General features: G+C 55.5%; 4 protein-coding genes and 2 long non-coding RNA genes across 7 annotated transcripts; 1 reads left to right on the top strand and 5 right to left on the bottom strand.

The window, feature by feature from the left end:
• Positions 1-15119: 15119 nt before the first annotated feature.
• On the bottom strand, positions 15120-17376 carry LOC119712511. Its single transcript, XR_005259835.1, has 3 exons — positions 16950-17376; positions 16149-16283; positions 15120-15299 (listed from the first exon to the last, which is right to left on the bottom strand). It is a non-coding gene; the product is annotated as an uncharacterized LOC119712511 (long non-coding RNA).
• Positions 17377-22705: 5329 nt separating this feature from the next.
• On the bottom strand, positions 22706-24797 carry LOC119712510. Its single transcript, XR_005259834.1, has 3 exons — positions 24657-24797; positions 23521-23671; positions 22706-23026 (listed from the first exon to the last, which is right to left on the bottom strand). It is a non-coding gene; the product is annotated as an uncharacterized LOC119712510 (long non-coding RNA).
• A 202-nt stretch (positions 24798-24999) lies between these two features.
• On the top strand, positions 25000-28782 carry OAZ1 (ornithine decarboxylase antizyme 1). Its single transcript, XM_038163817.1, is given in 6 exon segments — positions 25000-25193; positions 27122-27179; positions 27181-27267; positions 27376-27548; positions 28062-28147; positions 28255-28782. Coding segments are annotated over 6 exon segments (651 nt in total). The 5' UTR covers positions 25000-25077; the 3' UTR covers positions 28386-28782.
• PEAK3 (PEAK family member 3) lies at positions 28644-37138 on the bottom strand. The gene is made up of 4 exons (XM_038163816.1): positions 35162-37138; positions 34363-34484; positions 33336-33985; positions 28644-32840 (listed from the first exon to the last, which is right to left on the bottom strand). Exons 1-4 carry the CDS (start codon positions 35266-35268, stop codon positions 31848-31850), a joined length of 1872 nt encoding a protein of 623 aa, XP_038019744.1. The 5' UTR covers positions 35269-37138; the 3' UTR covers positions 28644-31847.
• Positions 37139-40155: 3017 nt separating this feature from the next.
• On the bottom strand, positions 40156-68572 carry LINGO3 (leucine rich repeat and Ig domain containing 3). 2 transcript variants are annotated; one of them, XM_038164079.1, is made up of 3 exons: positions 67784-68572; positions 54385-54488; positions 40156-43516 (listed from the first exon to the last, which is right to left on the bottom strand). In XM_038164079.1, the coding sequence occupies exon 3, from the start codon at positions 43481-43483 to the stop codon at positions 41669-41671; it is 1815 nt and encodes a 604-aa protein (XP_038020007.1). In that variant the 5' UTR covers positions 43484-43516; positions 54385-54488; positions 67784-68572; the 3' UTR covers positions 40156-41668. The 2 variants fall into 2 exon arrangements, with proteins under 2 accessions (XP_038020007.1, XP_038020010.1); XM_038164082.1 differs by lacking the exon at positions 67784-68572 and adding an exon at positions 66778-66848.
• A 16629-nt stretch (positions 68573-85201) lies between these two features.
• On the bottom strand, positions 85202-90711 carry LOC119712370. The gene is made up of 7 exons (XM_038163473.1): positions 90656-90711; positions 89390-89470; positions 88565-88790; positions 88292-88434; positions 87850-87957; positions 87509-87673; positions 85202-85213 (listed from the first exon to the last, which is right to left on the bottom strand). The coding sequence occupies exons 2-7, from the start codon at positions 89468-89470 to the stop codon at positions 85202-85204; spliced, it is 735 nt and encodes a 244-aa protein (XP_038019401.1). The 5' UTR covers positions 90656-90711.
• Positions 90712-104377: the final 13666 nt, after the last annotated feature.

The raw sequence follows: 104377 nt of genomic DNA, 5'->3' as shown, positions 1-104377 counted from the left end.
ATCCATCCATCCCTATCCATCCATCCCTATCCATCCATCATCCATCCATCCATCCATCCATCCATCCATCCATCCATCATCCATCCATCCATTATCCATTCATCCATCCATCCATCCATCCATCCATCCATCCATCCATCCATCCATCCATCCCTATCCATCCATCCATCCATCATCCATTCATTCATCCATCATCCATCCATCCATCATCCATCCATCCATCCATCCATCCATCCATCCATCCATCCATCCCTCCATCCATCCATCCATCCATCCATCCATCCATCATCCATCCATCCATCCATCCATCCATCCATCCATCCATCCATCCATCCATCCATCCATCCCTATCCATCCATCCATCCATCCATCCATCCATCATCCATCCATCCATCCATCATCCATCCATCCATCCATCCATCCATCCATCATCCATCCATCCCTCCATCCATCCATCCATCCATCCATCCATCCATCCATCCATCCATCCATCATCCATCTCTCCATCCATCATCCATCCATCCATCCTTGGAGCAGTGCTGCTGGACACATACCCACCCTGACAGCAGTGTCCTGGTCACCTTCAGGGTCGGGGCTGTCTCACAACCACTCCCAGGAATCCTGCTGGGGACAGGTTTGGCAGAGCTGAGCAGGACAAGGAGCAGACAAGGTCCTGCTCTCTGCTCCTGGTCCCTGGAGGTCACTGTGGCCCAGTTACAGACCTCAGTCCCAGGACTGGCTGGAGCTCAGGCCACCCAGCATGGTGATAAGATCAGGCTGGCAGGGACACAAACACACATGGAACACCTTTGCCACCAGTCAGGAGCTGTGGATGTGCTGTTGGGTGAAATGAGCTTGGCAGGGCTCCATGAAGAGCAGAGAGGCAACAGAGAGGGACATCCTGCTGTGACATCCGTGTCTGAGCCTGAGCACAGCACAGGACCCTGCCCCGGGGATGGCTCCAGGATCTCCTGCAACTTGTGGATGTCACTGGTACCATGCAGGGGTGAGGGACACCCCCAAGCCACCAGCCAGGGCAGAACACCACAGTGACAGTGGAGGGAGAGCCTTCCATGGGCTCACCCCATCACCCCCTGGAATGACCCACAGCTATCTGGAGCAGCTCCTCATTAAAGCCACTCTGCCCACCCTGGAATCCACGTGTGCCCTAAAAACTCCAATTCACAAATCTCAGAGGTTTCGCTCCTTTTCCCCGGCAGCAGGAGCTCATTCAGGTCAGGGGGACAGACGATCCAGATCCTGTTAAATCCTGCTTTTAGTCTCAGCTCCTTTCTGTAATTGTTCCATGATCCCTTTTCTCACAGCTCAGCACCACTCGGGGCTGGTCACTGCTCTCTTTAAAGATTTGCAGCTGTCTGTCACTCCCAGGAGAACAGGAGGACATGACTCCACTCCAAGGAAATATCCTTGGAAGTGCCATTTGGGATTGGGAAAGTGGCCACGATATTTGTCCCACCAAGGGCTGGGGCTGTGGCACACTCAGTCTGGATCAGCCGTGCCACAGGAATCCGAGGCAAAGGGAGATTTAGGGGAAGTGAAGCTTTGGGTGGAACAGCCTGGCAATATTTAACATCCCAACGATCACAAATCCTCCCCTTTTTTGGCATTGCTGATGGATGGAGCGTTGGTGCATTTACCCAGACAGGTTCTGGCACTGGGGGCTGCAGATCCTAAATCATTCCCGATGAAGGAGCTGCTCCCCTCTGCTCTGAACAGACCTCCAAACAACGCAGGGCAGTGGGGATGAGAGGGCTCTGCCTCCTGTGGGAATGAGGAGCTGTTCCTCAGCTCCTCCCACAGAGCCACCAGCCTCTTTGGGATGATGGCACCCACTGGAGAGCAGGTCCTGGTGGATTTAACACCTCTCCCAGGGCTCCAGGTTGGCCCCACGGGACTGAAGAGCCAGTTCTGAAGCACCAAATCCATGTCCAGAGAAACATCCCTGTGCCATGGGGATGTTCCCAGACTTGGCAGCTGGGAGCTGCTGGGCTGTGGGACATGGGAAGGGAGGAGATGTTCCAGGCAGGCTTCAGGTCCTAAAAGGGTTAGAAAAGTAAAAAAATCCACCACAAAGGACAGCAGAAAGTCCTGCAGGGACAGCAGAAACAGCAGGAACTTCCTACCCACCTCCCGACCTCAGCTGGGGTTTCCCACTTGCTCTGTGCCTCCCACCCTGTTCCCCATTTCTCTCTCTGTTACCAGACCAGAAATTCCCAAATGAAAACTTAGCAGTCTCCAGAAACCGAGGGCAGAGCTTTCACCCTGCCAGGCCCCTCTGCTCTCCCCTCTCTGCCTCACATGAGAGATTTCTCAGTTCCTTTGGACACTCTAGGAAGGCTGGAGGGGTTTGGGTTCCTCCCTTATCCCCTTGCCAAGACCAGGACTGTGCTCTGGGGCTCTTTGTCCCTCTAAGGCACTTGCTGGGGTCCTCATGGAGGGGCCTTGTCATCTCTCTGAGGTCTGGAAACTTTGATGATGACTTTACCTCTCCAAAATTGTAGCTGGTGTCCAAACTCCTCTGATTTATAATGGGCCAGAAAGGGCTGGGACCTGGGGACGAGGTTTTTGAGTGAAGCCCCTTCTGCTCCAGCTTTCCCTCTTCCTGCTTTCACACAGCAATGCCAAATGCAATATATTATGTAATGGGAACAAGCAAGAACCAAACCAGGAAGGACTCCAAGCAGCAGGAAACTCCCTTTCCAAAGCCACGTTCTTAATGAGTCAGTTTTCTCTCATTTTTGCTCACTACCCTTGACCCACCCTGCAGACCAGGCTTTGTCCAGTGCAATGAGGAGATGACAAAGCTCAGGATCTTTAACGTTTTCCAGTTCTTCCCCAATATGTCCTTGCTGGACATCTGTTCCTAAGACATGTCCGGCTCTAACAACAAGATTTGTGTTTAAAATAAAGCTTGAGGCTCCTCAAGGCATCACCAACCTGCAGGAAAGCCAGGGAGTGACTGGAGGGGAAGGGGGAGATGGACAGAGGTTCAGCCCTCCTTGCCATAACCCTGGATCCTGGATTGCCATCAGCCTGGCCCTGGAAATCAGCACCCAGCTCCACCACACCAGAGACAGCATGGTTTGGGCTGGAGCAGCAGCCAAGCAATGAAATGTCTCCTCCAGCCTGGAGCACAAACACAAAGCCCTTGGGAGAGCTGGGCAGGGCCCATCCGTGTGGGAATGAGGACAGGGATGTGGCTGTGTCTGATGTCATGGTCACCCCTAACACCCACAGCTGCCAGGGCTGTGCTCTGGGCGCTGGATACATCCAAGGCAGCTCCACCGGGTCAGGGAGTCAGAGTTTGGGTTGGGATGGACCTCAAAGCTCATCTCATTCCACCCTGCCATGGCAGGGACACCTTCCACTGTCCCAGGCTGCTCCCAGCCCTGTCCAGCCTGGCCCTGGGCACTGCCAGGGATCCAGGGGCAGCCCCAGCTGCTCTGGGCACCCTGTGCCAGGGCCTGCCCACCCTGCCAGGGAACAATTCCTAATTCCCAAGATCCCATCCAGCCCTGCCCTCTGGCACTGGGAGCCATTCCCTGGGTGCTGTCCCTGCAGGCCTTGTCCCCAGTCCCTCTGCAGCTCTCCTGGAGCCCCTCCAGGCCCTGCCAGGGGCTCTGAGCTCTCCCTGGAGCCTTCTCCTCTACAGGTGAGCAGCCCCAGCTCTCCATGGGGTTACAGGAGATTTAGAAGGAAATCCCAGAGCTCACAGGCATCAAAAAGGCCCAGCTTTGGGACTGTTCCTCCTCCTCAGATCCCTGCCAGCACCAGGAGAAAGCAAATGTCCTACAAAAGCCAGGCTGCATCCACCAACTTGTGATCAACACAAAATCAGGTGGAATCTTTCACTGAGTGACAGAGAGGAGGTTTCAGGAATGAACCTGGAGTGGCTCTGCCCACCTGGCTGGGGGAAGGTGATCCAAGGGATTTGGATGAGCACCTCCACCCTGGTGGCTCCTGAGCTCAGGGATCATCCAGCCTGGAGCACTGCCCTGGTTTTTAGGCTGTGTTCTCACCAACACCACATGGAGATGTGAGGACTGAGCCTTCTCTTCTCCCTCCTGCCCAAACATCCTCACTCCCACACAGCCTGTGCTGCACTTTGGGCAGGGCTGTGATCACACCTTGGATCACAGAGTTCAACACAGACTGAAGTGGTTCCCATGATCAGATACGACACCAGTCTGGTATTTGTTGGCAAAAAGGCACAAAGGAATGAAATGTGCCCCAGGATGGGGCAGGAAGGTGCAGAGACATGCAGGAGGAGGGCAGCGTGCGAAGGAGCTGAGGCAGGAGCCTGCAGGCTCTGCTGGTAACAATCCTGAAAGTGATGATGGAATTATTAAAACACGGTGTAGGAGTGGGCAGAAGAGCAGGAGAGGAGCTGCTGCTGCCCAGGCTGCTCCCAGCAGGAAGGTGCTCAGTGTCCCTGCAGCCAGGATCTGTCCCTGAGAGTACCCTCACATCCCTGGGGAGCCAGGCTGGCAGAGCTGGGGCTGCTCACCTGCAGAGGAGAAGGCTCCAGGGAGAGCTCAGAGCCCCTGGCAGGGCCTGAAGGGGCTCCAGGAGAGCTGCAGAGGGACTGGGGACAAGGCCTGCAGGGACAGCACCCAGGGAATGGCTCCCAGTGCCAGAGGGCAGGGCTGGATGGGATCTTGGGCAGGAATTGTTCCCTGGCAGGGTGGGCAGGCCCTGGCACAGGGTGCCCAGAGCAGCTGGGGCTGCCCCTGGATCCCTGGCAGTGCCCAAGGCCAGGCTGGACAGGGCTTGGAGCAGCCTGGGACAGTGGAAGGTGTCCCTGCCATGGCTGGATGGGTGGAATGAGATGGGATTTAAGGTCCCTTCCAGCCCAAACCATTTTGGTTTCTGTGATTTCTCGTCTGTGGACTCCTCAAGTGACCAGTGAAGATTCCATGACTTTGCAGATGCCAATGAGAGGAGCAAGGACCTGGATCCAGCTGTAGGCTCCATCCTGGGAAGGAAATGGAGGCAGAGCAGTTGGAGGGGCTTCGGCAGGGCTGTGGCAGGAGCTCTGTGTCCTCTCCCAGCCCCACTTTGGCTCAGCTGCCCTCAGGTGGTGCCTCTGGGCTCCAGTGAAGCTCTTTAAGGGACATTAGGTTTCTAACACAGCTCCAAGACCTGTGTTTAGGCACCACTTCCTTCATTCCCTCCTCCTCTCCCCACCTGTGCCCAGCCTGCCTCAGCCGAGGGGGACCAAACCAAAACCAGTGGAATCCTTCTGTTTTCTTTGACTTTTCCAGCTGTTTTCTTTGACTGTGTCACTGAAATATCCACCACAGCCTGAAAGAATTCCCTCCTTGAGTCCCAAGCCAGGTCCCAGATGAGACACTGAAATCCATGAGGAGGTTTTTCCATAGGAAATGCAGCAGGAGTCTCAGGCATCAGCACGCCCCAAATCCAAACACCACATCTGCCAGGCTCAGGGAGGAGCCGGTCCTGCAGGACACGGTCCCTGAGCCAGATCTGGTCCCTGCAGTGCAGCAGGTGCTCTCCTGGTCTAGACATCCAAGGATTTCAACAGCAAAAGTGAGAGGAGAAGTCACCTCCATTCCCCCCCCCTCTGCCCTGCAGAGAAGTGGGACATGAGACCTCTCCATCCCCACCAGCCCCTTGTGGTGTTGGTGGATGCCAAACACCACCCATCCCCAACAGCCTGCTGGTTATTCCCACCCTCCACAATGCCAGGAAGGTGCTGCAGGAATTTTGGGGGGAAAGGGGCAATCCCCCCTTTTCATACTCACAGAAGCCACCCCCAGATGGCTGGGACAAAATCCAAAACCAGCTGGGGGACAAAACACCCCCCGATTGCTGGGATCTGGTCTGTAGACTGCTGGGATCTTCACCATTGGGATCTTCTGTCCCACAGCGACCAGGACCAGAGAACCATGCAGTCATTAAGGTGGGAGAAGAATTTTAAGATCAAGTCCAACCATCAAGCTACCACCATGGCCACCACTGAGCCACGTCCCCAAACGCCACATCCACCCGTTTTTGGAACACTCCCAGACAGACACTGTGTGGCCCAGCAGGTGATGAGAAGATGGCTCAGGATGGGAGATGTTAGTGGGGGTGTGTGTTCTATTGCCACCTGTCAGAGCTGGGGCAGTTCTCTCTGTCCATGGGGCAGTTTTCTTTATCTCTCCCACAGCCAACCCTCCCTCCAGGAGATCTCTGCTGTCCATGGCCACTGAGTGTCCCTGCATGGCTGATCAAATTCCATCATCCATGGGGAGATGCTCTGCCCAGGGCAGGAGCCAAGCATTCCCACCTGGATACAATCTGAGCTTTGGGACAGCACAGCAGCCTTTGCCCCTGCATTCCCAGAGGAGCAGCTTTCTCCTGCCCTGCATTCCCAGAGGAGCAGCTTTCTGCTGCCCTGCATTCCCAGAGGAATTCCAGGCCCATCTCCAGCAGCCCTGGAGCTCCAGAGGAAAACTTCCCCCTTGTGCAGGATCCCTGCTCCAGCAGAAGCACAGCTGGCCCTGCAGGAGGGCTGAGCCACCATGGAATGGCACTGCTGCCACCACCCTGACACACAGCGTGCCAGGGCCTGCTCTGACTCTGTTTTCTTTTTTGTGCTATTGCATTTGTATTTTTAATTTCCTTAGTAAAGAACTGTTATTCCTGCTTCCATATTCTTGCCTGAGAGCTCCTTCATTTCAAATTATAATAATTCAGAGGGAGGGGGTTTGCATTCCCCATTTCAAGGAAGATTCCTGCCTTCCTTAGCAGACACCTGTCTGTTCAAACCAAGACAGAAGAGAATGAGGAAGAAACCTGGAGAATGAGGAAGAAACCTGGAGAAAGCAGCGCCAGAATCCCCTGGGAGTGTTTTGCTCCTGCACTGGGAGGTGAATGATCTCACCAGAGAAGCATCAAAGCTTCTCTGCAGGTGAATGAGCAGCAGAGCCAGGCTGGCAACCTGGGACATGCCGGGACAGGCCGTGGCACAAGGAAGAGCTGGGATTTTGGCTGTGGGGAGCTCGACACCCTGAGCTGCCCCGTGGGAATTCCTTTTAAACTCAGGCTGGGGAGGAGCCTGGGTGAGTAATTGCTCTGTGGCAGGTCCAAGAAGTGAATAATATTCCAAGAATAAAGGTTAAAAGCCTGGAGACTCCAATGAAAGGCACTCTATAAATAGGATGAAGTAGGCAGAGCAGTGGGAATAACAGGAGAAAAAAACTTGATGTGGAAAAGGGCTGGGAAGGATCTGACTACCCACAGTGGGATTGGACATGGGCTGGCTCTGCAGAACAGATCTCATACTTGTGTCAGCATTTTGGGGTTTTATCAAAAACAACTTCTGGGCACCTCTCAGAGGGCATCTTGTGCCTGTTGGGAGCTGCCTGGAGCCATCCTGCCCCAGCAATGGGGGATTTGTCCCTGGATGTTGTGGCTGGGACAAAGCAGCGGCAGGACAGGAGGTGAAATTTGGGGTTGCTCAAAACACCATCACACGGGACAGCTTCTGCTGTGCCCAAGGGAACTGAAGGAATTTCCTTTCCCATTTTTGTCCTTCATTCCCATGTCCCTGGATGGGACAAGGGGGTGCAGGACAGCCTCGCTGCCAATGTGACACAGGGCCTGCATCTCCCTCTTCCCATGGGAAGATCATCCCTCCCAGGGATGTTTATCCTTCCTTCCAGTTTACCTGTTACTGGTTAGTTAGCAGAAAGAGGGGTGAAGTTCACAGCACAATTTTTAACCAAAACCACGCTGGTTCTTTAAAAAAGAATAACTTCTCTGCAGAACTGGGCTGTAAAGGAGCCAAAGCTGCTCAGAGGCCTCAGAGGATGTCACTGTGCAAATGTCAGCTCGGGGCTTAAGGCAGCAAAGAGCTTTGGCAGGGAATTGCTGTGGTGCAGGACTGCTGCTTGGAAAGATCATGCTGTGTTTGCAGGAAGACCCTGCCCCCCCATGTCTCTGCCAGCAGCTCTTGGTCACCTCAGAAAGGGACAGAAAATCAAGAAAAAGGGATGGGTGTAGGAGCAAATGGTGTAAATGGCAAAGCTTCCCCAGGAGGAAAGGCTGAAGAGAGGGAAATGTCAGCTTGGAAGAGAAACAAGAACCCCACGGAGCTCTGGAGAAGGAGCAGTTTCCCTCTAATCCACAAAGCACAAAAATTTGGGCCCAGATGTAAATGGAAAGCCACAGGTTGAAATCCAGCAAAGGTTCCTTCATGGAATCCCAGAAGATCCTGAGTGGGAAGGGATCAGGGAGTCCAGCCCCTGTCCCTGCACAGGCACCCCAACAACCCCACCCTGAGCACCCCCGAGAGCTCCTGGAGCTCTGGCAGCCTTGGGAGCATTCCCTGGGGAGCCTGGGCAGTGCCCAGCAGCCTCGGGGGGAAGAACCTTTCCCTGAGCTCCATGGCAAGCCCTGGCACAGCTGCAGCCCTTGCTGGGCTCCTGTCCCTGTCCCAGAGAGTTCAGTGCCTGCAGAAGGGACTCATGGATCTCATTGCTGTGGGATGTGGCTGGAGCCAAGTGCTCCATACTGTGGGAAAGGGTTTAAAACCCAAAGGAGGAAGGATCTGGGAAATCAGGGTCTGGAGCCCAAATTCATACTTGAGATCCCAAATTCAGACTCCAGAGCCCAAAGCTGGGCAAGTTTGTCCCTCTTCTGCCCAGCCCAGCCTTACCCCCTGACTCCCAGGTCCAGGGCAGATCCAGCAAAGGCAGATGATTTACAGGAGCTCTGGAATTGTCTGCAAGGTCAGAATTGGGGCCCAGATCTGCACATCAAAACAGATTCCCCATAAATTACTCTGCTAAGGCATTTAATAAAAGTTTCACGGGGGGAGGATTCATGAGGAACCTGTAATGTTTAATTAAAGGGGAGAAACTGATCCTGCCATGAAAATCTTCCCAATCCCATGCCAAGCTCATCACTGACTTGATTTATGGGACATAAACAGGCCAGAAAATGGCATAAGTGGGAAAGCTGAAGAACTTCTGCCAATTTTGGATACAGAGACGTGCAAAGGGAGGGGGATTTACAAACAAAGTGAGGCAAAGGTGGACGTGCAGCAAGAAAACAGGGAATAAACTCCTGGGCACAGGATGGGAGGATCCAGCCTAGATCCAAACTCCAGCTGCTCTTCTTGCTCCTACCCTGAGTTCTGCCTCTTGGCATGAAGGCCACTGCCATGAAATTCCCTATTGCTTAAATGACCTGTGTCCTTCAGGCTGGAATGCCACATGGAGAAGTGTCAGGGCTGCGACGTCAGTGACACAGAGTGCTCTGACTCTGGTGGAACTGACAGAATGACTCTGGATTGACACACTTCCACCCCACCCATTGCCAGGGGAACCTTTCTCCAGTTTTGCTGAGGTTTCCCTGCCCTGTTCATCCCCCTCAGTGTAACAGTGCCCATGGTGGGAGACAACGTGTGCCCAGAAAGGGATTCTTGGTGTTATTCACATGGAAAAAATGCTGTGGGATTGCTTCAGTCCCAGAACTAACTGGTCCCATGAGCTCAGCTCACCATTTTCGATCCCTGAGTGGAAGAATTTCCAAAAGTGAGAAGGGAGAGGCTGCTGGGTTTGTGCAGAAGGGAGCAGGAAGGCTGCAGTGAGAAACTGCTGGGAAAAGAGATTGGCTTGGAGAGAGCTCAGCAGAGTCTGGCTCCCCACACCATCATTCCAGAGCAAAGCAGGGAATTGGGACCCCAAGAGGCACAGAAACCTGCTGCTGGAGATGCCTCTGATGACAAATTCTCCAGCCACTAAACAGAGCAGCTCCCTACTACCAGGGAAAAGAGGGAAGTGAGGAATTCAAAGGCCAGGAGGGAGAGGAGGTCACTGCAGAGCTCCTCCAGCTCAGCAGCAGTTTCACAAATGCTTTAAAGAACTTGAAATTAAACACTTTCAACACCACTCCCTGCTGGCCTGACCAGGCCTGGGCACTGCAGAGAAAGCTCAAAGCTCAAGGTTTTGGGAAAAAGGGTGAACAAATGCAGAGGAATGTCAGGAGCAGCTCCCTGATTGTACAAGGAGATGCCTCCAGCTCCTTGGATGATCCTTGTAGGTCTCACCCAGCTCAGGACATTCCATGATTCTACAATTCCTCCTTCCTTTGGTTGCTGTCAGAGTCAGGATTTTGCAACATAGCTGAATTTGAGTGAAGGGAATTGCCATGGCAGTCAGGTGCTCCTGTCACAACCCTGGAGCATCCCACAGGCAGCCCCAGCTGAGGACCTGGAATGTTCCACCTCCTTGGGAAGAGGCTCTCACCGAGTTTCAGAGATACCAGAGGCACAAGAGAGATTTCAAAGCAGAAGAAAACAAATCAGAAAGCAAAAAATATAAGGAAAAAAGCCCAACCCAAGTCCCTCAGGTGCAAAAATGTTGCAGGAGCCAGATTGAACATGATCCACTTTCATATTCCCACAACCAGGAATCATCCCTGATCCAGTGTTTGCATACCCACAACCAGGAATCATCCTTGATCCACTTTCACATTCCCACAACCAGGAATCATCCTTGATCCACTTTCACATTCCCACAACCAGGAATCATCCTTGATCCCCCTAGCCTGTAACTCCATTCCTTTCCCTTCACCCCTTTCACAACACTCCAGCCAAGCCTCTGTCCTCCTCCTTTGGAAGTGCCTGGCCATGGCAGCAACTGCTCAGTCAAAACTTCAATATCTGATTTTCCCTGGTTTTTAGGGACAAAACCAGGTCCAGCACAGAGCCAGCTCCTGTTTCTGCCCTGAGCTTTCCCACCTCCATCCCTGCAGTGCAGTTGGGGTCGGGGTGTGTCCCACAGCACCAGGGATCCAGTTGGGAATGCAGCAGCAAGGGAAGGCATGGTTTAAAAAGAATTTCGGAAAAGGGAGTTAGAAAGTCATCCCAGCCAGCCTCAGTTCCTAAGGGAAGATTCTCAGTTGTGCAGGCCTGAGATTTTCCTTTTCTTACATCCCAGAAGGTTGTTGGCAGGACCACCAAGAAAATACAACAAGAGTGAGAGCAGGAGGTAAAGAGAAAAGCTGGGCAGCACTTGGAGCAGAGGGAGGAGGGAATGCAAAAGGAAGAAGGAAAAGAATCGGGGACGTGGGCAAGCAAACGAGCCAAAAATTCGGGTTAAAAAACCTGGGTCTGAAAAAGGCAATGAACGGAAAACGGAGCAGCCCAGCAAAAACCCCTGGGGAAGAGGCAGCCCGGGCAGCCCTGCAGGACCGGAGTCACGGGAAGAGGGACCCACAGGCTGCAGGATGGCGACTGCGAACTGGAGTGTGTATCTGTCCCTGTCCCTGTCCCTGTCCCTGTCCAGTCCTGCCCTCCCCTGCCCAGGAAAGCGTCCCCGAAGCTCCAGAGGAGCTCAGGGATGGAGCACAGCCCCCGCGGGAGTGGGACCAGCACAGTCCGCCACGGGCACCTCTCCATCTGCTTTTCCTTGTGCCAGATGGGCAGGGAGGGACGGAGGGAGGGATGGGGGATGGAGCCGCATCGCTGGGATGGCGGGGATTCATTTCTTCCCATTCTTTTCCCAGTGCCATTTAAGCGGCTGGCCCCAAAACGCATTCTGATTGCTTTGCTGGCCCCAGTGACACCAAGGCAGGAGCCTTTCAGAATTAATCAGTTAGAGGCAGAGAGAGAAAAAGCAGCAGCTCCGACCCCAAAGGCACAGACACCTCCCTCCTCCTCCTCCTCCTCCCCCTCCCTTCCCCGCATGTTTTGGAGCTGCTGGAGCAAAGGGGAGAGCGAACAGGAGGAATTTTCCACGGATGCAGGGAACAATCGAGCCCCGCACGGTTTTTCTGGTTCAAACGCTTCCCTGCAGCAGTTCGTGCTCATCCCCGGCACACAAAGGCGATGCACATGCAGGGACCGGTCGTGTCTTGCTCCAGCCGCCGGTGCCGAGGTGCGGGGGACGGGAGGAGCGGGGGAGATGCTCCAGCTCCGCTCCCTGGGCAGGGGATGGCTGAAGCCGGCTCTGAGTCAGCCTCGGGCACCCCGGGCACAGCCCCTGCCCTGCCCCGGGACGGGAGAGGGGACGGGACGCCTTTGGCACAGGGAGAAGGCACCCGCGGGTTTGGGGTTTAGGGGCATCTTCGGTTTTGATGCAGAGAGAGTCCGGGGGAGGAAGGAGGCCACTGGGACTTCACAGCGGTTTTTGCTTCAGCCTTGTGCCCGATTTCTCCTGGGATCCAGCCCCTCCACTCACACGGAGACCCCCTGCCCCATCCAAGGGCTGCTCCCTGGGGACAGGGTGTGCTGGGGATGGATCCTGGCACCACCTGGGAAGAGGCTTTAGAGGGGAGCAAGGAGCCCCGGGCACCCTCAGCAGCATCCCCCCACAGCCCAAAGGGGGCTGGACAGTGGTGGGGGGCAGGCACCCCTGCCTGGACCTGGGACTAGGGTCAAGTCCTGCAGCACAGTGGGGTGAACTCCAAGTCAAGCAAAGCCATGTCAGGATCCTTTTCCCTCTTGGTCCCTGATTCCCATCCCATCCAACTCCTTTCAAAGAATCCTGGAATGGTCTGTGTGGGAAGGGACATTAAAGCCCATCCAGTGCCAGCCCTGCCATGGCAGGGACACCTTCCACTGTGCCAGGCTGCTCCAAGCCCTGTCCAGCCTGGCCTTGGGCACTGCCAGGGATCCAGGGGCAGCCCCAGCTGCTCTGGGCACCCTGTGCCAGGGCCTGCCCACCCTCACAGGGAACAATTCCTGCCCAAGATCCCATCCAGCCCTGCCCTCTGGCAGTGAAAGCCATTCCCCCTTGCCCTGTTCCTCCAGCTCCCATCAAGAGTCTCTCTTCAGAGGGAGGAATTTCATCCCTTGCTCCAAGATTCACTGTCAGCCCCCCCAGGAGGAAGGGACGAGGTCTGAGTCCTCAGAAATCCCCTCTCCACATGTCAAACCTGTGAAAAGATCAACTTTTATAGCCCAGACTTGCCCCAGTTAAGAGCTTCAGACTTTTGAACCAAAAGGAACTTTGAAATGTCCATCTCTGGGGCCTGCAGGACAGCTGGAAGCATGAGCTGGTCTGGCAGCTTTGCTGCTCTTGCGCATCATGGCCCCATTTCTGAGCCCCTTTTGGCTCCTCTTCCCTGGGGTGTGCCTGTCAAACCCTCTGGGAGCACTCAGGGCTGAAGGGACAACACCTCTGGTCTTGTGGGAATCCTGTCAAGAGGACCCTTAGCTCTGTGAAGAAATACAAAAAGCACCCAGTTTCCACAAAAAACCCCACAAGAATTCCTAGTTCCTTATCAAAGATCAGTGCAGAGGAGCTAAGCAGACCCAGACTCCTGCTGGGAGATTTCTAAGCAACATTTTTGTGGTGCAGAGTGAGGTTTTCCTTCCACCAAGTTCCTTCCACCTCCTTCCTCCCGAGGCAGGGGCTCAGCCAGGGCTGGTTTGGAGCCCTTTGCCAGAGCACTGGAGGCAGCTTCCAGCAGAACATCACAGCAGAGACCCACAGGTATCACAGGATCCAGTGGGAGGATCCAACAGCAACATTTAGATGGGATCTTGGGCAGGAATTGTTCCCTGTGAGGGTGGGCAGGCCCTGGCACAGGGTGCCCAGAGCAGCTGGGGCTGCCCCTGGATCCCTGGCAGTGCCCAAGGCCAGGCTGGACAGGGCTTGGAGCAGCCTGGCACAGTGGAAGGTGTCCCTGCCATGGCAGGGGTGGCACTGGATGGGCTTTGAGGTCCCTCCAACCCAAAGCATTCCCTGATTCTGTGATCCTTGTCAAATCCTAACCCTGCCGTGTAGATGTGCCAAACTCTTCCCTCCTTGTTCTGCTGGGGTGTTTGTGCTTTTTTAGCTCCGTTTCCAACATCCAGCAAATGAATTTAGAATCACTTGGGTTTTACCTAAGAGGTGATGGCACTTAGGTGGTTGTGGAGAGATGCTTTCTGTAAATAACTTGTGTGGGAATGATTCTGGATGGCTGAGAGGCTTCCTTGACAAGAAGCAGGGAAAGCAGAAAGGAAGATTTACAGAGGAAAGTCTCAGTTTGCTTTGCCTACCAAAACAAAGGAGTTGGATTGCTACACACAAAAGCACCAAGAGAGAGCCAAGATGCCAATTTAAGTGTAAAGACAATGCTGGCATGAAACCAGCTGGGGAAAAAATTGGCTAAGATAAATAAAACTGGAATTAAAAAGGAGCTTTGTAACTCTGAGAGGTCTCAGCTTGTGCAAGGGACACACTGGGGGCTGAAGGGGGAGCTCTGTGCCTTTATGAATCCACACGTGGACAGCAGGACTGGGCTCAGAAGGTCCCTCCCTGCCCTATCCCTCCAACAGCAAACACATTCCACATCCAGGTCTCCAAACTGGGAAGCCAAACCTTGCAGGTGGAGAATGCTCAACGTCCCCATAAAGCTGCACCAAGAGCTCTTGAAACCTTCCTAGATGAAAAGTCAATCCAAGAACTGGGAATGCCTTGGGAATGGGAGCTTTTGAAAACATTCCAACAAGCAGGGATCTGGGAGAGCTGCAACAATAGCTGATTTCCAAGGAAAATGAAGGACAGCTTGTTTTCCCAAATCCCAGTTTCCTCCCAACGCATCAGAGCTGTTATACCTGGAGGTCAGGGGAAAAAAAGTCATGGAAAAAAGCTCTCATTTGAGCTAGAAAGTATTTTGGATGAAAGAAAATACTTTGGATGTGTCCTGGCTGAATCCAGTGAGGACAGACTGGAGAGAAACTGTTCCTGCCCATGGGAAGTGAGGGATGAACAGCAGCCGTGGATTTAAGGGGAAAACCCCAAATGCTTTGTAGCAGTAAACAGCAAAGTGTTGGAAGGGATCGTGTAGGGAAAGGTTGGCCTCCCTCTCTCTGAAGGGTTTTCTGAACAGCTTTGTCAGGAAGGGTTCCTGAAAATCCCTTTGTATTTTAGGGCAGGGATCTGGGTTATTTGTCCTTCTGCAATGGCAGCTAACACCCCCTGTGACCCAAAATGGGCTCCTCTGTCCAAAGTTGGACACAGAACTGCTGCTGGCTGCCAGCAGGCACCCCAAGGACCATGCACATCCCACAGTGACCTGGAAACACCTCCTGAAGCAGCTGAACACTCTGCTCCCAGCCTTGGGATCACAGTTTGGACCAGAGTGATAAAGGCTTAATAATATTAATTAACTTTATTTGCATTGATTTGCATGGAAACCTCAGGAAAGGCGTGTTGTTAAAAGAGTTTGCTAAGTCCCAGGGACACTGAGAGCAACGATACAAATAACCAGAGTTTTGGTGCCATTGTGTCAGGTGGCAAGGAGAGGGGTAGCTCCTGTCCATCACCATCACCCTGAGAATGATAAAATAAATCCAGTTTTTTATAAACTGATATCCTGCAGCCACATCCATAACATGGGAAAAAGCATCCAGTAGCCCCCAGCAGCAATATTCCTGATCACAGTTAAAACCTTCAAATTGCAGAACATAAACCTGAAAATGCCAAAACAGCAGAGAAACCACGGGAAAATAAGCCAAATATGATAGGAAAGAGAATTAAACAGGATTATCAGTGCCAAAGGGATCTCCCATACTTTTAAAGGCGACAAGGAGATCAATAAAATAAAATTAAAAAAACAAAAGGGAGCTGAGGTAGGATTAGGACAGATAATTTAGGTTAAAAGGATCATTTTGCTTTGGAACACTGTTTACAAAGGAGACTTTTCAAAGTGACCTGAACTGCCCCCAGTCCATTTTCCCCAGAGAAGGGAGGGAGCAGCAGAGCGAGATCAGCTCCCACCTCAGCTTTGCCTTCTCCCACCCCAGCTTCCCAATCCCCTGGGACACAGGCAGCTCCCGCTGGAATGACAGCTCCAAAGGGGCAGCAGGGGCCACAGGGGGAGCCTAAACACACAAACCTGGGCTCCCTGCCTCAGGTTGGACTCGATGATCTTTAATATCTCTTCCAACCTCAAAAAAAAAAACAAACCCAAAAACCCAACAACAACAACAACAAACCAACAAAAACCCCCAACCCCCAAACAAACAAAAAAACCCCAAACAAACAAACAAACAAACCCCCCCCGTGGCCCCAGGGATGCAGTGGGACCTGCCCTGCAGGGATCAGGTTTAACGTTAAGCTCGAGCCTGGGTTTAGCTGAGCTGCAGAGTGGTGGCTCTGTGCACGCTGCTAAAGCCTGACCTGCTGACTGCCACTGCTTCCTGTCACATCCCGTTCCTTCAAGGATTCCTGGTGCCACGTTCCTCCCTAAAGAGCCCAAGGAGGCTGAAGATGGGCTGAGAGTGCCCAATCCATGATCCTGGAGCCAGGATGAGGCTGTGTGTGAAACCAAACAAACACGGGAACGTTGAGGGGAATGAGGAACTGAGAGCTGGGAGATGAAAGTGCTGCAGGACAAAAGAGCAGGGAAGCAGCAGGAAGGCAGAGCACCCCCAGAATCTGAAAGGATTTACTCACCGGACAACCAACAGGGAAACTCTGAGCCAAAACCAGACAAACATTTATAAGGGGAACCAGAAAGGGGCTAAATGCCCCAGGAAACAGATTTCACAACGAAATCTCAGCTCCTGTCCAGTTTATTTCCAGTACTCACAGCCATCCCCAGTCTTCCACACCCCTCTGAGGAGGGAGATTTTCAGCTCATCACCTGATGTAGCTGGCAAAAGTCACCGTGAGCAGGAAATCAAACTAAGTAGGTCACAGCTCCAAGCCTGAGCAGTAATTTCAAGGGTCTTTACCTTCCTTATGCCACCTCTTTATCTTCCAGCACCTTAGGAAATCTGCTGGTCTCATTAAGAGCCCAGGGCACGTGCTCAGCTCTGCTGGAAGTGGGGTTTGCCCTCCCAAAGAGGAGTCAGGGTGTCTGTGTGTGCCACACAGAGCAGGACACACGGGAATAACCAGCTCCCTGAAGTCTGGTTTCTCTGGAAACACCAGGACAGGCACCACGGGAGCGTGGCTGTGAAACACCGCACTGCTCACCCCTCTCCTGGAGCAACGAACCCTCCAGAGCTCAGCTTCTCCCAGAGTTAATGACCAACAGGAGGCAGGGGAAGTTAATCTGTATCTAGAACAGCTTCATAAATAAAACTGGAAAATTCTGGCACTGAACTAGAGCTGCTTTCCTTTCAAAGCCTCCGCTCCTGAGCGTGGTGGCAGCCGAGGGGCTCCTTTGATGGCAGCGCCAGTCCCTTAGGGAGCAGCGAGTCTTTGGACTTTGGTTTGTCACTTCCAGAGCAGGTTTGTCACTCCCTGGGGAGATGCCAAGGCCTGTCCAGGCTGGGGATCTGCTGCCCACCCCCTTCCAGAGGGGATTTTTGCCTGCAGAGGCTCTGGGGTGGGCAGGCTGCTGCAGGGAGGGCTCGTGCTCACCAGAGCTGTCACCTCTCCCCAGCCTGGAAGTCAGGAGTATTTTTAAAGAAGATGTAAACAAGGGAAGCTGCTCAGCTGGGCAGGCTCCAGCCCTGCTCTCACTGCAGGGATTGCTGACAATCCCAGAACACAGAGCCCTGAGTAAATATTGGTTCAGACACGGATGCAGAGAGCACGAGGCCGCCTGCAGCTCAACAAACAGCCTGGCCAAAGCAGCTTTCCCCAGGCTGCACCTTCCTGTCCCTCCTGCAGCTCAAAAACCAGCCTGGCAAAATAAACTTTTTACCAAAGCTGGACTTTCCTGTTCCTCCTGCAGCATCCCAAGGGCTGCCCGGGCCTTGAGCACAGGGATTTCTGGCCAGTGACAGAATCCACGTGGCTTATCCCCAAAATAAAGCAGTGTGGAGCACACAGAACCGGAAGAAATCAGCCTTTGCCCGTTGGTCTCTGGCTCTCAGGGTGAACTGGTTCCCTCAGCCCCAGCTCTCCAAGGGGTGAGTGTGGGATAGAACTGATTCCAGGCAAAATAACCTTCCCTGCCCTCCAGGCCTGCTCATTTTATTTATGGGAAAATATGCTCGTTAATGCTCTTATCACGGGCAGGATCTAATGGGGCGGGGGGAAAGTCTCCTTTGAGCATCTCCACGTTAATGAGTGCTGGGTGAGATGTTTCAGCAGGCACGGCTCCCTCTGAGCTCGTTTCTGACACAGCAGCCTCGGCACAGGTCTTAACGCTCATCCTGCTGGCAGCTGTTTGTTTGGATAACATTTCCAAACGAAATTAGGGGTTACAAAAGCAGAGCTGCACCGTGCACTTCCTCCTCCCTGAGGCTGCCTGAGCCAAGCACAAGAGGAACTGGAGGACAAGCCAGGCTGTCCCATTCCCCTTCCCCTTCCCAACACGGGCTGCGCCAGGGGATTGTCCTGCAGGGAAACCTGGGATGGTGGTGGGTTCTGGGAGGGGGGAACAGAACCAAAAAATAAACTCCTAAATCCACCACACAGGCTCCAGCAAGCGAGAGAGGGGAAGGGAAATGTTCATGGAGGAGTTCCAGGGAGGCTGAAATGCTGATTGTGATGGGATTGATTGTGAAGGGTTTGCAAAGGGTTTGCTCAGGACCCCAACACCCTCTCCTTACAAAAGGAGGGACAGGGCTTCATCCCCTCCCCAAATTAACTCCTCTCTGTGACTCCTCAGCAAGACAATGAGCTCCAGTGTGGGAAATGGATTTGTAGAAAACTCTTAAAATGAAGAAATTGATGCACGAAGGGTAATTTATATGATTGGCTTTAAGGCATTTACAGCATGGTGTGGCTAAGGCTGATAGGCCAAGAAATGCTTATAATGTATTGTAATTAGAAAACAGCTTCTGATTGTGATGTGAATTATACCATCTGTATTGTCTCACCCTTCATATGACACTGAAAATGGAATAAAAGTTCTTAAAACACCTCTCAGCTGCCCCATCTCTGGACAACTGAGAAAAGAGCATGAAAAATCTCAGAAAAGGGCATAATCCAACATCCATCACCTCTGGGTAACTCGGGAGAGGGGCTGGAGCTGAGCTCCTCTGGCCCAGCAGAAACGAAACAGAAAATGGGGTGGGGAGGGGAGGCTGCTGCAACGTCTTTCACTCAGTTGTGTTGCAACCACCTCCAAATTCCTCAGGGCCATTTGTTCATAACTGGCAGCAAGAGCCAGAGAAAAATCAATACAGGAATCAGTGTTGTGGAACATTATCCCTAAATTGCAGACCCATAACATCAAAGCGCCCCAGCACACTTCCCAGAAATCATAAGGTGCCACCCTCTGAGTGTTCCTTGTGGCTGCTGCTCTTGGCCAAGCCCCTTTCCAGCTGATTTCCTGTTCCCACTTCAACCTCCCCCCTCTGCCCCCACATTATGTTTATGTGGAAACTGCTCTGTTTGATCCTGTAAACTCAAAAAGAACAACTCAGCCTTTCCCAGGTGCCCGGCTGCTGTTGGATTCCACCCTTAATTCAGATAAATGAGAATTTACAGCATTTTAAACATCTATTACCTCATCTGCATTCAATCCCTCTCCATGCCAGCTGTTTTGAAGTGGAAAAACAGAGCTCCAAAGTTGTTTTTCTTTTTTTTTTTTGTGAGAGCACAGACTTTTTTTTTGTTGGCCTGATGACTGTTTTCTTTTAGTTCAGTATCTCACAAAGATCTTGGAAAAAGAAATTCTTCCCTGTGCTGGTAAACACCTAAAAATCCTGGCTTCATTTGGCAGAGTCCTCTTCCAGCACAAGTGGGTCTGCAGAAAGCCTGACCTTCAAATGAAATCATTCTCACAGGGATGACAATGAAAGTGAGAGTTTTTCCAGCTAGGAAAGGTGCTCTAATTACTTGTCCCACAAAGATCAGAATAGATTCTGGCACACTAAAGAGTGATTTAGTGGGGGTGTATTTAAAATTAGATAACTGGTACTTAACTGTTACCTGTGAGGAGATGAAGCAGAAGTACTAAGGAAGGAGAGGGGTAGATTTAAGAGCCATTTTTTTTATTAAGACTTATAAAAGATAGGTCTGATAAGTGTAGAAATATTACTCTCCAGTGTTTTGATAATGCCTCACAAGCTTTTGCTGTCCTTTGTCTCCACAGAGAGCTGACCAACAGGAACATTTAAATTATTCCATGACTAAAATCAACTAAATTAGAGGGTGAAGTCATCAGAGACAATGATTTCTATGAAAACATGTCCTGATGGACATCTCTGCCTCAGCTTCTGCCCTGTTTTGGTGCTGGGCTGCATCTCCAGACACCTCTCAAAACTGCAAGAATAAGCAGAGCCTTCTTGCAGTGGAATGGAGAGAAAAGGCAACCAGATCCACCTGATTTGAAAGCCTGCTTCAATAAATCAATGAATTACTGTATTTTATTCCCATTTTTGGGGAGGTACTAAATGGGCAACGCTCTGCATGGAGTGCACATGCTTTGGAAGGGAGCTCATGTTTTTCTCTCATGTTCCTCCCTCGTCAGCAAATCAGAGCAGGATGGATTCCCCTGATGCTGCTAAATGCCACAAACATCCCATTCCACCTTCCAGGAGAGCCCTGAGAGCACGATGCAGCACAGCACAAAGCACACAGGGCTTTCTGCTACTCTTCAAAAAAGATTTTTGTTCCATTCCCCCTCCCTGGAGCTTTGCTGCTGCTCTAGAACACGGACACAGAAGCAGCCTCAGCTCCAGCAGTGGCAGAAAACCAGGCAGAAGCAGCAGTTTTTGCAGCTGTGTGATTTAATCCTGCTTTAATCACCTGAATGACAGAAGGGTTTATCTCTCCTTCTTGGAATAAATGATGTTACAGAGTTATGGTTTCGACGTGCAGGATTTCAGAACCATTTGGAGATGTATGAGTGTTTCAGCTCCTGAACATCTTTCTAAGCACTGATCTTGTGTTATCTGATCACAAACACTTGCACACCTGAAAACACAGGGAGGAGGGAAGAACAGTTACTTATCCCACACCCATTTCTTGATCTAATATGTTCACGACAGTTTTTAATCTGGTTTTCTTCTTGTGCTGCCACAAACTCACCTTCCAGACTATTTCAGAAAGTAAAACCCATAAAAGCCTGACAAAGAATCACTGACTGGTGATTTTAACTATTGTTTGAGGGTAAAAAGAGGGTAAAAAGCAGAAGGAAATTAAGAAAGGAAAATCTGGAAAAATCAACACCTTGGCTTTTCTCAGCCTGAAACAATTTCAACTTGGATCCTCAGCAGAGATCGGTTTGTTGGTGCTTCTGTCCTTTCCTCATTAACTGCTCTGGTTATTGAGTAACTCAGGCTGTACAAGATTCTTTCCCAGGAGGTTTCAGGCAGCCCAGTTGCTGTGACCTGCTTGGGGTAAGAGCACACAGCAACTGGGACCTGCTGGGGCCTCTGGAGAGCTCCCTCAACAGCGGAGAACTGACACCAGCTCCTGGCTGTGGGACTGGAAGAGTCCTTGGGAATGCAGGTGTTGGAGAGGGGAAGGCTGTGGTAGCTGGAATGAAGAGGACTTTGTGTGTTTGAGGACACCTGCACAGGATTTGGGATGAATGTGATGGATGAGATTCTCTGTTTGCAATGGTAGTAAAAATGAAGGTAATAAAGAAATAAAGGACCCAAAGCTGTTGGAGAGTGCCCAAAGGAGGGACACGGAGCTGGGGAAGGGGCTGAGGAGCAGCTGAGGGCACTCGGCTCGTTCAGCTGGAGCACAGGAGACTGAGGGGAGGCTCCTCGGGGCTGCAGCTCCTCCCCAGGGCAGGCACAGGGCCAGGGGCTGAGCTCTGCTCTGGGACAGGGACAGGAGGCCAGCGAGGGCTGCAGCTGTGCCAGGGCTTGCCATGGAGCTCAGGGAAAGGTTCTTCCCCCCGAGGCTGCTGGGCACTGCCCAGGCTCCCCAGGGAATGCTCCCAAGGCTGCCAGAGCTCCAGGAGCGTTTGGACAGCGCTGCCAGGGGGGCTCAGGGTGGGGTTGTTGGGGTGCCTGTGCAGGGACAGGGGCTGGGCTGATCCCTGTGGGATCCAGCTCAGGATCTTCTGGGATGCTGTGAATCTTCCCCGTGCGTTGGAAGCTGCTGTGCCACAGCAGAGCTGGGCTGCTCAGACTGTCAGGGTTCACTGCCCCCTGAATTAAATAATTCCAGGGACTGTGATGCCAAACTGGGAACGCAGCTGGAGCAACAACCCTGCTGCAGAGTGACTCTGCCACAGGAAGGGCAGTCATGGCAAAAACCAGCTGGGGATGGCAACATCTCCAACTGCCTCAGCCATAATCCCCAAATTGAGTCAGAGGCTTCTGTGTGGGGATTTCTGAATCAGTGTCCCTGCTAAAGTGGAAGTTGGGCTATCTCAGCAAAACTGCAGCTGGAACTAATCCCCCGTGGTGTTTAACACAAACCCAGCACAGGTTGCTTGGGCTTTTGCAGAGCTCCCGGAGCTCTCCAGGCACTCAGCTGTGAAATGGAGTGATGGACCGTGGAGGTGACAGGGATTCAAAGGGCAAAGCTGTTCCCAGTTCTCAGGGAAGAGGAAACAGCTGCAGCGCTGATTCCGCTCACCCAGAGCCATTATAAGGAATTAGAGGTGGATTACTACAGGAATAATAAATACCATGATTGGAAATAATGAAATCTATCACCGAATGCTAATGTGGCCCTTCCACCCCCTGACACCTCCAGCCCCCAGCAGGAAAACCTTCCTAACACAACACACAAACCAAGAATTGCTAAATCTCCTCTGATGTGCTCCGTGTGCTCCGGATATTCCGGAATTGCAGCTATCCCATTGTTTCAGGCTGGACTCCGGGCAATGCATTAAACAGAAGAGTTTCCCCTCCATAAATCAACACCCTCGAGGCTGAGGTGAGCACAAGCTCCGTTTATGTCATGTTCTGGGAGCTAAGGGCAGATGCCTGCAGCAGGAAAAGGACTTTCTTCTCATCACTTTTACTTTCCAGGACTCCCAGACTTTTTCCCTGGCTGCTGGCCAGGCCAGACTTCTCCTCTGAGCTGCAGGAGAGCAAACGCTGGTTTATTTTTGCATTTTTTATTTGACACTTTGGTTCCATCCTGGGTTATCCCAGCAGCTTCGGGACACAAAAGGTGGGTGGAGATTTAGACAATGATCCCTCTGCAAAGTGGAGCCGATCAATCCATTGTGCTCAGAGCTCCTGGATGGGGATATTTTCAAGCAAATAAAAACAAGGTAGTAATAAAACCCCCCTAAGAAGTGGCCAAATGCAGCTCTGGTAGTTGCAGGCAATAAAACATGCTGTGTTGTGGCCCAAGCTGATGAAGAAAAAAAGAAATGCAGCCATCTACAAGTTTTTTAATGGAAAACCATGATTTTTAAAAACCATTACAATGTCTCTTTAGCAGTTTTATTTGGTACTACAAACACCTTTCCCCACTTAACTTACAAGGCATCCCTGCCTGCAAACACCATTATTTTGAGCTCTCTTTCCATACAAGATAAAATCCACCGCTCAGGATGTGCCCTGGATGTGCCTCTGCCTTGGTTTTCAGACTGAAATTATCAGAAACGGCTCAGCCAAAGATTTGATTCCCAAACCCATGGGAAGGATGACCTATTTAGCTTTTTGTGCGCATTTCCTGCTTTAAGATGGGTTTTGAAAGCTTTTGGATTTTGAAGGCTGACCCTCACCCCCAAGGCATGAAGCTGTTTCCATCAGTCCCATCCAGAAGAGCAGTGGGGGTGTCCTGTTTCCAAATTCCCATCCTTTCCTCCGGACTGTTCTTGTTGTGGGACTGCAGAAAGACCCAACCGCATCCCCAAGCCTCGGATTTCCAAGCCCCTGGCAGGAGATGGAAAGCAGAGGGCATGGCTTGGCTGTTACAGGGATGAGCCCAACTTCTGCTGTGTATATAACCAGAATTTACCCACTTCTTTGTGAAGGCACAGCAAAAAAAGCCCTTTTAGCCTAAAAGATCACCACTGTCAACCATTCCCTACCCCTAGTCCTCGACTGATTCATTAACCAACTGTTCCCCATCCCTATTCCACTATAAATCCAGGATCCAACCATTCCCCATCCCCATTCCCCTATAAACCAACCATTTCCCATCCCTACTCCCTTATAAATCCATGAACCAGCCCTTCCTCATCCCTATTTCACTATAAATCCATGAACCAACCCTTCCTCATCCCTATTTCACTATAAATCCATGAACCAACCCTTCCTCATCCCTATTTCACTATAAATCCATGAACCAACCCTTCCTCATCCCTATTCCCCTATTAATCCATAAACCACCCATTCCTTATCCCTTTTCCACTATAAACCCATCAAGTAACTGTCACCCATTCCTATTCCCTTATAAATCCTTGACCTAACTATTCCCCATCCCTATTCCCTTATAAATCTATAAAGCAACTATTTCCCATCCCAATTCCATTCCAAATCCACAAACCAACGACTCCCCATCCCTCTTCCCCTATAAATCCATAAACCACAGCAAGGCCAAAGAGGACCAGCCCAAACACACCCCACAAAACCAGCTCACAACCGCAGCCCGACTTTCCAGGGACCAACCCCACTACTTGTGGCGGGTTCATAATTAGTTTTTAATTAAAACTTTCCCTCAGCACCGAGCTTTGTGCGGAGCTCTGAGGGCGGGATGCCCCCGGGGGTCCCACAGGTGGTCCTGCGGCCGCCCCTCCGCTGCTCCCAGCCCCAGGGCTGCACCCTCCGGCCGTGCCCGTGTTTTTCCATGACTCTTCAGGTCTCTCCCTCCCTGCGCTCCCTCTCAGCCCGCTCCTCCCCCGGCCCCCCCGGTTACCTCAGCCGGGCGGGGCGCGGCCGCGGGACTCGAACCGGCGGCTCCGAGGGCAGTGAGGGGTTGCGGGGCGCCCGCCGGCCGATGCCCCGCCAGGCCCCGCCCCGCCCGCGGCGCGCGCAGCCAATCACGCGCCGCTACCCCCCTTCCTCCCGTGCAGCTCCCTCCGCAGATAACCCGCCCCCCGCTCCACACTCAGCCAATAGACAGCGAAATAGTCTAATAGACACTTAAACTGTCCAATAAAAGCCGCCTCTCCGTGCGAGGGCGTGGCAGGCGGTGAGGGGCGTGGTCATTTAGGGGGCGTGGCAGAGCGAGGCTATATAAGGGGGCGCCGGGGCCGCGGTGCCATTTTGTGTAGCAGCGCCTGGGGAGAGGGGGCGGAGGCGGCGGAGGGTTTCGGGGTTCGGACCAGAGCGGCCGGATGGTGAAATCCTCCCTGCAACGGATACTCAACAGCCACTGCTTCGCTAGAGAGAAAGAGGGGAATAAAAGCACCATCATGCCCGCTGTGCTGAGCCTCAGTACCGGACAGAGCAGGTGAGGCGCCGCGGCCTCCCTCAGCCTCGCACCGCCGGGCCCTCGCTGTCTCCTTCCTCTTCCTCGTGCTCGTTGTCACCTCCCTGGTGGCCGGAGAGGGGCGGGGGACGCTGCGTGGCCAGCGGGGGAGGGGCGGCCTGGCCCCCGCCGTGCGGGGAAAGGCGATAGGGGAGGGTGGAAAAAGCACAAAAAAATGAGATTTTGAGGCCCCGACGCTGTCCCGGCCCTGGGAGGGACCCCCGAGGGCACCTCCGGGCTGGGAGAGGCTCGGGGCAGGGCTGGGGCAGGAGCCGGGTTGGGGGGGCCCGGGGGGGAAACAACAATTAGGCAAAGATATTGAAGGATTGAAGGCTGTTATCCCCTTATGTAACCGTGGATACTCCGCAAAACGAATCGAGGGTAAGAGTGTTACGAGAGCTGTTGGTTAAAAACTCAACGGAAAGATTAAACACTCCCCACAGGTGCTGGGAAGAAGGAAAATACCTGAATTAAGGTGGCTGATGTGGAGCGGTGGATGCTCAGGACATCGATCTGCCCTTTCCACCTCGTGTGTGCACTGTGGAAAGAGTTCTTAAACCGTTTTTATATTTCACTGCGAGCTAAAGATTGTTTTTTTTCTTCCCTAAGAACACGTAAACATCACAAAAATATATTTCTGGTTGCAAACCTTCCTTCTGCGCCTCCTTTTTGGGGCAGAAAGGTGAAATTATTGAAGATTGCCACAGCACAGCTTTGGAAAAGGTTTTTAAAGGTTTATTTGTGAGGGAAATTAAAAGCGTATGGTTCACAGTCATTCTCAGATAAAAATAAATAATGGTGGTACTAAAAAAAAGTCTCTTTTAAAGAGCTTAAAATAATAGGTTGGATACTCTTTTAATTAAAATAACGCGTTCAGTTAGCTCAGATTTTGTATTTTTAATAAAACTTGGCAGTTGTTATCCTTGCTTCATATTAAAATATAAATATAATTTGCCTTCCAGCACATAATAATTAATCTCTCTGCCCATTCCCAGCCTTTCTAATGCGGATTATTCATCACAAGTTTCAAGCTCATTAAAAAAAAAAAAAACAAAACCCAAAACAAACAAAAAAAAAATTTAAAAAACCCCAAACCAATCCAAACCCCGCACCTCGGGTGCAAAATGGTGGATTATTTTGTAGCTGTTTATTCGGATTTGCAAATGGCTGCAGTGGCTGCTGCTGGCACCCGGAGACAGGACGATTGTGAAAATTCCCCCAAGGGCCTCGATTGCTGCATCTGCTGAGATGACGCAACTCCAGAGTGGAGCCTGCGGGTGAAGGATGGTGCAGAGGGAGGGGCCAGCGCTGCTGTGCCACGGGAGGAGTGGAACAGCCTTGAAAAGGATGGGGAGAAACTTAAAAATAATCCTCACGTCTTCAAAAATCGAGTATTTTTCTCCTCGAGGGCTGGGCGTTGTGGAAGCGCTCCGAGCAGTTCAGTGGGAAGAGGTTTGGAGGTTTTGCAGAGGTTTCAGGTGTGGCCTCAGCTCAAACAAAATTCTGGAGGTGGAGATGACTCCCTGGATTTGCCTGGGAAGGTCTGGTGGTGAATATCCCAGGGAACAGCGATCCCTGCCTGGCTGGGCTGGGGTTTGTGCTGCCTCAGAACAAGGAGGGCAGAAAACAGCAGTTCCTGCAGAAAGGTTCTGCTGAGCTCACATCAGGCCTGCCCTGGCACAGAAACACACCTGGCTCACTCAGCCTGAGCATTTTTCATCTCCAAGTGAGTCTCCACTCACAGTCCTGCAGTGGCAGCTCCCTGGGTACTGTCCCTGGTGTGGAGCTTCCTTTGTCTTCCCACTTGCAGTGGGAGGAGTCCTTTGGCCTGGGTTTGGGGTTTTTAACACTCTTTAGATCCAGGGCTTTGTCCAAGCCCTCCTGCCTGTGTAACCAAGCTCCCTTTGCAGTTCCAGGGTTCCCTTCAATTGCTGTAGTAACCTGGGTCCGGGGCCTCGGTGGTGCTCCTGATGTCCCTCACCCACCCCTGAAGATCCCAGGTGGGCGAGGGAATAGTCAGAGGGATCACAATCTTTCAGCTAATTTATTTTATTCGGTGAGTATGAGGTGCAAACAGCTCGTGTTGGGCTTGACAGCATTCCCTGCCTCAATCCCTCTTCTGGAAAACAGCAGGAAAATCACTCTGCTCTTCTCCCTGCTGCAGGATAATCGGCTGAATGTCACAGAAGAACTAACACCTAACAACAGGACAAGAATTCTCAATGTCCAGTCAAGGCTTACAGATGCCAAACACATCAGTTGGAGAGCAGTGCTGAACAACAACAACCTCTACATTGAAATTCCCAGCGGTGCTCTGCCTGAGGGGAGCAAGGACAGGTGGGTCAGGGAAAGCTTGGCTGGGGGTTAACATGAGGCCTCTCAGGGGGGTGGGACAACACTTTGCTCTTTGTATTTTTAAAGTTTAATTTTGGTTCTTGAGGACCTCTCGTGAGCCTGGTTTTAGGGTGCAGGCAGAACCAGCCCAAAGTCTGGGATTTCAGGCTGGTTTAGGCACTGAGAATTCCAGGCTGCTTGAGTCTGTCACCGCAGCTCCTTCAGCTGCTTCTGTGCCCCTGAGGAGTCCTGCCCTTGAGTTCTGCCTGGGGTTCAGGGATCTGGTGGTGTGAAGCTCCAGCCTGTGCCTCTTCCCTAGGAATTCCTGTGTGGATTGGCTCTCTGTAACTCTCTGAAGAAGCACTTGCTGCCAGAGCTCTGGGATTGTTCAGACAATGCTCAGGGTGGGGTTGTTGGGGTGCCTGTGCAGGGCCAGGGCTTGGCCTGGATCATCCCCTCCTGTCCCAGGACATTCCCTGTTCCCCAGGCACTGACCCCCTGGTGTTCCTCTTGCAGTTTTGCAGTTCTTCTCGAGTTTGCTGAAGAACAGCTCCGAGTCGAGCACGTTTTCATCTGTTTCCACAAGAACAGAGATGACAGAGGTGGGTGTTCCCTGCGCCTCCAGAGACGCAAAATGCTTCCTGGTGGAAATTTAAGGGTTTTTTTCAGTATCCCATTGGTGAAACCTGTCTCCTGCTTTATTTTCTAGCTGCACTGCTCCGTACTTTCAGCTTTTTGGGCTTTGAGATTGTGAGACCAGGGCATCCCCTTGTCCCCAAGAGACCAGATGCTTGCTTCATGGCCTACACGTTTGAGAGAGACTCAGCAGAAGAAGACTAGATTGCAATGTTTGCCTCTTTAGAGCTTTCTTGTTGTCTATAAAGATGATTCTGTAGAAATTTTGTCAACATCTTATTCCAGTCTATCTTAACTCTTGTACGAAACCGTGTGTGACCCAGCTGCTTTGGTGGTGAGATGTTGAAAATTTCAGACTCCACATCTTTCTCTGGATTTTGTGCGCATGTCGTGGTTGTGCAAAAATAAATGCTCCCTCCAAATTTAGCAGTATATTTCTTGAAGTTTAATATTGTGTTTGTGATACTGAAGTATTTGCTTTAATTCTAAATAAAAATTTATATTTTACTTTTTATTGCTGGTTTTAAGCTGTTTAAAGACTTGCACTCTTGAAGAGGTGGCTCTGGAACTGCCCCAACCATTAAAGTTGCAGGTGTGGAAAGGCTTTGCTTGTTCTTTGCTTGACTGGAACTCACGGGTGTGCTCTGACAGGGCTTGGAATAACCCAGCAATCCTGGAAAAGTCTGCTTTTAGTGAGTAATTAGCAGATGTGGCAAGTAGGAGCAGTGCTCGCCTGCTCTGCTAGTGTTTTGTAGGATATTCAGGGTGTGATTTGGTTGGGAAGTCTCAAGAGGAACGTGATCAGCTCAACCCACGGCTGCTTTAAATACCAAATATGCAACTTGAATACCTGGAATTGTAGTGTTCCTGTAACAGTGCAGCCTTTCCGGTGTGTGCAGGTGACTCTGGGAATTCTGGCTGTGAGCTGGGATGGTTTGTGGCACTCCTGCAGCTCAGTGGTGTCACCGAGGCTGGCCAGGCTTCTTGGGGTTTTTTGAGGAGGGGGCTGTGCTGGGGCTCCACAGGCACCCCTTGGTGTTCAGGATGGTGAGCACTGGGGGAAAGGGGCTCCTCGTGATGCTGGAATTTACAAACCTTGAACTGAAGTTACAACACGTAAGTCTAAAGGGGCTGAGCTATAAAGTATGGTATTTCCATGCTTTTCAGTACTTGCAGGCTTGTTTGGAGCTGAAGGATCTTTCCTCAATAAAACCTTGGAGCAGGGAATCCCTGGGATGGGTTTATTTAACCAGTTTCTGCTGGGTGTGAGTAGAAGTCTCTTGAGTGCTGTGAAATGTGAGTGAGGCCCTAAAGTTTCCCCCACAGCCCATCCCTGGGCTCAGCAGTGCTGGGATCCTGTGGAACACACTGAAATACTCCCTGAAACTCCTTGGAGGTGCAGCACAGAGTAACCTGGGGTGTGTGGGCAGTGGTGGGGTGCAAAGTGGGGGCTCTGCTGGGCTCTTTAATTGGCTCTTCCCAATTCCCTCGTGGCCCTACGATTGTGCTCGTCCTGGAGGGATTTTTGGAAGGCCAGTGACAGGACTCTGGGGAACTGTACGAAGCTGAGCTGGGGGAGGTTTGGCATGGAGCTCAGGGAAAGGTTCTTCCCCCCGAGGCTGCTGGGCCCTGCCCAGGCTCCCCAGGGAACGCTCCAAGGCTGCCAGGGCTCCAGGAGCTCTCAGGGGGGCTCAGGGTGGGGTTGTTGGGGTGCCTGTGCAGGGACAGGGCTGGGCTGATCATCCCTGAGGGTCCCTTCCAGCTCAGGATATTCCAGGATTTCATGGTGGTGGCATGACCAGGGGAGCGTGTCCTTGTTCTGCTCATCGGGCTGGCACAGGGCTGAACTCCTGCTCTGTTTATCTGGAAAAATCCCTGTTTTCCTCTGCAACGTGGTACCTGTGCCATGTTCCGCTCTCCACGGGGACAGGAGTGTGGAATGTGCCTGGTCCTACCTCCATGGGACGTTTCGCTGACTTTGGATGCTCCTGGCAGGAGGGGAGGGGGTCACCCCTGCTGCAAACCAGCACTGGGGGGCTGTGGGGTCTTGGAGCTGCCGGCCTGGGGCTGGGCAGGAGCCACGGGAGCGGGTTTGGCTTTGTCCCCCCGGGATGAGGGGCTGTGCCTTGGCCTTTACTGCCCTCTGCTAGCCACGGCAAACACTGCAGGGGACACAGGGACAGCAGGGCTGGGCTCTCCCGGGACAGCCGGAATGAGACCTGAGCCCCATTTCTGTGCCAGGGTTGATGGGGTCCAGCCTGGGCAGGGAGGCTGCCCTGGGGGAACTGGGTGCTGCTCCAGGTGGGAGCAAACCAGCCATGGAGCTGGGACTGAGCCGCTCTCTGCGGGGTCCCGGCTCTGGTTTATTTTTATTTTTTGGAGCTCAGGGACTCCTAGGAGGAATCCTCCTCACTCCAGCCGTGCCCCAGGCTCTGGTGACTGCCTGGGAAGCCACTGCCGCATCCATGGGCACAGCAGACACAGGGAGGCTCTGTCCCACTGTGCACAGCCTGCTGCTGTCAGGTGATGGAGTTGCTGAATCATGGAATTGTTTAGGTTGGAAAAGCCTCCTAAGACCACTGAGTCTGACCATCACCCCATCACCACTAAGCCATGTCCCCAAGTGCCACATCCACACTTGGAACACTTCCAGGGACAGTGACTGCAGCACTGCCCTGGGCAGCCTGTGCTGATGCCTGGTCACTCTTTCAGTGAAGGAATTTTTCCTGATACCCAGTCTCGATGGCTGCGAGGGGAGTAACAATTGCTGAGGAATAATTTAAATGACCTTCACCATGCTGGTCCCTTGACATCTGCATGGATTTGGGGACTGGGTCCAGGTCCCACGTGCTGCCAAGTGTTTCACAGATGCCACAACCCTGCCTTGGTGCCCATGAACTCACCTGAGCTGTTCGCCAGAGCCCATGGAGGCTGCTCTGGGTAATCACCACCGGGCAGGGCAGTTGGGCTTTGTGTTTCCCTCTGGATCCATCCCTGGAGTGTGTAATGCTGGCAGAGAAGCACGTAAAGGACCAGTGTTTGAGAGGCTCGGCTCCAGGTTTTATTGAAGCTGTATTTTTCCCTTTAAAATGTCATTTTTATTAGTGACTGTGCCACGAATTGTCTCTGGGAAGCACAGGCTGAAGGAGCTGCTGTTTCTCCTTTGCTGAGAAGGGTGAGCTGTGATGGGTGGTTTTGAGTGTTATTTAAAACCTGGTAGCTGCAAAAAGGCTCTGAGGGGGGTTTGTTCAAAGTCTGAACCCCATAAACTTTATTTGGGATTATCAGCCACTAAATTGGTGCTTGGGCCTCCCACACATCCAGCTGCCTTTCCTCAGGTGCTCCGATAAACCAGACTTAGAGTATCAAGCAAAAATTGTTTGAGGATATAAACCCACAGCCTGTGGTTTTATACACTTCATCATCCGCGGGCTATGGGGGGAGTGGGTTTGGGTTTGTAGAGCTTTCCCAGTGAAGACCTGCTGGGATTTCTCAGGAAATGATGGATTTCATAGAATCGTGGAATGATTTGGGCTGAAAGGACCTTAAAAAATAATATAGTTTCAACTCCCCTATCATGGAAGGGAGAGGTTTGGGCAGGGCCAGGTTTGGCCAGGCCCTTGTGAGCTTTGAGGAGACCTTTGGGTGGGCTGAACTGGAGGTTGTTTAGGGAGCATAGAGAACCTGGGTGACCTGGTAAAGGGTGTGTTCGGTGGCCCCCTGGAAGTACTGGCAGCACAGCCACTCCTCCAGGCCGGTGCTGACCCCGGCCCCAGCCGAGTTCTCCGCAAACCTCAGGAGCAGCAGAGCCCTCTTGACCTGCAGCCAGCTCTGGAGCAGCTCGAGGCTCTTCCTGCTCCTGGCAAAGAGCTCCTGGCGTGGCCCCCAGAGCAGCACCTGCAGGATGGCCCTGGCCTGCTCGATGGACACCCTCTGGTGAGGATCCCTGTGCAGGAGCAGCGAGGCCAAGCGCTTCAGTCCCGTCGAGTAGATGGACAGCGAGGGGATATCGGGGAGCCTTTTGCTTCTGAAGTCCAAAATGTTCTCCAGGGAGATGTCCACGTGCAAGATCTGATAGATCAGCCTGCCCACGTTCAGCTCAGCTGCTGCTGGAGGGGAGGGCGCAGCGAGAGCCTGGCTCCAGTCCTGCTCCTGGCTGCTGGAACAAGGTCTCTGCTTCTCTTGCACCTTGAAGAAGCTGCTGATGAGCAGCCGTGGAAGGGACAGTCCCAGCAGCTCCTTCTGCCTCTGGGGGGGACACGGGCACTGCACCAGCAGCAGGTTCTCAGGGCACAGGTCCCCCTGGACCACATTCTGCCCCCGAAGGTGCTCCAGCCCCATGCAGAGCTGCAGGAGCAGGAGGCAGCCCAGGCGTTCGTAGTGCCCGGGGCTGGTCCTGTGCAAAGCGTGGGAGCCCTTCACAAAGTCTGCCAGGGTCTGCTGGGGAACCTCGGCACAAAGGAGCACCTGCAGGACAGGCCGGGGGGCAGGACAGGCTGGCTCCTCTCTGGAAGGGCCCTGGCTCTGTGCTCCAGGGATTCCTGGGAGCACCAGCTCCCGAGGGAGGCGGTCGGTGAAGCGGCCGAGCAGGCGCTGGATGCTGCAGTGTGTCCCCAGGGAGCTCTGCACCCCCAGGCTGGAGCAGCACGGCTTGGGGACCTGCAGGGACACACAGGACAGGGCCAGCTGTGCAGGGACAGAGCCTTGTCCTGGGCTGGGCCACTCTGCCAGCTCAGGGCCACCAGCCCTGCTGTGACCCACACGTGGTGCTGGGGTCCCCCTGCACCCTCTGAACCCAGGAATGGAGCCAGAGCTGGGACATGAGGGTGGTGCAGCCCTCAGATGGGCTGGACTCTCATCCTGCTCTCCTGGGCAGCCAGCTCTGCTCCAGCCTCTCCTTTGCATGTGCTGGCCCCTTTGGTTGAGTTAGCAGTCCCCCAGTGGGGCCGTTTTTGACGTGTCCCTTGGCCCCAGGGGAAGTGTCACCCTCATGAGCCAGCCCCTGCCAGCAGCACCGTGTCATCCAGCAAATGCAGAAGTGACTGCAGAAAGGGGAAGTGGCCCCAGTGTCGTGTTCCGTGGAAAAGCCAACGCTCCTGGATCTCCTGGCTCCCTCTGCACCACCCAGGCCTTTCACCCTGATTTCCCCCTTACCTTGGCTGCAAACTGCAGCTGGCTGTGCTCGAAGGTGAAGCCCACCCTGAAGTACCAGGCGTCCCCGCTCTGGCAGCAGGGCTGAAGGTCCAGGACGTCGAGCGCTGGCCAGCGCTTCCCCGCCAGCTCTGCCTGCAGCAGCTGCTGCCTCTCCTCGGGCCCCACCAGCTCCTCCTGCATGAGAGCCGAGAGCCGGGCCAGGGAGGCCTCCTGGCACCCCAAAACCACCGCACAGACCCCGGCCGGGCTCTCCAGGAGCTGCCCCAGCTCCCCGTCCGCTGTCCCGAATGTCAGCTCCTTCAGGCTGCCCGAGGGGGCTTGCTGGGGGCTGCTCCGGGCCAGCGGCTCCCCCAGGCTTTGGGACTTGCTCAGGGGCTTCTTGGGCGCCCAGGAGGGTCTGTCCCGCGGGGGAGCCCCCTCCCCAGGCTGCAGCTGCCCCGCGGGGATGCTGTACAGGACGCTGCCAGCCCGCGGCTCGGGCTCGTCGTGGCAGCGCTGGGATGGTCCCGGCTCCGGGAGGGACTCGGCTCGCTGGAGCTGCTTTTTGGGCAGTGGGGGAGGCAGGGGGTCCGGCTCGGCCTGGGAGAGGGGTCTCCCAGCGCCTTCCCCTCGGCTGGCCTTGCGGGGAACGAGGTGAGCCCGCAGCTCTCCTGGAGAGGGAGGGACAGATGTGACAGGGCAGACAGGACAGAGGAGAAGAGCGGGATGGGATGGGATGGGATAGGACGGGATGGGATGGGATGGGATGGGATGGGATGGGATGGGATGGGATGGGATGGGATGGGATGGGATGGGATGGGGTGGGATGGGATGGGATGGGATGGGATGGGATGGGATGGGATGGAGTGGGATGGGATGGGATGGAAGTACAGCACGTTGTTCTTTGCCCCCTACATATTTCCAGCCCCAAAGCCACATCCAACGCCAGCCAGAGGGGTGACACGGGGGGAGGACAGGGACAGCAGTGCCACTGCCCGAGGTGACACCTCAGCGGGCAGGGGCACGGCGGGGTCAGGAGGTCACTCACCCACGTTGCTGTAGATGAGGGCTGAGCTGGGGGGCCGAGGGGGGCAGCCCCCCGGCGTGTCCGGCATGGGGGTGGCCGGTCCGGGGCCAGCCGGGTCCAGGCTGCGGGGCGCGGAGCTGGCCCTGCACGGAGCCGAGGCAGCGTCACCCCCGCGGCTCCCGCTGCCGCCGGGGCCGGCTCAGAGGAAGGGCGCGCAGGAAAGGGGAAGCAGCGGCCTGGGGAGCCTTGGCGGGGTGGTTTTGGGGAGAAACGCGGGGAGTTTGGTGGCCCAGTGACTCCAGTTGCCGCCCTGGGAAATCCTGAGGGTGGGAGCTGCCCCAGGGGCTCCACACGCGATGGTTCCCACCTGCACGGGACACACCCGTGCGTGCCCAGGGCCCGATGTGTCACCTGTGGTCCCCACTGGGTGACCCCAGGGAGGACACCACGCTGGTGGACATGTGGGACAAGAGCAGGAAAGGCCTTTGACACCCCTAGCCAAGCCTGGGGGACAGGACAGGGGTCTGGGCACGGGGAGGGGGCAGAGGGAGCCCGCAGGAGGAGGGCACTGGGATGGAGCCGCTGGTTTCACTTCCCTGTCCTGGCGCTGCTCTGACGCTGCTGCCACCAGCGATACCGCAACCACGGTGGCTTTGTCTAAAGCTTCCCGTTCTGCTGGGATGTCCAAAGCTCAGCTCTGGCTGAGCGACCCCAGATGGTGCCCCCAACTCCCCAGTGCCCCCCGGGACCCCACAAAGCGCTGGGTTGGGGCAGCGGCCGTGCCGAGCCGCTCCTTCCCCTTCGCAGAGCCCCTCGGTACCTGTGAGGTGTCCCTGGCAGCGGGGAGGTCCCGCGGGGCTCCAGCTGCACATCCCGGAGCCGCAGCAGCTCCCGCTGCCCATCCCGGCCCCTCCTGGCGCTGCCCATGGCCGCTCGGGGCTCGCCTTGCGCAGGGCGCTGCGCCCCGGCCGCGCAGGATGTGCTTTCAAAACCTGCTCCGGGCTCGGCTGGAGGAAGCCGGGTTCGGCTCAGCCGGGTTTGGCTCAGCCGGGGTTTGGCCCCGCTCCCCGGCAGCCCCCGGAGCCCCCGGCATCCTTCCGGCCCCGGCCGTGGTCACCGTGTCACCGCCAGTGCCACCTGAGGGTTTGTGTCCCTCCAGCTGCTCCTCCTTCCTGGATGGCTCCAGGGATGGCTTTAAGGGTGGCAGCTGCTCTGAGGAGGGGATTGCCCCCCAAACCCCCCTCAAGTGACAGAATTAATTCTCCTTCTTCCAGATTATTACTCTGGGTGAGTTGGCATGGAGGAATATTTTCATTTTCTTCCATGGACCGAGGTTGTGGGTTCAATTCCTGTCAGAACTGGAGTTGATGATCCCTATGCTTCTCTTCCAACTCAAAATATTTTTTGATCCGTGATCTGTCTTTTTGCTGGGATTTCCTGCAGTCACTGCACGAGAGAAGCCCAGCCCTCGGAAAAAACCTTTTATTTGTCTCCCAGAGCTTTACAGACGCTCAAAGTGCACCAAGTGACCCAGCTCAGCAGGAAAAAAACCTTCCCATTGGTGTCTGTTCCCTCTAGGATGAAGTCACCTTTTAAACAGTCTAAAGCCCAAATATTTCAATATTTCCTCTCTTCTGTTCACTCTTTGAGTCATCAGTGGGGCCACTGTGGGTGCTGTGGGAAGGCAGCTGCAGGGATTTCTCCTGGGGGCAGCGAGGCTGGGATGAGCAGCCTTTGGGAAATGTGGGTTTCCATGAGGAAAACAGAAAGTTTCACTGCTTGAGCCCAAGAACAGCAGGACCCTGGGTCCAGGCACCTCTGCAGGGTTTCGGAGGCCGGGGTGCGACTGGGGGGGTGCTGGGAGCCCACAGCTCCCTCCCTGTGTATTTATTTCTTATTTCCCAGGCCAGCCGGGGGTTGTGGCTGTTGGCTGGGGCTGGGGCTGTTTCTGGATGCTGAGGCCGTGTGTGAGAGCTGATAAAAGCTCTGTGGGGCTGAGTCATGCTTGGATCCAGCTCAGGGAGGAGGTGCAGGGCTCTGGGAGGGGACAATCTGCACCATCCACCCCGCGTAGCACCAGCAACCCAGACTGGCTTGGGTTGGAAGGGACCTCAAAGCCCATCCAGTGCCAGCCCTGCCGTGGCAGGGACACCTTCCACTGTCCCAGGCTGCTCCAAGCCCTGTCCAGGCTGGCCTTGGGCACTGCCAGGGATCCAGGGGCAGCCCCAGCTGCTCTGGGCACCCTGTGCCAGGGCCTGCCCACCCTCACAGCCAAAAAACTTGTTAGAAGCATCACTGTTTTTCCCTAATGAATAAAATTACCTTTAAGAAGTACCAGAAAATGGTAGGAATAAAATTACAGAATTCCTGCCATGCCTGTGACCCTGCCAAGCTAGAGAGAAGTGGCCAGGGAAAGAGGGGCAGCCAGGAATTGTCTTTGAGCTGTGAAATTCTTCATTTGTTTTATTCCAACCAAGGAGAAAATGCCAAGTTTAAAAGCCACCCAAGCCCTTAACAAGGACACTCATTTCCTGTTGCCAACTTCTGCAGGACTGTGCAAAATTCTGATTTAATTCTCCAAGCCATGGAGCATCCCTGAATCCTTTGGTGGGTTCTGCTGCCTGTTCCAGGTGGATAAATCAGCTGCAGGACACAGCCCTGACGGCACTGACAGCATTTGCAGACTCTGGTCCAGGAGCTGCTGAGTCCTTTTTTCCCTGGGTTTGGGGGACTGATACAGGGAAGATTTTTCTTAGCTCCAGCCTTTTTGCTTTGTAAGGAAATTGGTTTCTCTTCCCAGTGGGAGATAGGATCTTTAAACGCCGCTGGAAAGTGGCAGCTTTCTAATTGTATTTTTTTTTTCCTGTTTTTTTTTCCCCCCATGACATCGTTCAGCAGCCCGGGGGTGCTGTGGGGATGCTCCGTGCTCAGCTCAGGGCTGATCCCTGGGGCACTGAACCCACCCGGGCGCTCTCTCAGCATCTCCCTCCTGCAGCCACTCCCTAACAGGAATGTGCCCCCTATGGACAGAGTGACAGAACCTTCCTCTGTCCCCCAAAAAGGAAAGAGCCCAGAAGTTTCTCCCGGTGATCAGGTAGAAAAGTCACTGATAGGACCTTGGGGACTTCACCTCAAGTTTGGGGACAGCTAATTGGCCATAAGCCAGAAGGTCCCGCCTGGGCCATTGAGTAGAAAAGCACAGAACAAAGAAGCCAAATCGCTTTTGTGAGGTGTCTTTACCAGGAGCACAAGTCTGTGGCGCCTGGATCGCTTTGAGTTTGTTATTTTGCCTTTATTAAACCTTTTTTGTTCCTGACGCTGTCACATCAGCCTCCTGCTCCTTTTATGCCTCCCGATGAAAGCTGAGCTATTCTGGGGTGTAGCGTTGGGGTGTTGAGAGCTCATCAGATCGGCTCGAAACCCCCCGGGCAAACGCTACACAGCGGGTTCAGTCCTGGCTCCCACGGTGCCCCCACACCCGCGGGCACAGGCAGGAGCTGGAGCCTCGACCCTTCACCTCCCTGTGCCACGAACTGCGTCTTGCAGCAGGAAACGAGAGAAAAACCCCAATTTCCTTCTTCCTCCCGGGGCAGCTCTCGCCCAGCCCGTGGGGGCTGCAGCCTCGCGGCTCTTTGGCGACCAGGGCCACCCTCCTGGTGTGGTGGGGAGGGAGCTGCGAGCATCCCCGTCCCCCAGGGAGTTTGGGGGGGCTGGAATTCCGGGCTGGAGTGGCCCAGGGCTCGTTTCTCCAGCAGATGGAGGCATTGCTTTGCTCCCAGTGCCAGCCCAGTCCGTGCTGCAGAGCCGGGACTGGGGCTGGCAGGGGACAGGGCGGGCACTGAGCCCGGCAAAGGGACACGGAGGGGGGGTCTGGGGAGGGGCAGCGGCCCCTTTGAGGGGGACACAAGGACAGGTGGCCCCCTCAAATATAAAAGTGGTGCAAACATAACAGCGCCCCATGGCAGGTGCAGCTCACAGGATGTGGCCTCTCAAAAGGGTAACAGGTTAAAATGATGTTTTTACCCTGAAAACCAGAGGACGGAATGGTTTAAAACATCTGTGTTTCAGTGTGGATGTACTCCTGTTCGGAGTTTCCAAGCAAAATGGTGTTAATATATAGAGAGACCAAGAAAATCTTCCTTTTTTTATTTTGTTTTGTAGTTCCTGCAGTTGGAACGGATGATCTGGTCCATGGGAACGCTCAGATTGAGTCTGATCTGTCCAGGCAGCATTTGGGACCTTCTCTAATCTCTTGGAACACCTGGATGTTCCAACACACCATTTTCATTAATTGTTTTCCCAGCTTCTCTTCCTCTTTGGACAAGGGGACCCTGGGCTGGCTGAGCCCGTGGTGGGGACAGCGGTGGCAGCTGTGCCAAGGGCAGGGGTGGCCTTGGGGGGCCAGGCTGTGCCCCGGGGCTGGGGGCATAGGGAGGGCACTGGGAGGGTCACTCTGTGGAGGAGGAACCTCCTGCCCCTCCCCACTGGCTCCTGCCCCACGGCCCCACTGCAGTGCTCCCCCATGCCTCAGTTTCCCCTGGCACGTGCCCGATCTGCCAGCCCCATCCAAGGGATCTGGCTCCCTGTGTGCACTCTGGGCTGGATGTGACTCCTTTTAACGCCCCCAAACCCCAATTTTACTGCCAGCAGGGCTCGAGGTGCTGCCTTTGCACTCTCCACTTTTGGCACATCCTCCTAAACACAGCATTAATAATTAATAATTGATTAATAGCAGCAGCAGTCTGTTAGCACGCGTGCATTAATAATTTATTAGTTATTAATATGGACTTTGGTACCCTCTGGGAGGTGGTTTCACATTGATTATGTGGGGTTTGTGGGACTGATGGTGGGGACAGACTCAGGGGCTGCAAATCCCAGCAGAGCCCCAGGAAGGGGGAAAGGTCTGCTGGAATTCCAGGGCCTTCCCAGCTTGCAGCAGGTCTGGAGAGCCCAGAGGGGTGAATGCTGGTGCTCCTGCCCTTTCCAGCCCCTGCTCAGGCTTTGCCCACTGATTTTGCCTGTTCTTATCAGGGCACATGGGGAAGAAAAGGGGGAGAAAAACCCAAAGGAGCCACAAAAGTCTCTTTTTTCCTTTTTTTTTTTTTTTTTTGTTTGTTTTTGTTTTGCTCACAAATACATCTCACATGCTCGTTACATAGAAAACTGTGCCAGGTCTGCGCTGCCCTTTGCTCCCACTGTGAGGGTCCACGCCCGACCCTCCCCCGCCCTCCCACCCCCCTCCCACCCCCTCCCCAAGGATAAAAAAACCCAGACACCAAACAGGACCCTGGTGGGACACGGCATGCACGGCTGGGGCGAGGGGCACCGGGCATGCGGGGCCACGGGGACAGCTGGACCCACGGCAGGGAGGGATGGATAGATGGATAATGGATGATGGATGGATGATGGATGGATGGATGGATGATGGATGGATGGATGGATGGATGGATGGATGGATGGATGGATGGATGATGGATGGATGGATGGATGGATGGATGATGGATGGATGATGGATGGATGATGGATGGATGGATGGATGGATGGATGATGGATGGATGGATGGATGGATGATGGATGGATGATGGATGGATGATGGATGGATGGATGGATGATGGATGGATGGATGGATGGATGGATGGATGATGGATGGATGATGGATGGAGGGATGGATGGATGATGGATGGAGGATGGATGGATGGATGGATGATGGATGGACATGGATGGATGGATGGATGGATGGAGGATAAATGGATGGATGGATGGATGGATGGATGGATGGATGGATGGATGGACATGGATGGATGATGGATGGAGGATGAATGGATGGAGGGATGGATGGATGGATGGGGGACACCCTGTGGCAGCAGAACAGGGTTGGGGGGATGTTCTGAGCAGCCACTTGTGCCCCACAACGCTCCCAACCCCTCGGATGCTCCGGTGCCACTCGGGGATGCCCGTCAGGGGATGGGCAGCTGCCCCCTCCAGCTCCCAGCCTGACCATCAGTGGCTGGAGAAGGGACATCCAGGTGGGGAATATCCCTGCAGGAATGGGGACAGAGGTGGGACCTGCAGCAACCCCCAAGGTGCACATGGGAGGAGGAAGAGGAGGAGGAAGCAATGAACTCCCTGGATCCTCCAGGTCACATCCAGGCTCTTCCATTCCAGCTTCATTCCTTCTCCCTCACACAAAAATCCATGCCCTGAGGCAGAGCCAGGGAAACGCCTGGGAAGGAGTGGGATGGGAAGGCAGGAACCACCCCTGTGGCAGCAGGAGCAGCCCCAGGGGCATTGACCCGTGGTCCTCAGCACTGGAGGTTGGAGGGTCTGGGATGGAGGTGTCAGCCAGGACATTCTCCTGGACTGCTTCTTCCCAGCTTTTCTCTCCTCTTCTTTCCTGGGCCATGGGGCCTCCCTGCACAGGATGAGCCACGTCCTGCTCTCCTGCAGATTATGACTTTGCAACTCCAAGAAAATTGACCCAAAAGTGCCTTTTGAACCCACAGGAATCTCAACCCCCCATTGGGTGGATGCAGACAGGGGCAGCCTTGCATCACCCTGGGGTTGCTCTTGCTGATTTTAACGATCTTGGCCTCATCTTGCCTTTTTTTCCCCACTTTTTTTTCTTGCTGACACCTCCTCAGAGCCTGCCCCTGGAGGATTATTATTGCTTGTGCAGAAGTGTCCCCGGGCACCCACACTGGCAGATGCTGGATCCTAAATCCACAGATGAAAAGCTCTCAAGGGACATCTGTGCCCAGGATGGGGGGGGGCGGTCTGTCTTTGCCAAGGGGCTGGGGAACCCCCCAGCTTGCACAACCTCCCCAGTCCTGCATTGCCCCGGAAGACATTTCTCTTGGAAATTCATTAAAAAAAAATCGGACCAAAACCCCCACCAACAACAAGAAAAGAACCACAAACAACTACCAGGAAAGTTTTCTGAAGAGTCCCTTACAAAAAAAGGGAAAGGGTGGGGTGAAAACAGGAAGCATTTTTCTTCCAGGCCCAAACACTGCTGATCTTTTGGCTCAAGAAATGCATAGTTGGTAGCAAAAACCTCGCTACATCAGGAGCCCCTGGGACAGCCCCTGAGCCCTGAGGGCTCTCCACGGGGCCAGGACATCAGGGTCATCCCTCCCCGACCCTGAGGTCCCCACAGTTCTGACCCTGCTGGCCTGTGGCACCTCTGTCTCCAGCCATGTCCCAGCACAGCAAGGTCACTCTGCCAGCTCCAGGACATGGCTGGCGCTCCCACAGCCCTCCCAGCCCCATCCTGCTGTGGCCGTGCCTGGGGCTGGGCTGCAGAAAATGGTTCTCCTCTGGGAGAGGCTCAGATCATCTTCATGTTGAACTTCCTGGCCCCTCCTTGGCCGGTGGTGGTGGTGGGACCGTCCACCTTGCGGAAGGAATATTCCACGGAAAAGTTGTTCTTGTGCTGCCCCCGGCCGCGGCTCCAGACGAAGAGCAGGAGGAAGCAGAAGAGCACCACGCCCAGGAAGGTGATGCAGCCCATGGCTGTGGAGACCAGGATGGTCTTGAGGTCCAAGGTGAACTTCAAGAAGACCTGGGTGTTGTTGTGGAAGGTGTCGTTGAAGTCGCTGAGGTACAAAGTCCGGTTGGCGTGGTGGGCGCCGTCGGCCAGGCGCCCCTTGACCGTCAGCGTAGCGAAGTAGGTGTCGTTGCCACCGGCGTTGCTGGCGATGCAGATGTAGGTGCCACTGTCCTGCACCTGGGCGAAGCGGATCTCCAGGGTGCCCCCGGGCAGCACCGTGGCCCGCCCCGTGCTGCGGGTAGTGATCATGCGGTGCTGGGGGGACACCCAGGCGATGGAGGGGTCGGGCTCCCCGTCGGCGCGGCACAGGAAGGACACGGACTGCCCCTCCCGCGCCGTCACGTGCTGCAGCTTCCGATCCCGGATCTTGGGCTTCTGGCAGGTGAAGTACTCGAAGAGCACCGAGTCCGGGAAGTCGCGCAGGGCGTTGCCCTGGATTTCGGGCGGTGAGGAGCACATGGGCTGCTGCCCGTCGAAGTTGAGCGTCTTCCGCCGCTGCAGGATCCAGAGGAGCCGGCAGTCGCAGGCCAGGGGGTTCCTGTCCACCCGCAGCGTCTCCAGCGTGTTGACCGAGTGGAAAGTGCTCTCCTCCAGTGTGGACAGGAAGTTGCTGGAGAGGTTGAGCAGCCGGATCTGTCTCAGGCCGGAGAAAGCCTGCGGCTCCACGGACACCAGGAGAGCGCCCACGATGTGGAGCTCCTGGAGCCGGATGAGGTCTTTGAAGGAGCCCTTCAGCACAGTGCTAATGGGGTTGTAGGACAGGTTGAGGTACCGCAGGTACACCAAGTTCCTCAAGGCAGCGGCGGGCACGGCTGTGATGTTGGTGTAGGTGATGGAGAGCGAGGTGAGGTTCAGGCCCTGGAAGCTGGTGGGGGACACCTCCTCCAGCAGTGGCCAGTTGTCGATCTCCAGCTGCAGGAGATTGTAGAGCTTCTTGAAGTTCTGGTCCTCCAGCGCAGAGATGCTGAGGTGGCGGAGCCGCAGCACCTCCAGGTTCTGGAGGTAGGACAGCGACTCGGCCGAGATGGAGGTCAGGTTGCACTTCTCAATGGTCAGCTGCTCCAGGCCCAGCAGCCCCGAGAAGGCGCGCTGGGAGATGTACACCAGGTCGTTGTCACCCACCTCCAGGCTCTTCAGGTTGCGCAGGTCCTGGAACATGTAGTCCAGCAGGATGACCAGCTTGTTCTCGCTGATGTCCAGCAGGGTCAGGTTGGTGAGCTTGGTGAAGACCCCCGGGGGGATGAGCTTGAGCTGGTTCCCCCGCAGCCGCAGGGTCTGCAGGTTGAACAGGTTGCTGAAGGCGCCGGGCTCCACATTGGAGATGATGTTCTCGCTGAAATCCAGCTCCTCCAGCAGCGGGTACGGGGCCAGGTCGCCGGGGTTCAGGCAGCGGATGCGGTTCTTGTTGAGCTCCAGGACGCGGGTCTCGGTGGGGATGCCCTCGGGGATGGCGGTGAGGCGCTTGCGGTGGCACAGCACCGAGCGCAGCTGCGGGGCGCACTCGCAGCGCGCGGGGCAGGCGCCCGCCCGCGGGGACAGCAGGACCACGTGCAGGGCCAGCACCGGGAGCCACCATGTCATTGTGTGGGGCATGGTCTAGGGGCTCACTGCCGCTCTGCCATGTGCCTGCCACGGAGAGAGAGCCGAGTCAGCGGGGACAAGGTCCTGCCTGGCCCCACAGATTGCCTGTCTGCGAGCTGGGACTGGACACCGCTCCCCAAGCCCCTGGGGTCGATGATGAGGCCCCAGCCCCTCCAGGAAACCCTCTGGATCCCTTTCACCGACCGTGCAACCTGGGAATCCTGCCCTGTGCAAAGCTGGGACAAACAAGCCTCGCTCTCCATTGGAACAAGGAAACTGAGGCAGTGGGAGAGATTTGTGAGGGGAGCCAGGGCTGCAGACCCACACCTGAGCCTCTGCTCCCACTGGCTCAGCCCTCCCCGCGCCCCTGATGGTGCAGGCACGGGTGGAGGGGGTGGTGAGCACCCTAGGATAATGCACAGACACCCCAAGGGCAGGGCAGGAGCAAAGAGATGCTGGCAGAGACGTTGCCAACTCGTGACACAGCTGGGATGCCCCATGCCCTCTGGTGACACAGCTGGGACGCCCCATTCCCTCTGGTGACACAGCTGGGACGCCCCATGCCCTCTGGTGACACAGGTGGGATGCCCCATTCCCTCTGGTGACACAGCTGGGACGCCCCATTCCCTCTGGTGACACAGCTGGGACGCCCCATGCCCTCTGGTGGCACAGCTGGAATGCCCCATGCCCTCTGGTGACACAGCTGGGATGCCCCATGCCCTCTGCTCCTGGTGTGAGGTCTCATCCATGGCACAAATTATCCCCTGGCCCCTGGCTTGGAGGGGTCCCTTAGGCCGGGGGTCACTCGATGCCACACGTAAGGCCGGTCCCTGTCCCCGTAAGGCCGGTCCCTGTCCCCGTAAGGCCAGTCCCTGTCCCCGTCCCGCCCTGTCTGAGCGCAGATTAAGGCGGCCCCGGCGCAATCTTTGCCGAGGAGGGATTAACACCGACCCCGCGGCGCCGTGCCCCGGCTGCCCTCCTTTCCAGGGATTAGCACTTGGCTGCCGCTTTCCCTTTTCTTTGCTTCCCCTTTCCTGCTCCCATCCGTGCTCCAAATCTGCCAGGCTGCCTGGAAACGCCACCGCAAACTCCTCAGCCACCTTTCCTTAATGAAGCATGGTCATTAACCTAATTAAGTGGCAGAGTTGCTCGGTTGGGGAGCTGCGGGGTGTTTGTGAGCCTGGCAAGAGAATATTGGGGGTACCAAGAGCAGAGCCAGCCCCTGGGGAGGTGCAGGGAGTGGGGCACTGACACCTCCAGTGTGGGGGGCTTTGTCCCATCACTCCCACAGCACTGGGACAAACTGGGGTGAGTCCCCGAGGGTTCCAGCCCTTCTGACCTCCAGGGAGCCCCTCTCACACTCCCTTCTGTCCCTCTGGGCACCTCAGGGACCCCAAACCTGTCTGTGGGAGCCCAGCAGGATGTGGGCTGAGGGAAGAGGATGATGTGACATCTATGGCTGCCCAAGGCCATCGAGGCTGCAGTGCTCCACCTTGGTGCCACTGCAAGTCCTCAGTGCCTAAAAGGTCCCCAGAAGGCCCATTTTGAGGTGGCTGCTGCTTGGCTTAGTGGGGGTCAGAAAGAGAATGATGGGGACCCCAGATCCCCCAGAGAGGTGCCACTGATGAAGCAGGGACAGCAGGAGCTGGCCCAGCCCAGCATCTCCCGCTCCTCACACCCACTGTGCTGATAAAGGACACCAAAGGCTGGTGTCACCCTTCCTCCTGTCCCCAAGGGCTGGTGGCACACGGGACAGCCTCAGGGGGCTGTTATTGACTCTCTGTGCTCAGGTCTCAGGGAAGGATGACATCTCCATGGGTAATTTCCTGTCCTGATCCTCGAGCAATCTCTGGGATTGAACCCATTGCTCAAGTGCAATTTTGGAAGGGTGGGAGATGATCTTCAAGGAGCATTTGGACAGCGCCCTCAGGGATGCTCAGGGTGGGGTTGTTGGGGTGGCTGTGCAGGGACAGGGGCTGGGCTGATCATCCCTGAGGGGCCCTTCCAGCTCAGGATATCCCAGGGCTCTGTGATCTTTTACAGATGTGGGGATGTGGCACTGAGAGACAATGGTGTCCTTGGCAGTGCTGGGCTTGGACTCGATGATCTTTGAAGGATTTCCAACTTTGCCAATTCTATTCTGATTCCGTGACACCTTTTTCTTTTATTTTGTGAGCATTTCTTATTTTGCCACATTTCCCTTTTTCTTCCAATGAATCAAACCAAGAGGGGATTGTCACCATTTCACACAACCACAGGATTGTGGATGCAGCTGGGGGACAGGGGGGGTGGGACCACTGACCCCACTGCTGCCCCTGCCCCTTTCTCCCCTCTCTCCAGCACTGCTCAGCTTCACTCCTTGCACCGAACCCCCTTTGGGGACTGGAGGTCCCCAAATGCCACCTGGACACTGGAGCTGCCTGGCAGCCTCTGTCTTCCAGGAGAGCCACTTTGTGAAGGCTCTGCCTGGCTGGTGGCCCCAGGAACCTGAGCTAGCTCTGGGGTGAGGTGGAGGCAGCTCCCCTCAGTCCCCCTGGTTCTGGAGGCCCCACTCTTGCTCTGCCCTGGGGCTGCATGGGAAGGATGCCCCCAAGCACGACCTGCAAACCCACAGGACAAAACCCTCCCCATTTATTGTGACACTTTTTTCATCCTATTCAGAGTCTCTACATTAAATAAATGTGCCCTGGAGCCCCTTTAATGGTGTCTCCCTGCAGCCCCGGGGGGATCAGCCCTTTCCCTCCCTGCCTGAGGCTCTGCCCCGTGTTCATTATGGATGAGCCTGGAGTAACCCAACTCTACTTTTGGTTCCTGCTCCAGCCACCTGATCCTCTAAGCAAAGCTCCAGCCCCACTGGAGTTGTTTTCCCTGGCAGATGGAGAGCGGGAGCCACAGCCCTGGGCTCACCTTCCCTGTCCAGAGCCAGAGCATCAGCCAGCCCTGCTGCCCCCAGCCCTGGGCTCACCTCCCTGTCCAGAGCCAGAGCATCAGCCAGCCCTGCTGCCCCCAGCCCTGGGCTCACCTCCCTGTCCAGAGCCAGAGCATCAGCCAGCCCTGCTGCCCCCAGCCCTGGGCTCACCTCCCTGTCCAGAGCCAGCCCTGCTGCCCCCCAGCCCTGGGCTCACCTTCCTTCTCCACAGCCAGCCCTGCTGCCCCCAGCCCTGGGCTCACCTCCCTGTCACAGCCAGCCCTGCTGCCCCCAGCCCTGGGCTCACCTCCCTGTCACAGCCAGCCCTGCTGCCCCCAGCCCTGGGCTCACCAGCCCTGCTGCCCCCAGCCCCAGCCATGGATGCTCCACTGACCCCACAGCAAACCCCACAGCTGGATGAGCCATTCCCTGCACATCCAGGCAGACCCGAGCTCTGGAGCAAGGCTGGCTCTGCCTGGGTCTCTGCCGGCCGCAGGACATCCCGCAGAGGAGCTGCAGGGCCGCTGTGTCCCCTGCAGGGACAGCGGGGCCCGCGGTCCCTCTCCGCGCCGGGCAGAGCCAGGCGGAGCCGGGCTGTTTATTAATAGCTCATTACGGTGATTGTGCAGCGCTTTCCGGGCTCGCCCGGGCCCTGGGGAGCCAGGGCAATTAAGATCCAGAGCAAGGCCTAGATAGAGGCTCTTCTTCTCATTTAATTTGTTTTTAAAAATAACAAGCTTGCTGCATGCAAGGCTGGGGACGGAGCCAGCAAAGCCCGGGGCTGAGGGACTGTGATGGGGGAAGCAGAACAGAGCAATTTTGGACAATTTGACAATTTTGTGAGCCCCTGAAGCCTTCCCTGCCTCGTTCTCTACTTCCCAACCAAGATTTGTGACCACTGAGCTTGTTTTGTCCCAGGCACCCGCAGCACAGAGGAACTGCTGCCCTCCAGCCACCCTGGCTTGGGGCTCCCCAGGGCAGCCATGGCTGTCCCTGGGTCCCTGGCAGTGTCCAAGGCCAGACTGGACGGGGCTTGGAGCAGCCTGGGGTAGTGGAAGGTGTCCCTGCCCATGGCAGGGGGTGGGATGAGATGGTTTTTAAGGTCCCTTCCATCCCAAACCATTCTGGGACTCCATGACTCCTGCAGGTGGGATTTTGCTCCCTCTCCGCCCTTCAAACAGCTCCTGCTCCTCTGGCACAAGCTTGGCCCTGCCAGCTCCTCAAAGAGCAACTGTTCCTCAGCTGCCATTATTTGTCCCTTTTTGTGAATAAAGACCAAAAAATCAGCCCAGGCTGTCATTTCCAGGTTCCTCTGCTCAGACATCACATGAGCACAAACACCTCAGTCAGAGCAGGGTCCTGTTTTATCCTTCCCTTGACATGCAGGATCTAAAATGCTCTGGCTGAGCTCTTCTTGCTCCAGCACCCCACTGCTGCTGCTCCAGGCCCATGGTGGGGTCCAGGGGCATCGAGGGGATGCTGCTGCATCTTTCCAGGGATGCAGGGAACCCCAGGAGAGGATGGAGACTCAAAAGTAGGGAGGGAGCAAATGGAGCAGAAAGTGACTATGGGATGCCCACCCTGAAAATATGGACGGGGGGATAACCCCAGTGCTCTGTCACATGGCTATCAGGGAGCTGCCAGTGCCTTGTGCCAGTGCCAGTGTGTCCCACTCTTGGCATGAGGCAGGAGAGGGCTCCTACAAACACCAGCAGCAGCCAAGTGCTGTTGGGAACACCCTGAGCGCTGCCCGCTCGCCGGCAGCCAGCCCTGCCTGGCAGCTGAGTGTCCCCACGCCATCCCTGCTCCCTGGCTGCTGTCCCCAGCCCAGCTCCGTGCCAGGGAAGGCAATGCCAACCATGCTGGGCTGTGCCAGCATCCTCACAGACACTGTCACGCTGCTCAGCCCCTGCATGAGGCTGGGGCTGGGGCTGGATGGAGCATCCAAACACTCCTGAGGTGCTCCCCAGCTCACGGACAGCTTGCCAGGATTGCTGCTGGACTCTCCATCAGGACAAGCTCCGTGTGCTTCCCTGTCCTGGGGTGTGAGCGGGATGAGATCTCCACTGCCAGGAGCAGGACTTTGCTGGACCAAGCAGGCTCCATGGGCTCGAGCCTCGCCAAGCTGCTGGCAGGGGCCCAGGCAGAGGATGGGGCCCTCAGGATGCTGATGCCAACAATTCCCTGGCTCCAAGCTCTGCCCATGGGGAAGGGAAAACTGCAGCCAGAGCTGCCCCAGCACAGAGCTCCTCCAGACCTGAAGAGGAGCCCAGGCCCCAGTCCTGTGCCAAAGCCTGTCCAGACGTCTGCTTCTTCTTCCCTGCTGGAAAACCCTGAGCCCTCAGTCTCACCTTCCACAACACCCTTCCCCCTGTATGATTTTAGGCTGAAATAGCAAAAAATGAGGGTCCCTGGGGTCTGCTCCATGCTCAGCTTCACTGGTGACACCACCCACACTGATGGTGGCAGCAGGGGCTGCTGGGGATCCTCAGGGGGTGTCCTGGCATTGTTCAGAGCTGGCAGAGCCCAGTTTGATGCCCAAATGTGAGGTCAGGGAATCCAACTGTGTTTTTCCAGCTGTTGCTGCAGCTCAGAGTAGAGCACAGCTCCCAGGGGCACTGAAATGAGGACCAAAGGTGACCTGTGCCACCCTCCAAAAACAAACCAAAAGCTCCTGCAGCTTTATTTTAGCCCTTGCCTCGAGTCTGCAGTCAGTGGGTTTGAAGCCACACTGAGCTTGGAAAAACCCCAGAAAAGACATGGGGGCATGGGGAGGATAAGGGTGATGGGGAGGAGCTTCAGGGGCATCCCTTGGACCTTCCCTGGCACTTGGGGTGACACCAGCAGGTTTCTCCCTCTGCACGGGGCAGCAGAAAGATCCTGGCTTATGCTGGGGTGTGGAGGGGATTAAATCAGAGCTGAGACAGAAACAGAGGCAGAAACTGGAGGGTCAAAGGAGGCCAGGGATGTGCCCAAGCCTCAGCTCTGGTGATCAGGCAATTAGCAAGCCAAGCATGAGAATAAATAATCCAGCTGAAACAGGGAAGCAGGACAGAGCTGGGGGTAAGAAGGAAGGAAATCAATCTCCAGACCTAATGGAGAATTATCCAGGAGAGAGTTATTCCTAATCCCATCAGGGGCTGGCTGGGAAACAAATTCTCCTGGCTCTGTGGCTCTCAGCACGTTTTTCTGGGTCAGGGCTGGGCTGGGCAGGCAGGAGGGCAGGGCTGGAGGAGCAGAGGGAGAAGCAATGGCTGGGTGGGCACTGAGGGCACCCAGCAGGGGCCCTACAGAGCATCCTTCCACCCCCAGGACCTGGTGAGTACCTTGAAGGTCCTCAGGCCACCAGGTGGCCAAGTGGCCATCCCCAACAGCCCTGTGGTGGCTGTGCTCCTGATGTCACCCTCGTGTCCCTCTCAAGGCTGCTCAGGCAGAGCAGAGTTACTGGCAAGGCAGGGGAACGGGGAGGCGAGTGTGGAAGGAGCTGTCTGTGCAGGAGCCAGGCGGCGGCTGGGTCACCACAGAACGTCCCCGGGCGTGACTTCAGGGATGGCTGGAGAACATGAAAAGCTCCCACAGAAGGGAGTTATTTTGGTGAGTGGCAGCTGCTGCCTCTCACGAGGCTCCTCCTGCTCAGCAGCCCCAGGTCTCGGGGCGGCCGAGCGGCGCCAGAGCAGCTCCCGGGGAGGCAGGATCTGCCCTTCCTTCCCAGCAAACCTGGTGTCTCCACGGTGTCTTCCCACCCCAGGATCCCATCCCCAGTCCTCAGCAGCTACAGTGGCCACAGGACTCTCCACTCCTCTCCCACGTGGGAACTCCCAGCCCTCGCAAACCCCAGCACCGAGGATTCCCTGATGAGCCACGGCACCAAGGAGACGACCCGAAAGAAGCCACCGCTTATTTTTAGAGACAACCCTATGATTCCCGAGCACGTGGCCCAGGCAACACTGCACAGGCAGCCCCAGATTGGCCACAATCTGCTTTTCTTCTTGACAGACATCATGTCTGAATCTCTATCTCCACAAGATGCTCCCAGGAGAGGAGACATTTAGAGACGACCACAACGTACAACATTTCTGAAAGGTCACTGCCTGCACCAGGCAATGAGGAGCAGCAGCCACTCATCAGCAACAGGGGCTTTAGGGAGCTGTTTAATATTCCATGAGCATCTCTATTTCTCTACCAAAGTGAATAACTCTTCTAAAAGTAGGGGAGGGGGCAGGGCAGGTGGGTGCTGGGCTCATTTCCACCCAAGGTGGGTTGACTGAACCACCAGTCAGAGCTGAATCTCGACTGCTGCTGGGAAATGGTGGCTGAGAGTGAACCTGACCTGGATCTCAACAGCCTCAGAAGCTGAAGGACCAGAGCAGAGGCTGAGCTTGACTCCTTCTCTTCAGCTGCATCCCAGACCACCCAGTTGCCACTGAGCTGTTCCACTAATGCCACCAGGAACCCTGGAGCTGAACTCCATGCGGTGGCTCTGGTCCCTGCATGGACAGCAGGGGCTCATTTTTTGAAGGTTCAAGTGAGAAGTGTTAGTTTGCAGAAGCCCATTAACATCAGGGGCAGGATGAAGAGGGGCTGGGAGGCAACTTCAGGGTGACAGCCCACGGCCCACGGCACCAGGACTTCCTGGTGTTGTCCCATCCCAGTCCGTCACCAGGACCAGGTGCTGGCCACAGCCCCATGGTGTCCTTGTCTCTGAGCACCGACCCAGCCAGCAGCAAGGTGACAGCCCAGGTCTAGGATACTCCCACTGCAAACCCAGCTTTGTCCTCTCCCACCAAGGCTGGGCTTTGCCAAGGTCCCCATGCAAGCCCAAAGGTGCCCATCCAAACCATCTGGCCAAGGCTTGCCTGGTCTCAGGTGTGTCCCCAGCCTGGGAGCGGGGACAAGGAACCCAAACCCTTGGCAACTGTCCTGGTACCTCAGTTGTAGGGTCCACATGACATTTGTTGCTGCTGGATGTACAAAGCACAAGCCCACAAGAGCCCCGGCAGCACAGATGTGACAGCCAGGCACAGCCACGGGCAGAGAAAAGCAGGGCCACGCTCATGGCAAGGGCTCCTGGCCCTGCAGAGACACAAATACAGAGCATTAAACGAGAGAGGGGAATTTGCTCCTTCCTCTGCAGCTGCCTCCCTCCTGAACTCATCCCTCACCTTCTGCACCGAAACACAGCCTGAGAGCAAACTGAGAGCACTGAGGGCAGCGGGGCTGAAGCCACGTGGGAGGGGACAGAGGGAATGACCAGGCAGGACATCCCCAGGCACAGCACTGGGGCATGGTGGGGACACCTCTGGGGGTGTCTCCTCCTGCTGGGGGGACAAATCACCCACAGGGGCTCTGAGCAGCAGGGAGGACGTGAGACCTCATCACAGGAAGGGACCCTGTGCCTTTGCTGCTCCAGCCCAGGCAGCTTCAGCCCAACAGCTCGGTAACAAAGGAGGTGCTGGGGCAGGAGGATGAATAAGGGAACAGGAAAGCAGAGGCTGTAATTAGGCACCTTTCAGAGCGCTGATGGATGACGATGACTCTGCTCGGGGGCGTGCACAGCGCTGGGATGCTGACGTGCAGCCACCCCCCAGTGCCAGCACTGGTCCCAGTTGGACCAGCAGCACCCAGCAGAGCCCTGTCCTGCTGCTGGACAGTGATTTCAGCGCCCAGCAGAGCCCTGTCCTGCTGCTGGACAGTGATTTCAGTGCTCAGCAGAGCCCTACCCTGCTGCTGGACACTGATTTCAGTGCCCAGCAGAACCCTGCCCTGCTGCTGGACACTGATTTCAGTGCCCAGCAGAGCCCTGCCCTGCTGCTGGACAGTGATTTCAGTGCTCAGCAGAGCCCTGCCCTGCTGCTGGACAGTGATTTCCTGGTGATTTCAGTGCCAGCTGCCTCCCACGGGCTTTGCCCTAGCCCATGACCTCATTTGTCCCGCCAGCCCAGCCGTGCCAGCCCTCGTTAGATCAGCTCGTTCATTAAGCTCAGCGCTTCAGTAAGGCTGGCCTGAGCCCCTCGGGGGGCTGGCACATAAATCACACCCTGATCGCTGTCACTGGCTGCCAGTGCTGGACCTTTGATGGCAAAATCTCCTCCTAATCCCTCACCTGAGCTGTGGTGACACCGGTCAGGGCAGTCCCAGCCACCCCTCCGAGCTGCTGGATGAAACAGTGGCTCTTTGCAGCCTTGACCCACAGGGAGGACCTTGCTCCTGAAGGCTCAGCCCCATGGGAGCCTTCACCCATGGCAGGGGTGCCCAGCAAGGCCAGCTGCCCTCTGGAGAGGGAGCCTGGAGTCCTGGCTGCTCCCAGCCGATCTCTGCACCTCGGCAGGGTGATCCATCATTCCAGAGGCTTTAATCCCACTGGACTGCTGGACATGTGGGCAGAGAAGCAGACTGACAGGCCAGACTAATGGACAGCTGCCTGCTCCGAGGCCAGCAGGGACAGGCAGCTGTGGCTGGAGAGCAGCCCGGTCCCAGCAGGATTGCTCAGCTCTGCAGAGACCAGCTCAGAGCTCTGTAGGGGCAGGGGAGAAAGGGGGCAGAGGTGGAGCCCCCAATTTGCTGGAAATCCTGCTGGGAGTGGGAATTTCAGCCAGGAGCAGCACAGAGCGACAGCTTTCCCTCCCCCTCCCAGCTCTGCTCAGCATCAGTCCTGGGCTGAGAGCATTTTTTAAGATCTGTCTACAGCTGCTGCTTCATTGGAGATTTTATCGCCATCCCAATTATGATCATGGGAGCAGCGAGAGCAAAATGCCATTACAGGGGTGAAACGGCTCCTGGCATCCCAATCCCTCCCTGCCATTACAGGGGTGAAACGGCTCCTGACATCCCAATCCCTCCCTGCCATTACAGGGGTGAAATGGCTCCTGACATCCCAATCCCTCCCGCCATTACAGGGGTGAAACGGCTCCTGGCATCCCAATCCCTCCCGCCATTACAGGGGTGAAACGGCTCCTGGCATCCCAATCCCTCCCTGCCATTACAGGGGTGAAACGGCTCCTGACATCCCAATCCCTCCCTGCCATTACAGGGGTGAAATGGCTCCTGACATCCCAATCCCTCCCGCCATTACAGGGGTGAAACGGCTCCTGACATCCCAATCCCTCCCTGCCATTACAGGGGTGAAATGGCTCCTGACATCCCAATCCCTCCCCGTCGCGTCAGGGACCAACCCCTGAGATCATCCTAGAGAGGGGAGGGTACAGGGGGATCCACCCCAGCCCTGCCCAGCACAGATCCCTCCCGGCCTCGCTGCCAGATTCCAGAGGGGCCCAGCAGAACCCGGGGGGGTCCAGCTGTGCCACCCCCAAACCCCCCCCGGGCTGGAGGATGACACTGATGTGGCAGCGGTGACATTTGGAGCGAGACACGCTGGCGTCAGCTCCCAGATCTGTGGCTGCGGGGCATCAGCTGGGCCGGGGCACCAGGAGAGCAGCTCCTTCCCATGTGCAGCCCCAAGAGGATCCAAAAGCCCGAAATTTCCATGGGGGAAGGGAAAGGGGATGGTGGGGCTGTGTGGCATCACTCACTCCCTGTCTGGCACCTGGACAGCAGAGCAGGGGCAAAGCCTCCAGAGCTCCTCTCTGAGCTGAGGAACTGCCAAATCCCAGGAAATCCATCCAAACCCAAACCACTGCTGCACGTGGATCCTGGCATGGCCAAGGCTGAGAGCCCAAGAGTGTCCAACACTGGGGTCTCTGCTGGGGCCCCACTGCTGCCTGCCACCAACCCTGAGCAAGTACCTGAGCTCAGCACCCCAAAGCTTCACACCACAGCTCTGCCTGAGTGAGTCCTGGCTTGTTCTGGGGCGGGGACAACAGGCTGGAGATCTGACAGCTGCTCCATGGGACCAAGGTCTGGCTGAGTGCTCCTGCTGCACCAGGAGGTGGGGACAAGGAGGGGGCTAATGCCACCGAGTAGGGGTGGCCACGAGGTAAAAATGAGCTGGATTTTGAGTGTCTCAGTGCACAACCCCCAGCCCCACTGAAGCCCAGGGAGTTCTCACCGTTCTGCAGGTCCAGGGCTGCTCCGACATCGGGATCTGCTGAGGCATTGGAGCCTGGGGATGCTCAAATGGTGAAGTGTCCAGCACAGCCAGCCTCGGCTCCTCTGCACAGAAAGCACAAGGACAGCACTGTCAGTCACCTTCCCCCAGTGTCTGCTGCAGAAATCCCAAATAAACTCCTCCAGAGGCCAGGGATGTGACACCCAGGCACTTCCCAGAGAGAGGGAGCATCCTCGTGCTGCTCCAGCCAGATGTGCGACCTGACCACTGCAGCTTGCCTGGTTTTATCTGTAAATATTATATTTCTATATAAAATAGTATATATTTATAATATTTCATAACAAATCAATTATATATTATATAAACATAAGGTTCTATTATATTACATTATATTATATATCAACATAAATTTAATATATAAAACATAAATTATTATAAAATATATATTAATAAATAATATAAGCACGATAATATAAATATTATTAAGTATAATAGTATTATTATTTTATAGAATGTATATTTTATAATATCTAATTGTTATGTATTTCTAGTTTACATTAATATAAAATTATATCACACTTTGTGCCCTGACGGACTCTCTCCCCGCCAGGGGAGCAACAGAGCCCAGCCCTGCCGTGGGTAGCTCCGGGTGGAGCAGGGAAGACACGGCACTGCCCTTGGGGAATCAAGCGCAGGGACTGCAGGAGGGCACTGAACCCACCCAGGGGGTGCCCACTGCCCAGGAGGCCTCGAATCTGGGGAGATTTCATCCAAACGTGGCAGCAGAAGTGCCACTGGCCGGATCCCCAGCCCCGTGTCCCCCCTCGGGCATTTTGGGGGACTTGGGGGGTCAGGCGATGCTCCCAGCACCGATGCAGCAGATGCTGAACAAATGATTTGCTGTGGTTTTACCGAATCGCTTTGAGCTCTCCGGATCAAGTTTAATTTGCCTGTTGCAAAGAAAGAGGGAATTTAAACAGCTCCTTTTGTGTGGAAATCCTGCTTAACAGCCCTCAAATGTCCCCGGCTCGGGTCCCGTTCGGCACACCCACGCAGAGACGCTGCTGCTGCAGCTCAGCAGCTGCTCTGTGCCTGCTGCAGACCTCACTCAGCTCTGGAAGGTGGGGTTTGGGTGGGCAGCAGCAGCAACAGGGGGCTAATTCCTGCTGGGAATCCTGAGAGAGGCTTGGGGAGCCTTAGGCAAAGGAGCTTTCCACACCCCTGGCACATCCCGGAGCCAGGAATGCCGGGGGGATGGAGCTCTCCATCCCCGTGTGCTCCTGCAAATCCCAGTGGTGTCCCCATGCTGCTTGTGGATGGGAAAATCCTCCCTTTTGGGGTTCCCAGAGAACTGACAGTGCCCAGCTTCTGGAAAAGCTAAAATTCCTCCAGGAAAGCAGCGCTACCCCAAAGTCAGGGGGATTCCCTCCAAACCTGCAGGTTTGGGCTCAGCTGTGCAGGGACAGGCTGAGGGTTCCACACTCCTGGTCACCCCCAGGCCCCTGGGGGCTGTGAGGCTGCATGACCTCCACCAGTGCCTGGCAACCCCAGCTCATTCCCTGCTCCACAACACCTTCCCTGCCTGTTCTGCCTGAGGGACCCAAACTTCTCCCTGGAACGGCAGGAACCTGCAGTCCCAGCTCCCAGAAGGTCCAGGTGTCACTGAGCCCTTCACCCCAGCCAGTCCCTGGGTGGCAGGGATGCAAATCCCATGTGGGATGCCTGGAACTCAGTCAGGGATGCTCCCCAATAAATGAACGGCCCTAAACCCCCCACAGCAACAGAAACCCTCTGCCCTGGGCATGCCAGAGCTTCCTGCTGGAGCCAGGGGATGCACCAGCCCCTAGGAAGTAGGGCTTGGACAACAAGGACAGCTCAGGGCTGGCAGCAGGATGGACAAGACTGGGATTCCAGCAGGATGGACAAGACTGGGATTCCAGCAGGATGGACAAGCCCAGGACCCCAGGAGGATGTGAAAGCCCAGGAGCACAGCAGGGTGGACAAGCCCAGGGACACAGCAGGATGTGAAAGCCCAGGAGCACAGCAGGATGGACAAGCCCAGGAGCACATCAGGATGGACAAGCCCAGGGGCACAGCAGGATGTGAAAGCCCAGGAGCACAGCAGGATCCCATCTCCTCAGGAACGTGCCTTGCAGCACAGGGAGCTGGAGCACACAGTGTGGGAGTAACTCCGACCCAGCCCCTGAAATAACAGCAAGAATGACCCAAACCAAGCCCTGAGATGCAGAAACTACCCAGAAACACATGAACTCAACACCTGCAGGGGGGAGCTTGTGGCACGTCCAGCAACTACAGCTGGTGCAGTTCCAGAAGCAATTTGCCTCCAGGGGATGCAGTGTGTGAGCTCTGAGGGACTGGAGCTCCAGGGGCTGATGCCCACAGATCTGCTGTGGATCCCTGGGGCTGCTCCAGTCCTGGGAGATGGGATAACTGGGAGGGAAGTGGGTTTGGTTCTCTTGCAGCACCATGTGTGGGACTCACACACTCAAATATTCCAGCAGGGATGGAGGAGGCTCCTCGGAACCAGCACCACCTGAGGTAAATCCCAACCACACCAGCTCAGCTGCTGCTCCCCATGGTCAGGTTCCAGCTCTGGGGATGGAGAAGGTAAAATTTCAATCCAGTTCCAGCAGGCTGGACACAGCCTGGTATTTACTGCAGACCTGCTGAGAGCAAACTGCAGTCAGCCCAAACGGGCTCAGCTCCTGACCCTGAGCAGCCTCTCCTGCCCTCCCTGAGGGGTTTCACTTCCATCCTGCCTGAGCATGGGGAACATGGAATTTAGGCTCACTTAGAGACCACCTGAGCTTGGCTTGTCAGGTGAGTCCATCATTCCCAGCCCTGGGAATGAGCTGATGGTCTTGGCATTTGTTTTTGGCAGCTCCCAGGTCACTTAGCAACCTCTGTCTCAGGTTACCTCCGGGGGTTTTGTCTGCAAATACATTTTAATCCTTGTGAAACGGGACCCACCAGCACGTGGGTGAAGTGCCTAAACCTCCTTCAGTCCCATGGTGACACCAGCACAGATCCCTGGCCCTCTGCATGTTTGTGCCACCAGGGTTGTTGTCACCTTCTACTCCTGTGATTTGTGTTTTTTTTTACTCAAAATTTGGATTTAAACTCTTCTGAGCTACTCAGTGGAGGAGCCAGGAGAGGATTTCCCTCTCCCCTGGGTACCACACGGGATCTGCTTCTCCATCAAGGAGCTTCCAGTTCTGCACAGGGCATCCCTTTGAAAAAAGGAATGCAGCAGCAAATCCCAAAGCCAGACAGGACCCAGATGTCCTGGAAATCAGCAGACATCCAGAGAACCAGAGCAAGGTGTCCAAGCTGAGTTCTTCCAAGGCAGGAGCATCCCTTGGGATGTGCACAGCAACTGTTCCATGCATTACAGCAGATCTGGCTCATCTCAGACCGCTGCAGAAAGGGCCCTGGGGGTCCTGGTCAGTGGCAAGTTGGATCTGAGTCACCGCTGTGTCCTGGCAGCCCAAAGGGCCACCCTGTCCTGGGGGACACCAGGCCCAGGGAGGGATTGTCCCACCCTGCTCTGCCCTGGGGCAGCCTCACCTCCAGTGCTGGGGGCACTTTGGGCACCACAAGATCAGAAGGACCCAAAGCTGTTGGAGAGTGCCCAAAGGAGGGACACGGAGCTGGGGAAGGGGCTGAGGAGCAGCTGAGGGCACTCGGCTCGTTCAGCTGGAGCACAGGAGACTGAGGGGAGGCTCCTCGGGGCTGCAGCTCCTCCCCAGGGCAGGCACAGGGCCAGGGGCTGAGCTCTGCTCTGGGACAGGGACAGGAGGCCAGCGAGGGCTGCAGCTGTGCCAGGGCTTGCCATGGAGCTCAGGGAAAGGTTCTTCCCCCCGAGGCTGCTGGGCACTGCCCAGGCTCCCCAGGGAATGCTCCCGGCCCCAAGGCTGCCAGAGCTCCAGGAGCGTTTGGACAGCGCTGCCAGGGGGGCTCAGGGTGGGGTTGTTGGGGTGCCTGTGCAGGGACAGGGGCTGCACTGATGATCCCTGTGGGATCCAGCTCAGGATCATCTGGGATTTGATCATTCCATGGATCCCAGAACACCTGAGAGTGCCCCAGATCAATGTCACACAGCCCTGGTATCCAGGAGCATTAAGCCAGAGACTTTTGCTCATTAGTGTAATTAATGTCAGATTTCCCAGCCAGCTGAGCTTCCAGCTGACCTTTAGTTACTGAAATACCAACAACAAAAATGACACATTACCATGGGGAGGTGTCACAGGCTGCTCATTTGAAATCCTCTCTCAGTGACAGCCCCCCAAAGAGTTTCTTTCTGCGAAAGTAAACGGGAAAATTTGGAAAATGCTCAAAGAAGGAGGAAGAATTCAGCTCCACAGCAGCACAACAGGGACACAGCATCTCCCAGCTTTGGGGGCACAGCCAGAAATGATCCCAGGGAGAGAAATGGAGGGAGAAATGAGGCAGAGCTGATAAAATTGAAACAGAGGGAAAAGATCTGTTTCTCAGGAGTCTTGGGAAAGTCACTGAGGTGGAGAGAGCTGAGCCAGGACTGAGGCAGCAGGGACAGGTCCCCAGGCCATGGAGTGATCCCTGCAGAGGGATAGGGACAGCTCTGCCCAGCATGAACTTGGGCAGCAACAGCCTGAGCCAGAGAGACCCTCAAGGCATGGAAAGAAACCCCAAAACCTGGCAGCTTTGTCTGATGCTGGATGAGCCTGACTCAACAGATCACAGCCCCATTTGTCTCTGCTACAGCAACAACCTGGCCCTGGATTTCCAGAGGTTTCCAGATGTTGGTGCAGGCTGAGCAAGGCAGGGGAAGGCAGTGGTGCCAAATTGCTTTGCCACAAGGCTGGTGATTGATGTAAAAGTGACCCTGAAGGTAAGAGGTAAGACTCTGAAATTTGTTTTCCCTCAGGAAATGATGCCCCAGGTTTGAGCTTTTCTGTTTTTCAGATTCTGTGCTGCTTTAGTGGGTGGGTCTGGGCTTCACATGAGGGGATGCTGAGCTCTCTGCACAGAGCAGGGACACAAAACAATTCCTGCTCCAGCTGGGGACCAAGGACAAATGATCCAAACCTCAGCCCAAGAGCACAAACAACGTGGAATGAAGAGAGAAAAACAAGGATGGGACTGCACGGGCTGGAGCTGGAATTGGACAATGAACTGCAATGTGCAAATGGAGCAGAACTGATCAAAGTGAGAGACCCTGTGAGTGGTTGTGCATTTTGTGACCATTTTGGGTTCACCTGGGGTGCAGCCCTGGCTGGCTGGAGGGTCCAACCTCCACAATAACTCCTGGAATGACTTCCAGAGCACTGGGCACGGCTGGGAGGGATGCTGGCATCACCCACTGCACTTCCCTGCGAGCAGCCCAAGGCTCCTACTCCTCATCAGGCCCTGGGATAAGGACTGATGAAGGCAGGATTATTTCTCCCCACTCCATTAGTCACACTTGGTTAATATTCCTGCTTATGGAAAAAGGTCACAGTTTCTCTCTCATTTATGTCACTCCACCTTCCATTTGCGGTCGCAGGGCTCTGCTCCTTTTCCATCCCTAATTAGTGTTCAATTACAGGGGCCCTGCCCCAGCCCCCCACCAGGCCCAAGTCCTGGGCCACGCCGCCTCCCCTGGGTCTCCCTGTGGAAAACTGACCCAAGAACAGCCTTTTTTTCCTCTGGCAGCACAGAGGGAACCAGATGGACTTTCCTTCAAATGAGATTTAAATGGAAAAACACAAAATAGCTCCTTGTGCCAATATTGAAGGGTTGGCGTCCAGCTGTCCTGAGCACGGGGAAGGTCAGCCCAGGTGACCCTCTGGAAAAAGGGGCCAAAAGCATCAAACACCCTCATGGTTTGCTCCTCTGTCTGCAACACTGAGAAGGGGCTGGAAATGATTCCTTGAACTCTTCTGATGCCTTGTGAAGGCTGACCTAGAACAGAGGCCAGACAGAGTTAATTAATAAAGTAGGGATTTATTAAAAGGCCTCAGTGGATCCACCTTGGGCAGCACAAGAGCCCAGCCAGGGCTGCACCCCAGGTGAACCCAAAATGGTCACAAAATGCACGAGTGCTCACGGGGTCTCTCACTTTGATCAGGTCTACGCCATTTGTGTATTGGAGTTCATTGTCCAATTACAGCTTTAGGTTATCCTATCCATCCTTCTTGTTTTTCTCTCTGTAGCTCATTGTCGCTTATGTTCTTGGGTTTAAGATTTGGATCATTTGTCCTTGGTCCCCAGCTGGAGCAGGAATTGTTTTGTCTCCCTGCTCTGTGCAGAGAGCTCAGCATCCCCTCATGTGAAGCCCAGACCCACCCACTAAAGCAGCACAGAATGTGAAAAACAGAAAAGCTCAAACCTGAGGCATCATCTCCTGAGGGAAAACAAATCCTCTCACCTAAGGTGAGGTGTTCCACCATGGAGTGTGGCTGAGGGAGTTCAGATGCTCAGGGAGAGCCCCTTTAGCTCCCCTGCCCTGAAAACCCTTGCTGCTGCTGCCCTGCAAGGAGCACCATGAGGACCATGGTCAGGAGGTTTCAGAAGATGGAAAAGAGCCTTTCCAAGCCTGCCTGAATCCCCTCAGTCCATGCTCCATCCCCGCTGGTGGCACCTGGCCCAGCAGCTCCTGTCACAGCCACGGCTCTGGGTGCTCAGGGCAGCTGATCCTACAGAGCAGCCACCAACACCCTCCTGGCTACTTCAGCCTACAGATGAACCCCCTCATCCTCCTGCACTGAAACAGCGGCCAAATTGAGAGGAAAAGCAGTCAAGGCCTGGGGGAGCTTTCTGGAGATGCTGAGGAAGGGAATTGAGTGTGAGACCAGGCACATCTGCAGACCCCACTGCAGGTCGCTGCTCCTGCTCCTTCTTCCCTCCCTTGCCTGGGGATTTGCTGGGTGAAACAGCCTCCATGTCCCACACTCCCAGCTCTGAAACCAGCAGGGGCTCCACTGCAGGGCCACAGTTTGGGGTAACTGGGAGTGGGGCTGTGGCCAGCCTCATCCTCAGTGGGTACAGCTGTGACAAGCAGGGGAGCAGCACTGACAGCAATGGGCCATGGAGTGCCCAGGTGTGCTGATCACAAAGGGGACAGAGGACACACAGGTGCAATGCACGGGCATGAAGCTGGGCTAAAGAACAAGAAGGGCAGATGCTTGCAGCCCTCTGAAGTGATGTTATTCTCTATGAGTTGAAGCTTTCTGAAACTGTCTGATGATACTCTGTGTGCCCTGGCTGTCTCAACTGTGACATGTGCTGTGACACTTCACCACCTCCCTGGCAGGAGCAGGACTGTCCCCAGCACACAAAGTCCCCCCAGTCCCACTCAACTCTCTGGGAACATCAGGGTCCTGTGCTGTGACAGGGACAGCACTCAGGCTCAAACACACCCAGGAAGGGACAATATATGGTTTAAATTCTTCCTCAATTCCCTTCCCACTGAATATTTTCTCTTCTCCATTCCAAGAACTTCCTTTATTTCTCCCTGTCTCCCTCTAGCAACAGTATCTGGGAGAAACAATGAATTTTTAATAGGAGGGGGCGGTGGGAAGAGGCAGACCCTGAGGCAAGAAGAGAAAACATTGATCTGTTAAATCACCCGTATCAGCAGGAAAACACATTCAAGGGAGAGGGAGCCACGTGAGGACCACACAGCAGGGTCGTGGTCCCCATTTTCACTGAATCCAGATGTTGTTCAAGTCCCAGCCAGGGTGAATCCTGCTCGGAGGAGCTCTCCCAGCCACTCCACACCCCCTTGGCCATGGCTGATGTGGGGCTGGGGGAGCAGGACCCCCAAGCAGCCCCTTGCACAGGGAGGAGAACCAGGGCTGTTCCTCTGCAGCACCTTCCCTGGCAGGGTGGGCAGGCCCTGGCACAGGGTGCCCAGAGCAGCTGGGGCTGCTCCTGGATCCCTGGCAGTGCCCAAGGCCAGGCTGGACAGGGCTTGGAGCAGCCTGGGACAGTGGATGGTTTCCCTGCCCATGGCTGGATGGGCTTTAAGGTCCCTCCCAACCCAAACCTTGGGGATTCCATGATCCCAAAGCTGAGGTGTGCCCACCTCCTGCTCCCCATTCTGCTCTGCAGGGCCAGGGCTCATCCCCACGGAACTGAGGATGCCCAGCTCCCCTCCCTTGGTGCCTGGTCCTGGCTCCCCACCACAGCCTGAGCCTAAATATAGTCCCTGGTTCTCTTTTCTTGTAGACACAACCAGTGCTCTGAGTCAAAGTCCTTTCCCATGAACTCACTGTTGCTTAATAAAGCACAAACCCTCGGAGACCTTGATGCTGAGATCTGTCATTTTAATTCCCAGTAACACTTGTTCCTCTCCACTCCAGTATGTGGCCGCTGCTATTTTGGTTGGCACATCGGGAGCTGAACAAGGAGCCCCGGCGCTCCAGATCTGAGCTGGGCAGAGCTGGGACAGCTTTGAAAACCAAACCCTCCTGATGGATGGGGCTGCAAGCTGCAGCCGACCTCGTGGTGGCATGAAAAATTCAAGGGAAGGAAGGCAGGGAAGCAAGGGAAGAGCAAGGCTGAGGCAAGAGGAGGGAGGAGGGCACGCTCGGAGAGATGGATCCTGCTTCTGCTCCTGGGCTGGCCCAGCCTTGGGGATGCCAAGGCACCACAGCAGCCTGGGGATCACAGACCAGACCCTCTGTCCTTTGTTTTTAACCCATTCCCAGTAAAGCTGTTTCTGTTTGCCCAAATTCTCTATCCCAGTCTCTGCTGTTTGATTGTTCTGGGGTGAATTTGGTGCTGTCCTCAGCTTGCCCATTTTGCATGGAAAAGAGGGAATGGCAGCCCCTGCCTGGGCCTGGGGAAGGCTCTGCTCTGCCACCACCAGGGCCATTTCCCCACTTCGGCCCCCCCCATCCTGCCCAGCCTCAGCCCCCACCTCTGACACCCCACAGACCTGGGGCACCCACAGGGCTCCAGCTCCAGCCCCAAAACACCACGGCTCAAATGGGATCCGAGGGAGAATCCAGCACATTCCATTGCCAATGGCTGGGCAAGGCTCTGGCCCGGCCTGTCCCACATGCTCCCTGTGGGAGCATCCCTGCTCCCACAACCCCTGAGCCAAACCTCGTGGAAGCAGCTGCTTTGTCTCTCAAGGGAAACCCTACGAAAACTTCACAAACAGAAAAGTCAGCCAAGGGCGCCCAAAGCCCACTGTTCCTTCCACAGCCACTGTGGCTCTCAGCAGCTTTTCCAAGCGTTCTCGTGGGACTTAACTGCTTTTCATCTCCTCTCACTGCTCATTTCTGCCCTCGCCTGTTTGTTCTGGGGCTTTTCCAGGACTCCCAGAGAGGCCCTTTGGGCTCAGGCAGCACCTCCCACCCTCCCGCAGCCCCATGGACTGGAGACACTCTGCAGGATGCTCTCTGATGCTGCCTCTGCCTGCTCAGACAATCCCACCACTGTTCCACAGCTCCCACAGGCAGCAGGAGTTTGGCTGCCTGAGGGTCTGTGCCACCCTCCAAAGCCAGGCTCCACACCACAACCCCTACAGCCAGGGAAACTGAGGCACAGCATGCACACAGAAGGGTTTTAGAGCCTCGTGGCGAATCAGTGGCACTGGGGACAAGCCCAGGGATGGCCTCACTTGGCTCCCACTTCCCTTCCCTGGGAGCTGTGCCTCTGGGGACGTGGGGAGATGTTGCTGGTGACAGGAGTCCCACCCGGGCTGCCCACACGCACCGGCGGCACGGGAATCGCCGCTGCCCACGCACAGCGCGCCCGGCCACGTGCTTCACATTCCCAGCAGCATTCCCAGGGCTTCCAACACCCCTCTGCCTCTTCCACATCCCCATCCCGGGGATGGGAACGCAGCAGCGACGCGGCTCCGAGCTGCCGGAGCAGCCCAACTCCTCCTGCCTTATGGCAGCTCTGGCTCCTCACGGAGAGAAGAGGAGCCACCTGCTCCCTGGTGGGATGCTGGGGGGGGAAAAACAGGAGTGATCTGACAGCCAGGAGTTGGGAAAAATCCGTCCCAAACACATGGATTGAAAACCTTTAAATGCTGAGTGCAGCCGGCGCCGAGTCCGTCTGTGCTGCCGGGCTGCGAGTCCAGTGTTTAATTCGGGCCCAGGAGGGAAGAGCAGGGATTAGGTTTGGGCCTTGGAGCCAGGATGAGTTCTCTGGTGAGGCAGGATTAGCACAGCTAATAAAAGCAGACATTCCTGAACTCTAAACACTACAAAATAGAAAAAAAGCCCCCGGCCCTGCTATCTTCAGCCAGGGATCAGCAAAAGCGCATCCCCCAGAAAGGCTGAGCCTGGCAGGAAAGGCTGAGCCTGGCAGGAAAGGCTGAGCCTGGCAGGACCCAGCCATGCCTGGGATATGTCCCAGCTCTGCCCAGCACAGCCACATCACACCCTCAGCATTGATGCCCTGGATGGGTGAAACACAACCCAACCTCTGTTCCTCCTGTCCTCCTGCTCCCTCCTCCAACAGGGCAGGGTAAAAATAAAATCTACTGATTTTTAAACCAACTCTTTCCTGAAGCTGCTTTGCCTCCTGCTCCCTGCTCTCGGGATGCTCCGCCAGCTGTTTTGCAGGATGGGCATTGGAGAGCATCTTCCCCCAAGATCAGCCCACCACCCAAGCACTTTGGGAAAGGCTGCAGACACCAAGTGGGGCTTTTGCAACGTGAAAACCTTAAGAAATCTTGGGTGGACCAATAATCACCTCTCCAAACTGCTCTGGCCAAAACCCATCCAGCTCCACCTGTCCTCCAGCTGCCAGAGGCAGCAGCTCCGCTGCCTCCCCTCCATGAGTGCCACAGAACCATCGGTGATGAAAACATCAGCACAAAATTAAACCAGATCAGCCCCAGGCTGCCCAGCTGGCAGCTCCCCCACTCATCTTCAATTATTCTCCCATTTAAAGGACGTGCACCACATTCTCTGCCATGCCCCAGGGTGCTGGGATTTTATCCCATCTCCATCCTGCAAGGGGTGATGGAGCTTTGGGGTGCAGAGCAACCCCAAGGGCCCCGCACTTCCCGAAGGGTTATTGCAGGGTTCAACATCTGCATTTGGGATTTTAACCCACACATGACCACATCACTGCTGGGCAACTCTGCTCTTGGGAAGGCTTTTTTGTTTTAATGCCTCGTGTTTTGATGGAGAGGATTGTTGGAACTTTCCCTGCCTGGATGAGGCTTTTCCCATGGTGACACCCCTGCTCTGGGGCTGGCGCTGGGTTTTGGGGTCTCCATCCTGCAAGATGCAAATCCCCAGGCAGGGTGAGAGTGCATGAGAGACCATCCACAATGGCAAGCAGCAGCCAGGAGCTCTGCTAGGCCCAGGCTGGTGTTCCCCGGGCCACCAGACATCCCCAACCCTGGTCACTTCCCTCTCCAGCTGCCCTGGCTCCAGTGCTCCTCACTCCCCAGGGCTGGTTTGTGTTCTGGGTGCTGCCAGGCTGCAGAGCCCGGCATGGCTCCACTCTCCATCTATTTCACAGGCACTCTGCCTTCTCCTGCCATCCTCTCCCTTCCTGGTTTCTCTTTTCTCCTTCCCAAAAACCTCTTCTCAGGGTAGGAACAGAAAAAGCAGCCGCTCCTCTGCAACCGCTGCCTGTGCGAACGCCGCGGGAACTGGAGCACCTTTTGTCAGGTTTTAGCTCAAATCCACTTTGCAAGTGGATTAAGGAACTGGCACAAAAGTACTCTGGATGGAGAGTGGGAAGAGGCAAAGGCTGCTATTCCAGCACGGCAATAGGAGCCAGGAACGCTGCGCTTGCTGCCTGCTCCATTTTCCCTCGAGAAACACAACCCGGTAACATCCGCGGCTAAACCAACCCTCGGAAATTTCAGGAGAATCCGCCTAAAATCCGGGATGCTCGGGGAAGAGGCAGGAAGGGCCCTGGGGTGGCGAGGAGCGAGGACCTGCAGCGCCCGGGGGAAACACGAGCCAGAGGAGATGGGAAAAAGCTTTCCCGACGCCCGGCGATGCTCGGAGCCGCTCGGCTGTGCCGGGAAAGGGGCTGCGAGCGGCGGCCCCAGCCCAAGCGTGGGGGGGGACTGCGGGTACCGGACCCCGGGAGCGCCGGGGGATGGAGCGGAGCAGGGGCGGGCTGGACGCGGCGCCACCACCGCACCCCCGTGCGACCCTGCCCGGGGGCACCAGCGCCGCCCGCCGTGCGAGCCCCTCCCCGGGCACGGGCCGGGGGCTGCGGAGGGGCCTGGCGGCCGCGGGCGGTGGGCACAGCCGGGCAGCCCCCGCCGAGCCGCCGGCGGGGAGCGAAGGAGGGAGGGATGGAGGGAGGGATGGAGGGAGGCTGCGTGTCCCCAGGGGCGGCGGGGGCTCGGCGGCCGCCCCCCGGCGCCACGTGTGCGGCTCGGCACGACCCTCCCCGGCCCCGGGACCCCGCACTCACCGCTCGGCTGCCGCTGCGGGGCTGCCCATGGTGCGGCGGCGGCGCGGGCAGAGCCGCAGCCCCGGGGGCGGCGCGGCGGCGGCTCCGGACGGACCCCGGCCCGGCCCCGGCCCGTCCCCGGGGGCGGCGCGGCGGCGGCAGCGCCTCATCCAGCCGCGTCGGGCCGTGCGCGGAGCCGCCCCCCCCGTGCCCCCCGGCCGGCCGGGGGAGGGACGGGGCCGGGGGCGATGCGCGGCCCCGGGCGGAGAACGGGCACAGCCCCGGAGGAACGCGGGGAAGGGCACGGGGGTCTCCTCCCCGCGCAGCCGTGAGCAAAGGGGAGGGGTTCCCCCGGCCAGCCTGGGGTGTCCAAGCCTCGGAGTGCCCTTGCTGAGGTCCCCCACCCCATGCTAGGACCATGGGGTACCCCCGACCACCCTGCCTGGGGTACACAACCTCATGTCAACACCATGGGGTACCCCCGACCACCCTGCCTGGGGTACACAACCTCATGTCAACACCATGGGGTACCCCCGACCACCCTGTCTGGGCTCCCCCAGCCCCACTCTGCACACCTGGCTACCCCCACACTGCCCTGCTTGGGCTTCCTCCACCCACAGGTACCCGCCTGCCACCCTGCCTGGGGTTCCTCTGCCCCACAGCAGCACCCTCCCACCCCATCCCCATGACAGCCTGTTTGCATCCCCCTGCCCGGTGTCCCCTGCCTGCCCCAGGACACGGTCTGGGGGCCACCTCACCCTGAGCTGCCCTCTGCACTGGAGGTGGAGGTGGTTGTGGATGAATGAGCCATTTCCCCTCCATCCCATGGGAAGTTGGGGCGATCAGGGCACAAACAGAGCTGTGACCCCAGGAATGAACCAGCCCCCAGCCCAAGCAGGGCTCCTGCATTTGTGCCCCACACTGGGCTCCACTATCCCTGCAGCAGTACCAGGGAGATGCCAGGCTCATGGGACAATGACCTGAAGCCCCCCAGCAGCATCCCCATCCCCCGTGGGACAGCACTCACCATTGCTATTCCTCCTTGGAGTTCTCCTCTGGCTCCTCTTGCTCCTGCCGAAGCCTCCTGAGCTGTGGTGATTTGGTTAATTGGGCTTTGAGGATGGCAGAGGCCAATTCCCTCCCTGGCTCTGACTTGCAGGGTGGAATTGTTGCTCCTCTCCACTCATCACTGGTCAGTCCAGGCTGGCTTTAGCCTTGCTGGTCCCTGGCCTCAGTGGGCAGCTGATGCAGAGTGTCCTGTGCCCTTGCTGTGCTGTGTGCCAGCTGACCAAGCACCACCTGAGCCATTGGGTGACATTTGCTGCGTCTGACAGCGCTTTTCAAGCAGGGTTTGGCAGCATCTTCTTCACTTTGCAGCTGAGGAAACTGAGGGCAGAGCTCAGGGGGAAGGAACGGGGCTCAGCACTGAGCACCAGGTGGGTCCAGCGCCGTGGTTTCACCTGGACTGGCTCCGTTTGTGCAGGATTTTGTCAGGAGAAATGCCAACAGCTCTCCCAGCCTTGTCGGTTCCACTCCCAACTGCCATCCCTTGCTGCAGCCCAGTGCTTCTGCTGATGGAGGTTCCTGGTGCCTCCTGCTGCTCGCTTGCTCCGGGATGTGGATTTATAATTTCATTGCAGGCACACGCAGCTCGGGCTTTCCCATTTGAGCTTCATCCCCAGCCTCAGCCCTGGATCTGCAGTTAAAACCAGGAGATTTATGTGGCTGGGAAGGAATTTCATTCCTGTTTTAAACAATATCAACTTATCTCCTAAGGAAAAAATGAAAAATCCAGGCACGAAAATTGTGGCCGGTTTAGTTGGGGATGGATTTTTAAGAGGCTGGTGTGGGGGGGAGGGTGTGCCGGAGCAATCCACGTCTCATTTCCATTCCCCAGGATGGAAAGGTGATTCTGGCTAATTTGAACACAGTCATTAAGCTGCTGTATCAAAAGCACAGAGTCAATTAAGCAGCGTCCCCCCCGCCCTGGCCCCGCAGGCTGCGCTGTTTTAATCAAGGATGGGGGGAATTGCTGCTGCTTCCACACAGCTCCCCATCCCGGCGCTGGGAGCTGATTCTGCCTGGTGGAAGATGCTCTCGTGCCTGCTGGCCTGGGTTAGAGATGATTTTGGAGGAGCAGACTGCTGACAAATGCACTGGGGGTGCTGGGGGAGCCCCAGGTTGGAGTGGGCTGCTTTGTCCTTGTCCCTTCCCCAAGCACCTCACCAGAAAATCAAGTTATTTCTGTCTTACTGTGCCCCTTCCATGCTGTTATTTTATTCTGGGGGAAACCAAGGCACAAACTTGGATAAGGGAACAAGCAGGTTGTGGTTCAAGCCTGGGCTGTGGGTTTTGGCTCAGCCCTGCTCCCCCTCTGGGCTCTCTGTCCCACCCATTAACTCCAATGCCCTTCTGGCATCATTTTGGGCTTTGAGGAAGGAACAGGACAAAGCTGTGGAGGAAAAACACCAGGCTGAGGTGATCAGTTCTGCTTCCCCTGGCACTGGACATTGGAGAATCCCATGGGGCCCTTGGTCTCGTGCTCCAATTAATTCAAATTGGCTTCAATTTGAGCATAAATCCAAAGGGATCATGGGCCAGGAGCCAGGGACAGGCTGGGGACGAGGTCCCTGCCAGGGGCTGTGGCATTTGGGGTGCTGAGGTGGGACCCAGACTCCTCCTTAGGGAGCTTTACCCCCACTTCTGTCCCAAGAGCCTGGCCCTAAACAAAGACAGCACCCCCAGAAGTGAGGATGGGGACCCATAAACCACCAAAACCCTTCAAAATCTTGCTGAGCATTGGGATTGGGATGAAATGGGGCCACCTGGGTGCCAGCTGGGAACACAAATGTCATGGAATCAAATAATCAACACAGTGGGAAGAGACCTTGAAGACCACCCAGTCCAACTGTGCCCCAGTTTGGGGGGACACACAGAAGGGGCAGGACCCTGAGGCTGCCTGTGCTCCAGGGAGGGTCCCTGCCTTTGGAGATGCTGTTCCAAGTGAGCCAGCTCTGTGAGTGTCTTGACAAGTTTTGCTGCTTTCTGGGGCATTTTCACACAGACTCAGCAAAATGATTTAGGGGAAAAAAAAAAAAAAGTGTGAGGGAAATAAAAAAATCACAGCTGCTCTGGCACACGCTCAAAATCTCAAAGAGTTTTTGACTGAAACGTGCCAAGGGGAAAAAATTAATTCAAACAAAGTGAGAAGTAAAGTCCTTTTTGCCCCCAGTTTGCCCTCTGTGGTGAAGTGAGGGATCTTTGCCTGCTGATCCAGAGCCTCTCCCTGCCTGCAGGGTCCCTGCCAGCCCCTCCTGCCGCCGGCCACGCTGGTCCCCTGCCAGCCTGAATGCAGCACTCCAGCGCTGCCAGCTCCAGGGACAGCCCGAGAGGTTTTTGTCCCCATTCAGGATGCAGCAGCGGGAGCCACGTGATGAGAGCAGGCTCCTGGTGCCCATTAATTCTGCCTAATGGGAACCTCGATGGGCTCCTCGAAGGAGCCAGCTGGATGCTCCCACTCCACATGGTCCTACAGAATGTGGGTTTTGGGGAGCCCACTTTGGTGCTGGGCTGATTCCACGAGGGTTCCAGGGAGCCAGTCCTGGCTTTGCAGCCCCCAGCCTCAAATGCCCCTGAGCAGAGCCAGGCACACCACAGGGACTGGGGACAGCACCATCCCCAGGACTCACCCCTCGGGGCTGAGCTGGGGGTTTAGTCTGTGCTGGCCAGAGCTTTGCAGTGCCCCAGACATCACTGGAGGGCACCGTGCCCCAGGGACACTGCCCTGTGATGTCCCCTCCATCCTGCCTGGAGCCACCCTGTCCCAAAGCCCTGCTGAGGTGGGACCAGGAGGTCCCATGGGCTCACTCTGGCCTGGTCACCCATCACACCCAAAACCACAGCTTCACCCCAGGTGTGCACTCTGGCAGGACTCAAGCATGGCAAGAGGGGGGCACAGCCCACTGTGGGGTTTGGGGGACACAGGGAAGAGTGGCTGTCACACCACGAGTGACATCTGTGACCTGCTGTACACGGAGCTGGGGTGTTCCCCAGCAAACCCTCTTGTTCCCCCTCCAAAGCCTGTTTCCTCCAGCCCCCTCTGCCCTGATCCCAATATCTCCCTGTCTGCACTTTAGATCTGCTCATTTTGAGCAGGAACCCCTGAGGGGGGACAGTCCCACCTCAGGTGTTCCCTGCCAGAGCCCCGGGTGGGTGGTCCTGCTCTGCACACGCAGCCTGAGCCCGTGACTAAGCCCAGTTACTTTTAATAAATATTTGGTAATAACAATGGAAGTTTCTTTGGCCAGGAACCTGCTGTTCTCAGCTGTGCCCAGCAGAAGCACCATCAGGTGAAGGGTTTTCATCCAAGCAGGAGGGAACGGGACCTTTCCCCTCTCTCACTGCCTGGGCTTCAAGTGACAGCAGTGCTGGGATCCTCACCTGCCCTTCCTCCCACTGCAACCCCTAAGTGAGCCCTCATGGGGCTCATGTCTGGGTCCAGGTGTCCCTTCTGGCACTGAAGTCACCCCAAAGTGACAAACTCCACCAAAGGAGGATTTCCTCCCTTTTTAAGGGCCAGTTTTGCAGAACCATCCAGCCCCAGACGGCTTCAGCAGGAGCTTTGCAGGCTCAGCAGCCCTCAAACCCAGCCTAACATTTCCCTGCTCAGAGAAGGATCAAGCAAATTATCTCTGGTTTCCCAGCATAGGCTGCATTTCTCCTGCTGGACAAATCAGGCCACCCCAGATCCCATTTGCAAAGCCATCCCTTCTTTGCTGGGGATCAGGGGGGCTTGCACAGCACCCAGATCCCACCTGTGCCCTTGGTGATGGAGCTGGGCACTGCCAGACATGGAGCTGGTGTCACCCTCCAGGGCTGCCCGGCCCCGCAGAGCCCATGGCTGATGGCTGAGTGCCCAAAAAATAAAGATCTTGAGCCTTTAGAGAGTGTCCAAAGGAGGGCAAGGAAGATGAAGAAGGGCTTGAGAGGAAGCCATGTGAGGAGTGGCTGAGGGCACTCGGCTCGTTCAGCTGGAGCACAGGAGACTGAGGGGAGGCTCCTCGGGGCTGCAGCTCCTCCCCAGGGCAGGCACAGGGCCAGGGGCTGAGCTCTGCTCTGGGACAGGGACAGGAGGCCAGCGAGGGCTGCAGCTGTGCCAGGGCTTGCCATGGAGCTCAGGGAAAGGTTCTTCCCCCCGAGGCTGCTGGGCACTGCCCAGGCTCCCCAGGGAATGCTCCCGGCCCCAAGGCTGCCAGAGCTCCAGGAGCGTTTGGACAGCGCTGCCAGGGGGGCTCAGGGTGGGGTTGTTGGGGTGCCTGTGCAGGGACAGGGGCTGGGCTGAGCATCCCTGAGGGTCCCTTCCAGCTCAGGAGATCCTGGGATTTATTCCCCACAGCTGATGATTTATTCCCCTCGACCAGTGTGGCCCACATTTCCCAGCTCATTTTCCCATCCTGGCAGCTGTGTGGTTTCTGTTTGCTCTGCTAATCCAGGAAGGTGCTGCAGGTACCAGCATCCACTGACCCAGGAGCAGCTGCCAGCCCCGGTTCCTCCTCCCCACTGTGATCCTTGGCTCCACACCAGGGTTTGCTGCTGCTGCCCAGCCCTGCCCAGCCAGACAGGATGGCAGAGCCACCTGTGTCCCCAAGGGCCCCCACCCGGGCTGGGAGCAGCTTGGGGACAGTGCAGTGACAGGACTGGGGTTGGGGAAATCCCTGGGGTGGGAAAGCCTCATGCTGGGACTCCTGCTCGACCCCAAAGCAGTGGGGAGCAGAACATTTCCGGCTCCAAATGCAGCTGCCCCAGGTTGCCTAAACTCAGGGGTTTTGGGGAGCAGGTGGCTGGGCTGTGAGGTGCACTCTACAGATGATCACCTCAGATTTTACCCCCAACACTTTCCCATATTGTCCACTTATTGGTGTCTTATTTTTATCAGGGCTGGGGTGTGCTTGGCACAGTTGTGGGGCCGCCCTGGTGTGGATGGGCAGGACAATCACGGAATCACAGAATGAGTTAGAAGGGACCCTCAGGGATGATCAGCCCAGCCCCTGTCCCTGCACAGGCACCCCAACAACCCCACCCTGAGCCCCCCTGGCAGCGCTGTCCAAACGCTCCTGGAGCTCTGGCAGCCTTGGGGCCGGGAGCATTCCCTGGGGAGCCTGGGCAGTGCCCAGCAGCCTCGGGGGGAAGAACCTTTCCCTGAGCTCCATGGCAAGCCCTGGCACAGCTGCAGCCCTCGCTGGCCTCCTGTCCCTGTCCCAGAGCAGAGCTCAGCCCCTGGCCCTGTGCCTGCCCTGGGGAGGAGCTGCAGCCCCGAGGAGCCTCCCCTCAGTCTCCTCCAGCTGCACAGATGAGAACCAGGCGATTTTTGCCAGGCGATTCCTGTCTCAGCAGGTCCCAGGTCGCCTCCCCATCCCTGTACAAGCTCAGGGATGGTTCCATGTGCTGCCGCTCCCGGTGGGATCCCAGCGCTCCCCCATCCTCGGGGAGCTGGGGGCGGCCACTCCGCCGCCTCCCCGCGAGGAGATTGCTCCTGATGGAATCCAGCCCACGTTCCCTGAGCCGCAGCGTGCGCAAGGAACGCGCTGCCACCCCCGTCTCCCTCCTGCCTTTATCTGCGAGTGGCATCGAATCCCTCCAGCAGCTCCCAGCTCCTTTTCAAATACCATTAGAGCGATTAGAATTCCAGGCGCTGCGGTGCCACGGACGGCAAACAGGCATTTGCACCTTCCAGATGGAAATGTCCCCGTGTCCCAGCGTCCCTGTGTCACCGCGACCCGCAGACAGAGCACGTTCTAATCCCCTTCATTCATCAGCTTGGCCTCATCAGCTCCCGGCTCTGGGAGCTGCTCAGGGATGGGGCCACTGTGGAATGGTCGGGGACCGTCGTCCCCAAGGAATCTGAACAGGATTGTGCCTGAAAACCCCCAAATCCATGCCTGTCTCTGGCCAGGCTCTCACCCAGATATGGCTCAGGAATAGCTCACTGGACTCAGGGCGGGAGGGATCTCACTGGGGCCACCAGTAAGGGACATCTCCCTCAGCCTCTCCTGGTGGCTCCTTCCCAGCTGGCAGCACGTCTGACCCACCAGTCACTCCCCAGGGCACTGTCTTGGGGAAAAAAAAGCTGCCCCTTGGCATGAGTGGCTCAGGGCCACATCCCCAGGCACCACCAGGACTGTCCCCTTGCAGGGAAGGAAGGGACCCACAGCACCAAACTGGAGAAGAGCACCTGCGCCCCAGTGTGGGCTCAGTGACCCGCCAGCAGGAGCTGCCCAGCCCCTTACCTGTGCCCAGGTGTAGCTGACAGGTGGCAGTGGTGACAACACTCTGTCCCTTTGCCTGCTGGAGGCTCTCAAGGTTTTCCCTTCCTCTGCTGTGCCCTCTGTTTTGAGGGATGTGCCCTTCCCAGTCCCTTTCCTGCTTCAGGGCCATGCTGAGGCAAGGAGGTGCCAGTCCTCAAAATTCTGCTTCTTCCCTGTCCTCACATTGATCATGTCCAGAATATAAACCCAAACAGCAAAGGAAGAAACTCCCCTGTCCCCACCTTTTCCTGCTCTCCTCAGTCCAGCACACAGGGTCCTGGGGTTTTTTTGCTGCCTACTCTTGCTCCATGTCCTTGGAGTGGGATGGGAGCTGTTAGGTTGAAAGATAAATTATGCTGGGATGCAGTGATGGCAGAGCTGATTCATCAGCTGGGGGGGTCTACAAGGTCTAATTTGGGAGGGAGGATCGCTGACGAATCCTTCAGTAACCAGGAAGACTTGGGAAACTTTTCCTGGCTGAACACATCATTAATTTCCCTGCCCATCCAAGAGCTGAGATGGGGAGGCTTCCATGGTTAGGGAAAAGGTTTTAAAGAGGAAATGTGTTCCCAGGAAACAGCTTCAAATTTGCTGGATCATCATTAATTGTTGAACTCAGTGATCTCACAGATCTTTTCCAACCTCAGTGGTTCCATGGTTCCAAAGCCTCCTGGGGCTTTGGCCAGCACCAGGATGAAGATGATGGTTTCTCCCCTAGGGAATCCAGCTGTTGCCAGATACTGAGAGTGTCTTCTGAAGCTCCACAGTGTTTTGCCTGCCAGAAGAACCCTTGTGCCCTCTGCGGGGACCAGGAGCAGGTTCTGGAATGCTCTGGCTGCCCTGATGCTGAACGGGGTTGGATGTGGCTCTGGAGCATGAAGGAATTTCTCCAGCTTGATGCTGTGGGAATTGGCTCAGGCTGGCGGCTGTCAGGCAGGCAATTCCAGCCCCTCTGACAGCCTCAGGGGCTGCAGGAGACACTCAGGGCTGGGCTCTGGACACTCCTGGCTGTTCCCACATCCCCATCCGGGGCTCTGGGGTGGGGGGACTGTCATGGAAGGGAGCTGGCAGGAGGATTTTGGGGAGCTGTCAGCGCTGGAGGTGAGAACAGGCCTGGCACCCAGCCAGCATTATTAGTGTCTCACTTCCACAGGCAACAAATCCGCCCACGTCCTCCATGGAAGGAAAAACTGTTTGGAAACAAGATCTGTACCTGGCACAGGGATCCAGAGATGCTCTCCTGGTGCGTCTCCCTGCGCCCCATGGCCTTGGCAGGATGGGCAGGAGTGCTCAAGGGTCCCCATCATCCTGTCCCTGCTTGTCATTCCAGCAGCAGCTCCTTGGATATGTGAGAGGGGTGGAGGTCGCTGCCCTGCCTCGCTCTGTGGATTATGAATCCAGCAGGAGACAGCGTGGACTGGGAAACCTTCCCCATCACCCATCCCCCAGCAGGCAGGAACATTGGGAATGGGTTTTCCAGGCCGTGCTGGGTGAACTGGCCAGGACTGAGGCACCTGGGCCAAGTGTGCTCCAGCCTGTCTGGTGTCCTGTCCCTGCTCCACTCCTGAGCCATGTGGAATTCAGGGTCGCCCTTGCTCTGCTCCAGTTTCTCTGCTCTGCCCTGGGGTAAATCCTGCACCAAACCTTGGGGTCCTCCTGGGAAAGGCCTGAGCACAGGGTGGGGGTACTGCAGAGCAGAGGGTGCTCCCAGGGGCCCCGAGCTCAGCTCCTAGCACAGGGTCCTGGCCTGGGGCAGGGACCAGAGGGATTCAGCAGGGGAGAGATAGACTCAGCTTCCTTGGTGCCTCAGGTTTGAGCTTTTCTATGTTTCAGATTCTGTGCTGCTTTAGTGGGTGGGTCTGGGCTTCACATGAGGGGATGCTGAGCTCTGCACAGAGCAGGGAGACAAAACAATTCCTGCTCCAGCTGGGGACCAAGGACAAATGATCAAAATCTCAGGCCCAAGAGCAGAAACAACGTGGAATGAAGAGAGAAAAACAAGAAGGATGGGACCGCATGGGCCAAAGCTGTAATTGGACAATTAACTTCAAGATGCAAATGTGTATAATAAAAGTGAGAGACCCCGTGGCCAGTTGTGCATTTTGTGACCATTTTGGGTTCACCTGGGGTGCAGCCCTGGCTGGGCTCTTGTGCTGCCCAAGGTGGATCCATTGAGGCCTCCTAATAAATCCCTGCTTTATTCTTTAGCTCTGTCTGGCCTCTGTTCTAGGTCAGCCTTCACAAGGCATCACCCTCAGGCCAAAGCTCTCCTCTCCCAGCAGCCAAGCCCTTGGAGCAGCCCCTGCTAGCCCCCACCCTCACCTGCACTATCCAAACATCCCCCTGAGCACCCCACTCCAGCATCCCACCCCAGATTCCTGCAGAGGAGGGAGAAGGAAGGGCAGCTCGAGGCTCCAGGCTGGTGTGTCTTGTGCCACCTCACCTCTGCTGACAGCTCTGGCCACCCCGGTGACCCCAATGTGTCTGTTGTCCTCCTGTCACTCCGTGTTTGTGTCCCTGCTCCCTGTGGGCTGTTCCCAGCCTCTCTGCGGGGAACAGCCAGGCCTGCAGGCAAATGGAAGCTCCTGTGGACTTTTGTGTTTTCCCAAGCCATCGACTGTGGTGGTGTCTTCTAAACTTGAATTAGATTAAACGTGGATCCCAGCCCCAAGATCAGCTGATGAAACTTCTGGGAGGCAGAAAAGGGGTTTGGGGGAGCTTTTCTGGGTCTGGGAAGCAGGTGGGAATTTTGTATGCTGGGGGTGGGGAGGCACAGGTTGTCCAGAGCAGCTGTGTCTACCCCTGGACTCTGGAAGTGCCCGAGGCCAGGCTGGACACTGGGCTTGGAGCACCCTGGGGTAGCAGGTGCCCCTGGCCATGGCAGGGGTGGAATGGGATGATCTCTAATGTCCTTTCCAACACAAACCATCCCATGATTAGGGGGAATCTGATCCTTGGCTCTGAAAGGTGCAGAGATGCTGGTGCTGGAGATGTATCAGAGGCCACCCTGGGTGTTGAAGGTGTTTGTGGGGAGCAGCACCTCTGCTGGGATCACAGGAGCCTGGGAGACACATCCACATTGGCCATGGGCTGGTGACATTGAGCTGAGCTGTCCCTGCTCCCCCTCATGGGGCCTGGGCCACCTCCAGGCTCTGCTCCACCTCGGTGTCTCCTCATGAATAACATCCCCTCACTCAGCCTGATCCCTTCCCAAAAACCTCCTCAAGGCTTCACCCACTGAAGCCCTCGGACCTCCTGGAAGCCCCCAAATGTCTCTCACAGAGAGGAAGAGAGGTGGGTGCTGAGGTGCATCCAACACCCAAGGCAGCACCTCAGTGCTCCCCACACCTGACAAAAACTGTTTAAGTTCGTTAAACTTTGGGAGTAACAACACTGTCACACCACTGCTGTCATTAATCCTTGCTAATTGTTTCTATAATTAAAAGCCCCATTGTGTCTTGTCTCTCCAAGATGATTTATCAGATAGGGAGCACTCTTGCATGAATGATGCACGGCTGGTGGGAGGACATCTGCTCTGGGCTGCCTGCATGGAGGGGAAATGCATGGGGGCTGCTCCCTCCCCCAGCCCTCGTGTGCAGCTCAGCCTCTTCAAGCCCAGGATGAAATCCTCAGCCCTGAGACACCCCTTGGCTTCCTGGACACCAGGAAAGGTTCTTCCCCCAGAGCAGGTTGGGCACTGAACAGGTCCCAGCCCCATGGGAGCTGACTCTGCTGGGAGATGCATGGCCCAGAGTGGAATCTGTCCTTTTTCTGGGAAGATTTTACAAGTCTCAGGAGGAGCAGGGTCAGCCAAAACAGGACACAGCTGCCACAGGGACATCGAGAAGGGTCTCAACCTCCAACACTCCCACAGCAGCTCCTGCTCAGCCTCACCAATTCTGTTCTCTTGAGGCAGCACCTGGACATTTATTTACAAAGTTCTGGGGACCAACAAGGTCCCTCACGTCATCCCGCTGTCACAGGGCTTTGTTGTAGCCTCTCCTGGGACATGAGGTGTCCTGGGGGCAGCTCCAATCTGTGCTCTGGGACAGGGACAGGAGGCCAGCGAGGGCTGCAGCTGTGCCAGGGCTTGCCATGGAGCTCAGGGAAAGGTTCTTCCCCCCGAGGCTGCTGGGCACTGCCCAGGCTCCCCAGGGAATGCTCCCGGCCCCAAGGCTGCCAGAGCTCCAGGAGCGTTTGGACAGCGCTGCCAGGGGGGCTCAGGCTGGGCTTGTTGGGGTGCCTGTGCAGGGACAGGGGCTGGGCTGATCATCCCTGAGGGTCCCTTCCCACGTAGGAGCTTGCATGACTGATCAACATCAGGAATGGGATTCTTTCAATCCTTTGTGCAAAGCTCCTGGCCTTTGATCCCCCAGTGAGACACAGCCAAGGACAGAACTCACTCCTGAGTGAAGCAGCAGAAGAGGAGCCCCCTCCTTCCCTGGGGGCGTGGGAAGGCTGGGGTGTCAGCAGATCATGTTTTGCCTCTGCTGGGAGCTGCATTAAAAACCTGAAACCAGGTGGGAGGAGCTGCTCTTTGCTGCTGATGAACGAGGTGGGCCTTGGATTCCTTCCCTCCCTTGGAAACCCTGGAGCCTGGGAGGGGCCTGGCTGGAAAGTGCAGCAGAAGATTCAAACCAGGACAGTTCCATGGCTGGTGTGGGCATGAAGCCTCCTTAGCTGGGGGCTGCTCCTGAAAAGGCATTTTTGGTGATGAAGCTGTGAGCTGGAAGTCACAGAATCTGAAAGGTTGGAAAACCCTTTGAGATCATCGAGTGCAGCCATTGCCATGCCCGCCTGTGTCACCAAATGCCACATCTCTGGTCATTTGCCAGCAGTCCCTGAGGTCCCACCAGTGCCACTGAACTCTGCAGGGATGGGGCAGGTGCTGGGAGCTCCTGGAAGCAGCAATGGCATCGAGGGGGTGATGCTGAGTCAGCCAGGGTCCCTTGGGGACAGAGCAGTGACCTGCAGCCTCTCCACACCGCCTGGCTCTCCCCTTCCCAGGGCTGGCATGTGGGGACACAGCAGGAACACGAGTCACCTGCTGTGGGCAGAGAAGCATCCACAGCTCTCAGGGAGGTCCCTGGGGAGAAGGGAGTGTCACAGCAAGGAGGGGACAGGTGACAATCTACACTCCCACCCTTTGTGGTGTCCTGAACCAGCCACAAGTGCCTCTTCCCCTACAAGCAGATCCAGGGCCAAGAAACTCAGTGCAGTCATGGAATGGTTTGGGTGGCAGGGGACTTTAAGGACCATCTTGTTCTACCCCATGACACCTTCCACTATCCCAGGGTGCTCCCAGCCCTGTCCCTGGCCTTGGGCACTTCCAGGGATCCAGGTGCAGCCCCAGCTGCTCTGGGCACCCTGTGCCAGGGCCTGCCCACCCTGCCAGGGAACAATTCCTGCCCAAGATCCCATCTAAACTTCCTCTCTTTCAGTTTAAAACCATTCCCCTGTCACTACATACTCTTATAAATAACCTTTCTCCAGATGCACCCCCCACCTGAAGGCCCCTCGAGGGCACAGGTACCGGGAGGTCACACATTGGCACCAGCAGCTCGACTGGATGGCACTGACCTCATCCCTCCCTCCGTCGTTGGGTGGGGATGGGAACCATCCATAGCTCCCAGGCTCCCCTGTCACCTCCCATTTTTCTAAGCTGATATCTTGCAACATCTTTAAATGAAACATGAACAAAACCAGCGAGTTTTGGGGAGTGTGGGGCTGAGGATAATCAGACCTGAAAATGACTCTGCTTTGTGAGTCACACCTAATGTATGTGCATGTTAATGCTGCCCTTCCCAGCTGTGCTTCCAAGAGCTTTCACTGGAAAGAGCTTGAGCTGGAAAGACACTGGGAGAGAGGCACAGCTCAGCTCCCAGCTCTGCTCAACAGGACTATTTGCAGGGGGGTCTGGCCTGCTAGGTCTACTTTTCCCTCATTTTTCCCTCCATTTTCCTTCATTTTTCCATCCCTTTTCCCACAGTGTGACACGCAACGAATCTCCAGGCCTCAGCTGGACGCCAGCCCAGCCGTGGCATCTGCTGTAGCACCAGTTCCTCCCTGCCACCCAACTGTGACCAACAGCTTGGAGACGCCAACAAGGGCAGCAACACAAATACGGGCTCAGAGCCTTTGGAAAACATCAACATTCACAGCACTCCAAAAAGATCTGGGCTGGGAATTGTGCACCTCTGAGGGGATGGTTCCATGTCATGCTGGGAATGGCCAGAGTGCTCTGTCACTGCTGTCACCCTCTCCCAGTGGCTGGAGCCCTCCTCAGGGGTAAAACACTGCTTAGCTGGTCCAAGGCATCTTTGGGCTCCCAGATCCAGATAATCCACAGGGAGCAGGATCAGCCTTGATGCAAATCCCTCCCTGGCATGTGCAAAACCCCAAAGGGCAACTCCAGACACGGGACTGGTCCCTCCCTGTGCATCCCTGAGCAAAGCAGAGGCAGCCCCTGCCCACCCCCGTGCTGTGTCCCCAGAAAGGCCCAACATCGTTCCCCAGGCACCCAGGACTGGGCACCTCACCCTGAATCCGTGTAACTTTGGGAGATGAGCAGATGTGGGGACAGATGTTTGTTCCCCGCAGCTGTAAAACCGGCTGGGTTTGGGGCAGCTGGAGCTCCCCCGGGCTGGGGCTGGTACTGGGCTCCCTGGGGACACATCACAGCCTCCCTCGTTCCTGCCGCTGTCACAGGGGAAGATAAAGCCAGGATTATCACTGGGAGCTGTCACCAGCTGCAGGCAGGAGCCTCACACAGGTGACAGCACCAGGAGGGGCTGGATCACCACTAGAGGCTGAGCAGGACACACAGAGAGACCCCAAATTACCCCAATCCCGCGAGGACAGAGATCTCTCACCCTGAGAGCTCCCAAAGCTTTTAAAGAATGGCAGAAGCACCTGCCTGCTCCTCCTGCTGGTGGCTCTACTGGTTTTACTGGGACCACACCAGGCACAGAGATTCCCACTCTCCTGCTTTGCTTTCCCCACTGTGAGAGGGGGCTGGAAGAGGCAGGGGTTGGGTTCAGGGGGTGCTCAGTGCCCTCCCCTCACTGCTGGAATGGGGGATTTGAGCATTAATTCCTCCAGGAATAACTCCAGGAGGGGCAGGAGACTGAACAGGAAAGAGAAACCCAGTGAAGTGTCGTGATTTCACATCTTCCCAGAACAGGGGAAAATTTTGTAACTAAAATCATGACCCATAAAGATGATTTTGCTGGAAATGAACACTTTGAATGCCTTTTTGCTAGGAAAGAAATTCCTGCTGTAACATCAGATCTCACAGTTAATATTTAACCTCACTATTTCCAGCCTGCCAGAGCTGCAGCTGAGCATGTCCCCCCTCCCAAGCAGTCACCTGAAAGGACAGACTGGAGCAGTTTGTCCTCTGCTCCTCACAGGAAAGAGCAAAATGCTCCTTCCAGCCCTGGGGCAGGGTTGGAATGGGGCTCCCGCCCCTCTCCATGACCGGCCTTGACAGCAGCAGCGATTGCTGCTCCCCCCTGGCTGAGCACAGCCTGCCTAATCCACCGCTCCGGCCTAATTAGGCTCTGCCCAGGGCACAGAGCCAGCAGCCGAGGAGGAGGAGATGCAAACGAGCCCCAGCCCCGGGGGACCCCCCTGCCACCCCCTGTCCCAGCCCTGGGACCCCCAGCCCTCCCTGCTGCCCGTGCCAGGCCCACGGTAACCTGCCCCCGGCTTCTAATTGGATTTGTTCACGCTAATTATGATCGTTTTCGCCTCAATTAAGCCATTTGTTTCCCACACAGCTCCCTCAGCACAGGTCCGAGCCCTCTGCAGGCTGCTTGGGCCACATGTCCTCATGTCCTCCGTGCTCCCAACTGTCAGGGTCACCTTTGCTCATCGCTCAGGCTCCCTCAAGGTCCTCACTCCTCTCCTCATCCCCCAAACACGGCATTAACCCCTCAATTTCTCTCCCTCTCCTTCCCACCCTGCCACAGCACCTGCCTCCCGCTTTGGTGGCCTTTGCCGAGGACATGGGGCCAGCCTTGGTGTCACCCTCAGAGCCACCGAGCCCAAACAGGCCCTGGAGGACAGCAGGGTGCAGAGCTCAGCTCTGGGACCCACATCCTGCGGGGTTCCCACCATCCCAACCCCTCTGGGCTGCAGGGGGGCAGGGAAACGTGTTCTAAAAACCACGGCCTAATCCCTGGCTCCAGCCTAGTCAGGCTCTGGCCAGGGCACGGAGCCAGCAGCCCGAGGAGGAGGAGGAGATGCTAACGAGCCCCAGCCCCGGGGGACCCTCCTGCCACCCCTGTCCCCACCCCGTGGTTTAGTTAAGGTGTTTAGGGCATGGGCTGGACTCCATGATCTTGAAGGTCTCTTCCAACCTGGTCATTCTGTGAAATGGGGCCTGGAAAAGCGCCGCCCTGGGAAAAGCAGCGACTGAAGATTTCCAGAGGGTGCAGAGGTGGAGTGTGGAAAGCCCCCCATGGATCCCCTGATGGAGAGACCCCTAAAAAGTTCTGTGCCAGGATTGAGAGACGAACGGGACATTTGGTTTTTTCAGTCTTCAGGTTGCTGTTTATTTTTCTTTTATTAACAGTTCAGCATGCCATCTACATCTCTGACTTAGTGTACAAAGAGAAGGCACCAAAAAGTCAAGATTCAAGGTCTTTTAAAACTATTTTGCCCAATTAACTCTTCAAATGTATTTTATTTCTACTTTTCTACCAAGAACTGATTATTTGTCTGTTCATGCAACATCTGCATTGCTGTTCTTTCTAACCAATCACCCAGTGCTCCCAACACTGCAGAAAATGGGGCAGATGAAGAACAAGGAGCTCAGACAACACCCAAAATCCTCCATCTTGTCTCCTATCCACCTCCATACTAAAACCCCAAAAAAAAGTTTTTCACCGTGTGATAAACTACACTACTATCTATTTCACACACTTGTGGATTCCAATTCATCCCAAAGCCTTGGAAGCTTTCTCCATGGACGAAGGTTAAAAGCAGTGTTCTCCTGGGGGTCAGGACTTCTCAGGACAGGCAGAGAAAAATTCCCTGTGCCCTGGGTTCCAACAGTGGAGGGAGGGAATCTGCTCCTCAGCTGGAAATGAGGGAAAGGGTGAGGGGGAAACACACAAAATCTGGGCTTGGATGATACTCAGGGCTGTGCCCAGGGGCAGCAGAGGATCAGCTGGGCACATCCCACAGCCTTTCCCTGTGTTATAGATAATATTATAACATTGGCTTTTCACAAATATTAAAATGGATTTTATATGTGTAATGTTGAAGTAACTTTCTTATAAAGATATTGTTTTTATTTCTGTTGTTAATTAAGCTTAGACAGAGTAGTGAAATAGCTGATATAAATGTGCTTGTGTTAAAATGCCTGCTTGGATGGGATAGCTTCCAATGAACACAGGATGAGGACACCTGTAGAGATCTGCCAGCCATCAGCACTCACTGTCTGAAGACAATATGGACCAAGGCCCAGAACTGGAGGTGATAAAAAAAAGCACTAAAACCACAACCAAGGAATACACACGCTCTTAAAAGGTGGACCCAAGAAGAAGATATACTAAAGAGTTCTTGGAACATGTAAATTAGTTTGGGGAAAGTTTACTATGCATAAGGGTCTATGAATATGCAACAGGCTGCTGGAAGGGAAAAGGTATTTAAGGGATATGCCCAAATGTAATGGTGTGCTCTTGGCTGAGTGCAAGATGCACCCCGTAATCTTTGTTTTACGTCTTTGTCTCCTATTGTCCTTTATTAAACTTTTTAAATTTTCACAGGAAAGTGAAGGTGTTTTTCACACCTGGAAATGAAAAGGCCAAGGAGGACTCAGTGCATTTCCATCCAACCAGAATTCAGTAAGCTGCTCCTCACACCCTCCAACACCAAACCAGGGGGGCTGCACCACCCAGTGTCCCTGTGCTCCATCTCCTCACGCTGCAGGGAAAAACAGGCAAAAAGCCCCACAGGCCAGGAAGGAAGAACAGAAATGAGGAGAGGGAAGGGATGCTCAGAGGGACTTCATGGATTGGGCAGGACATACTCTCCATCCCTGCTCTGCTTCACCCAGACTTGGAGAGGGGCCAAAAGTCCCCAGAGCATCACACAGATCCTGTCCCATGGCTGCAGCCCCACTAAATGGCCCCAAAGAGCCTTTTAGCCCCAAACCTGCATTTCTGGGATGTACCAGTCTCATCCTTCTGCAAAGGGACGTGGCTCATGTGCGCACAGCATTTTGAGCAGCTCAGTGGTGATACCCCTGAGGCCACCAACAGCCAGTGCCACCCTCAGGCACCCCCCAGGTGATGGGGGGCCTCTCCAGGCTGAGCCTTCACCCACTGAAGGGCCATCATCCCACTCCTCCTCCTCACAAACAGCACCACCCACCTGCTGGGGCTGGACTCAGGGGTGACCTTGGGATCAAAGAGCTCTGCAGCTGCTTCTCCAAGCCATTTCCTTCCTCCATGCTCAGCTGAGGAGTTCTCTTCTTCCTAAAGCAGGGCCTAAAGCTGGGGAGCTCAGAGGCAGATTTAGGGCTGTTTCCTTCCTCACCACACAATAGCAGCACTCTGCAGCCTGACCCCCAGGCAAGGAGCCAAGCCTGCCCTTCATCCCCACATCCAGGGCTCCTAAAGCTCAGGAGCAAGAGGAAAAGCCAGCCCAGATTCCAGAGAGAGCTTTGTGAAGGATATTTTATCAATTTCTGCTGCAGAGAAGGGAGAGCTCTTGTACACAAACAAGGAGCACCTGAATTAATGCTGAGCCCAGAATAATATCCAAGAGCTGCAGGATCAGCTCCTTTATCAAACTTTAACAAAAAAAATTCTTGCTGTTACTCAGCAGTAATGAAAGCAGAGCTATTGTGGCTGCAGATAACACCAGGTACGAGGCACTGCAGCTTTGTCAATGCTTGAGTTTCATCACTCAGGACTGTAAATGGTGCACACAAACCAACCTGAGAGAAAAAACAGCCCTGCCTGGTCCAAACCATGCCCCACTGGAGCAAAGGCACAAGGAGCCAGTGTTGGATCTCTGGCCAGAGCTGTAAAGCCAATTTTAGAGGGCCAGGGAGGAGTCCAAGGGCTGCAGCTTCAGGAGAGGTATCCTGACCCAGCCACAGGTTTAAAGCTCCAGAATTTCCACCTTTAAGTGGTCCACTGTGGCAGTAAGGTAGAAAAATTATAAAGAACAGCCTTATAAAGTCAGGCCTTCTCTGGCTGGCCTGTCATTTCTTCTAAGTCAAGCTAGCCCTCTGCAAATTCCCATGTGAAAGCAATCCTGGGGTAAGCAGTTCATTAACATAAAAATCTATTGCTGAGTAAAAAAAAAAAAAACAAACCACTTGCACCTGTATAAACTGTTTCTGCACCTTAGATAATTTTCATTTTTCTCTCTCACAAACAACTTCCTTCCATGTACACACTGGGGGTTTGAGTGACCAATCAATACAGAGTAACAGTTTGTTACTAACCCATAAAAAAAGTAATTAGCACGAAATCTTACCAATTAGAGTCACACATGAGGTCTGTAAAACTGTATGAAATGGAGTTATGTGACTGAAGAATAGCCTTTTTTTTTCTTCACCATGAAGAAAATGGAATCCATGTGATTTATTCTGATAGTTCACTGGTCAGAGAAGGCTTTGGAAACATCAGCAAAAGCCAGCAGGAAAAGCCACAACAGGGCCACCAAGGAAAAGCCACCACGGGGCTGCTTTGACAGGCAGGACAACCTTTAATAACCTGACATTGAGATCCCTGATCCCAGCAGGGTCTGGGCCAGGACCCCTCCCTTCCCCTTACCTGCCTTCAAACTCACAGGGATTTTGAACTCCCACTCCCTCCTGCAGCCCACAGGTACTGGGACACAAGCACAACCTTGGGGCAGCTCAACTCCTCTGTCCCCTCAGAGGGTTTCTGCTCCTTCAGAGGTTTAGGGCAAGGACAGACACAGTCACAGGCAGATCTAAGCTGGCCTGGCCCACCCTGGTTAAACCAAACTGAGGGCTCAGCTCGTTCAGCCCCACATCCCTGCTGGGGGGTGCCACAGCTCATTTTAGCACTTGGAACTTTGCCATCCCAGTGGATTCCCACACAAAGCCAGCTCCAGGCACTGGTGCCAGACACAGCCTCCAGGCATGCCCTGAGCAAGGGATCCAAACCCCTGAGCTGATCCCATTCCCTCACCCACATTTGGAGGAGTTGCTGCTCTTTGCAGCCTCAGATTTTGGGACTTGATCCAGGCAACAGCTCCAGCACTGGGCAACCTCAGGTCTCTCCAGAGCTCTAGGTCACATTCAAGCACTTCCTGACCCCAACCTGTTTTTCCAGACCCCAAAATCCCTATTTCCTCAGAGGATGGTTCCTAGGATCCATGTAGAGGGAGAAGTTCCGTGCACAGCGCCAGGTAAAGCCAACAAAATACAAACTGAAAACCTCAAAGTGCTCACTACAAAACACAGCCTCTGTGTCAAATTCCTTGGTTTATTCCAAGGGCTTATTCCAGTGTTCTTGGGGGTGCCAGAAGAGAGGGAGATGCCTGGAGGCACCAGCCAGCCCAGGGAGCAGCCTGGATGCCCAAGCTCAGGGACTGCCCCATGGAAAGCCCAAGTGCTGCCCAGCCTCACTCTGCACCTTAACTTCTCCCCCTGCCATCACATTCCAGCATTCCCAGAGCCACCCCCCTCCCAGGCACCCTGAGGAAGCCCTCCCCAGGAGGGAGCAGAGGGAAAGCCCCACACCCCATAATGCCAGCTCCAGGTACTGAGAGCCAAGAGAGCCCAGTTCATGTGAAAAAATAGGGTGATTTTATTATAAGCTTCAGAAAAAGGACACAAACAACATGAACACAGCATTTAACTGGACATCTTCCTCAGGGACACAGCTGTCCCAGGGAATCACACACTCTGCAGCCCAGAAGGTCCAGGTGCACATGTCAGGCTTCCTGGTTTTCCTGGGAAAAAAAAGATTTTCCCCATAGCACTGCCTGCCCTCACTGACACTGGGGACAAAGCAACCCCCCACTTCCCAGGGCAGAAACAGCTTCCTGGGAATGAGGAGGGCATCCAGCAGTGCTTTGGGACCAGAGCAGTGAGGGGGAAGCTGCTTGTGATGAAGAATTCCCACAAATCCTCCCATTTTCTGCTGTAAAATATCCAGGCCAGGGAGTCTCAAAAGGTTTGTGGCAACCTGCTGGCAGTGGCCCTGGGTCAGAGGCACCAGAAGTTGGCATCTGGCGCTGCTGTCACACACTGGTGACTGGGCACACCCAGCACCACCCCACCAACACCTGGGGACTGAGGCTGTGGCCCTGAACAGGGACTGGAGCCCCTCCAACCCTTTCCCTTGGCAGCAGAGCTCTGTGACAAAGGCTCAGAGCCTGGGGACATCCAGGGGACTTGTGACACCTCCCCTGCCCCACACTCAGGCTGGGATTGTCCCAGGGGTCCTTACCCCACCCTGGGAGGAGCTGGTGCCACAGGCTGTGTCAGTCTCCTGCTCACTGCTCCCATCCCCTCGTGGCTTCTGGGCATCACCACTGGCCACATCTGGAGCATCTCCCCCTCTGCTGGTCACAGCTGGATCCTCTGCTCCTGGCTCTGGGGGCGACACGGAGCCCTGGGGGTTGTGTGGCACAGGGACACAACAGGTCAGAGCAGCACAAAGTCCATAAGGGATTAATGGAATTCAGATCAGAGCAAGCCCAGGCCGCCTTCTCCTGCAGCCAGGGGCTGAGGTGAATCCCTGCAGGCCAGGATTGATGCTGTCCCCAGGAACGGAGCAGGAACACTCACCTGGACAGCTGAGAGCTCCAGCACAGTGAGCCCACCCTGCTCCTCCAGCTCCAGCTCGGTGTCATTGTGGGTCTGGTACTCATCACTGTCTGACTCCAGCTCCGAGGGCTGAGGGGGAAGGAAAGATGCAGAGGGAGGCTCTGAGGAAGGAACAGCATGGGGAAGGACACACCAGCCCTGTCCCAACAGCACCGGGAGCCACTGCCAAGGGTGACTGAGGTGCTGCCTTGCAGGGACATCAACCAAAGAGAAACCTCGGGGAGGGTGGGGCACCTCCAGCTCTCAGATGGTGCTGGGGTGATGGTTAAGTGCTCCTTGGACACCCTGTGCCCTCTAAGAGGAGATGGGAAGGAAACCTCTGCAGGCTCCTCCACAGGAACACTCCCAGGCCCACACAAAGCCCAAACCATCTTGGAATTGCTCAGCAGCCACAACATCTCACCTCATATGAGAGGTCTTCAGGGTCATCCTCTGGCAAATCCCTCTCCAGCACCACAAACCAGGACTCCTGCTGCTCCAGAGCCACATCATCCCTCTTCCTCTTGCTGGCTTTGCTGGCTGGGTTGATGGGAGCCTCCTGGATCTCTGCAGGGATTCACAGGAGGCACAATCACCACACCCAGAACAAACGCAGAGCTTCTCCCTGCAGGAATGCCATGCTGCCTTCTTCCCAGCTGCAACGCCTGCTGGTGTTCCAGGAGGCCCCATCTCTTACCCTTGGACATGTTGCTCTGGCCCCAGTCGGTTGGGAGGTAGCCCAGGAAGTTCTGGACCCTGGTGGGAGTCACGGAGAGCAGAAGGCGCAGGAGCTTCCCTCGGCGCTTCCTGGCCAGGAGCCCAGGCCTGGAGGGGGACTGGGATGGGGGGCAGAGCCTGCTCCTGATGGCCCCGACAGGGAGCACCAATCCAACCCAGACAGATGCTTTCTGCAGGAGCTTTAGCTGCAAAGAGAGATCCATCAGCACATGGGAGAACTTCCATGGTGTTTAAACATCCAGGTGTTTAAAGCCCTCAGGGAAAGCCTTAAACTCTGCTCTGTCCCAGTGTGGAGCTGAGATTGGGACCAACTTCAGCCAGAACCTGTTGGGTTGTACTTCATTCCCCAAACCCTCCCATTTCTTCTGGCCCAGAGAGGGAGAGAAATGGGAATGCTGCAGCCACCAACAGCTGAAGGGGAGCAAGGCAAGGCCAAGGAGAAAAAGTTGGGATAGGGAGGAAAGCAGAGGAAAAATCATGGAATTGTTTGGGTTGGAAGGGACCTTAAACACCACCTATTCCACATCTTATCTTGGGCAGGGACACCTTCCAATATCCCTGGGTGCTCCAAGCCCTGTCCAGCCTGGCCCTGGGCACTGACAGAGATCCAGGGGCAGCCCCACCTGCTCTGGGCACCCTGTGCCAGGGCCTGCCCACCCTGCCAGGGAACAACTCCTTCCCAATGTATAATAATGTGAAAAGACTGAAAGAAATTATCTGGCAGAAAACCCCCAGAAACTGCCAGTGTAGAGGTTCTAGCCACCCCCTCCCCAGCCTCACTCACTGGGTACTTGACCAAGCGGAGCTGAAGGACCTGGCCCAGAAGCCTGCTGGAGAAGGAATCACTGCTGGTGGGTGGCCTCATCTGGAGAGGGAGAAAGAGAAAGGTCAGAGCCTCCAATCCAGCTTGGAGAGTGCCCCCAGCAGAAGCCACCCCCTGGGCAGTGGCTGGACCTGCTCTGGGGGCTGCTCCATAGAGCCCAAACTGACCACAAACCTGGCTTACCCCCTCTGCGGCCTTCAGGGCACTTATAGGCCCTGCCCCATCTGCCCCTCATTACCCTGATGAGCTGCTGGCTCTGCTAATTGGTGGGGCAGCCCAGGGTCCTCCGGTGGGGGTTTCTCTGCCATCAGCACTGGGGCCTCAATTAAAGGCTCTCAGTTTGGTGCTCATTTTCTCTCAGTTTGGTGCTCATTTTCTCTCAGTTTGAGGTCTCCTCCTGGAGCTTGCCAAGGCTCTGATTTGAGATCCCCCCCACCTTGCTCTGTGTGAGTTCAAAGAGCTGAAGGTGATGAGATTCCAGAACCTGCCCTGCTGAGCCCCCCAGGGGTGGGAGAAACTGATCCCAGGTGAGGGGAGGCCCCCTCTGCTCCGTGCCTGCACTGAGATGGAGCTGCTGCTCCTGTCTGCATCATTCTTCCAGCAAGATCCAGCCTAAGTCCACCGTTATCCCCCTGAGAGTGCAGGAGCTCCCAGAGCTGGGGGGAGAGTGCCAGGAAACCCCTCCCAGCCCTGCCCTGCCCCGCTGCACAGGGGGAAAGGCAAAGCTGAGAGAGCAGCTTCATCCTCCTCCTCCTCCCTCCTGCGGGAGGCACAAAGCCTCTTCCCCTCGGCCTGGGCACTGCCTGGGGCTGTCCCCCCTCGCTCCCAGCCCAGCGGGAAGGAGCGCAGGGATGCTGCGGGAAGGGAGCTCAGGGATGCTGCGGGAAGGGAGCGCAGGGATGCTGCGGGAAGGGGGCACAGGGATGCTGCGGGAAGGGGGCACAGGGATGCTGCGGGAAGGGGGCACAGGGATGCTGCGGGAAGGAGCCAGTGCAGAGCCCGGCCAGGGCTGGAGGAGGGACCGGGGCTGCGGTGGTGGAAGGGATCGCGTGGGCCGGAGCGTTTCCCGACGGGAGCTTTGCTAGACAGAGCTGAAGTGTTTGTCTGCCGCTCCCGGCTGCCCCTGCCACCTGATGCCCACGGCTGGTGACTCATCCCGCTCCTCCGCCTCGCGGGTGACGGAGCCGGTGGTGGCCCTGCGTGACAGCGGCAGCGCCGTGTCCTCACCTGTCCCCTCCACCCGCCTGCCCCGTGCCCCGGCGGCCGCTGGACCTTGGCAGGGACCTGGCGGTGCCGTCATCGCGCGTCACCAGCCGGGGGTGGCCGCGGAGCATAAATGCCCAGCGCTGCCCAGCCGGCCCTCGGGGCCGCCATGGCCCTCTGTCCCCCCGCGCCCCAGGGCAGCGGCTCCAGCGACATCTTCCTCCACGTGGTGACCCCCGAGCGCATCCCGCAGTTTATTATCCCGCCCCTGGACAGCCACAAGAAGCAGAGATGCTCAGGCAAGGGCACGGGGGAGGGGACGGGGCAGCTGCAGGGGACGGCTTGGAGGAGCAGCTGGGACCCGGCGGCGCGGGATGAGCGCGGCTCTAACTCATCCTCCTTCAACTCATCCTGCTGCAACCCAGACCCCACTGCTTGGGCAGCTCTGTCCCTGCCGCACCTCCCCAAGGTCACCACGCCGTACGGCTTTGTCACCCTGGGGCGGAGCCCGCAGGTCACCAGCGAGGAGGCGTTTTTTCACTCGGGCTCAGGCCACCTTCGGGGTCCCGCTGCCGGGACACGTCCCTGCTGCAGACATCCCGGGATTCCTGCGGCTGAGGGAGACTCCGGGATGGGAGGAAGCCAGAGGGACCACAAGCAGCCAAGCCTGCGTGCCAGCGGTCACAGGGACGATGGAAGCAGCCCGACCCCAGCAGGGCTTCCCCTGCCCAGATGTGCCGGAGACATGCGAGTAACACAGGCTCTGGAAAGCCAAGAGGCAGGGAAGAGGGACAGGAGGCTGCTGGGCACGGACTGTCCGAGGAGCAGCTCCCTGGAGCTCCCCGTGGCGACAGCCAGGAAGAATTTGTTCCAGAGGATCCTCAGGAGGCACCTTGTCCACCCGCGGCAGCTCAAGCCTGGGCATTTCACTCTCCACCGATCCTGCAAAGCAGCTCCCAGGAGCTGAGGTTCCCTAAAGACCCGGGGAAGAGACACTTCTGTCAATGTCTCAGAGTGCTGAGAGCATCAGGGTGTCACCTTCCCCGAGGGGACCGCCTTGAGGTGACATTGCCACAGAGCACAGCTGGGAGGGACACAGCAGTGCTGGGGAGCAGAGGGGCTGTGGGTTTGTGACTGTTCAGAGCCTCAATAAAAGTGCAAACATTTCATCTGAGCTGTCGTTCTTTCCTTTTCCTTTCTTGTGCCAGCCCTCAGCTGTCACCAGGGTTTTTTGGTGGCCCCAGCACCCTCTCCTGTTGTACCCCCAGGCTCAGCAGCTCCTGAGCTGAGAGCAGGTTCTTGATGGGCTGACACTGCTGGAGTGCAGAGCAGGGGACACTGAGCCCCAGGAGCTGCAGCAGGCCAGGAGGGAAGAGTGACCACATCCACTTTCCAGCTTTGTGGCCATAACCTGGGGTGTTTGAGCGTGTCAGGGTCCCTGTCCCAGCCTTGCAGGAGGGACCTCAGCTCCAGGACACTGCAGCTGTCCTGGAACAGTGACCCCTCACCATTCCAGAGGGTGCAGTTTCCAACCACTCCTAACCAGCTGTGATAAGCAAGTCTGACTTTATTGACTGTTCCCTCATAAATGGATTTTTTTTTTCTTTTATTGAGCAGCAGAACCTGCAGTGCCAGAATTAAAGAGTTCATGGTCAGCAGTGTTTGGGGGCTGCTGAAGCAGTGTCAGCAGTGCTGGGCTGCTGCCAGCTCCCCTTCCAGTGCTCTGATTCTCCAGGAGACCCCTGAGAGGTGCGGCTGGGAGGGCTGGAGCCAGTCCAGGGAGTGCTGGGAGTCACTGAGGCCCCTGCAGGAGCAGCAATCAGGATTTGCATGTGGGCCATTAACCAGGCAGTCATTAACCCAGTTTGCCTCCCACCCCTCTGTGGCTGTGTCACCTGGGCCACGTCAGTGGCTTTGTTTTCCTCATCCCTCCAGTCAGGTTCGACCCTCAGCTCTCTGTTGGAGCTGCCACTTCCAAGGCAGCTTTTCCTGTGATGAGCACAAAGGGCCCTGGAGTCCCTGCTCCCCTCCAGATGGGGCTGCATGGAAGCACCAGCACCCAGAGGATCCATCCCAGTGCTGGTGGAGGGGGTGGGAGCTGCTCAGACGTGTCCCCCTGCATGGCTCCTGTCCATGACTCCACAGCAGGATGTGGCAGCCAGCACTGCTGGAAGGGGAGCTGGGATCAGGGATGTGACAGCAAATCCACTCCCTGCTTATTCTGAGGAGCACTGGCACTATGGAGTGAGTCAGGGACCGAGGCTCTGGAAATTTAAATTGATCTCCAGCTCCTGAGGGCATCATCTCTGCTCAGCACTTGGGGCTGGGAGGGCAGATTGAGTTACCAGGGATTAATAAACGAGCTCTTATCAGTTACTCGGGCTGTGAGAGCTGAACATGTGCGTGCTCCGAGCTGACAGGCAGCTGGGAATTAAGCCACGCTCCTGTAAACCTCTCTCCCCTCTCCTTTGATGCTCAAGCTACTGCAGAGCAGTGCCTCTGTCTGACTGGCTCAGCATCTCCTGGGGAAAACAGGGAAACAACTCCCCTGGAGCTGCCTGAACCTGCTGTATTTACCAGTTAAACCTGGACACAGGGACCTGCCACTCTTGGGCTTTATTCCTTTCTTGGGGACCTTCCTGAGCTCCAAGGAACTTTTAAAAATGTCCTTCATCTTGTCTACAAAATAGGAAGAAATCCACTCTGCTTCCCAGGTGGGTTGCAGGGCTTTGTTCATCCTTGTTCCCAGTTCCAGTACCAGTTCCCAGTACCAGTTCCTGGTACCCAGTTCTCTGGTACCCTTGCAGGATTTCCCAAGGGAAGGAATATTCTGTGTTCCTGCAGCCTGCCATGGCGCCAGATGAATTTCCTCTGGGTGTGCCAGCGTGGGGATGATCAGCCTGGAGGGAATCACGGGTTCTAGGATTGTATAAAATGGTTGCAGAGGGAATTGCTGGCAGTGGGAGTTGTTCCCTGGCAGGAGTGGAGTTGGGGCTGAATGAGGATGGAAACAAATTCCCTGCGGCACAGCAAAGGTGCTCTGTGATGGAATTGTGCCTCTGCCTGCCAGGTTCCAGCTCAAGGCACCTCTCCAGCCTGTGAAGTGAGAAGGACAGTATCTCCCAGTGCCTCTGAGATTTACAGGCTGCCCTTTCCCCGCAAACCAGGCAGGGAGGACGTTACAACAGGAGGTATCAAGATGCGACAAGATAAATTGTCATTACCAGCCACTGATCATCCTGCCTGGGCCTGCTACATTTTCTAAATGTTGTTTTGGTCTGAGTCAGAATTTCCTTCCAGCCTCCTGCAGGTAGAGGAAAGCTCAGGGCTAATTATCCCTCCTCATCCCACGCTCTGAGCAGCTCCCACCACGCCTGGCTGCAAGGAGGGGGAATCAGAGCAGGAACCAATTCCAAGCTCCTGAGTTTGGGGGGCTGGGCTGGGGACTGGGCTCTAAATCCTCTGCAGCTCCCCAGCCCCTCTGGCTGCACCTTGTCCTCAGCTGTGGGACTGAGACCACTCTTCCCTCCCTGTGACCCTTCTGGAATGTTCTGGCACCAGTTTATTTCAAGGAAACCAGTTTAACTGGGCAGATACCCAGAGTGTTTCCCAGTGCCTCACTCCTGCAAACTGTATCAGGAAAAATCAACAGCTCCCTTCCCTTTGGTCTCAGGGGCTCCAGTGTATCCCTCAGGTTCTCTCCTTCCTATTCTCCAGAATTCTCACTGAATCCTATGGAATTCAGGATCTATTCCTTCTCTTCTTTTCCCCCAGCCACTTTGCTGCCATCACAGGTCACACCCCCTCCAAGGGATGACAATTTCTGGTTGTCAAAAACCTCCAGTGTCACCTGTTGCAGATGGCTTTTGGCCAGATTGGGCATGAGGAGGTCTCACAGGCACCCAAGCAGCAGCAAAGAAATCTCATGGAGAAATTCCATTTCCCTGTGATTTTCATGCTGGGGAGCACTCGGCCTTGCTGGGATCGATAGGGAGCTGCTGCCTGTGCCAGGAATTTACAGTCACTGTCGGTGCCTGGGGCTGAGATAAATCCCTTCACGGGCTCATTAGCTGCACAGCTCCTCTCCCAGCTAATTGGGGCTGCAAAGGTCAGGCTCTGGCTATAACCCAGTCTGGCTGGAGTGCCAGCCTGAGCACGCAGGGATGGACACCAGGATGTTCTTCATTCCCACGGATCTGGGCATGCAGTTTCCCACCTGGTTCCCTGATGTGTGCCTCCCTGGCCCAGTTCATCTGACCTTCCACCCCTCTAACTCCCCTGACACCCCTTCTCTGCCCTCCAGCACCTCCAGCACCAGCCCTGCACTGCAGCTTCAGCAGTGCCTGGATGCTCCAGCTTCTCCAGGGAGGTGCATTTCGGCTCCTCAGCTGGCAGGCTGTTTGTGAGCAGGTAGAAGTGGCTGGATTTGTCCTCATTTGTTCCCTGAATGGCTTTGTTTGCCTTTTTCCATTACTGCAAACACCTGGCTGTGCTCGTGGCTCCGGGAAAAGCTCAGCATTCCAGCTGGGCAGAGCCCTGGGAGCCTCAGGGCAGCAGCTGCTCTCTGCTCAGTCCTGCTCACAGGCACAAACCACTTTTCCAGCCTGGCTCAGCTGCAGGACCTCTGTCCCCAGCTGGGAGTGCAGCCAGCTCCGTGCTTTTCCCTTCAGATGCTCCAAGAGATCCAACCGTGGCTCTTTGGAGCAGGAACAATCCTGCCTGTGCTCCCTCCTTGGGGCTACTTCAAACCTCACCCTGAGCATCTGTTGCTCTTCACAGAATCCCAGACTGGTTTGGGCTGGAAGGGACTTTAATATCCTCTCATTCCCCCCCTGCCATGGCAGGGACACCTTCCACCATCCCAGGCTGCTCCAAGCCCTGTCCAGCCTGGCCTTGGGCACTGCCAGGGATGCAGGGGCAGCCCCAGCTGCTCTGGGCACCCTGTGCCAGGGCCTGCCCACCCTCAAAAGGAAGAATTTTTTCCTAATATCCAATCTAAACCTACTCTCTGGCAGTGGGGAGCCATTCCCCCTTTTCCTGTCCCTCAAGACCCTTGGAAATTGTCCCTCTCCTTCTCTCTTGCAGGCTTCTGTCAGGTCCTGGAAGGCCACAGTGTGCTCACCCCAGAGCTTCTCTTCTCCAGGTGAACAATCCCAGCTCTCCCAGCCTTTCTTCCCAGCAGAGCTGCTCCATCCCTCTGCCCATCCTGGTGCTTCCTCTGGACTCTCTCCAGCAGCTCCAGCTCCTTCCTGTGCTGGGCCAGGGCTGGGGCAGCTCTGCAGGTGGGGTCTCACCATCACCATCAGTGCAGCCCCTGCCCCTGCACAGACCCCCCCAACAACCCCACCCTGAGCACCCCTGAGAGCTCCTGGAGCTCTGGCAGCCTTGGGGCCGGGAGCATTCCCTGGGGAGCCTGGGCAGTGCCAGCACCCCTGGGGGGAAGAACCTTTCCCTGAGCTCCATGCCAACCCTCTCCAGCCGTTCCATAAATCCAGCTGGAACAATCCACATCCCTTTCCTTTGGCATCTCCAGCTTTGTGCTGAGCTGGAACACGAGAGGAGGCAAGTAATGATTTTATTTCCAGCCAGAATTTATTGATTTGTTGGACACAGGATAAAGAGCAGTTGACACGGATTAATGCACATCCTCCTCCTTCCCACTGTCCTTGGGCAGCCACCTTTGGTGTTGTGAAGCTGCTCCTGGGAATCCTCTCCCACCCTGGCATGCTGAACCAGCACCAGGAGCCCCACAGAGCTTCCCAGGGCTCTGTGCTCCTGCAAGAACTCCTGGTTTAACACCAGGAGAGGCTCTTCCAGCATGGAAAGGTCTCCAGGCTGTGCAAAAAAACCCCCCACGGTTGGGGAAATGATTTCTCACAAATGCTGGTTTTCCCAAGGGTGGGCACAGCTGTGGGCTGTGACTCCCTCATGTCCAGACAATCTCATGGAAGAGGCATCAGGAGGAAGGAAAACAGCCCCAAAGGAGCAAAGCAGCTCCTGCTCCTCTGAGGGTCAAACCATGGGAGGTGCCAAGGCAGAGTGTGGGACAGAATTATTTTGCTTTCCAGCTTGTTTTAGCCACATGGATAATGAGCAAAGCAAAGGGAAATCCAGCTCCCTGGCTCTGCCCTGTGCTGGAAACAGGAGCAGCCCCTGCAGATGCTTCCCTGGCTGAGCTGGAGCCTGCCCTGGCCAATTCCAGCCCCCAGCAGTGGGAGCAGCTTTGGCACAGCTCAGAGGAGGTGGAGGAGTCCTCTGCCAGCAGGACCCTGCTGTGGCTCCAGGGGTGGGTGGGGATTCAGCTCCTGTGTGCTCCAGAACCTGAGGGGCAAAGCTGCCAAAGGCAGAGTCTGGGACAAATCCTGCTGTGGGTGTCCCAGCTGAGCCCTCCTCCTGCAGAGCCACGCTGTGCCCTGGCACCTGCCCAACGCCCCTGGACCCCTGGCAGTGCCCAAAGCCAGGCTGGACAGGGCTTGGAGCAGCCTGGGATGGTGGAAGGTTGTTGGGTGAGGCCCTTTTCTGACCCAGAGATGGGGCAACTGAGAGGCGTTTTAAAAACTCCAAAAAATGATAAAAACCCCCAGAATCCAACAGAAGGTGTCCCTGCCCTGGCAGGGGTGGGGTGGGATGGGATTTAAGGTCCCTCCCAACCCAAAGCATTCCAGGATTCCCTGAGCTCATAGCCTGGGAGGGCCAGACCCAGGGATAGCTCTGCTCCTGCAGAAATGGGATTAATGGTCCCTTTCAAGGTGGTTTTTGCTGTGTGTGAACAGCTGCCTTGGTTCCAGACAGTTTTAAGAGCTGGACATTCTAAAATGACTTCCCTTCCCTTCTAATTTTAACCCGTTCCTTTCCACCACCAAAGAGAAACAAATACAAATAGATCTTAGTTAAAAACGTGATTTTAATTTATTCTATCAGCTCATCCCTAGATCTTGCTCGCCTTTCTCAGAGTTATCTCCAGCCTCTGACCACTCCTGGATCCCTGGGATCTCTCCAAAGCTGTTGTCCCCTCCCTGTCTGTGCCAAACCTCTGCCCTTCAGCCTTCTCTCTGCATCCCTTGGCAGGATTTGTGTGAGGGCAGCCAGGGAGGGAATTGAGAAGCTCAGCAGAGGTGACAACTGCACATCTTCATCAGCAAGGCTGAATTACGGTCCCCTGGAGACCACCTGCTGCTTCCTCCCCACCTTCACATGGGCAGCTGCACGTGAAAGTGCTGCAAGAACTTCTAACCCAGCAGTGCCCCTCCTCCTAAAGCCATTTTGGAGTAATTTTTGGAGTCATGAGTCATTTTAAAAGATGCACGGTTCACCTTTGTGGCTGCTTCATGTTAATTGCCTTAAAAAAAGGGGGGGGGAAAGAAAGGGAAAAAAAGCAGCAAATTCATTACGTTTCTTTAATTGCCCTCAGGGCTTGGTGTGCTGTGAGGGAGAATTTAATTTAGCTGGAGATGGTTTTCATTAGTGGGAAAAGGAGGAGAGGTGGTGTGGGCTGTTCTGTCCCTGATCAAAACAATATTTGGCGAAGCTCTGGCGAGTCTGGAGCTGCTGGGGGATGAAATAACCCAAATCACTCCTTGGTGACAGCTGCATTTTGCTGAGCCCAGCTCCCCTCTGTACCCCACTGGAGAGAAACCAGGCTGCTCCAGGGGCTGGGAATCCTTGGGATGTCAGAGAACAGGAGGGGATGGAGCAGGGAGGGGGCTGAAGGGGCTCTGTGCAGACACCTCCTGCCCTCAAACAGGGTTTACATGGGAATATCAACATTTCTGCCCCATAAAAGCTCCACCCATGCATCTCCTGGGCTGGGCAGGGAGGGCTGCAGCTGGACTCACCTGAGCTCTGCAAAGACAGCCAAAATTCTGGGGAAACTGAGGCACACAAGGTGTAACTCACCCAGAGCTGCCCAGCAGGAAGAGGGTTCTGCATGACCACGAATATCCCAGCTAAGACTCTCTGGAAGCCATTCCCTGGGTGCTGTCCCTGCAGGCCTTGTCCCCAGTCCCTCTGCAGCTCTCCTGGAGCCCCTCCAGGCCCTGCCAGGGGCTCTGAGCTCTCCCTGGAGCCTTCTCCTCTGCAGGTGAGCAGCCCCAGCTCTGCCAGCCTGGCTCCATGGCAGAGGGGCTCCAGGGTTAGAAGTTAAACCAAGACACTGAGGGGAAAGGAGAAGAAGAAGGAGAAGGAAACTGAAAGAAGAAATCAAAAATTTGGAGGAGAGAAATAAAACCAGTAGAGGGGCTCCCAGCTGGAGGCTGGAGCATCTCTGTGGCCTCTGGCCTGGCTTCAGCAGCTCCACGTCCTCCTGCTGCTGTTCCCCAGCTCTGCAGGTGGGAGGAGGAGAGAGGAAGGAGAAACAAGGGGATGCTTTGAGTCCCTTCAGCAGCAGGGAATGCTTTTATGGATGGAGCTGACAGGGAATTCTTTCTCCTCTGTGAAAAATGCGTATTATGTGATTGGCTTTTTGCAAATATTAAAATGAATGTTAAGTGTGTCATGTTAGAAAGTTATGCTGTATTAATTTTCTTAAGTAGTGTGTTAAATATAGTTTTAGGTTATAACATAATGTTAAAATAGAAACTATGCTATGTAATATACTTTTTTTAAAGAGAGCACTCGCACCGAGATAGCAGCCACAGGACACCTGAATCTTTCAGAGAAAAAGAATTTACTGCTCTGTTACCGAGTTCTTCCTGCCTCGCTCAGCCCTGAAGACGCCGTCAGGATTCAGAAGGAGAAGCTGACACTGACCAGACAGAATCCTTGGTATGAATGGAATTTATGCATCATGTATGAGGTGTATGAATATGCAACAGGCTGGTGCTTTTAAGGGTTAATCCTCTGGTAACGTGGGTCCTTTTTCAGGCTTGTTTTGTCCAGAAAAGGCACCCAGACTGTCTGTAACTCTTTGTTCTTATTGTCTCATATTGTCCTAAATCCTAATTGTCCAAATTTTTATTACTCTAATTTTATTACTATTTTTATAACCGTTTTATTACTATTAAACTTTTAACATTTTAAAAACAAGTGACTGGCGTTTTTCACATCCTCCCGTTGTTGTCCCCCCAGGGCTCGGTGGCACTGCAGGTGACCCCAGAGAGCGGCTCTTCCCGGGAATGCCGCTGGGATCTCCAGGCCTGCCAGCGCTGGAGGCAGCTGAAGCCCCAGGCTCCTCGGAGGATTGCACCCCTTGAGGCACGGAGCTCCTCTGCTTCCTCCTCTGCAGGAATCTGCAGCTGCCTCCGGGGCTCCTGCCAACACCTGGGATTTGTGGAAAGAAGATGACTTTAGCCAAGTTTGCTTATGCTTTTGGTGTAGATTATGGTTCAGTCGAGGTTTTTATCTCAGAAGGGCTGACATAAATATAGACATATTAATAAATACAATATTGTATGTTAAATATACCTATATAGAAATAAATATATAATATATAAATACATTCTATACTATATAATATACTTTTAGTTTTAACATTACTCATATTAATAGCAATATGAATAAAATTATAAAAAGAAAGAATAAATTAATATAAATAAATCATTAAATTTATAATTATAAATAAATCATTAAATCTATAATTATTAATATTTATTGTACTATTATTTTATCTATTTATTGCTTATTTAAATCTATTATGTCTAGTATTATTATATATTATTATATATTATTACATTTTATACATATTATATATAGAATATAAATATGTATAAAAATAAAATATAAAAATAAATATATAATATAAAATATTTATTTATATATTAATAAATATATAATATATAAATACATAAATATATTAATGTAGAAATATGTATAAGTATATATCAGTAAACATTTATCAGTTGGGTCCTATAGCTTCCCAATTAATGAGATTAATTGTACTGAGTTTAATTGAGGCGATTCACTGGCTGGAGATGAAACAGCAGCTCATTTATCTGCTGGACGCTGGCCAGACAATGCAGCATCTCCAGGATCTGGCCCTTACATTTCCCAGCCTGCTCCAGTCTGTGCAGGAATCCCGTTCCTTCAGTGCTGGGACTTTATGGTGGGGTTTTACTGCTGTTGTTTCAGGCACGGTGCCCAGGAGGGACAGCGTGACTGATACCCAGGGAACAAATCCAGGGGTGATGTCGCCGGGAGGCCAGGGCCAGGGGAGCTGGCAGCTCAGATCCCTGGGCAGCCAGGTGGAACTGCTGATCCCTGAGCTGCACTGGGGAAACGCTGCCAGCGACATCCAGGGATGGATTGGTGGGCCTGGGAATAAAAATTGTTTACACACAGAGCTCCTCACTCTGCTGAGAGGGATCATTAATCCTGTTTTGATAGGGCCCATGGGGTTCTGCCTTCCCAGAGTGTGCAGGTGTGAGCTGATGGAATCCTGGAATGGTTTGCATGGGAAGGGACCTGAAATCCCATCCCATTCCATCCCTGCCATGGCAGGGACACCTTCCACTGTCCCAGGCTGCTCCAAGCCCTGTCCAGCCTGGCCTTGGGCACTGCCAGGGATCCAGGGGCAGCCCCAGCTGCTCTGGGCACCCTGTGCCAGGGCCTGCCCACCCTGCCAGGGAACAATTCCTGATTCCCAAGATCCCATCCAGCCCTGCCCTCTGGCAGTGGGAGCCATTCCCTGGGTGCTGTCCCTCCATCCCTTGTCCCCAGTCCCTCTGCAGCTCTCCTGGAGCCCCTTCAGGCCCTGCCAGGGGCTCTGAGCTCTGCCTGGAGCCTTCTCCTCTGCAGGTGAGCAGCCCCAGCTCTGCCAGCCTGGCTCCAGAGCAGAGGGGCTCCAGCCCTTGCAGCATCTCCGGGGCCTCCTCTGGCCTGGCTCCAGCAGCTCCACGTCCTCCTGCTGCTGTTCCCCAGGGCTGGGGCAGCTCTGCAGGTGGGCTCTCACCTGAGCACAGGGGCAGAGGGGCAGAATCCAGAATCCCCCCTTTCCCTTGGTGCCATCCCTGGCTCTGTGTCCCAGTGTCCTGCCCAGTGCCCTTCTTTGCCCTCTGCTGCCCCTGGCTCTGGTCTTTCCAGCAGAGCCGAGAGAGTCAAGTTGCTGCTTGCCCTACAATTAAAATATCTGTGGGTTTTTCATCTTTGTGACCAGCTGAGAGCCCCTCTCCTGGCTTTTTTTTCTCTCCTCCAATTTCTTATATGTGATTTCTTTCACTGTTTCCTTCTCTTCCTCCTCCTTTTCCCTCCATGTCTTAGTTTAACTCCACCCTTCTTTAGCTAAGGCACAGATCAGGGTTTTTTTTTTTAAGCAAGACCTTCCTCACACCTCTCCTCCAGGTGCTCAGAGCGGCAGTGAGGCCCCAATCTCCTTTTTAGCTGCTCCCTCCCAGGCATCATCGTTCACCTTTGCAGAGAAGCTCAGTGGATCCTGAGCCATTCCCGACGGAAGGGATCCACCCTGCCCCGTGCTCAGCTCCAGCCCCAGCCCTGGAGCAGCTCTCAGACCCATCTCTGGCTCCAGAAGGAGTTTGCACTCAGCTCCATCAGCATTTCTGTGCCAGGGAAACAATCAGGAGAAACGTTTGGGGTGGGATGTTCCACCTTCTAAAAAAGATTGATTTTGTTAGGAAAAGCTTCCTGAGGAGCAACATTTCCTGCTGCTCCTCAGCTTTCCCAGAGGGGAGGGCTCTGCTCCATCTCCTTGCTGCTGCCCAGCAGGAGGGCAGGACCCTGGTTTAGGTGGGACATGGGCACTTCCCAAGATCTTTTGAACTGAAGTGTCCCTAAATTTGTTTGTAGTTTTCAGCACTTCTTGGTTGGCTCCTGTGTGAATTCAAGGAGCCAGAACAGGCAGCTGCCAAATCACAGAATCCTGGAATCTCCTGAATTGGAAGGGATGATCAGCCCAGCCCCTGTCCCTGCACAGGCACCCCAACAACCCCACCCTGAGCCCCCCTGGCAGCGCTGTCCAAACGCTCCTGGAGCTCTGGCAGCCTTGGGGCCGGGAGCATTCCCTGGGGAGCCTGGGCAGTGCCCAGCAGCCTCGGGGGGAAGAACCTTTCCCTGAGCTCCATGGCAAGCCCTGGCACAGCTGCAGCCCTTGCTGGCCTCCTGTCCCTGTCCCAGAGCACAGATTGGAGCTGCCCCCAGGACACCTCATCCCCCAGGAGAGGCTACAACAAAGCCCTGTGACAGCTGGATGACGTGAGGGACCTTGTTGGTCCCCAGAACTTTGTAAATAAATGTCCAGGTGCTGCCTCAAGAGAACAGAATTGGTGAGGCTGAGCAGGAGCTGCTGTGGGAGTGTTGGAGGTTGAGACCCTTCTCGATGTCCCTGTGGCAGCTGTGTCCTGTTTTGGCTGACCCTGCTCCTCCTGAGACTGTAAAATCTTCCCAGAAAAAGGACAGATTCCACTCTGGGCCATGCATCTCCCAGCAGAGTCAGCTCCCCTGGGAAGACAATCGATCCTTCATGGAGAGGAGTTCAGAAAGTGGGAGTGAAATATTGGTATCTTCTTTGAGGGCCAGAAGACAACGCGGTCTTAAATTATTCATGGGACCCTCCTGGCAGTGCATGCCACACAGGAGAGAAGTCTGCTTAAAATTCTGAGCCTGCCTATGCAAGGGGAATAATGATTAGGCTCATGTAAATGTTAAAAAAGGAATGTCTTACCACTAATTAAACCGATTTATCTTGCACAGCTCGAGCAGTTAACAGCCCAATAAAAGGTATCACCGTGTAACAGGGTGTTTATTTATCAGATGATTTTTCTGAATGTGAGGGCCTCTCCTTTACAAATGATTTGATGAAAGAGCAGATGGCACATGAAGATAAAAAAAGCCTGACTGTTGCCCTGGATGTGAGCTCAGAGTGAGGCAGCTCCACTGAACATCATCATTAATATTTAAGGACAGAGCGAGGCTTCCTCAGGACACAGAGCTGTCTCCTGCACCAGGGAATGTGAGAATCCTGGGATGCTTTGGGTGGGAAGGGACCTCAAAGCCCATCCCATTCCATCCCTGCCATGGCAGGGACACCTTCCACTGTCCCAGGCTGCTCCAAGCCCAGTCCAGCCTGGCCTTGGGCACTGCCAGGGATGCAGGGGCAGCCCCAGCTGCTCTGGGCACCCTGTGCCAGGGCCTGCCCACCCTGCCAGGGAACAATTCCTGCCCAAGATCCCATCCAGCCCTGCCCTCTGGCACTGGGAGCCATTCCCTGGGTGCTGTCCCTGCAGGCCTTGTCCCCAGTCCCTCTGCAGCTCTCCTGGAGCCCCTTCAGGCCCTGCCAGGGGCTCTGAGCTCTGCCTGGAGCCTTCTCCTCTGCAGGTGAGCAGCCCCAGCTCTGCCAGCCTGGCTCCAGAGCAGAGGGGCTCCAGCCCTTGCAGCATCTCCGGGGCCTCCTCTGGCCTGGCTCCAGCAGCTCCACGTCCTCCTGCTGCTGTTCCCCAGGGCTGGGGCAGCAATGGGGGGTCCCAAGGCAGCAGAGGGGCAGAATCCCTCCCTGGACACGTCTTTAGACCCAGCACAGGGGGGGTTCTGGGCTTCTCACCCAGCCAAGACACCTCAAGCTCTTGTCCACCCCCACCCCAAGTCCTGCTCCCCAGGGTTGTGATTTCCCTGCTGCCAGAGCTTTCCTTCCTCGTTCTTGGTGTTGTAGCATCCCACAGTGATCTGGAACCAGCACGAGGAGGAGCTGGACAGAATTTCTTCCCAATACTTGTCTAACCCTGCCCTTCTAAGGACAGGGCCCTGTCCCGTGGGGTGTCTCACCTGGGGAGGCAGCCCCACACCAGCTGGACAGTCAAGTGA

This window comes from Motacilla alba, chromosome 28 (genome assembly GCF_015832195.1).
Source record: "Motacilla alba alba isolate MOTALB_02 chromosome 28, Motacilla_alba_V1.0_pri, whole genome shotgun sequence".
Taxonomy (NCBI): domain Eukaryota; kingdom Metazoa; phylum Chordata; class Aves; order Passeriformes; family Motacillidae; genus Motacilla; species Motacilla alba.
This window is presented reverse-complemented; position numbering and strand designations above follow the sequence as displayed.

Excerpts from the sequence above, each read along its gene's own strand:
- LOC119712370 (XM_038163473.1), bottom strand. The coding sequence starts at position 89,470 with ATGAGGCCACCCACCAGCAGTGATTCCTTCTCCAGCAGGCTTCTGGGC. Across the intron at positions 88,791-89,389 it reads TCCGCTTGGTCAAGTACCCA|CTAAAGCTCCTGCAGAAAGC; the intron begins GTGAGTGAGGCT and ends CTCTCTTTGCAG. Across the intron at positions 87,958-88,291 it reads CTGAAGACCTCTCATATGAG|CCCTCGGAGCTGGAGTCAGA; the intron begins GTGAGATGTTGT and ends CTTCCCCCTCAG.
- PEAK3 (XM_038163816.1), bottom strand. The coding sequence starts at position 35,268 with ATGGGCAGCGCCAGGAGGGGCCGGGATGGGCAGCGGGAGCTGCTGCGG. Across the intron at positions 34,485-35,161 it reads CTGCCAGGGACACCTCACAG|GGCCAGCTCCGCGCCCCGCA; the intron begins GTACCGAGGGGC and ends GGCTCCGTGCAG. Across the intron at positions 32,841-33,335 it reads AGCTGCAGTTTGCAGCCAAG|GTCCCCAAGCCGTGCTGCTC; the intron begins GTAAGGGGGAAA and ends GTGTCCCTGCAG.
- LINGO3 (XM_038164079.1), bottom strand. The coding sequence starts at position 43,483 with ATGCCCCACACAATGACATGGTGGCTCCCGGTGCTGGCCCTGCACGTG.